Genomic DNA, 121,896 nt, shown 5'->3' on the forward strand with positions numbered 1-121,896 from the left:
TTTCTGTGAGCGTGTGACGTTCTCACACACGAAACTGAATTTACTCAATTTTAGATTAAGTTGACTCAATTTCATACTTTCACAGAAAAAAATATGTTGCAGATTTCGTGCGTATATTGTTTGTATGTAAAACTAACGCCATTCCGGGAGTTAAATATTGATAATATAATACATGTAGCTTATCGAGGCACGAAGAAGAAATATTCAAATAATCAGGCCACGACGTGTAAATGGTAAACTAGTCCCAAGTTGCTATATACGTGGTTCCCTGTGTAACTTCACTAGCTCAGATCCATCACGGGAAGCAACTACGAAATGTGCGGCCGTCAAGCTCAAGCTCAATAATCAGGCCACGAAGTGTACAATTAAATGAATATTTCAATTACCTCGTGAAAAAGATAAAAGGAGAAACCGCACGATGGTTGTCAATAGCCGTATATGGTTGTTGTGCAACTTTTAGCTTAGATAACACTTGAATGTTCTATCGATTTAACAATTTAAGTATTGATACATATAATGTTGTAATTGGTTTAAAAGCTTTATTATATTATATATAAAAAAATATTAAACAAAACAAACATAATTAGTGATAACAACTGTTATGCAAAAACTGTTATTTAATGTTTAGTTTTCTTCGTTTTAAAAGTATTTTTTTGTTTTTTTATCCCTCCGAATTTTTTGCTCTCGAGTTCTAATCTTCGTATTCATCACTTGCAGCTTTGATTTAACCAGCATATTTATGTATTTACTATCTGACCCGGCAAACTTCGTCCCGCCTATTTTTATGTTTAATTTAATAATTTTCAACATTCCAAATTCATTGATTTCTTGCGATTTGTTTATATCGTTTGAAATTATTGGTTTTATCGGAATGACAACATCCTCGACTTTTGCCTTCAGTACATCACCTCTATTCCGAAAACACTCATATTGGGTGGTATTCAGTTATTTTCGTTGTTTTCCAGAAACTGAAAGTGGTCATCTTCGAATTCAAGATGGTGTCCAGGGTCAATGCTTGGCTTCTATACATTATTTCGATTACGGAAATATTCATATGCAGTAGTATTCGGCTGTTTCCCAGAAGTTGCCATCTTACAATTCAAAATGGTGTCTGAGGTCAATTTTTAGCTCCATGCATCATTCTGGTTAAAGAAACTCTCATATTGGGTGGTATTTGGTCCCTTTCGGCTATTTTACAGAACCGGAAGTCACCACCCTGGATTTTAAAATGCCATTTGGAGACAATTTCTGGCCCCTGAGCGTCATTCTGGTTTAAGAAACACCAATAATAGGTGTTATTTAGTAATTTTCGGCTGTTTTACAGAAACCGAAAGCCACCATCTTAGAATTCAAAATGGTGTCTGTGGTCGATTCTAGCTCCTGTGTATCATTCTGGTATCGAAGCATCTCATATTGGATGGAAATCGGCCGGTTGAAGAAATACCCATACAACAATATCGCACGCTTAGCCTTGGGGCTAATTGCGGTCTCGATTAACTAGATTAGTTGAGAGAATTCGTTATCGATATTGTTTTGGCTCATTTTGTATGTGTAGGATAAGTACAACGATACACCGTGCCCCAGTGCTGAGTCGAGAAAATTTGCAGCTCGAAAAGATCCTCGACTCGATCGGGAATCGAACCCGATATCACAACCGTGTGGGAGAGCTAGCCGACCGACATCGTGGTATTTGGTCATTTTCGGCAGTTCCCCATTCACCGGAAGTCGTCATTTTACAATTCATAATGTTATCTGAGGTCGATTTGTAGCTTCAGTGCATCATAACAATCCCGGAAATACCTATAATGAGTGTTATTTGGTCTTTTGCCACTGTTGTTTAGGAACCGGAAGTCGCCATATTGGATTTCAAAATGGCATTTGGAGACAATTTCTGGCCTCTGAGCGTCATTCTGGTTAAAAAAACACCCATATTAGATGGTATTTGGTCATTTTCGGCAGTTTTCCAGTCACCGGAAGTCGCCATTTACAACTCAAAATATTGTCGGAGGTCGACAAACGTACAAACCGTGGAACACCACCCATGGGCCTCATACATAGGCAAACTTTATTATTATAAAATATTCGGCCGAGTCCACTTCACAATAAAATATGCATTTTTTTCAGTGTACCCACTAGGATAATATAATTGTCAAAAGTTACTCTTTTTCGCATGTCGTGTAGAACAAAATCGGAAGTGGCGCACCTAGCGGTCGAAAAGGTGACTAACGCTTCTGTCATTTTCAATTTGTCTTCATAATTTCACGTAAGTGAACTATATTGGTATTTAATATATTTGCAGGAAGCCAAACTATCCGGGCCCAGCTTGATAAGCTCCGCTGCTATGGCCATCCTTTCAAGCTGATTTGTTGTTCTTGAGCATCCACACAGCATCACTTATCGTGGTATGTAGCGCGGTATGTCTCCCTCATCCGCTGTGCTGACGAAGTCGTTCCTCCTACCGTCTTTGTCTTGGGCTTGGTCCTCTGCCTCTGGGCCATTGAAGTAGTGTTCAATGTAGTAGTGCTGCTTCCACCTGTCGATATCACCTCACACGTTCATCCGTCAAGATTCTTCCATATTTCATTTCATTTCACAGCTCCATAATCTGATTCATTTCAGCTCGCGGCACAAAGCCTGCGCGGGATGTGTTTTAGTTTCTTGCAGAATCTACGTGTTTCTTGTGAACGATACAGCTGCTCCATTTCCGCACACTCCTTATATAACGCTCTTCAAGCGGCGCTTTTTTGTCGCTTTTGTCCCTTTTCGACCGCTTTCTGTCCGCTTTTTTTTGGCTTCGTCTTTTTAATTCTTTATATATTCAATAACGCTTAATATGGTTCTACCGATGTTTATTTGCTGTATAATTTCCGCATACATAAATCCCATCTATATATTGTATGCTGCTAGAGAAAATGGGTTCTATCGAATGAATGTTTAATTATTTCTGTTCAATATCTGCCTGATCCCCTGAATATATATTATTTAATAATTCTAGAAATAGTTCTATCAATGTTTACTTCTGTTTAATTTCTGTAAGGATACTTTACTTTTACTTCTATGGCGACAGATCGTTGCGATCCTGTGCCAGAAAAAGTCTGTGCCAAATCATATATATAGTTAATAGTGCTCAAAATGGTTCTCGCGATGCATAAACACTGCGGAAAAGTGAAGAAAAAAGGTTCAAATATTTACTAATATTCGAAGCTAACTCCATCTTAATTCGCAATATAGCAATTAATATTAGGAAAAAGCCCGAATACTGCCACCTAGAATCGTCGTTGCATTCACAAGTTCATTTACAAGTTTATAAAGCGTCTTCGGTGCGCCATCTAGATAAGCACATAGGCAATCGAAAAAAAGTTTTCACAGTGTTGCCACCTACCATCGTTACCGCCACCTACCGTCGCCAAAGATTCGGATGATTGTATCCACTAAATTAACCAGACATGGCGCCAACAACTACGCCACCTACCGTCGTCAAAGATTCGGGTGATTGTATCCACTAAATTAACTAGACGTGGCGCCATCTATTAACCGAGTTGAAAAAAGCGATATTTATGTCTGATGGAGCTGCCTCACAATACAAAAATAGAAAAAATTTTGCAAGTCTTTGCAAGTTGAAAACAAAATATAACGTCGATGCAGAGTGGCATATTTTGCGACTTCTCATGGTAAAGGCCCATGCGCTGCAATGGGACACCGCCGCTGATTTTTGTTATAAAATCACACCAGTGAGCGCAACTGTTTGTGTATTGCCATCTATTAAAAAATTTCTGAAACTATCAATTTTTTCATTCACACCAGAACTAGATGTCAAGAGTATTAAAGCGGTTCATCGTCAGATGGAAATGTAAAATTTTGATAGCAAAAAGCCAGAACAAAATTTTATTGCGTCCATTTGAGCCCTTAAAGATCCTGAACTTATCGGAAGTCAATTACTGGTGACTTCGCTTATCGTTTTGCATTTTAAATTTGTATGAAGATTTCTAAGAGATAACTTGCTTTCTGCAATCTTGAACCACCTTAATGAGTATTGTGCGCATCCGCTTTCAACCACACGGCTCTCGCCCTAATTTTGATCTGTTGTCAAAATCAACACAACGGGCTCATGGACGAATGGTAGTAAGACTCAATGGAGTTATATAGGAAAAACATGTGTTTTGATAAAAATAGGTTGCATTTAGTAAAAGTAAGTACCAGAAAGATAGAGTAAAATGTATAGAAGACATTTGACAGCTGTATTCTCGGTCAATGAGCAAAATACTCGGAGAAATTTCGATTTTACTACCAATGAAAAAGCGCCATCTCTTGCCATTTGATATGTTTTCAGGTGTCCTATTGGTGGCATATTAAAACGAATGGCAAAAAATGCAAGTTTAGCTAAAGAACATGAACATCCCATTACAAGCGCAAAAGAATTGTATGATTGGTCTAATCAGAAAAGTAATAAAAATTCATCAAAAATGTCATATGAAGAATATGAACAAGGAGTAACAGAATGGAGTAATATTTTCAAAAAATCTATAATAATAGCTGCCACACAAAAGTATCACTCTTATGTTCCGATTTCAGAAAATAAGATACAAACGAAGCTATTTTCAAAGATGACGAATCATTTACTTATGATGTATATTACATATCGTCCCCTTGATGCTAGAACTAGATAACTCGAAATTTGTCGGTTTTGAGTTAAGTATGGCATCATATTTAACGCGTCGAGCTCCATAACATATCCAAAACTCGTTGAAGTACGATTACAAGAAAAAGTGTTATTCTTCAATTATAAAAATAGATATCTTAACTTAAAACAAGTGTGTTTTGTGCTTAAACTAAAAAACTCGGCTCTTTATTGATTTTTTCGTTGCTTTGACAGACCTGAAATGATATAACTGCGTTTCAGAAAATCTGAGCCATTCAAAATGGCATTTGAATCGTCATAACCAAAATAGGTCAAATTTTCAAACTCTTTTTTCTCGAAACGTCAATTTTCGAGTTATCCAGTTTTAGCATTCAGGGGACGATATAAGTTGAAACTAGTTCTGTAAAGTATCTATGTCATAAAAAAAATATGTTCCTAAAATAATAAAACTCGAAAATAAATATTTGATTCTTATATATATATATATATATATATATATATATATATATATATATATATATATATATATATATATATATATATATATATATATATATATATATATATATATATATATATATATATATATATATATATATATATATATATATATATATTTAGTTTTTAGATAGTTTATTTGACACGGCACGATACAATCTATGTTTAACTGAGCCAAGTACATTTTTTTTTAATTCTAAATTAGCAGGGAAAAGAGGGAGGCCTTTTCTTTATTCTCGCGGCCGACTACGAGCTAGTGGGGATTTAAGGTGAGAGGAGGGGTGTTACAATTTAGTTTTTAACTATTTTATATTACATAATGTATTCATTTGTACGTGGCTAACCAGTGATGTTCTATTTGAGCAGTTTTGGTCTGAGGTGTCTGCGTAAACATAGAGATGCCGAGTCTTCGTTTTAGTGTCTCCAGCCGGGTGTATCATTCTCTTTCAGTTTGTGACAGAAATTGTATTCTAGCAAATAGATAAAAGAAATCAAATTTTAATGCCAGCATTTTTTATAAACCCGTATAGCTGTGTCATGTACTGGAGATCACCGCTTCCCAGAATGTCTCTAACGGGTACGTTCGGTTGTTTTCCTCGGGCCCGAAGGGAATCTATAAGCTCAGACCTAACATCACAGTATTCGGCACACGACCAAACAACATGCTCGATGTCATGGTAGCCATCGCCACAAACGCAGTGATTACTGTCTACAAGCCCTATACGAAAGAGATGCGTGTTTAACGTGTAGTGATTGGACATAAGTCTGGACATCACGCGAATGAAGTCCCGACCTACATCCAACCCCTTGAGCCATGCTTTCGTCGATACCTCAGGAAAAATGGAATGTAGCCACCGTCCCAGTTCATCTGAGTTCCATGATGATTGCCAACTGTTGAGTGTTCTCTGACGCAAAATGCTATAAAATTCATCATAAGCAATTGGTCTTTCATAAATATCGCCATCAATAGCACCCACCTTAGCTAAAGAGTCAGCCTTTTCGTTACCCGGAATCGAGCAATGAGAAGGGACCCACGCTAAGGTAACCCGGTAGTTTTTATCTGTTAAAGCACTTAAAAACCGCCGTATTTTCCCCAGGAAATACGGGGTGTGCTTCACAGGCTTCATTGATCGCAGAGCCTCAATGGCACTGAGACTATCTGTGAAGATGAAGTAGTGGTCTATGGGTAGGGTTTCGATGATTCCAAGAGAGTACTGAATAGCAGCAAGTTCTGCGACGTACACGGAAGCAGGAGCATCGAGTTTGTAGGAGGCGGTAAAATTTTCGTGGAAAACACCGAAGCCAGTGGACTCATCTAGATTAGATCCGTCAGTGAAAAACCTTTTATCATAACTAACATGTTTAAACTTATTGGAAAAAATCTTAGGGATCTCTTGGGGTCGCAATTGATCCGGGATACCAGAAATGTCTCCTTTCATGGTGGTGTCGAAGAATATAGCATTATTAGAAGTATCTAAAAGTGCGACATTGGAGGAATCGTATAAGAAGGATTAATATCTTGAGCCATATAGTCGAAATATAAAGTCATAAATCTGGATTGAGATTGAAGGTCGACCAACCTCTCGAAATTTTCAATTACTAATGGGTTCATAACTGTGCATCGAATTAGTAACCGGTAAGAGAGATTCCAAAAACGATGTTTCAACGGAAGAATACCCGCTAACACTTCAAGACTCATCGTATGGGTCGACTGCATGCAACCCAAGGCAATACGCAAACAACGATATTGTATTCTCTCTAATTTTATAATGTGTGTGTTCGCGGCGGAGCGAAAGCAGAAACAGCCGTACTCAAGAACTGACAATATCGTTGTTTGGTATAACCTTAGAAGGTCTCCTGGGTGAGCACCCCACCATATATATATATATATATATATATATATATATATATATATATATATATATATATATATATATATATATATATATATATATATATATATATATATATATATATATATATATATATATATATATATATATATTTATATATATATATATATATATATATATATATATATATATATATATATATATATATATATATATATATATATATATATATATATATATATATATATATATATATATATATATATATATATATATATATATATATATATATATAAATTAGGGTGGGTCGATTTAAAAATCGCTTAGGCACATATGATTTTCGGATTTTAGGGATCAAAATAAGATACTTTTCTCAAGAAACCATACCTCTAAAATGAATTCTGATGTCCCTTGTACTAACGTGTAGGTACCCAAAAGGTCAAATTTCAAAAAATCCTGTTTTGACCCATTTAGAGTGCCCCAATCGAGTCCAAATGTATGACCGACCCCCACTAACTTTGGAGGGCTGATCCACCCATGCTAGTGTTACCCCCCTGGGACCTCCCAGGGGGTCTCCCATACAAAAATATAAAAAAATATCAAAAAATCACCATTTTTAGCACTTTATATGACAAAAATCAGTGAAATGGCTATTATTTTTCCGCACAAATGAAGTTTCTAGGAAAAAAATGTTTTTTTTTTGTTTTTGGATTTTTGTTTTCTCTTTAAAAATTTATTCGATCAGAACATAGGAAAAAAACTAAAAAATTATTGTTTGAAGTCTTTTTTGGTTTCAACACTGGGCAATTTCGCACGGCTCTCTAATGTCGCCTCCATAACAGCCTCTACATTTTCCGATATTACTCGTTTGGAAACGCTAGCTGCTAGCAGTTGAACGTGTTGTTACGTTCCTTGTATATGTAATGGAAAATGCGGATCAGTAAATGGTGAATCATCTTCATTTAAATATGCTATCAATGTTTCATACGGAATGATTCGCGTGAATGGTGGTTCAAATACGTTATTTTTATCAGTCAAATCGATCATTTTCGTGTAATCGAAGCAATGGAAGTTTATATCTGGTTTTTTATATTCTCTAAGTTTCGATGGGTCTTCAACATTGTCTCGATATCGTGAAATTCTCTTGATAGCAGAGTCCCGCACCTCTTTCCTATCATCAAACAACATTGATAGCAAGATATTTTCCGAATGTGCAAAATATGGATTATTTTTAATTACATGATTGACAACAGTGCGTAAATTTGGCTCCAGAAATTGTGCCCAAGTAATGTACTTGAAAAATAATACACTACCGTACACGACAGAGCTGTAATACTTGATATTAAAATACATTGGCACATAAACCTTAATTATAAATTCAACCAGAATTCTTAAATTTTTAGGTGGTTTTTTCATTGTCACATATAATCGTAATAATCTAGCGGCCTTGGTGAGCCAGCGAGAATGTACAATTTTCCCTGGTTTTATGTTAGCCAGATCCACAGAAACCACGCCATTAGAAATTGCATGTGCCATGTCGTATAAGTACTGCGAATCGGTGGAATATTCGTGCTGTTCTGCAACAGGAGGCATATTTTCCAACGCAATTCTCTGAAAGTCGCTCACCACCTAAAAATATATAATAATTAATTAAATTTATTATGATTTCACCATTCAAAATGTTAGAAAATTATAATAAATGAGTGATAGCAATGACTTATCGGAAGAGCTTCAGAATTTTCAATTTGCTTGCTTAGTTTCCCGGTTGTTGATGTTGGTCCAGTGGTGGATGATTCATCCAAAACCCCAAACAAATGTCGAAACGGAAGTTCGTTGAAGTGTAGAAGGCAAACAAACCAATGCAATGGTCTTTTTAGCAGCAATTCGAATCTTCGTATAATTCCACCGTGTGTGCCAGTGTTTGTTGGCTCACCGTCAGTGCATATGCCAATCAATGCATCCAGAGATATGTTTTTATCGTTGAAAAATTCATTCAATTTTGTTGTTTTGTATTCAGCACTTTCCTCTACCAGTCTTGCGTAACCAATCAATCGAGAATTCGGTTCTCTCAAAATAACAAGGTGATGTTCTTTTACCATCCTACTATGATACTTACCATCAATTTTTTCTCTCGTATAAGTATCATCTTTTCTGCCGTCGAATGAAAACGCTATTAAACTAGAACCATCAAACCTTTTGCGGAGCACTATTCGTCTGCATTTCTCTCTTTCTCTACGAACTTTCGATTTATCCATGATGAGAGGTTCGCCATGCTGATCTTTCATTTCAAAATCTTTGAAAAGACTGGTTGCCAATGCTGACGCTACTCTATCAGACACACCAAATCTGTCACACATCAAGGCAAAGTTAAAACAATCGTATCTTTCTGTGTATTGTGAACTTGTGCTTCTATTCATAACATCTTCATCAACCGTCATCGGTACGTCTACGTATGTTGTATCATCGGGATCTTCGTATGTTGGCATTGTTGGCATTGATGACGATGTCCCTTGCTCTTCAATTTCCATCAGAAATGCATCAATTGTTAGTCTTCTCTATTTATGTTGATCGTTCATAAACTCTTTGAGGCGTTCTGGAACCAAACCGCAGTTACATTGAGCTGCCGTCAAATCGCATTTACATGCTCCAATATAAAAAATTTCGTTCAGAGTACCGGTAAACACTAAAAGGTCTCTATTCGTCTTCTTAATTTCGGCTTGGTATTTGTCAACCAATCTATTCAATTTAACAGCAACATATTTTTTGACGTAGGACTACGTCTTTGTTTTCTATACCGCCGCTCATGGCAAGTCCGTCCCAATTGCATTTTTGTCAATTTTGAGTTTATTTATGGAATCAATTCCTTTTTATGTCTACTTTCGATAGAACAAATATTTTTGAATACTTCGTTCTGAGGAACTATGAAAAAAATAGCAAGTCGGTTTGTCCCATAGCTAAAGTGATCGCAAGTCGGTCCCATTGCAAAAATCTTCGCAATTTAACCCCACAGCCAATAATGATTATGAAAAATGTGATATTTACCACAACTTATGGTCTTCAGGTTTAGAATTGGATGTACCAAGTGATATTCGATAGGAGGTTTGATTGAATTTTACACGTTCTACATCGTGTGGCTCTAGCTGATAGTACAATGTTTTCTTCAAGACAAAGTTTCCACCAGTAGCTTCTTTCAGCTTCAGGTGTGTCACTGTATTGTTAGTTAAAGCATTCTTGAGTAAATACTACTTTTCGTATTTTATCCGTATTTTATGTAAAGACGTGGGCCAGAATTGTAACATTATTGTCATGAATTTTGTTTTGAAGAATTTGTTAGTTATATCAAATACTTCGGTACGCTACTTAACTGTTTTTTAACGGAGCAAACATTTTCCTAAGCTATATTTGTTTTTTCATATTTGCTTCCACTGTTACGTCGAAGCTGTCCGCCGTCACGAACGTGTGACCGCTCTCAGGAAAATTTAGAATAAGTTACCTACACTGATTTCGAATTTATCAGTAGTATCAAATGTAAAAACAAAATCTAATTTTATTCTGAGCGGCGCAGTTGGTACATTATGTTATGCTTCTCACAAAAAACTTGTTTAATAAGGCACGAGAGAAGGTCATTTATGAATTGACCAGCGGTGGATTCATTCCAAACGCAAGCTATAGCACCGCCATTGGTTTGCAGTAGTTTGTTTTTCATCACCGGTCGTAGCCGGCTATGGGACTGACTTGCTAACATTCTGGCTACGTACCGTAAAAGTAATCGCATGTGAGTCCCAGCTTATGATTTTCAACAAATATTGGTCAAATTTCGGTGTTTATACAAGTTTTATGATGTAAAAGTGTTAGATTGTCATTGTAGTACTAAATTCTGTTGATGGTCTTGATTGAAAAAGCATTTGAGTGCCAAATTTCACCCAAAGCGTTACGATTTTCAATTGCTGTTTTCTCGTCAGCACCAAAACGCAAATGGGACGGACTTGCTATGAGCGGCAGTATACTAGATTACACTTTGTGAAAATGAAAATGAAACTGGCAAATGTTGCGTCAGATTTCAAACGGTTATAGCAAGCGAACGACCTAATGCATCTTAGTCATTTATATTTCGGTGGATAGATAAAATGTGTAACAATTTTTTGATATTATGTTCAACATTGTTGCTTTACTGCTTAATGGTGGAAAAAGGTGAAAAGTTCCAAGGTCAAGCTTTCCCATACATTTCCCCTGTTCTTGGCTTGCTTCCCAAGCACAGATAACAATAACATGGACGAAATAAATTCCACTGCCTACATATTTTGACTCAACAAAGTGTGTTCAGAGCAGAATCGGGTTTTCGGCTTTGTTCTCGTTAAGCACCACACAGGATTTAAATCAAACTAACGATCACTGAGAACAACTTTTATTTGAGATCCGAACCGCTTCGCGTCTCAAGGGGAAAGAGACCGTATTTTAATTTCTAGCCGCTGTGTACTCTACGTTGTGAGATATTTTATAAATTTATAGCGCGAGAGCTAACTTGGCAGTGCTATAATCGCATTTCACTGACAGCTTCCTCGAATTGAAGCAACGCTTTTTATTAGAAACTGTCAAAGTGTTTTGGTTTGTTTGTCTTTGTCTAAGCTGCGTGGCCACGCCTTAATGGTAAAAATCTACGCTGAACTCGATACAAAAGACTGCGTGTGGAAAATTCAGCTTCAGTTTAGTTTGTTCCACAATAGCGAGTGCGGTGCAGCCGTTAAAGCTTTGCGACATTTAGAAACGAGAGCTGCATACGAGTCAACTTCCAGGCACCGCGGAGCATGTTACCTGTATTCTGCACACGGCAGCAATAATAACCATTGTACGCTGCAGGATATTTTGCTGGCACAGCTGCTGGAGGGCACAGCGGAGAGCAAATTTTATATTTTATCGATGCTACCGGTGGTGGTGTGATTATCAGCATTCTGTAGCATACATTTCGAGCTGAAGGTTATCGAATCGGTTCTTTTTAGAACTATAAATGCTTGAAGATAAGAGTTACGAGAATTTTCACAACTACTCCTAGTGTGAAATGTCCATCTATTTCTCAATAATCATTTTTACAATAACGGCCAGGGCGCACCAAAGATAAACGGTAGTGTTGCCTATGAATAGTTTATCACAACAAGACATAACCCTCATTTCAAGAATTTTCACTGCTAAATTGAGTGATTTTCCGGTTTAATTGTTCGTTTGTGTTCACTCGAACACCGTTATCAGTCAAACATAAGAAACGAAAATTAGTTAATCTAAGAACCAGAGTGATTTTCGCAGCGGGAAAGCAAAAACTTTTTTCTGATGCTTATGAAAATCACTCAGTAGTATTGAAGATGTATTGGTTTGTTTCTCTTTCTTTCTATAAGCTACGTGGCCACGCCTTAATGGTAAAAACCTACGCTGAACTCGATACAAAAGATTGCGTGTGGAAAATTCAGCTTAAGTTTAGTTTGTTCCACAATAGCGAGTGCGGTGCAGCTGTTAAAGCTTTGTCTTAATGGTAAAAACCTACGCTGAACTCGATACAAAAGATTGCGTGTGGAAAATTCAGCTTCAGTTTACTTTGTTCCACAATAGCGAGTGCGGTGCAGCTGTTAAAGCTTTGCGACATTGAGAAACGAGAGCTGCATACGAGTCAACTTCCAGGCACCGCGTTACCTGTATTCTGCACACTGCAGCAACAATAACCATCGTACGCTGCAGGATATTTTGCTGGCACAGCTGCTGGAGGGCACAGTGGAGAGCAAATTTTATACGCGGCCAACAAAATAATCGATGCTACCGGTGGTGGTGTGATCATCAGCATTCTGTAGCTACATTTCGAGCTGAAGATTATGAAATCGGTTCTTTTCAGAACTATAAGATGATGAAGATAAGAGTTATGAGAATTTTCACAACTACTACAAGTGTGAAATTTTTATCTATTTCTAAATAATCATTTTTACAATAACGACCAGGACGCACCAAATATAAACGGTAGTGTTACCTATGAATAGTTTATCACAACAAGATATAACCCTCATTTCAAGAATTTGCACTGCTAAATTAAGTGATTTTCCGGTTTAATTGTTCGTTTGTGTTCACTCGAACACCGTTATCAGTCAAATGTTAGAAACGAAAATTAGTTAATCTAAGAACCAGAGTGATTTGCGCATCGGGAAAGCAAAACCTTTCTTTTGATGCTTATGAAAACCACTCAGTAGTATTGAAGTGGTTTTGGTTTGTTCCTCTTTCTCGAAGCTACGTAGCCACGCCTTAATTGCAAAAATCTGCTCTGAACTCGATACAAAAGACTGCGTGTAGAAAATTCAGCTTCAGTTTAGTTTGTTACACATAAGCGAGAGCAGTGCAGCTGTTAAAGGTACGCGACATTGAGAAACGAGAGCTGCATACGAGTCAACTCAAAATATTCATGGTGCGATTATCAGCGTTCTGTAGCACGAATTTTTAACTGAATATTATGGAATCGGTTCTTTTCAGAACTATAGATGCTTGAAGATAAGAGATATGAGAATTTTCGCAACTACTACTAGTGTAAAATTTTCATGTATTCATGCATCGTTAGTTTTGAAATAACGACTATCAAAAATAAACGGTAGTTTTACCTTTGAACAGTTAAGCGCAGCATATGATAATATTTAGTTTAGCATATATTAAATATTTAGTCCTACGTCACCATTCCATACAACCCCTAGGGCTGTATACCTTGTAGTATTTGAAATTATTTCCATACCAAGTTTTTCCCAAATTCCAACCAACCTATCTGTTACGTGATTAGAGAATTGTTTATAAGAAAACTTTTTTTGTTCTGTTTTTGCACGTTCGCTTAAGTAAAAATAATATCTCAAGATATCCAGATCGGTTGGTAAATTAATATCATTCGAATCAGAAGACACACCAAAAACAGCAACATCATGCTTGGGTATATGACTCATTGGGTTTTCGATAGCTGATGATGTTGTTGCTATTTCATCTTGCGGGTTCATTGTAAACTAAAAAAATATATTTTGACTTTAACAATTTTCACTTTCACTTTCAGGTTTTTATTTTAGGTGTTGACTCTTTGGCGGACGATGTAGAATGATTTATGTTGACGTTTCTATCCTATACGAAACCTACACTAGTTCTACACAGAGTGAATAGATAGAGTGACGCAGAGAGAAATTCAGTCAAAACAGCAACACGGTTTTTTTATGTATCCACCAAAATATTTTTCTGGCAGCCCCTTTTTGCTCAAGTTCCAGTTGACTTCAACGGAGTGTTGTTATTGTCAGAGTGAAAAGATAGATATTGTATTTAAATTTAAAACAAGTTCGTTTGATGAAGTTTGATAGAGATAGATAAAATGAAGTGCGTTTTGTGTAATAACAAAAAACAGTAAGGAATGTGAGTTTTTTTCGGTTCCCGAAGAATCCGATTGTGAGGAAACTGTGGATGGATTGTTGTTGCCTCCCAGCAGACTATTTCATTGACGAAAACACCCGACTTTGCAGTGTTCGTTTGGTTTTTCTGGTTTCAGACTCTGCGTCACTCTATTTATTCACTCTGGTTCTACAGTGTGCGTGGGAACAGTGGAAACGGAGCGTCCGTGCGTGGTAGCCGTTGTGGTAGCATACCAGCGGTACTCGCCTGACTGGTCGAAATAAAAATATTACATATGATGTAACAGAGTGATATACGATTTTATGTTCAAAAGAACGCCAACTGCAAACGCCATCTGCAATGAGAATGGCTCAGAAATATGTGTAATTGTGTATGTATGCGCTGAAGACTCAGGACCGAATCCCATGCGAAGCAGGAGAAAACAAAAATCCAAAAACAAAAAAAAACATTTTTTTCCTAGAAACTTCATTTGTGCGGAAAAATAATAGCCATTTCACTGATTTTTGTCATATAAAGTGCCAAAAATGTTGATTTTTTGATATTTTTGTATGGGAGACCCCCTAGGGGGTCCCAGGGGGGTAACACTAGCATGGGTGGGTTGGCCCTCCAAAGTTAGTGGGGGTCGGTCACACATTTGGTTTCGATTGGGGCACTCTAAATGGGTCAAAACAGGATTTTTTGAAATTTGACCTTTTGGGTACCTACACGTTAGTACAAGGGACATCAGAATTCATTTTAGAGGTATGGTTTTTTGAGCAAAGTATCTTATTTTGATCCCTAGAATCCGAAAATCATATGTGCCTAAGCGATTTTTTGATCCCCTACAAATTGAACCGCCCTAATATATATATATATATATATATATATATATATATATATATATATATATATATATATATATATATATATATATATATATATATATATATATATATATATATATATATATATATATATATATATAAAAAAGCGGCCAAGTTAAACGGATACGACGAAGATTTTGTGGAAAAAATTATCCGCACACACGAACGGAAACAACACAAACGCGAAGTCACCACTCTGCAACCAGAAAAAGAAAATTTAGAGAGGATCAGCATGCCATTCTACGCAAAAGTTACAAACCGGATCAAAAACGCCCTTAAAAGGCACGGCTACCACGTAACTCACAAAAGTGAAAACAGACTACGTGATCTTTTGTGTAACGCGAAAGATAAAATTCCGTCTAATGAGAAGTCTGGAATCTACAAAATTGAATGCCAGGATTGTGCAGCTGTGTACATTGGCCAAACACGGCGCAAGTTCAAAGTTCGTTTAAAAGAGCATAAGAAAGCTGTTGCCAACAAACGAGCCAACGAGTCAAGTGTGGCAAGTCATGCTATCTCCCTCCAACACAATGTCGATTGGGACAACGCGAAAATTTTGAAAAATATTAGGAAATCGTCGCAACTTAATGCATGGGAGTCGATGCATATCATGACATCGGAACAGCCGCTTATGAACGAGGATGATGCTCCCATACTATCGCCTCTCTTCCACCTCACCAAACTGAAATTGTAACTCTCTCCTACTAATTAGTTGGACATCGCCCCGTAGATGGGTAACAGCTTACCCGAAACCGGTCGGTAAAAAAGGTAAAATTTTTTTTTTTTTACATTGTAAGAACCATAAGTGTTTGTGTCCCGTTTAATATTTATATATATATATATATATATATATATATATATATATATATATATATATATATATATATATATATATATATATATATATATATATATATATATATATATATATATATATATATATATATATATATATATATATATATATATATATATTTGAAACATTTTAACTCTTCTTGAGAACCGTTCGCCCAATCGTCTTGTTGTCAAAGAATGAATTGTATGTTTTTGAACAAGCATTCCAATGAACGTATGGTTTTTGCTGGAGAACCACGGACAAATTAGAAAAACGTGTATTTTCCTAAATAATTATAATTTTTCGAGCTTAAATTAGAAATAACTCGAAACCCGAAGCCTTTAGAATGTTAACTACCAAAAGTTTTTTGATTCAAAATGACTTTCTGCATCTTTTAAAATCATCAGAATACAAATATTTTGAAAAATGTTAGAATTAGAATTTTTATAAAAAAAATTAATTTACCAGAAAAAAAATATATTTTTCATTTCTCCACCCTGGACTTTTTTTTAAAAGTTGCGTATTAACGTCAAGTTTCTTAAAAAACAAATAAAAAAATCAACTTTTTTTTTAAATTGAAATTTAATGTTTATTTTTAATATTTTTTGGTCAAAAAAAAATTTTTTAGTACTGTGTATATTTTTTTATAATGCATTTTTAATTCCCTACAATTAATTCTCAGACAGTTTTTCTATACAACCAACGATTTCTGGGCTACAATGCTTCGAATAAAACCTATGCCAAAAGGCATACGCCTTTTCAGAATGTAGCTCATGGGTGTAAAAAATCTCTCCATCTGTGAAAAATGCTCAGTTTGTGTGCGAAGTTTCATTCAAATCAAAAATGGTCGATAAAATTTTCGCGTATTTTCAGGTCATTTGAAATGATTTTGCTCTAAACGGGATTATACAACAATACTTTTTGCTCTTACTTAATATTAAGGTAGCATTGTAAAAAAAATTACCTTTTCAACGTCGCCTGGATTCCAGCATTATCATGTTCATCCATAAGATGGCAACTGATAATGGGTGTTCCTATTGCAGCTTTAAAGTTTCAGAGAGATCGTTGTCGATGGGCATGATAATTCTCGAAACCGGTTGCCGTAAAAAGAACTCGTCTACAATTTGAGCTTAATATCGCGTAAAAGCAAAACATGTTGCAGTCTGGTTTGGCTACGAGTCCTTTTCAATCATATTTCACTGTTGTCAAAATATGTTCATAAATAATTATGAAAATTTTATAAAATAATGCTCTATTTTCGATACTTTTTTGCTACATTGCGTAATTATACAGAACATGAATGAAAAACATTTTCGTAATAATTATGGAGGAATAGCTGCGTATTTAAATGATCTTTAAACAGATGAATTTTGTATAAATAGTAGTTTTTTTTTTGTAATGATACACACAAATCAAATAATTTTTTTTTTGTTAGGGAATTAGGATTACGTTGTCCATTGATGTGAACTTTTGTAATAAAATAGAATAAGATACTAGTAGAATCCATTTTGTTAAATTTTTTGTTATTTTAACCCGTAAAGACCCGGGACGGAACTTTTTTTAGAAAATGGTCGTTCTCAGCGATGCTGCGGCCGATTTGAGTAAACTCGGAATATTATTCAAGGGGAATAGTTGCTCTAAGTTTTAGTAAGGGTGCCACCCCTCTGAACCCCTCCCAGTTTATGTGAGACCCAAATATGTCTGTGCCTTTTTTTATTTTTTCCTACTGATTGAACAAACGCATGGATTTATCATACGTATCAAATATCCTTTGCATCAAATCATGTCAAGTAGATGAAATACGATTGGTTTAAATTAGTTTATTTGACACGGCACGATACATTTTCTGTTTTACTGAGCCAAGTACAATTCGTATTAATTCTACGTTAGCAGGGAAAAGAGGGAGGCCTTTTCTTTATTCTCGCGGCCGACTACGAGCTAGTGGGGATTTAAGGTGAGAGGAGGGGAGATACAATTTTGACTTAAAACTATTTTGAAACTTTGTTTTTCAACTGGTAGAGCAACTGTATTCTTGTTTGTTGTGGGTTCAAAATATTTGTGTAAGCATAGATGCGGGCTCTTCGTTTCCGTGTCTTCAGCATAGCATATTTGTATCCTTAATCTGACAAATAGACAAAGAAAATTTTAAATTTTAATGTCAGCGTTTTTCAGAAAGCAGTATAGCTGTGTCATGTACTGGAGATCACCGCTTCCCAGAATGTCTCTAACGGGTACGTTCGGTTGTTTTCCTCGGGCCCGAAGGGAATCTATAAGCTCGGACCTAACACCACAGTATTCGGCACACGACCAAACAACATGCTCGATGTCATGGTAGCCATCGCCACAAACGCAGTGATTACTGTCTACAAGCCCTATACGAAAGAGATGCGTGTTTAACGTGTAGTGATTGGACATAAGTCTGGACATCACGCGAATGAAGTCCCGACCGACATCCAACCCCTTGAACCATGCTTTCGTCGATACCTTAGGAAAAATGGAATGTAGCCACCGTCCCAGTTCATCTGAGTTCCATGATGATTGCCAACTGTTGAGTGTTCTCTGACGCAAAATGCTATAAAATTCATCATAAGCAATTGGTCTTTCATAAATATCGCCATCAATAGCACCCACCTTAGCAAAAGAGTCAGCCTTTTCATTACCCGGAATCGAGCAATGAGAAGGGACCCACGCTAAGGTAACCCGGTAATTTTTATCTGTTAAAGCACTTAAAAACCGCCGTATTTTCCCCAGGAAATACGGGGTGTGCTTCACAGGCTTCATCGATCGCAGAGCCTCAATGGCACTGAGACTATCTGTGAAGATGAAGTAGTGGTCTGTGGGTAGGGTCTCGATGATTCCAAGAGAGTACTGAATAGCAGCAAGTTCTGCGACGTACACGGAAGCAGGAGCATCGAGTTTGTAGGAGGCGGTAAAATTTTCGTGGAAAACACCGAAGCCAGTGGACTCATCTAGATTAGATCCGTCAGTGAAAAACCTTTTATCATAACTAACATGTTTAAACTTATTCGAAAAAATCTTAGGGATCTCTTGGGGTCGCAATTGATCCGGGATACCAGAAATGTCTTGTTTCATGGTGGTGTCGAAAAATATAGCATTATTAGAAGTATCTAAAAGTGCGACATTGGAGGAATCGTATGAAGAAGGATTAATATCTTGAGCCATATAGTCAAAATATAAAGTCATAAATCTGGATTGAGATTGAAGGTCGACCAACCTCTCGAAATTTTCAATTACTAATGGGTTCATAACTGTGCATCGAATTAGCAACCGGTAAGAGAGATTCCAAAAACGATGTTTCAACGGAAGAATACCCGCTAACACTTCAAGACTCATCGTATGGGTCGACTGCATGCAACCCAAGGCAATACGCAAACAACGATATTGTATTCTCTCTAATTTTATAATGTGCGTGTTCGCAGCGGAGCGAAAGCAGAAACAGCCGTACTCAAGAACTGACAATATCGTTGTTTAGTAAAGCCTTAGAAGGTCTCCTGGGTGGGATCCCCACCAGGTTCCGGTAATCGTACGAAGAAAATTAATCCTCTGTTGGCATTTTCGTGTCAGATACCTAATATGACAAGCCCAGGTGCATTTAGAGTCGAACCAGACCCCGAGATATTTAGCGACTAAAACCTGAGAGATCGTTTTACCCGTTAGTAGGAGCTGCAGCTGAGCTGGGTTATGCTTCCTAGAAAAAACGACCAACTCAGTTTTCTCCGGAGAGAATTCGATACCCAGCTTAAGAGCCCATTCAGACAAATTGTCTAAGGTATCTTGCAATGGTCCTTGCAGATCGCTAGCCTCGCTACCAGTAATGGATACAACGCTATCGTCTGCAAGTTGCCTTAGCGTGCATGAATTTGCAAGACATTCATCGATGTCATTGACGTAAAAATTATATAAGAGAGGACTTAAACATGAGCCCTGGGGAAGGCCCATGTAACTAATTCGGGAAGTTGTCGAATCGCCATGTGAGAAATACATATGCTTTTCTGACAACAAATTGAGCAAAAAATTATTCAAATTTAGTGAAAGTCCCTGCGAATGAAGTTTCGCGCTTAAAACTTCTACAGAGACAGAGTCAAAAGCCCCCTTAATATCCAAGAACGCAGAAGCCATTTGCTCTTTTCGAGCAAATGCGAGTTGAATTTCAGTAGAAAGCAACGCTAGGCAATCGTTCGTCCCTTTGCCCCGGCGAAAGCCAAATTGAGTATCTGAAAGTAAACCGTTTGTTTCAACCCATTTGTCTAACCGTAAGAGGATCATTTTCTCCATTAATTTCCGGAGGCAAGAGAGCATCGCAATCGGCCTATATGAATTGTGATCAGAGGCAGGTTTCCCGGGTTTCCGAATAGCAATGACTTTTACCTCCCTCCAGTCATGCGGAACAATATTTAGCTCAAGAAACTTGTTGAACAAGTCCAACAAGCGTCTTTTTGCAGAGTCGGGTAGATTCTTCAACAGGTTGAATTTTATTCTATCTAACCCTGGAGCCTTATTGTTGCACGACAGGAGAGTCATTGAAAATTCCAACATCGAAAATGGAGGCTCTTCCGTAGTTACTATAAACGCGTCGCGAAAGGTTTTCTGTTCCGGTACAGAGTCCGGACAGACCTTTTTGGCAAAATCGAGTATCCAGCGATCTGAATACTCCTCACTCTCATTCGAAACGTCACGGTTCCGCATGCGCCTGGCGGTATCCCAAAGAGTGCTCATCGCTGTTTCCCTCGACAACGCGTTTACGAAAGGCCGCCAGTACCCGCGTTTTTTCGCCTTTACTAAGCTCTTCATCTGACTGCCCAGTGCCTCGTACTTTCGTAGTAGGTTGACAGTGCCGTACTCCCGGTAGTCCTTATACGCCGCGGACCTTCGCGCGTACAGCTCAGAGCACTCTTTGTCCCACCATTTGTTGGGAGGGCGTTGCCTAATCGTTACCCCGGGTATCGGTTTCGTCTGAGCTTGCGTCGCGGCGTCGATTATTAAGCCAGCTAAGAACGCGTATTCTTCCTCCGGAGGAAGTTCCTCGTGAGTCTCGATAGATTCCGCTATAATAGACTCATAATGCTTCCAATCAATATTACGTGTAAGGTCGTAGGAAATATTGATTGGGTTCGGGGGAGTTGAACCATTAGCAATTGATATAACGATTGGAAGATGATCACTACCGTGAGGATCGTTGATTACTTTCCACTGGCAATCTAACGCTAGTGATGTCGAGCAGAGGGATAGGTCAAGCACGCTTTCACGTGCTGGAGGATTAGGTACACGTGTCGCTTCCCCAGTATTCAAAAGTGTCATATTGAAGTCGTCGATCAAGTTACAAATTAAAGAAGATCGGTTGTCGTCGTACAGCGACCCCCATAGCGAACAGTGAGAGTTAAAATCTCCCAAAATCAAAAAAGGTGCGGGAAACAATTCTGCTATATCAAGGAGTTGCTTCTGTTCAATCCGCGCGGATGGGGGAATATATAACGAAACAAGGCAAAGGTCTTTTCCATTCATATTCGTTTGAATGGCAACAACTTCAATATTCGAGATCGAGGGGAGGTCGATTCTGAAAAAAGAATAGCACTTTTTGATCCCTAAAAGTACCCCTCCACCGTGTGAGTCTCGATCTCGACGAATGATGTTAAAATCGTGGAAATTAAGTTGGTCATTTGAATTGAGAAAAGTTTCACAAAGCGCGAACGCATCACAATTGTATGTGTTTATCAAATGTGAAAATAAATCAAATTTGGGGATGATACTTCTGCAGTTCCACTGTAACACAGTGACAAAATTCCTAACCTCTTTCAACGTATTAGTCATCGAAAGATACGATAGCTGAAATGAGGGGCCAGATGAAATACGATTAACAAAAGTAAATTTTGAAGTTACCAAATTATTTCAGTGCAAAATCACATAACTACGTATTTTCATAGAAAGTCAAAAAAGATGTTCTACTGAGGGAGATTGTAGCTGTGTCCTTCAAGTCTTCTACTCTACATTTTTAGAATTAGGTCTTCTAAGTCCAAATATGTTAAAAGATTCATTCTAGCATATACAGATTTTGAGAAAAACAAGTTTGAATTCACTAAAGTACGAATTTTCATGGAAATTCGATTTTCTCAGTCTCTCACAGTAGGTTTCTATTTTGTTTTTCCATTTTTCAACTTTGCATTTTTAGAAAAAGGTCTCCTGAATTCAAATATGGCGAAAGATTTATTGTAGCATGAACAGATTTTGAGAAAAACAAGTTTGAATTCACTAAAGTACGAATTTTCATGGAAATTCGATTTTCTCAGTCTCTCACAGTAGGTTTCTATTTTGTTTTTCCATTTTTCAACTTTACATTTTTGGAAAAAGGTCTCCTGAATTCAAATATGGCGAAAGATTTATTCTAGCATGAACAGATTTTGAGAAAAACAAGTTTGAATTCACAAAAGTACGAATTTTCATGGAAATTCGATTTTCTCAGTCTCTCACAGTAGGTTTCTATTTTGTTTTTCCATTTTTCAACTTTGCATTTCTAGAAAAAGGTCTCCTGAATTCAAATATGGCGAAAGATTTATTCTAGCATGAACAGATTTTGAGAAAAACAAGTTTGAATTCACTAAAGTACGAATTTTCATGGAAATTCGATTTTCTCAGTCTCTCACAGTAGGTTTCTATTTTGTTTTTCCATTTTTCAACTTTGCATTTCTAGAAAAAGGTCTCCTGAATTCAAATATGGCGAAAGATTCATTCTAGCATGAACAGATTTTGAGAAAAACAAGTTTGAATTCACTAAAGTACGAATTTTCATGGAAATTCGATTTTCTCAGTCTCTCACAGTAGGTTTCTAATTTGTTTTTCCATTTTTCAACTTTATATTTTTAGAAAAAGGTCTCCAAATTCAAATATGGCGAAAGATTTATTTTAGCATGAACAGATTTTGAGAAAACAAGTTTGAATTCACTAAAGTACGAATTTTCATGGAAATTCGATTTTCTCAGTCTCTCACAGTAGGTTTCTATTTTGTTTTTCCATTTTTCAACCTTACATTTTTAGAAAAAGGTCTCCTGAATTCGAATATGGCGAAAGATTTATTCTAGCATGAACAGATTTCGAGAAAAACAAGTTTGAATTCACTAAAGTACGAATTTTCATGGAAATTCGATTTTCTCAGTCTCTCACAGTAGGTTTTTATTTTTTTTTCCATTTTTCAACTTTACATTTTTAGAAAAAGGTCTCCTGAATTCAAATATGGCGAAAGATTTATTCTAGCATGAACAGATTTTGAGTGAAACATGGTTAAAATTATTAAAGTATGTACGCCTTAGACAAGTAGGGTAAATATGTATAAAACGCCCCCCCGGGACATAACGCCCCAGTCCATTTATTCGGAAACACACAAAAAATAAGACATAAGACTATTGGGAATCCGTGACGGGTCATAAAACCAACCTTCTGTGCAAGTTTGATAATTGTCACTAGCAGCAAAAAATAAACAAAAATCAATTTTGATTTGAGCTGCTTCAGATCTAATTTTTTGCAGTGTTTCCGTAACGTTTTTCCACTAATGTATAAAGTTTATTATCTGGTATTTGCACTTATATATCTCAAATGAACCTCTAGGCAGCTGTATCTAGTGAAGAAACGATAAAAATTATATAATTTGCTTAAGTATTCAAAGCTTTCAGCTCCCGGGCAATATGCCCCACCGCTAGCCCGGCTGATTTGTTCATTGTTTTAGCGTTTGCTTCTGAGACTTCAAGCGCTGTTTCACTTCGCATGCTGAGCTGGCATATGAAGCTACCGCATGGGGCATATTATACTGCATCTGGGGCGTTTTGCCCCGGTAGATTGGAAAGCTTGCAACTTAGTCCTATTTTTTAATAAAATTATGGCGTTTTTGTGTAACAGTAATTACAAAACAAAATAATAGCAGTGCATTACCAACTAAATAGTGTATCCAACTGCATGAAAGATTTGTTGTTTGTGATAAACATAGCTACAATATTGACGATGTTCCTTAGGGGGGGCGTATTATACCTGTTTACCCTAATTATATCTGTATCTAACTAGACACCAGCAACTCGGTATCAAAGTTTTGGTTTATAGCATAGAGCAGAGTTCGTATATTTATAAACCATACGGAATCTCGGGTTGGTTTAGAAATATACGAACTGAAAAAAAAATTAAAGCCTTTCAAGTTTTAAAACAAAAAAAAAGAGTCACGTGGCTTGTGATTAGTCGTTAGAGTAAATAAAGCGGACGATAGAGTTTTTTTTTGTTTTCTTGGACAATTTATACGGAGACTACGGTCGGAACTACGAATAACTAACCAAACCAACGAAGATAAAAAAAATCGATGTGAGCACTGGCACCGCAAAACGTTTGTGTTAGTGTGTACCTTAGTGTACCTTAGTGAGTACCTTAGTACCTTAGTGAGTTCAAACTCGTTTTTCTCAAAATCAGTTCATACTAGAATAAATCTTTCGCCATATTTGGATTCAGGAGACCTTTTATAAAAATGCAAAGTTAAAAAATGGAAAAATAAAACAAAAATCTACTGTGAGAGACTGAGAAAATCAAATTTCCATGAAAATTCGTACTTTAGTGAATTCAAACTTGTTTTTCTCAAAATCTGTTCATGCTAAAATAAATCTTTCGCCATATTTGAATTCAGGAGACCTTTTTCTAAAAATGCAAAGTTGAAAAATGGAAAAACAAAATAGAAACCTACTGTGAGAGACTGAGAAAATCGAATTTCCATGAAAATTCGTACTTTAGTGAATTCAAACTTGTTTTTCTCAAAATCTGTTCATGCTAGAATAAATCTTTCGCCATATTCGAATTCAGGAGACCTTTTTCTAAAAATGTAAAGTTGAAAAATGGAAAAACAAAATAGAAACCTACTGTGAGAGACTGAGAAAATCGAATTTCCATGAAAATTCGTACTTTAGTGAATTCAAACTTGTTTTTCTCAAAATCTGTTCATGCTAGAATAAATCTTTCGCCATATTTGAATTCAGGAGACCTTTTTCTAAAAATCTAAAGTTGAAAAATGGAAAAACAAATTAGAAACCTACTGTGAGAGACTGAGAAAATCGAATTTCCATGAAAATTCGTACTTTTGTGAATTCAAACTTGTTTTTCTCAAAATCTGTTCATGCTAGAATGAATCTTTCGCCATATTTGAATTCAGGAGACCTTTTTCTAGAAATGCAAAGTTGAAAAATTGAAAAACAAAATAGAAACCTACTGTGAGAGACTGAGAAAATCAAATTTCCATGAAAATTCGTACTTTAGTGAATTCAAACTTGTTTTTCTCAAAATCTGTTCATGCTAGAATGAATCTTTCGCCATATTTGAATTCAGGAGACCTTTTTCTAGAAATTCAAAGTTGAAAAATGGAAAAACAAAATAGAAACCTACTGTGAGAGACTGAGAAAATCGAATTTCCATGAAAATTCGCACTTTAGTGAATTCAAACTTGTTTTTCTCAAAATCTGTTCATGCTAGAATAAATCTTTCGCCATATTTGAATTCAGGAGACCTTTTTCTAAAAATCTAAAGTTGAAAAATGGAAAAACAAAATAGAAACCTACTGTGAGAGACTGAGAAAATCGAATTTCCATGAAAATTCGTACTTTAGTGAATTCAAACTTGTTTTTCTCAAAATCTGTTCATGCTAGAATAAATCTTTCGCCAAATTCGAATTCAGGAGACCTTTTTCTAAAAATGCAAAGTTAAAAAATGGAAAAACAAAATAGAAACCTACTGTGAGAGACTGAGAAAATCGAATTTCCATGAAAATTCGTACTTTAGTGAATTCAAACTTGTTTTTCTCAAAATCTGTATATGCTAGAATGAATCTTTTAACATATTTGGACTTAGAAGACCTAATTCTAAAAATGTAGAGTAGAAAACTTGAAGGACACAGCTACAATCTCCCTCAGTAGAACATCTTTTTTGACTTTCTATGAAAATACGTAGTTATGTGATTTTGCACTGAAATAATTTGGTAACTTCAAAATTTACTTTTGTTAATCGTATTTCATCTACTCGACATGATTTGATGCAAAGGACATTTGATACGTATGATAAATCCATGCGTTTGTTCAATCAGTAGGAAAAAATAAAAAAAGGCACAGACATATTTGGGTCTCACATAAACTGGGAGGGGTTCAGAGGGGTGGCACCCTTACTAAAACTTAGAGCAACTATTCCCCTTGAATAATATTCCGAGTTTACTCAAATCGGCCGCAGCATCGCTGAGAACGACCATTTTCTAAAAAAAAGTTCCGTCCCGGGTCTTTACGGGTTAACACCTAACGGGATCAAATAGGAAACACAACCTGACAGGTTTATCTCATACCGAACTACCAACTTATGTTACATTTTTGTTTTGTTTTTCTCTATGATCGGGGTGACACTGATAGGCTTGCCATATCTACGAATTTGTCCTACTTCTACGGATAAACGGGCCCGTAGACAATATCTTCGGATTTTTTGAAAATAATCCACGGATTTTTGAAAATTTCTACGGAAATCTACGGTTTTTTCAGTTTGCTATCCCGTGATGAATGTGTTTATTGAATTTAAAAAAAAATCTCACACTTTTCGATCCCATTTTAAAAATATATTCAAAATTTTACCAGAATAAAAAAAATCCGTAGAATAGTTTCGGCGTCTCTGGATGTCACACATAATATAAAAAGGAACGAATGAGCGCGTTAGAGACTTTTCCTGCATCCGGATCTCACTCTCCCCCAAGCGTGTGGACGCTTTTATTAACGTCGAATGTTGTTTTGCGGTGTAGCCACATCAGAACTACACTATTGCATTTTGAATATTCGTTTTTACTGTTCGAGCCATACCACAACTACCCTATTTCGTATTGTGTAAGACGAATGAAACTGAGTATCGTTCGAAAGTACAAACAACTAATACAAATGCTATCGATTGCCATACAATGATATGTTAGTTAGAGGCAATGGAATATATAAAGGAAATGGAATATATAAAGGTACGGAGATGATTGAACCTTTGGATTAAGGGTTTTTTTTTGTTTACAATGATGACGTGGAACTCCAAAAATTTTGTGGGTGTGTGTGTGTGTGTGTGGAACCTTTCTAGAACCCACTGTCTGGCAGTGATATAGTGAAAAAAGACAGTTGCCAGTTGCAATTATCTTTCATTTCTGCGACTATCTTAGTTTCGGGTTCTAGAAGGTGTTAGCTCTACCGATCTTCCACAGACCCTTTACAGAATGACTGAGTACTTGCAGTACATTCCGGAGTAATTTTCCAATCGGTAAGCCCCGCCTCAAAATAATATTAGAATCTTACAGATTTTATTATTATTTTCAGACTTTCAATTCGTTTGATACATTTGTATAAAAAAAATTGACCCGTATTTATTAGCATGTTATTATTGTTTCAGTTGAAAACCGAAATAATGACTCGTGACTTTCGATTTTTTAACCTTATACACAGCGGGGGCCTAGTGTGGTTGCTAACGTCTCCGCCAACCACGCTCGACGCCTGGGTTCGGTTTCCCACCGCCGACATAGATGTCGATGGTTGTGAGGTGGCGTGATCCACTCACAACCAACCCAACTGGTCTAGATTCAATCCTAGCCGACACCGGGAGATTTTCTGAGGCGAAAAATCTCTGGGATCACGCCTTTCATCGCATGAGGAAGTAAAGCCGTTGGCGCCGGTCCGTAATAAACGGGTCGTGAGTTAGGGTCCTGGGTGTGGAGTCGCCTCCCTGGGCGTCGGTGATTGGCCACAACAGTGGCGGAACTAGACCGACGGAAAATAAGCGAGAATAAAAAAAAACAAAAACCTTCTACACAATGCGCATAATGTCGCATCTAGTGCGCTGTTTAGCGCATCTGACGCACAATACAGTGCACTAGACGCGACACTATGCGCATTGTGCATAAGGTAAAAAAATCGAAAGTCGCGAGCCGATATTTCGATTTTCAACTGGAACAATAATATATTTATTGTATTGGAGTCAATATCATATGTAACGTAATAAAAATAGTTCAGCTTAGGCAGTCACGCAACGCTCACAAGGGGGAGGGGGAGTATCCCTGAGCGCCCCAACCCGCTATACAGGGGGGGGGGGGGGTAAGACCAGCGCTACGTAACAAAAAATCTCTGGAGAGAATCTCTAAAACCAGGCATTTTTATCCAACAAATTCTTCTACAGCGTTACGTAATTAGGTGTTGGCGTTACGTTTCGTTACACATAAAGGGAGGAGGTGCGGATCCGCAAACTGAGCTTTTTTGCGTTACGTAATTTATGGATGTCTCCTTAAATAACAACATAACGTTCATAATGAATATAGATCAAATAATTAAGCAAGAAAATTAAAAATGCGAAAACGAGGTAACATAGTGAAACAGAAATAAAATCACTCACCATTTTTGTTTCCTGGAATTAAATAAAACGTTGCTTACCCTAGTCACCCTATCTACATACAACCCATTACTCCAGCCGCTCACGCCGGTTCAATGCTTGCTATGAAAACTTACTACTACCACCGCACCGTGCCGTACCAGCACCATTCATGCATTCCTTCTAGGGAACCTATTGAATTCTAAAATTAGCAAAGTTCATACGTTCAAAGCTGGAAAAGTAGATAAAATGCATCTAAGCACGGGTAATAATACATATTTCAAATCAATTAATAAGATGCCCAAAGTATCTCATGGTCAATATTTAAAGCTTATCAATAAACAACCGTATTTTTCAAAAGCTAGATAAATCATAAAAAAAGTATAAAAAGTTACATTGAATTTAAAATAAAAATTCTATTTTATGTTTTGAGTTCTTGTATCGGGACTACAGTTCACAGATTTCACTTTTTACATTTCCACCAAAACTACACATGTACAAAAACCTTGCTGACTGAAAATATACTCTCCGCAGTAGACAGCACTCGTTGGCATCAGCAGCAAAAATGTTGCAGCTCAATGCATAAACTATAATCAACATAAACTTGGCATGTCTGTTTCGGCAATCACCACATATAGCAACCTGCCACTCACCAAAACAATTGCTACCACACTTCAAAGGCGTGAACAACTGTTAATAATTTCTTTATTCATTGCGCTTCATTCACCAAATACGCAAAGTTCCATTTTCAAGCCAAGCCGGCAACACTATCAGATAAGCTCTGCTCGATCTGACACGTACAAGAAATAGAAAATTTATTCTAATTGGAATGCAATCGTCGCTATCAATCGAACACCAATCTAAATCTGATAAATACTGAGTATAAGACATATAAGGGCCGCGATTCTCTGATGAACAGCTCCACCATTGTTTCGAGTTTGGTGCGTGCAACTTCAAAATAAATAAATCGAAAAAACGAATAACAAATGTTACTTATCTCGCTCAGAATGTTGAAATGCAAGCCGAACATCTTCAAAACAATCCTATAGTGCAAGGGTCAAACTTTCCGTCGCAAGAATGGTCTCGGTGTTTGTGTAATCATTCACTACACTCGCAGAACTCCTAAAACACTGAATCAATAACCGCGATTGAAAAGCCCGACTTAACTCGACCGTGTTGCCAACACGTGGAACTCCAAAAATATTGTGGAAAAAATAATGCTCTGTAGTTTTTTTTTTCGCAATTTCTGAAAGTTTTAAGCTGGAAATGCCTTCCTGCGCTATTAAACAATATGAATACCGTTTCAAATGACATTTTATCGTTGACCGATAAGATTTACGTCACAGCCTAAAAGCACGTGTTTTTTGCCTATTTGTTGCTACTATTACAGACAAATGTCTTCTTCTTCCTCACCTGTATATACCTCATTTAGTTAGACGTAGCTTCGTTTTTCAGCTACAAAAATGGTGTAGGTACCCCTGCAACTCCGAGTTCGTAATGAGAGAGAATCAGGCCATAGACGCGCCTATGCTTTTGCACTGGGCTGCATGTGACATATACTTGCCTCCGTTTCATTTCGAACCGTGCATCCATGAGGTTACATGTTATTTTTGGGTCATGAAAAGATGGCGTCTTTTTATAGGCCTGAAGAGAATCGTAGGATTTCCTCATATCTATGTATATGGTAAAAACAAAAGAGAAAGAGTTGCTAAATTTGCACTCATGCTCAGTTCACGTTCATTCTTTGTTGATTGAGATATTTCAGTTCGTTTACTCCTTATTGATTTCACTGATACACTGATGAATATTTTTAGCTTTTATTTACTTGTTCCTCTTATTGCATGAGTGATACCCAAGGAGATGGCAACCCTATCTAAACTCTACACGTTTGACAGTCGTTTATTTAAAATACAGCCTGCGGTAGATACCCAGAAAAAATCCTGTATACCTAGCGCTTTAGTCAGAAGGATTCCTTTAAAATAGAGAGAAATAGTATATTTTCATCCCCCTGGTGATACCTCTTGCTAGGGACCCTGTATACATCGAGAGAAGACAAGATGCTCACCGTTATAGGAACTGTCACATCGAAACGAATAACAGTAATGCATAATCATGGTGAGTGCTTTGTCTTCTCTCGATGTATAGGTTTCCTGCCTATTGCGCAGCGTCCAGCAGAATTTGACTCAGTGTTTTACTAATATCGTTTTCGTTTTTGCGGTGTTGCTATACCGGTGTAACATTTTGACGTGCGACTACATCTTTGTTTTCTATACCAGGATTAATTCTGTCAAATTGTAAATAAAAATGGAAAATCCGTGAGATTTCAATCGACAATAACAGCAATGCCACATGATAGATAACATTCGTTGAAAAGAAAAAAAGTTGGACGATTTCGTAATATAAATATGATAGTTAGGCCGTTACAAATTTTATTTTCATTTTATGTCACCCTCCCCCCCCCTCCCTTAAAAAATCTTGAATATTGGAAGGGGAAGAAAAAAAAGCTCATACCGTTTTATTCATTTTGTTTGCTTAATTAAATTAATGCTTAATTTAGTAATGAACAAGTCCAGTGACAGAGAGAGTGTCGTCAAAAGGCAAGCGAAATAGATAATAATAATAATAAAGTGTTATTTTTCAACATTTAATTGAGTGCAAGTTACAAACGTCATAACTTGCACACAAACTTTTATCAAAGATATTTCTTTTTTTTTTCGTCTCGGTGTTATTTATTTTTTGCCACCCCCTTTGCTAAGTTTGATAACCTTGGACATAAAAAGAATTCGAAATTTGTAACAGCCTTATCACAATTATATAATTGTTCAGCGCTGAAAATTAAAAAAATGTTCTAAGGAAAAAAATGCGCGAAACCTCAACGAATCACAAATTGCGCGCTAAAAATCAATAAAATATTCCAAGGAAAAAAAGGAAACTAAACAAATCACAAATTGCTCGCAAGCCTAGCACACACGACATTAATAGACACCAACCATTTATTGTGATATTCTCTTTATCAGTATCAATTAACGTTTTCTATCATAAATTTTTATTATTTGACGTCGCGAAGGAAAAGGTCTGACGGAATGATTGAAACAGCCCTCTTTCTTAATCCTCTAGTGCCCAGTGCCGCCTTTAGACGGTCTTCAGTTGAACGTCTAAAAAGCTTCAATAAGAACTTAAAAATGTTTATAAAGCTTCATAGTGATTTTTTCGAAGTCCGTTTAAAAATTAATTTGGGCACTAGAGGTTTAAACAATATTTTAGTATGCTGTTCGAGCCTGGTAAAACTGATGTCTAAATTTAAATTGAACCTTGCACACATGAATTGTGTTTTCAGTTTTTTAAGTCAATAAGATTTTTATGTGAACGCTTTTCTATTAATTGATAACAAATGCGAAATGTTTTTGCCTTTCTCCTATTACATTTCTCCTAGAAAGGTATAGCAATCACTGAAAAAACTAAAGGTATAAAAGTGCTCAAAAGGGCCGAATGTTGTATAACACTCGACTCAGTTTGACGAGCCGAGCATTTTCTGTATGTGCGAGAAACGCTCTCCCAATCTCACTCGATTTTCTCAGAGATGGCTGGACCGATTTCAATGAAATGAATTGCAAATGAAAGGGCTATTTGCCCCATAAGACCGTATTGAATTTTATTGTAATCGGATTTCTAGTTGAGAGGTTATGTATGTAAAAAATTCGTGAGAAACATCAATATCTCAGAAACTACGCAACCGATTTGAACAATCAATTTCAAATGAACGAGCTACCTAAAAAACACTTAACTTTCGAATTTCATAAAGATGTGGTTCAAAAGTTATGGAAAGAAATGTGTTCTCGAGACTATTTAATCTCACTCATGTTTCTCAGAGATTTTCAAAAAATCGGTGTCAAATGGAAGGTCTAGTTGCCCCATAAGACCCTATTGATTTCTTTTGCAATCGGACTATTACTTTGCCTATTATGTTTGAAAATGTGATATCCAGCTATGAAAAGTAAGATATTCACAAGACTACTTAAACTCACTCACTTTTCTCAGAGATGGCTGAACCGATTTTCACTAAACTAGTGTCAAATAAGAGTTCCAGCTGCCTCATAACACCCTATTGAATTTAACTGTAATCGGACTGTAACTTCGTCTGTAATGTATCGAAATGTGAAAATCACGAAACTACATTATCTGAGAAACTACACAACCGATTTGAACAATATTGATATCAGATGAACGGGCTAGTTAAGGGTTATCTGATGCATTATGATTGATCAAGTGGTTTCATAATTCGGCTGCTCTATACGTTCCCATTTCATTCGATTATAATCGAACTATAGCAACCGTTATGTATTAAATTGTTAAAACAACTAAAGTCTATTATCTCAAAGATTACACGACTTGTTTAACATAACTAGTGTCATACGAACGAGTTATCTCTTAAACTTACAAATAACTAACTTCATAACAACTTGAAATGTAGTTCAAAAGTTATGGAACGAAAAGAAATTCAAAGACTATTTAAAACTATACCTGCTTTGATCAATATATGTGGCCTCAACATAACTTGAATGTGGTTTCGTACTATTTTAACGATCCCGGTATCGCTCGTGATGAAATTGTTCGATATTAAAAGTCATGTCTTTTATTTCGCTATTACTTAAGCACTAACATTACGTCAAATTTCATATTTAATACTTCAGTTACAACATCAATATTTTAGAACCCAAAGAGTGAATATTCTTTGATTGGATTGAAGCGTCCATGTAAATCTATTTTTACAAATAATAAGTTTGAATGAGAAAGACTAGGTCTGACCGCTAGGTGGATTAATTTAGGTTTTTTGCCTTTTTCCTAGTAAGGTATAGCCATCACTGCAAAAACCAAAGGTATAAAAGTGCTCCAAAGGGTCGAATGTTGTATATCAATCGACTTAGTTCGACGAGTTGAGCATTTTCTGTATGTGTGTATGTGTGTGTGTATGTGTGTGTATGTATGTAACGCTCTCCCAATCTCACTCGATTTTATCAGAGATGGCTGGACCGATTTTATGAAACTAACTGCTAATGAAAGGTCTAGTTGCCCCATTAAAACCTATTAAACCACTCGTTTTGCCAAAGATGGTTTAGATGGGGACGGGACACGAGGCATATGGACGCTAGGCATATGGATGTTAGGCATAGTATGCTAGGCATACAGACGCGAGGCATAATGGATGTGAGGCATAATGGATACGAGGCATACTGCCAAAAGGCATAACGGACGCGAGGCCGAATGGACACAAGGCCGAATGGACGCGAGGCCAAATGGACGCGAGGCCGAATGGACGCAAGGCCGAATGGACATAAGGCCGAATGGACGCGAGGCCGAATGCGATGTTGTATGATCGCATGAGATCCAATTATGTAGTTCAGGTGTTATTATATTCCTAAAGAGTTTAAGTTGAGTATAATACTTTTCTTGAAATCATGCGGCGAAGACGCATAATCGAGGGTAAGGAAACGAGGCGGCACTAAGCCGCCGTGGTTTCCGCAGTCCGAGCCGGCCGCCGACCCGCCGTCGGAAGCGGCGGCCTCTCGCACCCAAACGACTGATCTACTGGTTTGCTAGGTCTACTCAAACAGAGTTTTCTTTTCTTAGTTAAGTCCGAACGAGCGGTAGCGAGTAAGGACAGCATTCGCTCGAACAGCGAGTCGGCCGAAGGCCGCGAGTGTATTGCTTTTCAAATGACATTTAAGATATTTGTTGAAAGAGTAAATTCCTAAAAATAGAAATTTATAGAACAGTAAAAGTCTTCATTCAGAATCTTATTTCACATTTCAATAATGTTAAATGAACAATTTTTTTTAAAAAATCATATACGTTGATAGCTAAAAATCTTCGTAATACAGTGGATGTAATTGTCGGCTAATGAAAAAACTTGTCAAGCAAAAAACAAAAATCATTCATTCAAAACTTTAACTTCGCTGTAATTGTTGATTGCTACAATTTTTCGCTTGAACTTAATGATAATTTCGTTTGACATATATTCTAATGCTTCCCTACTATTGAGTCTATGTATCGGCTTTGAAATTATTGTCTAAGTATGATTCATATAATTAATTTGATTGAATCAGAGTTAAAAGAGACAAAAAACGAAAACGATATAATATTGCCACTGGCACGTAATAAAGAATCTGCATAAATATTATTGTTTGTTTTTCGCGAAAATAATCCCGTAGTGATTCAACGCAACGGGAACATTTTCAAATTATTTTGTGAACAAGAGATAGTAAAGAGAGGATCTACATTGTTTTCAAAATGAAGGCGCATTTAAGGGGTTATATACCTGTTTGGTCGAGAAAAATGAGGGAAGTTTCCATTTCATTGCATCAAAGTGGTATTTTTTCGAAAGTACACTGCCTGTGATCGCATAATTGTAACATTCGACATTTTATGGATTTCGTGCTTTTTATTGGGAAATGCTTAGAATAGTATGTACTTTTTACATCTGGAAAAATATGCTTATGTTTGTGTGAAAAAAGTCGTAAAAAATACCAAGTTGTTTTGTCACATAGCGTAAATAACAGCATAATTGTCACACTACTTAACTTTTTCAACTTTTTTGTCGAAAAAGTTTCCATCCAAATCCACATCTGCATCCTTTGGAACTCGGAAGTTATTCTGGTCCGGTAACCAACCACCGGTGATCCGTTTCTGATGTTCAGCTCATGCTTGTTGAATACATGAAAAACTTCTTTTTCCATGTGATATATTCCAAAAATAGCTTGAAAGTGACGGCATAAATGTATCATTGCAAAAATTCCAACCAATTTGACTTCAAAAGTAATATTCAATGTATACATAGTGTAAAGTAGTGCTTTCTTCATGATACTAAGTTTAGTTAAAGTGTCTATTTGCGAGAATATATTAGTAACAATGCATTTAAGGTCAAAATATAAAAGTGCGAATTGCTCGAACAACCAATTTTGCAAATGTTACAAATATGCGATTATGGGCAAAATGTAACAGTTTATCAACAACAAGAAAATATGTTTGATTTTGACATATACCAATTATTACTGGAGTAATGGCCGTTTCCCCGAAGCGCTATTTTTTTGCAGAGGCTTGCGGTGATCCTGATAGAGACTCAGCGGATCAACCGAAATCAAAAAATTCATATTATTTCATTAGTTTCGAAGTGTGCCGGGTCCTTGAACGATCGCTTTTCTGAGTATTTTGTTTTCAGTGCAAACGGGAACGTTTTTCCCAAAAATGCACGTTTTGAACGCAAAAAATTGCATTAAAAAAATTTTTGCGGCAAAATGTAACTGTATGTTTTAAAAAGCGATCGTTCAAGGACCGGCGAATTTAATAACGAAAATTTAAAAAAAAAGATGAAGGAAATCGGTTCAGTAGTTTTCCCGCAATCAGGATCACGGCAAAGTCATTTTCCGGAAAAAAACTATTCCGAGATAATCGCGTGTAAAGTTTCAACTTTAGCTTATGCGGCCGTGGCGAGGCACGTTTCAAATCACTCTAACTTTCTTCCTATTGCTCAGATCTTTATGAAAATTTGTGGAAATGTTCTCAAGATGTTGTATTTAAAGATAATGTAATAAAAAATTTTCCGGTTTTCTGACCCCTTAAACAGGTAAAACAAAAAATGAAAACAAGCCGAAATAGAGGTGGACGAATCTCATTGTACAAATGTTTTAAAGCTCATTTGTGAACAAATTTTATGCAGTATTGCTGAGAAACAAGAAGATAGGTTCATTTTATGTTGATTTTTCGCATTAAAGACAATTTTATTCACTTGCGATTTCAAAACGTACTTGAAAATGTTCAAAGTAATATTTCCCAATGTTCACATTTCGCATGTTGCGCCCTAATCGTGAATCACTAAGGAATCATTAAAGAAATTTACATTTAAAGTATCAATCTGAATTCTCAAATCGAAAATGTTTATTTCAAACGTTTTCGCCTAACACCTACAATGCGTACATCGACGATTACAGCGATCATACACTAGAGAGTTGACAAAACGTTACTGCGCCAAAATTAGCGAACCTATACATTAGAGAAATGACAAGACACTCACCGTTCAGGCAACTGTCAACATCAAAACGGGCGATCTGTATAAATTTGCAATGCTGTTATCCGTTTTGATGTTGACAGTTGCCTTAACGGTGAGTGTCTTGTCATTTCTCTAATGTATAGGTTCGCTAGCCAAAATGGAGAGTTCCATATATAACCTATTAGGGAGGCTATACATCGAGAGGGAAGGCGTTAAGGGTACTGTCATACCAGAACGAATAACAGCAATGCAAAGTCATACAGCTCGCCTGTTTTTATGGAACAGTTGCCATAATGTGAGCGCCTTGTCTTGTCTCCATGTAGAAAGCCTCACTATGAGTCTACAGTAACTCTCCGTTTGAGCGTGACGTCCACACCAACGCGTACGATCTACAATATAAAAATGTAATTCCGTAACGCTGGATCTTATTGATATTATTCCCTTCGTTTCTGAGGTTGTACAGTAATCACCATCATTTCAAATCGTTCTATAGAAAAATGTGTATCCAATATTAGTAACTTCAGAAACAGAATGATGTCCAGAGGCCCGAAGTCATTCCCAAAACGGTGGCTTCCGGTTTTACGGAAATAGTCCAAAGTGGTATTTGGCCAACAATTCTAATATTTCCGAAAGTGGAACTCCATACGACATTTTGAAATCCAAAATTGCGACTTCTAGTTTCTGTGAAACAGCCCATATTGCATTTTCTTCCTGATGATAAGATGTGAAATATTTCTGAAGTTTGTTGAGCTGATGCGACATTCGAATATAAAAAAAAAATTCTTCAAAATAATCCAACATATACAGACTCTACACTACAGAGTTGCCAAGACGCTCACCATCTCCATTTCTGTATATCGACCAGTCACCCATTTTAGTTGAAAAGACGTGAGTGTCTCGTATAACAGCAATGAAATTTTGCCATGTTGGCTTGGGCTTGACTACAAAGACTTTCGACTAGAAAGTTGCCAAGCTGCTCACTTTCCAGAAAGCTCACACCCAAACGAGCGTAAAGCATGAAAAGCTTGACGCAAAGTATCAAAATGATATATGAAAAAATTAAAGAATAATATATGTTCTGTAATCTATAGTCTCTCGACATGTCGATTTTGTAGATTCGATTCAGTACCATCTAGCTACAGAGGCTACACCTTACAGAGCCGCAAAATTTTTCACCCTTTCTCGATATGATAAAACTAAAAAATGACATTGCAAAATTTTATTGCATTACCACTATATGAGACATTTGTATCGATTTGATTAATTAATGAGCGAACCTACAGCTCTGATATTAGTGGTTATAATTTATTTTCGTGAAAGATATTTTGCTGCAAAAATCTCGCGGGTAGAACATCCGACCTCGCTACGTTCCCAAACCTTCCACCATAATGGTTGTTTAGCAATGTCATTGATTTATTTCAATTGGAACAATTTCAATAAAAATAGGGGGTATTCGTTCACCACGAGACATACCTTTCTACTGCTACAGTAGTAACATGATAATTGAACAAATGAGATGTTGATGAACATTCACTTCTGTACCATTTCGGGAAATATCAAAAAATCTCCTGATGATTTCGTTCTTGCTGTTTGATTCTAGGGTAAAGGTTTTTTGTTTACCGCTGATAAATTATGATATATTTCTGTTGCAATCAATATTCCAAAAGAACCCAACGCGTTTTTACAAAAAACATTACGAACAGTATTCGCATTTTTTTCTTTTAGTCGCTGTGTTGATGCACGTATAAGTTAATTTTCATTTCTCTCAATTTATCACATCGCACGAACGCTTACTCTCCCGTAGTGTTGTCGCTCAGCAATAGAGTATTTTCCAGAATATTTTTGCATTTACTTTCTGTTCGCACGGCAGCCTTGCCGTTGCTTTACACACACCGACTCTGACCATGTGTGCGTTCGTGGAACTCTTTCCCATCTGAGCTGAGTACGGTTACTCACTCAATCCGAACCAAAACCGACGCCAATCCGAAACCGAAGCGTCTCTTGATACTGGTATTATTTCTGACTGTTAAATGTACTATGTAGTGTCGTCTCGTTGCTGTGAATGAGGCAAATATCAGACGGTCTGTTTAGTCTATCGTTTACCTCTGTCTTAACGTGTGACCTTTGAGAGAAACTCTAGAAGTAACGAGTGATAGTTCCAATTGGGGAAATACTTCTTGTGGGCAACCAGAACTTATCTGGTGAACCAGCGAGAAAAACCTCTGATGGTGTGTACAACGAGCGCAAACAGTGGAAGCAGTGAGAGCTGAAAAAGGATGCAAGGAATTTTGAAAATTAAGTTGGGTAGGGCAGAAGCTGCATCTGTTTGTTCCATTTCCAAACAACTGTTCTGAATGAGTTGTGTTTAAAACGGTGTAATCGGATGCTTTGCTCACTCTAATAAAAATAAGAAGGGAAGTAAAAAATAGTGAATGGTGTGTGAAAAAAAAGTTCTAATGTTTCGGGGCTAAATAGAGAAAGATGAAAATAATAAACAAGTAAATAGTGGATGATAAAGTGCGATGAGTGAGCCTTGCTGAATTGCACTGAAAATACAGTACGCCACAACTAATAGTTCCGCATTTGTGCATTTTGTACCGAAATTTGGGAAAGCAGCATCAACATATAGTAAGTTGGAGAGTGGTTCACAAATTCCATCAAAAGTTTATCCTGCTGTGATTTGTTTGAAAAATTCGACAAAAGTTGTTTTCACGCAAAAAGTTTTTTCGATATATAAGTAAAATCAATCAATTAAACAATAAAAAATAAACATATATATTTAGTCGAACAAGTGAAAATAAAAAATTGTCAATTAGTGAATTTTACAACCAACCAAGTAGTCGGAGTTTTACCGTGGAAGATGTAGGTATGTGCAAATAATAAAATAATTAAATCACAATTTAAAATAATCTTAGTTATGCGTAAAAAAGTACATAAAAAACAAAAGTGAAAAATAAGCATGTTCAGTTGTTAAAAAAATGAATTCGAAAATTTTGGAAAAGTCGAATTCAAACGGAGTGAAGATTTAATAGCGCAGAAAAACGAGAATAAACTGTGATCGTGCGGATAAGCAATGCCACCAACAGAAAGTTTTTTTTGTAAGATTCGTGAATTCGTAAACCGCGTATCTGAGATTCAGTGCGAAAATTTTGTTTTCAGTATTGGGGTACGATACGATGTTTCACCAATGTAGACTTGTACAACGTACATACGAAACAGAACCTCACAGTTTTTGAGAGACTAATATTTTTAGTGAATTGAAAAAAAAATTATATAAAATGGTTCATCTCATAAAGGTGCGATTTATTCAAAAGGATTACCAAGAAGATAAACTATAATTTCTAAGTTATGTTCAGGGATGTGGAGAACCTGTTATTTACCTGCTATTGAGTTTAAATAGGAACAACGTTTAGTTTAGTCACCGAGTGTGGGCGACAGGTGGTCTTTCTGAAGCTCTCGCGTGCGAGCTTCTTTGGACAGCTGATAGAAAGAGGCAAGGTGGCAGTTTGGTAGCGGTATGAAGTAAAAGAACAAACGGCAGGTAGATTTTACAACAAAATATATGTTATAGATGAAGACAGTTCTTATATTGAATGTTGTCGATATTAATATGTATAAGAGTCGTTTGTAGAGTGTTTTCAGAGTATTCATTTTAGATAAAATGAGTTTGCACGAAAAACCAGCCAAACAAGACACTGATTACACTAGGCTCAGTTTTTACGTGAAGGACATATAGTCACGTAAATTGTGAACTCTGCCTTAAATACCGCGTAGTATCCCGAATCAGTGTGATACGGCCGCCTGTGTTTCGAATCTGAATATACAGACGTCAAGTCTGCTAAGGCGGCATCCATAAATTACGTAACGCTCATATGGGAGGGGGAGTATCCTTGAGCGTTACTATTTGTTACATAGGGGAGGGGGAGAGGTAAGATCAGCGTTACATAACAAAAAAACTCTGGAGAGACTTTTCAAAAGCGAGCATTTTTGTTAAGCAAATTCTACAACGTTACGTAATTTTTATGGGAGTGTTGGCGATGGCGTTACGTTTCGTTACATATGGGAGAATGGGGGTCCAAAAATTGTTTTTTTTTTGCGTTACGTAATTTATGGATGTCGCCTAAACACTTTCGAAAAGGAAAAAAACACAAGGTGGTTTCATTGTCGAACCAAGATGAAAATTAAGAAAAAGTAAAAAAAGTTAGATGCTATCAGTGAATATTTGGTGATTTTGTTTTAAAAATTCAACCGACCCTCTGGAAATGAATAAATGAAAATAACCTCTAAATGCGTTTCTGCTGTCAAAAGACCACGAACGCGGGTGCTGGGGTTAACGAAATGACCACGTGGTCTTGTTTCCTGAATTATAATTTCTAGAGAAACATTTCAAAAGGTCCTATCTGCTTTAATCGATCACTTTCATTCAATCACCACAACTTATTAAACACCTTTTATGACACGTTATTTACACAAGTTGATGGCGGAGGGATCACTCTTGCCTTCTGAACGAGAATCACACTTGGGAGAGTTACTAAAGCTGAACCATTACTCAAATCAAAAGACGCTCCGAAAAAACGATGAAAGCAGATAGGACCTTTTGAAATGTTTCCCTAGATTTATTGTTGCCACCAAGCTTTTGCATTGTAGAAATATAGAATGTACTAAAAGTTTAATAATAAACATGTAAAAATTCTCGTCATCTATGTGACAAATTTTAGGAACTCATTGCAAAAAATCACACTCTTCTACGCTAAATTTCATCAACGCTTAGTATCGTACAGAATCGGGTAGGTTCATCAAAGCAATTAATAATTGTTTGCAGGCTTTAGTTGGTAAAATTTTTCAAAAATCAATTTTATCATGTGTCCCGTTTTTCGAACTCATTTGTCCCGTTTTTATTCTGAGAAAATCTGGTCAGCCTAGTTACATCAAACAAATGAAAGTGACGAATCGGGAATAAAGTTGAAGTAAATACAATGGTAGATAGAGGAAGAGTAAACAAACTATCAATTTCTAGTTGATGGTGATTCAGCAGTTTGAAGATCGGATGTTCAACCATACTCCAAAACCTTTATGGGAGAACAACAAACAAGACGTCATATCCGGGTATGATGAACTATTGAATTTCCGTGTAAACTATTCAAACGTTTTTTATGTCAGTCAAATAAATAATATTTGTTCTGGATGCAGTAAAGAAGCTGGAATATTTGAAAAAAAAATGCAAGACCTGGATACAACTAAGTTGAGTACTTTCTACTTTCCTTTTTGTTTACAATGTTTCATGACAATTTTGGCAAAAAGTTCACGGTAAACCATTTTGAAAGCAAAAATCTTTCGGCTTAGACTGTGTATAGTCTTCTACAAACTTCAACAATAATCCACCAGGTAGGTAGTGGAAGATCGACTAGAGTAGTGGACAGAAAATGACTTTTTCCTTCTTGTCTAAATCATGGTTCAAGTCTAGTGGTTTGACTATCAATCAAGATGTATACCAGAACAGATGTTTGAACAAAATTTTATTTTTTCCATTTATCCCAAAATACCATATCGATGAAAGGTATGTGTTTAAGCCAGCTAAAATGTCAGCACATTACGTCAACAAAACACAAACGTTCCTGAACAACCACGACTCTATTTGTACCCTAGATATGCAACCCAACGAACCTATTTCAAAAATAACTAGGGATCGATGAACTGCAAACGATTTATTGGTAGAATCAAGAGATGCATTCGAAAAGTCGACGTGCAGACCGTACAACGCTTTTGTTCCAACATAATAAGAAATCCTGGTCGGAAGGCCGGTTACCAACCTTTCTCAAATGTTCATTTTTTTCGTTCATAATCAATGTATCTTCATGAGAAATAAATCCTTTCAAAATAAGTTCATTCACCTCTTTTTGACAGCAGTAGACAAAAAATCCAAATTTTCAGTTGTCACTCGTTACTTTGATCGCAGAAAATTGCATCTAATCTCATGGCATCTGGGCGAGCATGATTAATGTCATCAACAACCTCTGCTTGTTTGATTTGTTGACGAGGATCTCATATATTCTCAATAATCTTACACAATGTCACGCTGGTGGTGCTATCACAGCTCAGACGTCTCTGAAACTGGACATAATCGTCATCGTTTCTTATTGCGTACCCATCGGTTTCTCTTTTGCCTAAGCTGTTACTGCTACTGCGCCGCCGAGGTCGCATCGAATGACATTGCGCGAAATGTCGCGTGTAACACGAAACTTGTTTACCCCGGCAGTGGAGTACTTACTACTTATAAATGCGGAACTTGTAGAATAGAAGGTGGCATTTTAGTAGTCAGCTCATACAAAAAAAAAATCAGTTGCTGTAGACATTATCATTACAGGATTTTCTTCAAGAGAATAAATAAATTATTTTTTATACTGGAAATCAAACAAGAACTTTATATCCAAACAGAGATGGCATTATCCCTCTGTCTGGCACATGCTCGGTTAGTAAAGTTCGCACCTTCTCGGCCTGGTAAGATTTGCATGCATTTTCAAACATTTACCCAATTACCCGATTCTAGAAAGGTATAGCAATCACTATAAAAGCGGTTTTTAGCTGAACTCAATGGATTGTGTATAAAACATTCCACGACGCTCGATTAGTTAATCATTTTCTGTACGTTTATATTATGTTATGGCATGTATGTGTAAAATTCTTGCTCATTGTTTTCCTCATGTTCATGTTATATGGACGGAAGGCAAAGCTTAATGTCAGAAAATTAGAAAAATTTCCTTCGACAAGCAAATGATCGAATATTAACCAAATTTTGAAAAATTGTGTTGAATTGTGAAAAAATATCAAAAATCATGAATATACACTTTTTGCCAAATAATTGCCATTTGTGAGTATATGTGTGCCTGTGTGCGTTTGTGTATGTATGTGTTCATGTGTTCATGTTATGGCATTTATGTGTGAAATTATTGCTCATTGTTTTCCTCATTTTCATGTTATATGGACGGAAGGCAAAGCTTAATGTCAGAAAATTAGCAAAATATCCTTCGAATACAAGCAAATGATCAAATATTAACCAAATTTTGAAAAATCATGTTGAATTGTGAAAAAATATCAAAAATCATGCATATACACTTTTTGCCAAATAATTGCTATTTGTGAGTATATGTGTGCCTGTGGCGTTTGTGTATGTATGTGTTCAGATGTTGTTAGTGGGTAAAATTTGTTGTTTAGAGTGAAAAACAAATCCAGCCAATATTATCAAGGTGTATTTTTTTTCTGAAAATTAAAATGTTCGTGTAGTTCTATTTTAACAAATAATAAGTTCGAATGAAAAAGGCTGGGTCCCACTGCTAGGTGAATTAATTTGGGTTTTAGTTTATCATGTAATCGTAGGGCTAGAGCTAACGCCATATATATATATATATATATATATATATATATATATATATATATATATATATATATATATATATATATATATATATATATATATATATATATATATATATATATATATATATATATATATATATATATATATATATATATATATATATATATATATATATATATATATATATATATATATATATATATATATATATATATATATATATATATATATATATATATATATATATATATATATATATATATATATATATATATATATATATATATATATATATATATATATATATATATATATATATATATATATATATATATATATATATATATATATATATTATATTATATATATATATATATATATATATATATATATATATAATGATTAATGATTAAAAACATTAAAGACGTCGCTGCATTTCACTTCAATGACAAATCAGCTATTTAGGTTTCGACTGTTTTAGGATATATGGAGCAATTCGAATAGTTGTTATCGCGCAACGTGTTTGATTACTTCATTGCATTAGCTGAAAGACATGCGTCAGTCTAATTGATTACCTCAGCCCATGCATACTTTTCTGTACCTATGCCTTTATCACTAACCAAACAGAATTGCGCATTTCACTCGGCTTCGTCAGACTTTTCAATAGATAAAAACTCGAACTAATTGGCCTAGTGATGTGGTCTGACCTTTCTCGCGCGAATTTTATTATTGGTCATAGCAGGTTACCTCAAACACTTCAATCCTCGTTTAAAAGTTCGGCCAGATAGATTAGCATTTCTTTTTCACTTCGAACATTCTTCGTATTCCAACAGTGCAACTTCACCATCAAAGCAAAATCTAGATGCTACATTGTGTTTCGAACTTTTAACTTTTGTTGATTCGACACGGACTAGTGGAACAATCCTATTAACTCTAACGGTCTCAACCAGCCGAGATTCGAACATATGACGACTGACTTGTTAGACCAGCATCCACTAAAATCGGCGAATTGGTGATACATATGAATATATGCAGTGTATTTATTTTTTGAAGGACAAAATTTTTGTTTACAACTTTGCCGAAGACACTATACGGACCAAAGAAATATTTTTATCATTCATATACACTCGGCTCAGGATATACTCCCAAAGAAAAATACACGTTAGCACAAAGAACTTTAAGCTGACATATAATTCAAATTACCTGTGTCGAGTGCCCATTAATGATAAAAATATTTTTGTGAGCTAGGACGGTTTTTTTAATCGGTATAGTGTCTTTGGCAAAAATTTTTTAAACGGCAAATACACCTTTGCCGAAAATATACCTATCAAGAAAACCGTGGCACTAAAGCCGCCTTCTTTTCTGGTAAAGTTTAAATTTTTCTTATTTTATTTTTCCACGACCCAATCGAGGATCGATTCGAGCTGGAATTTTTTTCGACTCAGCACTGATGCACGGATGTACTTATCCTAAAACACGCAAAATTTGCCAAAAACGATATGGATAACGAATTCTCTCAACTAGTTGATCGAGGCCGCTATTAGCCCTACAAGCTAGCGTGCGATATTGTTGTTTTTTCTTTTTATTACCCACTGATTTTAGTTCAAAAGTAGTTGATTGAAAAAATCCAACAATGGAAAGAATGGTTTATGACGCTTTATTTAAACAGAAAAGATTAGAATAAAATATAATCATAAATTAACCAAAAAGGGCTGTAAAATGTTTCGCAAGTAAGGAAGAAACAGAGAAGGGAGAGGAAAAGTATTCCAAATTTAACGAGACTAAAGAAAAAACTTATTCCAAACTGAGCTTAGTTTAAAGTGCCCCAAAAAGCTCAGCTAACGAAAGAATGATCGAAATGATCTAAAAAGAAATATATTTCAGAAGCCAAATTTATCACACATATAGCTAACCAGCTTTAAAATTTTAACGACAGGCCAATATTTTTTTGGCAGAGTTCCATTTTTTTTTTTGGAAAACATCGTGTCCACATAGATATCTCCCCCCTACCCCACCCCCTCAAGTTGTCCACGTGGAATGTGGACAGCCCCTTATTGCGCTAGGCAGCACTAGACCTTCCCAGAAAACATTCTTGAAAAGTTCATCATCAAGATTCCTTTTTTCATGAAATGCAGAGGAACTATTCGTCACGTTCACGTTATTAGTAAAGTTATGTGCGTAAGCTGTTCTTTATACGATTTATTTGTGCAGAATGAAACAAACCGCGTCGTGTTGCTGCTTGGTAAAACTGTAAACGTTCTTTGCTAGCACTACGACATCCTGTAAGGGAACATCCATAAATGACGTAGCTCTCCCATCGCAGCATTTCGTCACAAAGTCAAACCTCCCACTAGATTTTTTTTTGTAAATTTTACTATCAAAAACTTACCTATAGTATTTGCTTGTATGATGCAGTGGCGTAATCAGAAATTATTTCTGTGTCGAAGAGGGGTAAATTCTTGAGAAGCGAAAAAATATTTTCACTTTATTCGAACAAGTCCCAAACATGCCGAAAGTGACAAATAACAAACAAATATCGTTTTGTTTTTAGATAGAATGAAGGCACTAAAGGAGAACATAACTAAGTTTGAATGGACTCCCAGCTTACTATTTATCCTGAGTAGGAAACAAGTGAGTTATTTGTTTTCAATTTCCCATCTTTTTGTGGTGGTTCTTTACTCGATCTATTGAACCGTAAGTGTCGCCTTTAGTAGCGTTAATAAGACATGTGTCCACAATTACTTTTGAAGAATCAATACTTTGCATGTATCCGCAGATCATTGCATACACTTTAGCTCTCGATATCGTTTTTTATTGTGCCATGAGCTGACGTTGCATTGTTGGGTGATAGCGCTATGGAATAAACCCCTCAAACATTAAATCGTTATAAGCTGTTCTATTCTCGTCCATGCAGCATCGCAGTCGCAGTTTGTTGCATGGTGAGCATACATTCAGCATCTTGCTCTGTTTTCTCCCCTGTTCGCCTCGATTTGGTTATTTATGTTGAAACGAAACCATACGTCACCATCATCTAGCGAAGCGGCAGTAGGAGTCAGAGTCAATGTCGTTCTCGTCATCGACCGTTCGAATGAACTAACGGATGCGAGAGCTGGCCTGAAAATGAGTGGATTTTTGGAAGTTTAATCCAATATAAAGAGTAGTGAATATTACGATTTTTAGATTGAAGGGTATACATATATAATATGAAATAAAGTTGTCTGTTTGCATGCAATGCTCGCTGGTTGTTGAATAAAACTATGTTGAATGGACAAAACGGCGTCGTAAACAACTCGCTACTTTTTGAAGGCAGTATGTATGATATCAGTTATTGAAAGATTTCTCAGCAACAAAATATGATATTTATCATTCTGTAGAAGTTCGTGTACGGTACTTATTAGACCACTATGACTGGTTACAAACATAAATTGGAATATATATATATATATATATATATATATATATATATATATATATATATATATATATATATATATATATATATATATATATATATATATATATATATATATATAAATATATTCAATGTTTCTCTAATGCAATATGATATTTATCATTCTGTAGAAGTTCGTGTACGGTACTTATTAGACCACTATGACTGGTTACAAACATAAATTGGAATATATATATATATATATATATATATATATATATATATATATATATATATATATATATATATATATATATATATATATATATATATATATATATATATATATATATACATATATATTCAATGTTTCTCTAATGCATACGTGTTTGTTATATATATATATATATATATATATATATATATATATATATATATATATATATATATATATATATATATATATATATATATATATATATATATATATATATATATATATATATATATATATATATATTCAATGTTTCTCTAATGCATACGTGTTTTTGTATGTTACAGTCAAGCCCGGTGGCTGAATGGATACATAGTCTGCTAAGCCAGTATGTATATGGCAATATATTCATATTTTACCAAAAGTATCTTTTTAAACCTGTACTTACCTAGCATTGTGACCAGTGCTTGATTTATTGTGATGTTGCACGGTTGTTTGTTGTATTTCGTACTTTATATGAGAAATTTCTAAAAATATAGTCCAGCAGGTAGGAACACGTTCTGCGGTGGTGTAACGGCAACGCATCTGACCAGAGATTAGAAGTTGTCGGTTCGTGTCCCAACCGCTTGACTATATTTTTCGAAATTTCTAAGGTCCTATTTCTCCAGTTAGTTTATTTTTCTATCGTAAACCCCACATTTACTACTGAAAATGAAAATTTAAAAAATGTATCATTTATATGTATGAAGCTTTCTGCTCTGCTACACTATAATGAGAGACCATCTGAATTCAGCGTGAAACAAGGAGACCCAGGAAAAAACCTATGCTCTACTATGATTCTACTAAAACTCGAATCCGTTAAGGAAAAATGCCACCTGAATGAATGAATAAATTTCAGGATTAACTATTTTCTATATTAACAAAAACAGTACACATAATCGTTTATAGTTAATAAGTATATGTACATTAAAAAATCGTTATTACAAAAAAACATGTAAAAATTAACACCCGTGTTCTGCAGATGGCGTCGAAGTTGATATCTTTGAAAAGTCGAATCAAACGACATGCAACAAAACTTGAGCGCACCTTATCCTAGAACAACATTTTTCGTAAGAGTTTCCGTAAGAACGTTTTCAATGCATGTTTACTAAATACTTTCGAAAAGGCATCAAGAGCAGGTTCATTTGACCTGCAAATGAAGATGGAAGTAAGAAAAAAAGTCAGGTCAACTCAGTGAATATTTACAATTGGAACAAAGGAACTCAACCGACACTCTGAATAAACAATTTAAACATGAAAAATCATTGAAAAACATAGCGCGTGAAAAAGACTTTGGGGAAATTTGCCTTATCTGCGTAGAAGTAGCCCCGTAAAAGTTGTCTGTAGGGTAGTAAAATTTTCATTACAGGTTTTTCAGCTTGTTTCTCGTCCCAATGCTACGTTTTGAAGTGGAACCTGTATGTATATCTTAAAAGATTTTTTTCTACCTGTTCATTTGATTCTATTTATCATTAAATTTTAATTATCTATTAAGAGACTATTTAGTTTAAGTGAATCATTCATTAATAACTAGTTGGCAATCGCGTTTTAAATGTACATGGTAGAATACGGTTACACATAAAAGCTTGGGCTATGTGCTATCTGCTGTTTATTCGACACAGACTTCGCAGGCAACTGTTAGCGTATAACACAACTGCGGGGCTAGCGCTACGGATTCTATTGTCTCTAACGGTCTCTTTTAAAAATAAAATCGAACATACAACGACTGGCTTGTTATGACACAAAACATATCTTGTTTCTTGACAAATGTAATGCTATGTAGATTGCATTTGTCTAGAAGCAAGATGTCAAATGTGTGTCAAATACGACGGTAAGGTAAATTGTTAAAACGAAATAATGAGTTTGCTTTAAAAAAACCGTGTTATATAATTGGAGTATATGTTTGATTTTTACTACCTATGGAATAGTAAACCTCTAAAAAGAACAGTTTTTGAGTTTCAACGCGTTTTTTCCTAAATGATGTTATTTGATAAAAATGATAAAAAGAATTTGTTCGTGAATTTTGTCAACAATTGATAAATTAGTCCAAAAACCAATGAAATCACAACCGCCTCAGCCCGATATAATATTGAAAACGAAGCGAAGCGCTTCGAAGTATTTTTCTATTGCTGGTATTGTTTCTCACGTAAGAAAAGACGTGCTTCGTGCCACTCCGTTTTCAGTATAACATCGGCCTTACACGACCGCCTCAAACTCTACATCACTGTATGAATATGAAACGCTTTGATATGCGTTTCTCACACTACTTTCAATCGATCAACGACAGCGTCACTGCGTTGGGATCGACAGATATTACATATTGGCTGCTTCTGGTCTGGAGATACTCGAATGCGTGTTTTTCTATACATTCGTATAAAACGCGCATATTTAGGACATCGTCAGACACAGAACCGTGGCAAGTGTGTCGGTAGAAAATCGAAAATGTGGAAATATTTTTTCCCTTTTCGATACACTGTTCTACGCGACCTGGTTCGTGTGCGCCTCGCCTTCTCTTGGGCAGTGCTTAACGGCCTTCGACGGAGCAAATCTAGTTTGTAGTCTGGGTAAACATAAAGTTTTTTTCTATTAGCTTTTTTGCTCAGTTCATTTGGCTTGTTGAAAATCTTCTGAGAAATCATAGCTGTAATGTTTTATAAGTGTACGTTATAATTTCGATTCTTTATATTATGTAGAACCCATCGGCATTGATTAACAAAATGGATTTAATGTTTCGCTACCTTTCCTAAAAACAAATTGTGAGCACTTTGTCATAGTTTTTTTTCTAATATTTTTATTTCAAAATATTAATTAGCCACTGTGATCATACATACAATGACCATTAGCGTACCGTCACTAAGTTATCATTTAGTTCTTGTGTGCGGTTTTGGTCGGCTCACTGTCACGCTTTGTTAACATTTGTTTTTCATATCACACGATGAGTTATATTAAGACTCGATTAAGAATACATGATTTTAAAAAAAAAGTTTAGACACTTTGCTTAATATTTTTAACATTTTTTTTTTTTTGTGTCATGACAAATCTCATTTCAGTGCTGTGATATCCTAAAAACTACAAGGTTGTTGCCATGAATACTTTGGCTCTAACAGTTTTCGCCCATTCGGAACTCAAACAAACGATGTGTTGGATTTTTGTTAAACCAGCATAATACAATAATTTGAAACAAATCTTAAAACAAAATTTTACGAGTATTCGATATTATCGCTTACAATACCGTCATTATTTGATAATAAAACGGCGTTAGTGGTATATATAAAGACGATTTAATTTCTCTGTTTCGGCTTGGTTTTGACAGCAACGACTATATGTAGTGTATAGTCCCCGTAATGCTTCTTGGTGACAAAGACGAGATCACGCACAATCCGGTTGGAACTCCCACGCTTGCGCTTATTTCCGTTCTTGGTTTCCTCAACATCATGTCTGAGTGACTCGACTGCATTATAGTCTTGCTAGAAAAGGTACATATTTCTTCATCTTTACTCCTCTGTCTGCTCTGCCTGACACAGATGAACGTTCTCTGGTTCTTTCGCTTGCTCGGCTGCTATTTGCTACATACCGTAAATGGATGTCGCAGTTTTTATTATTCTTCTCGGGTGAGACTATGCCCATCCAACGGCAAACGCGCGCCTTATGCCGTGTACAAATATTGAATAATAGCTGATAACCTTGATTCAGCTGGAGCGAGTTTTGCTCCAAGTATAGTATGTTGAACTGCGTTTGCTAGTTTGTTGATGCTGTAAAAGTAATGCGAGCAAATTTCGCCTGACCAAGGAACTCCACTAGATGGGTCACTTCGATTTCCCATGACACGGATCGAAGGTGGCTGGTCACACATCGCTGACTTGTCCCACTTTAATTACTTATACTCGAGCCATTGGAAAAAAGAAAGAAATAGCTTCAAAACTGTATGTATATGTATATATCCGAGATCTTTGTTAAATTTTGAAAGTCATTGTTTTCTTTTCATGCATCTTCGCGGCACCAACTTTTCCCTCCATCAACTGTCTTAGGCAAATTTTATATTTTATTACGTTTCATTTTACCTTACCCGCTTCATTCACTAGGTGCTTAGCTCAGGCTTCTTTGCCTCCCGTTTTTCTTGAAGTTATTGAACGCCCAGCCGTCGTATTTTTCTCGAATGCCGGTCGAAGTCTGATTGTGAAATATTTTTACTTTCAAAAAGCTTTATATACTTTCTCATCGTCACTACCCTTCTATCTTTTTTCTCTCGCATCATTGCAAACCTTGCTGTTAGACCGTTATAGCATGAGCATCCAGCGTGCAAAAAATCATGCTTACTACCAGATCTGTTTGATCGCGATTTGGACTTCCTAGCTTCGTTTCGTCGAACGGAACAGGTATATATTCAGCGACCAGGAATATTTATTTTAGCTTTTTGTAAAATGGTAGTTTTTTCCGAAACTATAAGGTTCATTCGGTAGTTGGCTCATCCGACTTCTATTTCTCATCACAATAAGTTACCGAGAGCAACAGAAACACGAGACTAAACGAAAAATGTTGTAAGATCAAATTTTGTTATGAAATGCATCATAACTAGGATCAAATAGCAATTGAATTAATTTAGGTATAGTAACAAAAAAGGTTTGGATAAAAACTGATCTTTGAATATTCTCAACCGTAGACCTACGTTGAAAAAATCGACTAATCTTACGTTAGTGGGTTTTTAGACCCATGTATATTTTGTATGGTAACCTATGAAGAAATTCATGTAATATAAGAAACACATATTAGGGGCCATCCACATACCACGTGGACAACCTGGGGGGGGGGGTTTGTTATGTCCACGGTCCATACATTTTTCTTAGAATTTATATGAGCAGTTGTCCAAGGGGGAGGAGTGGGGGGAAGGTTCAAAATCGTTTAAAATCTGTCCACGTGGTATGTGGATGGCCACTTATTAGAATCGTCTCCTCCGTGAAACTTCACAAATTCTTTATTTTTTTTTTTTGCGACTTTGAAGCATATTTGTTATTACTACCAGCTGAAATGTCTTTATCAGTCGACTTTTCTGAAAACCGACTAATTTCTTCATATTTTATTTATTATTTTTTATTCTACTCAACATTTCAACAAAGTTTTTTCTTTCTTCGTTTGAAATAAGCTACGAGTGTAAACAACAAAATCACAATGAACTATGGAATGCCATATCCATGAAAATACAACTACAATATGACGTTCAAGCAACAAAGTAAGGAAATTTCAGCCAAATATTATAATCGTTTCTGGAAATATCGATTCCCAAAAAAATTGGGTCGAAATCCCCAACGTAGGTCTACGGTTAAAAACACTTGATCAATTTGGTGCAATGAGGATTCAACTTCGGGTTTTATTTACTTTTAAATTTTCATATTTTTACTCAGGGGCGACTCGTCCATAGGTGCAACCTGTGCATTGCACTCGAAAACTCCATGCAAAAAATATATTTCAATCGCAAATTTATACTAATATTTTATTGGTTTTTAGTTTCACTTTCAAACAGTAACAAATAGAATGACTTGCGTGATTACGCGGACATGATTGTGATTACTTTCTCAAACTGCGATTTTCAAAATCTGTAGTTGAACAGGTAGGTTCAAAAGCCACGGGTCGCCCCTGCTATTATTGATGTTTATTATAGTGTAACAGCCAAAGAAACGCAGAAGCTGGAGTAAAACGTAACATCATCGTTGTTTTAATACAAGATTCTGGAATGGAGCAGGAAATTTGATAACAACATGAAAACTGTTGCAAGATCAAATTATGCTACTAGATGCGTTGTAACAGTAACTAGGATGAAATAAAAAATTTAAAGGGTATCCCAATCATTCCCTCCCAAGCACCGTACTGTATAGTTCTCTTACTAATGTTTCGATTGATTAATTTGCAACATGAAGCAGGAAAAAATATGATTGATGGAATTTATCGTTGTTGCTCCCATTGACGGGACAGGAGCTTCAGCTTACCCTTATATTTTGACTGTATATACTTGTGCACTACCATGTCATTTAGTATACCGTAGCTATGAAAAGCAAAACTGATCGTAAAGAAATAGAAACCTGTTGACATTTAACTCTAACGGTTACTCGAATGGTGCTGCGACTGCTGTTTTTGTGCAAGATATTGCAATTTTTTGATTGTGTGCGATATTTCTTACGTTGACTGCAGCTTACTAATAAAGCAACTAACTGACTGACTGCCGCCAAGTCAATGTTGTCAACGTAGACATTTTCCCCCTGTGCTTTACCGACTCTACAGCCCGTAGTAGTTATACTATAGTAAATAAATAGAAAAAAGGGGAGATGACGAAAAGACGTTTGGCAAGTTAATGTAATAGTAATTTGCGCAGTGATTCGCATCTGGTGAACTGATAGTAGCTATCACATTCGCCCAAGCTGAATGATTGTTGTAGAGTTTTACATAAAATATTGTGGTTTTCAACATCAAATAAACAAAGTACAAAGCTGGGATAATTTGTTGTCAATGAAAAACTGTTTGAATAACTGTTCTAATGTCAAAATAGCCAGTATCAATTGTCAAGTAAATATTCATAGTATGAATAACGATAGAAGGCATTGGTTCGCACAAATAACCTTACTGTATTCCACTTGTTTACTCGAAGGAACGCTTTAAGTATGTTGATATTCGAGACTTAATTGTTAGGCCATCTTAGATTGTTTCTCAGAAACCGGAAGTTGCCACTTTAAAAATCAAAATGCCGTCTGAAGGCGATTTCGGTCACTTGTCAAAATCTTTATTCCAAAAATATCCATTACGAGAAAAGGCGCAGAGATTATCGGTCCTCAAGGTTTGTTTTTTTTCTTCCGAGAATTGAATGGTATGTGCTAATCTATTTTAATAAGGCGGCATCCATAAATAACCCAATGCTCATAAGGGGGAGGGGGGTATTCTTGAGTGTTACAATTTGTTACATAGGAGAGGGGGGAGGTAAGATCAGCGTTACGTAACACAAAAACTCTGGAGAGACTGTTCAAACACGAGCATTTTTATCAAGCAAATTCATCAACAGCTAGGAGTGGGCGAGACGGCTCTTTTGCAAGAGCATCCCCGAACCACTCACTCACAGCTCCGAACCGACTCATATAACGGCTCATGGTTCACAATGTTTCACGAGCGTTGACAGTTCGTGTTGTCTCGATAAACTTCGGGTTCGTGCGAACCATCAGTTTCGCTCTTTTATAAAAACCGGTTCATATGATCGGCTCGTGAGCCATTCGCCCATCCCTATCTACAGCGTTACGTATTCATGAGGGGGCGTTACGTTTCGGGGTCCATAAATTGGGTTTTTCGCGTTACGTAATTTATGTGAGTCGCCTAAATAATAGATTTTGATATAAAATAGATTTTGCATGTAACTTGTATGAAAGCCAGATTACACCGCTTGATCGGTGGATTCATTCTAGTTTTCTCTAATTGCAAACGCATTCTTTAGCAAGTAACTGTTGTGGATTGGTATAAACAGAGCTGCTATGCATAAATATTACCCTATGACCATGATAGAACACAAAATATATTTCTTTTTATTTGATTTGCCTTCGTTAGTAAATAAGCCGTTGCGAACCAGAGTGATCTATGTGCCATCGAGCAAATTGTTCAGAAGAAGCAATTTTCGAAAAATCTCTGAATAAAATTCTGTTCAACGGATTCTTTCAAACAAAATGTTCTAATATAAAAGTTATGAAATGGTTTAACATTGGATTACATAAAATTAACAGTTTTTTGCGAAATCGGTGATTTTATCTCACCAATGTACATAGACCAATGTACACTCTGACTTCATATATATATTCACTGGAAACCTCGAATCGTTTCGGAACAGAGTGGTCAATGTACACAAACCTGGTAAATGACAATGAAAATGACGGTAAATCGTATAAAATGGCTAGTGTCACATGTTATATGATACATATAGCATGTCACATGTAAGATGTCACGTGTAACATTACATGTAACACAAAATGTTACATATTACATAATATTTTACATGTTACATTTTTCGTGTTACATAACGTGTAACATATTCCGTGTGACATGTACAGAACAAGTGACATGTTACTTATCAGATGTAATATGCTACATGTTACGTGTTACATGATAGCATTGCACCGATTTATGTACATAGACCACTCTGTTCCGAAACAGAATGGCCATTCTGTTTCGGACGCAATCTCAACATGGTATAAATCACCTTTAAAGTTTGATTTTTTGAAATATTTTTGATCTCCAAGTACAGTTTTTTGTGTAGATGCGGAATATGCAAAAAACTCATTTTCGAAAAAAATGGTCTTTAGACCACTCTGGTTCACAACGGCTCAAATGTACTATTAGATTTTCTACGATAATTTGAAACTATTCATTTATTAATCTCTTTGAGGCACTTTCAACTGAACTGTGATCAAGTTTTGGAATCAGTTTCATCCAGAAGTCTAGAATCACGTTGTTGAATTTGAAATAAAATTTAGCTTTGCTAAATTTGAATCACTTTCTTTTTGGCTTCTTCCTCTCGGTAGAATTACTTAAATAATTTAAACCAAACTCAAGATCATTTTCTATATTTCTTTGCTGTATTCCAGGAGGGTTTTCAAGCATCCTTAGCTATTTCGGAACACCTGGATTGCTTCATCCCTTTTTCATGATATTTTTTTATGTTTTAAGACGAATTTTTATTTATTCTGTTTCCTTTGTACCTAAGAAACATTTTCCAGCCCTTTTTGTCAATGGTTTGATCATATTTTATTCTGACTTTTGCTGTCCAATTGATTCGTTCTAAACCATTATTTCCAGAAAAAAATTTCTAACCTTCAGAGATGTTTCGCAACCATTCTGAGCTGAATTCGAAATCCATTTTTTTTTATTCTCTTAGCCTTTCGACATATTTTCAGATGTGTTGAGCTACATCTATGTATAACTTTTTCTTGAGTTTGGTCTTTTGTCAGTTATTAAGTTATTAGATACTAGTTTGAGGTTTTGTTTAAAGATTTTTCTGCTGCTTCGTAAGTTTGTTTTTTATTAATTTTGAACTTTGTGGCCTTTTTTTGTACGCTTTTGGTTATTTTCAGCAAAACATGAAATCGCGCACCTATATTTTTCAGAGTGGTTTCAGCTGAATTCGTAGTTGTTCTGGTTTCTTGAGTTGAAGTTTGAAATACGTTTGATAACATGCATGAAAGTTTTGGAAATGATTATCGGCTTCCATTTGTGAATGTTATGTATATTTTGTTGCTCTGTTATTGTTTTTTTTTTCAATTTTCATTTTTAGGACTTAAACTATAACTTTGTTTTTGTTTCAAATAGGTTCAAACCGTTTCGAGAAAATGTTATAATTCCTTTTCATTTTCAATTTTTTCTCACCTTCGACACATTTTTAGATTTTTGGTCTTTTCCCTTAACATGTTTTAAGTCACTGAAAGTTATATTCAAGATTATTTTCGTTTTGACTTCTTCTGGATTTTGGGAATGTTTTTCAACATAAACTTTTGTATGCTATCTTTCTACCTTCAAGGAACATTAGTTTTTGTGGGTATTTTGTGATAAATTTTTGATAGTAGCTGTCAGCCTTTTCCTGACGCTCAATCGACGAAAAAATCCTGCAACATTTGAAATCATTTTTGTTTTTAGTCTTTTCAAATTTCGAAACAAATTACAGCAAAATTTAGAATTCTGCTTAGCCTTTTGGTGCGTTTCTCAGCCCTTTAAGGCTGAATTTTATGGGATGCTTTTCATTTATAGTTTTTCTGACCTACGTGGTTTTGAGCTGGATCTGAAATTCGCTGACATTTTTTTTGCTTAATCACTAAATTAATCACAGAACTTTTGAATACTTTTCAAATTTTGAATGTAGCTTCCGGTCCTTTTCTGACACTCAATTAACAAAAATTTCCTGCAACGTTCGAAATCATTCCGAGTCGAACAACCAAGCGCATCGGTTGTGTTTATCGGTCGTCTCGATATATTCGCAAAAAGTAATCGAATAAAAGGCATCGCTTGCCCGGTCCCGGTCTAACGAGTGCTGTGCAGTGCAAAATAATTCCGCTTTGAAGGTCATCCACTATTGTTTGCTTTGTTGCTGCGTAGCTGAACCGCCGCTGCTGAACCGATCGTTTCGGTGTTTAGCTGTGTTGAAGACAACCAGAGCTACAAACAAAGAAGAAAGTGTAAATCAGCACAGCTGCCGGCTGCCGGCTGCTGCACTCGAAGACAACTGGAGCATCGCTCGAAATCAAGAAAAGGTACGTGTTTCTTGTCGGTGTTAGGGCGCTAGCCTTAGCACAATGGAAGTCGATCCTCCGACACCGAACCCTCCTGACCCTGTCCCTCCTGCTCCTTCCCCCGCTGTTCACTCTTCAGTTCCCCCTCGTGCCAGGCTCTACCTTGACGAAACAGCAGGTTCACGTTTCGTTGTATATTTCCGGCCAAAAGCAGGACCTAAGTCGAAATCCCTGAACATATTACAAATTTCGAAAGACCTGACGTCACGCTTCAAGGCCGTGACTGAAATAATCAAGGTCAGACCAAACAAGCTCCGTGTTGTGGTCAATGACCTGAAACAGGCCAACGATATAGCTTGTTTCGAGCTCTTTACTCGGGAGTATCGCGTATGCATACCGGCCCGAGACGTGGAGATCGACGGCGTCGTGACCGATCCGAGTTTGTCCGTCGAGTGCCTCTTGAAGGATGCTGTAGGCTGTTTTAAAAACAGCAGCCTTCCTGAGGTTAAGGTATTAGAGGTTAAACAACTGCGATCTGTGTCGCTCGTCGGCGACAAAAAAGTATACACTCCGTCAGACTCGTTTCGTGTCACGTTCGCCGGGTCTGCATTGCCGAGCCACGTCTTGATCCACCGGGTTCGTCTTCCTGTGCGCTTATTTGTACCCCGTTTAATGACCTGCACCATTTGCAAGCAGTTAGGTCACACAGCCGCCTACTGTTGCAATAAGGCACGGTGCGGTAAGTGTGGAGAGAACCATGCCGACGATTCCTGTAGTGCGAATGCTGAAAAATGTATCTACTGCGGGGAGAATCAGCATGAGCTCTCCACATGCGCGGTGTACATGCAGCGCAAGGATAAATTGAAACGGTCTCTCAAAGAGCGTTCAAAGCGTTCTTACGCTGATATGCTCAAGAAGACCACGACCACTTCTACCATAACAGCGAACCCCTTTGATCTGTTGTCTTCAGATGAAACCGACTCTGACGAACCACTAGAGGGAACTTCTTTTGCCAATCTTGGGGAGTCTAGAAAGAGGAAAAATCTTTCCTCCCCTAAGCTTCCCAGAAAAGGTCCTAAGATTTCCCAAAGTGGAAAGAACAGTACAACCAAAACTAAGGGTGCTACGGAAAAACCGAAGCAAACCCCTCCTGGGCTTGGCAATTTAAAGTCTTAGAAGGAGTTCCCAGCACTTCCAGGAACATCTAAAACCCCAGTTGCTCCTATTGCACATCCAGTTGACAAAACAAATGCTGGATTGGTGAACTTTTCTAATATTGTGGACTGGATTTTCGAAAATTTTAATATACCTGATCCAATTAAAAACTTTCTTACAGCGCTCCTCCCAACAGTTAGATCATTTTTGAAGCAGTTGACTGCCCAATGGCCCCTCCTTGCAGCGATCGTATCCTTCGATGGCTAATTCAACTGCTAATTTGAAGGATTCTATCTCTGTTTTACAGTGGAATTGCAGAAGTATTTTACCAAAAATCGATTCATTCAAAGTTTTGATAAATAAAAACAAATGCGATGCATTTTCCCTTTGTGAAACTTGGCTTACTTCGAATACTGATCTTAACTTCCATGATTTTAATATAATTCGCCTTGATCGAGACACCCCATATGGAGGAGTACTTTTAGGGATTAAAAAGTGCTATTCTTTCTATCGTATTAACCTCCCCTTGATTCCGGGCATCGAAGTTGTCGCATGTCAAATGACAATTCAAGGTAAAGAGCTATGTATTACCTCAATATATATTCCTCCCAGAGCACAGGCTGGGCAACGGCTGCTCTTTGATTTAAAAGAACTTCTACCCTCGCCACGTTTGATTTTGGGAGACTTCAACTCTCATGGTGTGGCTTGGGGTTCCCCTTACAATGATAACCGCTCCTCTTTAATCTATAACCTTTGCGATGACTTCGACATGACTATTTTGAACAACGGTGAAATGACACGTATCCCGAAACCTCCAGCGCGCCTAAGCGCTTTGGATCTATCCTTATGTTCGACGTCGCTACGGTTGGATTGCACATGGAAGATAATCCTCGATCCTCACGGTAGCGACCATCTGCCTATTCTTATATCAATTACTAACGGGTCAACTCGCATGCGACCAATTGACATTCCGTATGACCTCACACGGAATATCGATTGGAAGTTATATGCGGAAATGATTTCAAAAGCGGTCGAGTCGATTCAACATCATCCACCACTTGAAGAATACAACCTCCTCACGGGCTTGATTCTCGACGCCGCGATGCAAGCCCAAACGAAGAAATATCCCGGCGTAACGATCAAAGAACGGCCTCCCACTCCGTGGTGGGACCAAGAGTGCTCCGATGTCTACACGCAAAGATCCGACGCGTTTTTGGCCTTCCAGAAGGGAGGTATACCTGGCGACTATTTACGGTATTCGGAGCTTGATACCAAGCTTAAAAGCTTGGCAAAAGCAAAGAAACGCGGATATTGGCGTCGGTTCGTGAACGAGACGTCGAGGGAGACATCGATGAGCACTCTTTGGAACACAGCCCGAAGAATGCGGAATCGCGTAACGGTCAACGAAAGCGAGGAGTCTTCAAGTCGGTGGATATTTGATTTTGCCAGGAAAGTATGTCCGGACTCTGTTCCTGAGCAAAACATTGTTCGCGATGCGTCTCCGGGCCACGACGCGATAGAATCACCTTTTACGGTGGCAGAATTTTCAGTTGCCCTCCTGTCCTGTAACAATAACGCGCCTGGGTTAGATAGAATCAAATTCAACTTGTTGAAGAATCTACCCGGCAATGCCAAGAGGCGCTTGTTGAACTTGTTCAATAAGTTCCTGGAGCAAAACATTGTACCGCAGGATTGGAGGCAAGTGAAGGTGATCGCCATCCAAAAACCAGGGAAACCAGCTTCTGATCACAACTCTTATAGGCCGATTGCAATGCTATCCTGTATCCGGAAATTGATGAAAAAAAAAGATACTCCGTCGTTTAGACCATTGGGTCGAATCAAATGGTCTACTATCAGATACTCAATTTGGCTTCCGCCGTGCCAAAGGAACGAATGATTGTCTTGCGTTGCTTTCAACAGATATTCAGTTGGCGTATGCTCGCAAAGAACAAATGGCGTCTGCGTTCTTGGACATTAAGGGGGCTTTTGATTCCGTTTTTTTTTTTCTGTCCGGAGAAGACTGAGATAGTAGTTTTTTCTAGGAAGCATGAACCTGCTCAGCTCCAAACACAATTAATGGGTAAAACGATTTCTCAGGTTTTGTTACACAAATATCTTGGTGTCTGGTTCGACTCTAAAGGCACCTGGGGTTGTCACGTGAGGTATCTGATGAAAAAATGTCAACAAAGAGTGAATTTTCTTCGTACAATAACCGGACAATGGTGGGGAGCCCACCCAGGAGACCTTATAAGGCTTTACCAAACAACGATATTGTCTGTAATTGAATACGGGTGTTTCTGCTTCCGCTTCGCAGCAAACACACATTTGATCAAACTGGAGCGAATACAATATCGTTGTTTGCGTATCGCTTTAGGATGCATGCAGTCGACCATTGGGTCGAATCAAATGGTCTACTATCAGATACTCAATTTGGCTTCCGCCGTGCCAAAGGGACGAATGATTGTCTTGCGTTGCTTTCAACAGATATTCAGTTGGCGTATGCTCGCAAAGAACAAATGGCGTCTGCTTTCTTGGAAATTAAGGGGGCTTTTGATTCCGTTTTTTTTTTTCTCTCCGGAGAAGACTGAGATAGTAGTTTTTTCTAGGAAGCATGAACCTGCTCAGCTCCAAACACAATTAATGGGTAAAACGATTTCTCAGGTTTTGTTACACAAATATCTTGGTGTCTGGTTCGACTCTAAAGGCACCTGGGGTTGTCACGTGAGGTATCTGATGAAAAAATGTCAACAAAGAGTGAATTTTCTTCGTACAATAACCGGACAATGGTGGGGAGCCCACCCAGGAGACCTTATAAGGCTTTACCAAACAACGATATTGTCTGTAATTGAATACGGGTGTTTCTGCTTCCGCTTCGCAGCAAACACACATTTGATCAAACTGGAGCGAATACAATATCGTTGTTTGCGTATCGCTTTAGGATGCATGCAGTCGACCCATACGATGAGTCTGGAGGTCTTAGCTGGAGTTCTACCATTGAAAAACCGCTTTTGGAGCCTCTCTTCTCGTATTCTTTTTAAATGTGAGGTCTTGAACCGTCCTGTGATTGAAAATTTTGAAAGGTTAATCGAACTCAATTCTCAAACCCGTTTTATGACATTGTATTTCAATCACATGTCTCAGAATATTAACCCTTCTCCGAATATTCCAAATCGTGTCAACTTATTAAATACTTCTGATTCTACTGTGTTCTTCGATACATCCATGATAGAAGAAATTCGTGGAATCCCGGATCATTTACGCGTGCAGCAGATCCCTAAATTTTTTTCCAATAAATATCGAAACATCAACTGCGACAATATGTTCTACACTGACGGATCACTTCTGGATGGGTCCACTGGCTTCGGTATCTTCAATAATCATTTAGCCGTCTCCTATAAGCTCGATAATCCTGCTTCTGTTTACGTCGCAGAACTAGCTGCAATTCAGTACACCCTAGGGATTATCGAAAAAATGCCCACGGACCATTATTACATCTTTACGGACAGTCTCAGTTCTATTGAGGCTCTCCGATCGATGAAAGATGTTAAGCACTCTCCGTATTTCCTGGGGAAAATACGGGAACATTTGAGTGCTTTATCCGAAAAATCGTTTCAGATTACCTTAGCGTGGGTCCCTTCTCACTGCTCGATACCGGGCAATGAGAGAGCGGACTCTTTGGCTAAGGTGGGTGCAATAAACGGCGATATTTATGAAAGACCAATTGCTTACAATGAATTTTTCGCATTTGTATGTCAGAATACGATCATCAGTTGGCAAAATTCACGGACTAAAGGGGAACTGGGAAGGTGGTTACATTCCATAATTCCCAAGGTATCGACGAACCCGTGGTTCAAGGGGTTGGATGTAGGTCGAGATTTCATTTGCGTGATGTCTCGGCTTATGTCCAACCACTATAGATTTGACGCGCATCTCCGTCGTATTGGGCTCGAAGAAAGCGGTATCAGTGCCTGTGGTGAAGGTTATCACGACATAGAGCACGTTGTTTGGTCATGCCCTGTTCACCGTGACGCCATGTCTAAACTTGTAGCTTCCCTTCAGGCCGGAGGTAGACGGCCAGCTGTTCCTGTTCGTGATGTCTTGGCGAACCGTGACCTACCCTACATGACCCTTATATACGTTTTCCTTAAATCCATCCATGCCCCAGTCTAGTCCCGTTCTCCTCCGTCTACACCCAACAAAACGACAAGAACACGTTTGAACCTTAAGCACAAAACCAGCAACCAGACCCCGCACAATAGAACCAGGACCCAAGGACTACGAGCCTCTGTCCCAACTCACGACATCGTGGCTCAGCAGTACGAATCCATACATGCCATTCGACGATTATCAGACGACCATTGAACAACAAAACACAGATTGGAAATTCCATGCTAGTTTTAAGTAAGACTTAATTTCAGCTCGTAGTCGGCAGCGAGGATAAAAAATTTGCTTTAGTTTTTAAGTCATCAGATATAATTGGCGCCGTTAAACATTAAATTGTATTTGTGCCGTGTCAAATAAATGTTATGTGAAGAAAAAAAACGTTCGAAATCATTTTTGTTTCAGTCTAATCCAACTTCGAAACCAGTAACAGCAAAATTTAGAATCAATTTCTGCTTTGCTCTTTTCTGATCTTTTGGTGCGTTTCTCAGTCTTTTTTGGCCAAGTTTTGGTAGGATTCTTTTCATTTAGGGTTTCTCTGGTATATTTGATTTTAGGCTGAATCAGTAATTGTTATTGTTATTTTTGCTGACTTTTAAATACCTGCTTACACATTTTCCAATATTTTTTTGTAGGAAAATGTTCACGTAGTCAAAAAAAGTGGGGTTCAATGTCGTTGGTTGTCCACGGACGGGGGTCTTAATTGACGATTTTTCTGTCCACTTGGAATGTTGTTGATCACAAAGCCAAAATGTTACATTTCAAAGTCGAAATTCAGTAAGAAACGAAATCCGTAACAAACAATTGAGACTCGAAAATGCTTGATAGAAAAGGTCTATGTGTGTCTTTGTGACAGAAAGAGTAATATTCTTGATTTTTAGAACGCCATTTGTTTGGAGCAGGGATCTTGAATAACGATGATCAGTACACATACGTGAAATTTGAAACTTATTCACTTAGATTTGTTGTTGTTATTAGAATAACCTAAAATTATTTTAATATCAGGAGAATATTTTTGAAACATTTCAATGCAATGTCCAGTTAAAGCATTGAACTGTGATTGTGTTCTTCATCAGCACAATATGTTTATGTGTATGTTGTAAATGTTCTTAGATATCTAGTGGAGATGAAAGTATTATTATTAATTTATTATTTATTTGTGTATATTAGGATGGTCTACTGGAGTTTATATATATATATATATATATATATATATATATATATATATATATATATATATATATATATATATATATATATATATATATATATATATATATATATATATATATATATATATATATATATATATATATATATATATATATATATATATATATATATATATATATATATATATATATATATATATATATATATATAGATTTGATATGCATACTGCTAACGGGTTATGCCTGGTGCAGATGCAAAATTAAGTAGAACGATACCAATGTGTCCAGTTGACTAAATTAATCAGAATTTTCAATAGTTTTATCAAAATTTACTAGTTCATTAGACGGATGGTTTAATCCACTGGTTCTCGTTATGCTGATATTGTAATCAAAACCTACTTTAATAGTAACGTACCTTCAGAAAACCAAGATTGAAAGCTGAGTAGAGTTGAGTTGGAATTAGTGTGTGTGAGGCTTTTAAACAGAACATATTTCAAGAAATAACGAATACGTTTGCTAGTGCGCAAGTTTAAAACGTGTGAAATGCGCGTGAAGAAGCGAAAATGGGTTGCCTTAATGTGGTAGAGAAATAATAGCAACCGCAACAGCAAACAAGTAACAAAATCCGCAAGTCGCAAATGAGTGAACGAGAGAAAAGTGCAGAAATATAATGTACAGCCAAACACCGAAATGGGAGACGTGCCGGACTAAATTATGCCATGCATATGAGCACAGCTGCTAAGGTTGGGAAGGGTGGTTCTGAATGTCTAGCAGGGTCGAAACACACAGGTAAGCCGATGTAGATAACCTTTATTTACGGACCAATTATAGCGGGTGCACGAGTTGGATTTCTTGTGCTCGCTGTGGTAAAGCATTGGCGACCGATTTTTTTAGTGGTAATGTTGGCTTCAGGTCCAGCCAGTCAACTAAACTCAATTTCAACAATATTCAACCACGAAAATTTGCTTAGCGCACAGCGTACATATATCAAGCAACGATTATTATTTTCATTTAATTTGAACTATGCAGCCCATAGCGCGGTTGCTTATTCGAATGCGACTACAGGCATAAGCAAGAAATAATGAAATAAAACTCACATTAATCCACCTAAAAGGTACATGCAGGAAGTGCTTTTTATTGCATTAGAATACCACTGGAATAAAAAACTAATACTATTTTATGATTCACGTTCTCAATTATAAGGTTCAATCTTTATATTGGCCAGTACATTATAACTGTTAAGATTACATACTCTAAACAATAATAATCTCTCACTGAAAATTTTTAATCTAAGGCACAGCAATCTGATGTAACATTTGAAGGTAAATCCATTTGCTTCTAGTTAAGTTAATCTCAAACGTCTAAATCATCTCCGTATGAAAAAAAAAAAACAAATAGGAAAGTTTATATTAGTTAAACCGATTTTCAAACTGAATCAATTGGTATTTGTGGTAGCGCTACACGTATCCTAGATAAAAGACTCACCTTTGACGCGGAATCATAGACTTTCTTTGACAAGAAAGGTAAAACCTTCCCCCGTCATCACTTGTATATTGCGTACATACGACCATGTCGAGGAATTGATCTTCGGCCCCGCCGTGCTGCCGCGCGCAGTCATCCGGTAGAGCTTTACTGGTTGTAAAAGTTGGAGCACTGCTAAATGAATAGTTGGTAGGCGGTATTGGAATGATTGTGGCGACTGACCCTTTGATTATCAGTATGCAGTATGCAGAAAAAGAAATATATCATAAAGAATAAAATGATGCATTGAACAGACAACTATTGACACTAATGTAGCTCTATACTCACGGTAGTATATCTAGATGTTGAACTTTTATAACTAAGTTAATAGATATCAACAAATATCAGAGCTTAATGAATTTACTGTGTACATATTTTGTACTTTCTCTCTAAAAACATTCATTTCTAAGTATGACATATTTTGATTCGTTGAAATACGCTACGATTTTGAAATACAAGTTCTTAAACTGTAAAAAATGCTTAATTTTCAAACGTAGATAAACGAAATTCAAACATAGTTTCGGTTGCGTAAAATTGCTCGAGATGAAACTAAAGAAAAAATCGTCCTTTCCGAACCGAAATATATATTTATTTTATTCATTAAGCAAATGTACACCATGTATAGTATTTCATCTCCTAGTTGGTCTCGAGGTACGATGCTGGTCTAACAAGCCAGTCGTCGTAGGTTCGAGTCCCGGCCCAGGAGAGACTGTTAGGGTCAGTAGGATCGTAGCGCTAGCCCCGCAATTGTCCTGTACATTTTACAGTTGGCTGCGAAGTCTGTGTATAATAAACGGAAGGTCGAGTTCCGAATCGGAATGTAGCACCAAGGCTTTGCTTTGTATAGTATTTCTTCACAGTGTCTACTTACAATGTTTCCAATGTTTTTCTTACATGCTAAACATAATTAAGTTTACGTAAATTTTGCAAAATTGCTCAAAATTTGGAATTTTTGATCTTATTTTTTTGTTGATGACAGTAACAAATAAATAAACTTTGCTATTTGCAAAAATTGCTTTTCCATTGATATTGAGTCACAATTGTGGTATATTCCTGGGTAATGTACGCATGGGCTCAAAAAGAAGCTCTCCGTGATTCTAAATTGTTGCAAGTTCATTTAAATATGCTGTAGTCTGAAGTGAAAAATACATGTCTTTATGCACTAAAAAAAGTGGAACAAGCAGCATAGATAATGCCTCTTTGTTGAAAGTAATCAAGCTTGAAGTATCGAAGGTTTCATTCACTCTATTAGATCAGAAACTGTATGAATCCATAAATTTCCTAAAACCCTAATTAGCGATGTTGGCGAAGTTAACCGATCTGCAATTTTGTAGGCCAGCAAAACTGTTACGGTCGCTAAGAGTTGGTTCTCTGGAGAAGGCTGGTGTGTTAGCGATTAGTAGAATTAATACTACAAGGTATACAACCCTAGGGTTATATGAAATGGTGACGTGGGACTAAACACTGTAATTAGAAGGATTTTCAGTTACAAAGGTTACAGAATCTGCAGACAGCAACAATTCGTTTGTTCTGTGGTTCAAGTGTTTTTTCATACGCAGCCTCCCCATAAATTTTCTTTTTAAAAATATATTGAGCAACACTCGAAAGAACTTCGTTTATACTTAACGATAATGTGTAGTGTTTTTTTTTTTTGTGCGAACAACATTTATTTTACGAGGCACAAGGGTGTCGTTGTTATTGTAGAAGCACCAAGAATTTCTCGCAATGCGTCTGAATCAGAATTAACTCTATTTCCTCATAAACCAAATCCAACAATACCTACGTTATCATAATACATGATTTTGTCTTATTTCACTCTGATCAAATTAAATTTATTACATAAATCTTATTATGGAAAAAAATTCGAAGCCGTTACATAGATTCACTCATAGGGAAACATAAGAAGATATGTTGAACAAAATAATCAACAAGTTCCAGCGAAAAATCATAACAATCAACAATTACAAGGAAGTTGAAATTCGAAATGATTAATTTCTGTTTTTCGTTTGACAATTTTTATTTTTCATTTGCCAACATTCACTGTATTACGAGGACAGTTAATATACGTAAGAATATTATTTGTTCAGTTGAAAACAAAAATATATCATCTAATTCAGAAGCATTCGCTGGCTTTTAAGCTTCTATAAATTTGTATTTTCAGAAATCTACTCTTTCGATCACGATCATTTAGTGAATATCAAAGATAAAATGCAAAAAAAATCTTATGACCGTTGCAAAAATGCTCAATTCTTGTTGAGTAGTTTATTTTTTTTCCAAAGTATCACTATTCATGAGATAAACTTTTAATCACTATCAATGCAGCAGCATTGCACTTTTCCCTTGATTTCACGGAAATAGAAGTCGTGTACCACTGCAATAATAGACGACGAGAGACCAGCGGCGCTCTGCTCCACATAGTATGTATATTATACTGTACGGTATTGTTGCTTTTACCAGCATGTTTTCTTTCAAGACATCAGTTTTTATTATGCTCTGACAGCAGGTTAAGAAATTGTTCAAGTAAAAAGCTTGTTTCAAAACTTTTCGAAAGATCTTTACCTTCGAGACTTCAAATTAGTCTAAGTTCATGGAAGCAAACTTAAATTGCCCTTTTGGGACGGGAAAACTCTGTCCGTTTTTTTTTTTATGATATTGAAACTGAAAATATCACAGGGAATGGTTGGTGTCCATTCACATCGTCTGTGCCATAATGTTCGCGTGTGATTGGTTCATTGTTCGCGTAAATTTTCTTGTAACTTCTAATCAATTTTCACCGTTGAGCAGTGAAATAATAATGATGACTAGCGTATTATAAAATTGTTACACGTTTTATCTATCCAACAATATATTGGTTATTATTATCCATCATGTGGTTATGCTGTTATTATCGTTTTAAATCTGACGTAACATTTGCCAGTTTCGTTTCCTATTTTACAGAATGCATCCCAGTATAGAAAACAAAGGCGTAGTTCCACGTCAAAATTTGGTTAGCTGTGTCCATCACTGGTATCTACGTATTTTTCAATATATCGAAAAATGATGTAGGGCATCGGACTACTTCAGCAAATTTAACATTAGAAGCCAGTGAAAAACCAGCAGAAGAAACCCGCCACTAAAATAGTTCATAATATAGTCGATTTCTTCTATCAAACGAAATGCCGTCTATACTCCATTGCTGTAAGGTCAAATTATACATAAATTTGGAAAGAAAAATATAAATACAGTGGAAGATCTTTTAAAGTAGACGATTCCATTCAAAATTTCTTACTGGAGCTCTTCCCTGAGATCAACTCTAGTATTATAGAAGTATTTTTCTATTATGGGGTTTTCAGCCTGTGGCTGGTTCGCCCCAAAGATCAACTCTAATAACGATCCGGTTTCATATAGATCTAGTATACATACATGTGCACATGGTTTCCGTTTTTTCCTAATTGATAGGAAAAGCCTTACCATTTTAACACATGGATTTTTACTTCTTTATTTAAATAATGATTTTGGCTCACACAATTCTCGTGCCCAAGTATACAATACTATTCACATTTTTCACAGCTATTCGCCGCTTCAAACACCTCGGGAGCATACCTTTACTACCTCACTTCACCTTCACCAGACTTTGGCAGTGGTAATATTTGAATTTCTTCTTTCGGCTCACAATCACAATCCGGCACACGAGGTGACGGTCGTACCACTGCTTATACACAAAACCGGCGCACGACGAGCAAGAAAAAGAAATCAATGACCTGACTTTTGAAACCATGGATCGATCATAAAGCTGCGTCCAACCCACCGTAGTTTCCCCGTGGGGCCCTTCTGCTAACTCGCTATATCAAGCGGGCTTAAGTAAGCAGACAAGCAGGGGTTCCATGATCAGGCGCAGAAATAGCGCGTTGTAAATGAGGACTCCCAAGGAAAAGTCGACAAACCGAAACAAAATAAAAATGTGGAATGGAGAAAAATAGTAATAGTAGGTACATACGAAGGAACAGAGCAAATCGGCAATCGATGGTTGAAATTGTACAGCGCAGTTTGGCCGAGCTTCATATTCTCTTCTCTGTGTACCTGCTCTTTAGTCCAGAGATGAAGCGGGTGCTTAAATTTACAAACGTTGGCATTGGGAAAAGTTACTAGCTGATGCCGTGATTGTGAAGCCTCTATTCGCGCGTACAACCTTTTTACGCGTATACATTCTACACTGACTGACGTACGCTGGATGAAAAATCGGTGAGCTTCAGTATTCCAGGTTAAGGAGTGTTTGAATGAAGTAAACCGCCTCGATGAATAAAAATAAAACATTTGTGGATTCTTTCCGCATATGTCAGATTAGAGTTCATACGATTATAACTTTATAACCATATAATGGATTACAATAATCAATTGAATATATGAAATGTTTAATAATTTTGTGATACGTTAGTTAGCATTTCAAAAGTGAAAATTGATGAAAAATCTCAAGGTCGCATTTTCACGAATAATCACTTGCAAGCACGCCTTGCACAGACGTGATAACTAAACACCAACCGTTTACTATTATATCCTAGTTTTACAAAAAAATACTTGCCAGAACCTCTCCATCTTTTATCCCAACTAATGTTCGCTTTTCTGAACCTAGACTAATTTGATGCCTCGAAGGTAAAGCTTTTTTCGAGAAGTTCGTGGCCTTATTCTTCCTCAATCAGTTTATTAAGCTGCTGTTAGAATATGAACTGATTTCTTGGAGAAACATATGCTGGTACAGGCAACAGTCCCACTACAAGCCATATATGGAACGGTGCGCTGATCACTCGTCGTCTATCAGTGCAGGAAAACACTACGTTGCTAATTTCTAAAAAAAGGTTCGATAGCCCAGGTTATCAAAACCTGATCGAATTGTATTGTATAAAGGAAACCTATACTGCCGCTCATAGCAAGTCCGTCCCATTTGCGTTTTGGTGCTGGTGAGAAAACAGCAATTAAAAATCGTAACACTTTAGGTGAATTTTTGCACTCACATGCTTTTTCAATCAAGACCATCAACAGAATTTAGTACTGCAATGACAATCTAACACTTTTGCATTGTAAAACTTGCATACCCACCGAAATTTGATTAAAATTTGCTGAAAATCATATGCTGGGACTCACATGCGATTACTTTTAGGGTACGTAGCCAGAATGATAGCAAGTCAGTCCCATAGCCAGCTACCACGACCGGTGATGAAAAACCAACTACTGCAAATCGATGGCGGTGTTATAGCTTGCGTTTGGAATGAATACTTCGCTGGTCAATTCATAAATGACCTTCTCTCGTGCTTCATTAAACAAGTTTTTTGTGAGAAACATAACACAATGTACCAACTGCGCCGCTTCAAATAAAATTAGATTTTATTTTAACATTTGATACTACTGATAAATCCGAAATCAGTTTAGGTGTAGGAACATGTTCTAAATTTTCCTGAAAGCGGTCACACGTTCGTGACGGCGGACAGCTTCCACGTAGCAGTAGAAGCAAATATGAAAGAACACCTATAGCTTAGGAAAATGTCTGCTCCGTTAAAAAACAGCTCAGTAGCGTAACGAAGTATTTGATATGACTGACAAATTCTTCAAAACGAAATTCACGACAATAATTGAACAATTCTTGCCCACGTCTTTCCATAAACTACGGATAAAATGCGAGAAGTAGTATTCACTAAAGAATGCTTTAACTAGCAATACAGTGACACACTTAAAGCGTTCACTGTCAACAAACAACAGCTAGAAGAAGCTACTGGTGGAAACTGTCTTGAAGAAAACATTGTACTATCAGCTAGAGCCACACGTTGTAGAACGCGTAGAGTTCAATCAAACCTCCTATTGAATATCATTTGTTACCTTCAAATCTAAACCTGAAGACCATAAGTTGTGGTAAATATCACATTTTTCATAATCATTATTGGCTGTGGGGTTAAATTGCGAAGATTTTTGCAATGGGACCGACTTGCGATCACTTTTGCTATGGGACAAACCGACTTGCTATTTTTGTCATAGTTCCTCAGAACGAAGTCTTCAAAAATATTTATTTTATCGAAAGTAGATATAAAAAGGAATTGATTTCATAAATAAACTCAAAATTGACAAAAATGCAATTGGCACGGACTTGCCATGAGCGGCAGTATATGTATGCACGAAAAAGCAAGCCATGGACCTAGACATTTCAAAAACCGTATACAGTAAGGTCGCTTTTTCGCGGGTTGCAACTCAAAAAAGTCGTTTTTTTACGCGGGTCCATACAAATTTGGAACGCATCCCCCGCGTAAAAAACGACCTTAGTGTATTATGAAAACTAGGGGGGCGCCAATGGAAGTCGACTTTTTGAATTTCGTTTAGCGGTAGGACTCAAAACTTTCGCCCTCAAAAAAAGTCCAAAATTTCAAAAAATTGTTCATGAAACTGTCGATATCAAATAATTTTTTTTGTCACATGTCTTAGAAATGCATATAAAGTCGAGATCTGGTGTTATATCGAAACAATGCTCTGGATGAAATCGACTTTTTGGGATAACATCAGTTTTCGACGTTTTAAGGATTTCTAAGACATTCGGCACCAAAAAATCGTTAAAAAACGTTTCATAAACTCTACTACCTGTACTTTTCTTCATCGGTTGAAAAAGTGAAACTTTAAGCAATTTTTTTTCTTCTCGAAGTCCAATTGAGCTGAAATTTGACATAAAGACTTTTTTCGAGAAGACGAAACTTTTGAGCTCTACCGCTAAATGAAATTCGAAGGTTAGAATTTTCTCATAAATCCCATTGACACTCTAATGAACTAAAGTTTACTTAGAAGTTTTTATGGTTTTTACAAGAATTGTACAGATTTAGTTTGCGGCTGTCGTTTCAGTGAAATGAGAATAGCCCTACTTATAGCCAGTAAGTTTTGCACAAAAAAAAACAAAAATGGCTTAATATGGGGAGGTTACTGTATTGTACTTTGCAACGGCGACAATGGTTTCGATGTCATCTGTTGACGCACTGAAATCCCTCTGAAAAATGTTATCCCTCTGAAATATATGTGACTCGGCAACATTACTGACGCAATTAGAACGAAGTGGATATATTTTTAGCAGTCTTGCATGATTTACAAAAGATAAGGCCCACTTCACTGATTGGAAATGGGAGATGTACATTCAGTTTACTTTTTTTCCAGATTAACTAGATTTGTCTATTACAAGTGAATCACCATAGTTTCATTTCACGCACATCCTAACTACTTCGAAACAACTTAAATACATAAACAGATAAAAAAAATCTTCGAATAGAAGTCGAATTTTGTTCCGCATGGTGAAGAAATAAACAAAAGCTAGTCCATGCAAGTTATTAGAGACATATTCCAAAAAAAAAATTTTTTGAAACTACAAAGTGTGCGAAAATTATCGAAAAATAAGGCAGTATTAAGAGATTCTAGTTCTTCAGTTTATTTGCCTCCAGTGTGTTCTAGTAGATGAAATTAGCTTTCAGAACAAATCTTATGGTTTGAAAATATTGTTCCCTGAAGGCTTGATTTTTTTATAGTTTGGTTGTATAATTCACCTCAACACATTGCGTTGGATTGAAACCATAATTATGATTGCGTCGGGAAAAGATATCAATAATATAATATTCTTCTCTTTACAGAGCAACTGAATACCACTTTATTATTTGAAGTGCGCAGTATTAGCAAACCTAGAAATGTAAATTTCTCAGCAAACATGTTATGTTTTCGTCGGCCTGGTTAGAATAAAAGAAATTAGAAAAGTAAAGTTGCCTTAAACGTAGAAAATATCAAAAATAAAAAAATGCGCGATTCTCTACACTTTAAAGTTTTGCACACGCACAAAAAAGTGCTGGTGTTGATTCGCAGAACCTGTATCCCGGTCGCTTCTCGTTACCTGATACTTTACCAAACATCGACCTCGGAGAGCAAAGAGAACATTGTTGAAAACGAGACGAAGATCACAGCTATAAAAATCGTTACCGAAAGTTTCTCTCCATCAAATCCTTCCTCATTCCTAATCTACTTGCTGGGCGTTTTCCAACGATCCCATTTTCCGCAAACAACCCCCACCGGTTGCTAAGATTGCAGGGTATACTTGGGTGGTAAAAATTCTCATCTGCCTTTGTCCGTCGTCGTCGTCGTTTGGATAAAATGGAAGAGCGTGACATACCGTGTCAAGAACTAGACTCCAGTATACAAAGCACCCTACTTTTGTAGCTGGTATGAGAGCTGCCCTGAGGAACGCGGGTAGAATAAATAAGGAAAATAATATAAAAAAGATTTGCCTTTCTGATAGTACCACTCATTCCGTTGTTGGCTGCTATCGTTCCTTCGAAGTCACTTGATGATGCGGGAAAAGTTGTTTGGGAAAATCTACAGGGTTGTAACACATGTAGTGTTTTCTTTGATAGCGATGAATTCATTAAAATCTAACTCAATAGATACACAACTTCCAGGTTTTTGATATAATAATACATATTTATGTAATAAGCAATTAGATTATCTACTCTACCACCTTGCTGATTTTTTTTCTCAGCTTCTTCAGATGCTTTAGATGATATTTGGTATACATTGACATTTTTATAATTGGTTGATATTTTGTTCACTATCTTGACAGATTATAACATTATCATATTTTGCAGACTATGAACTATTTATACCGCAACATCGGTACCTTTGTTATAATATTCCTCATATTTCAAATGCATTTCCAAGTCATTATAAAAACTAAGAGCTGAAGTACAGCACCTTGATGAGATGAGACGTTTGAGTTCCAAAAGAAAAAAAGGAAACGAAAAAAATTCTTTTTCTCATTCCTTCTTATGAAATATTAATTTTAATTTATCTGATAGCTGGAGCTTCACACTCAACTCAGTGGCAACAGAGCAAGAAAAGGTAGAGTTTTCGGTTCAAGAGTTGATGTCGAAGAATTTACCAACACCTTCAAGCAATCTCATCCCATCGCATCCACCAAACTTGCACCGGAAGCAGGCATAAGGTTTTGTTCGAAGCCGATTTCCGCTTTCATAGCCGAACTAAGAAAACATAGTCTAGCAAGGACCAAGATGATAATGAGAAAAAGGTGGAAAGATGTTGCAAAAACTGCCTTTCTAGTAACGTATTTTGATTCGAAGAAGAAAAAACTTTATACACCACCAAGAAAAGATTTGCTCGATAGAAACTTTTAAATTAGGGTTCGGATTTCTCAATCACGTGGTTATTAAGTTTGCTGCTGCCTTGTTAGGGGCACCTATTTAAACCGAAGAGCCGATGAAAAGTTCTAAAAGTATTCATTTCTTTAAACCAGCTGCCGTGTCCAATAACTGGTAAATCAAGACAAGTCCCTAGCACAGGGAGGTATATAATTAATTTCGCATGGAGCGGATGAATAATTTAATGATGGTTTTATTTGAGTCGGGTCTCGCCGAACCATAAGATTTTTACGCTAAACGGATTGATGTGTTAGCTCCAATGCATGTTTTACCAATTGAAGTTCAAAACTCGATCAGTCTATGGTAACATTTAATGATACACAATGCATTGAATTATCAAGTGTTGATATTAAAAATTCAATTGCTATGGGAAACTTGTATAAACATTTTGCAACGTCGACAGTTTGTGGTAACAACATACTTCCTCATTCTTCCACTTCCTCGTTCGTCGTGCTTATACACTGGTGGAAATAATTATAACGCCACCTCTAATGTGTATTGCTTTTTCTTAAGCTCTTAAACAGGAATATTTTGTTGTTGTATTTCTATAATCTATGTACGATTATCTACTATTTTGTGCCAGTTGATCATTTGAATATTAAGTCTATACATAAAGTGTTGGATCATTTCATCATTTCAAGGTGGAAATAAATATAACACCATTTTGAAAAAAAAACTTTTCTAATCAAACAATTTTCGATAAAACTCAAAAGCAAATATGATTAGTAATGTGCTGTTTCGCCTTTATCCTGTATAACCTCTTAAAGCCGGCTTGGCATATAATGTATAAGAGATTTCAGTGTATTGGGAGTAATTTTAGCTTACTCGTGGATGATAGCTTTTTCAGCTGTTCAGCAGTTACGAATTCCATGCCCTATGCAAACAAATTGACTGATAATAATCCCCATTCATTCTTTATCCTTATTCAAGCCCGAACTACACGATGCCCAACTCATTAAAGCAAAATTATGGGAATTTTTTTGGTGTTACCAGCTGTCTAAAATTAAGCAATATATTGGCTGGAAACAAACTTTTTCGTTCATGAGGGTCTCCTACGAAAGGCAGAAAATCGAAAGGCAGAATCACGAAAGACAGAAACACGAAAAGCAGAATTACGAAAGGCAGAATATTTCATAAGGCGAAATAACGAATGGCAGAATCATAAAGAGCACGAATGGCAGAATAAAAAGATGGTCTATTTTCTTTTAAACAACACACACTCGCGGCCTTTGGCCGACTCTATTGTCCAAGTGTATGCTGTCCTTACTCGCTACCGCTCGTTCGGACTTAACTAAGGGAAAGAAAACCTGTTGGAATAATCCTAGAAAACCAATAGATCAGTTGTTTGTATGCGAGAGGCCGCCGCTTCCGACGGCGGGTCGGCGGCCGGCTCGGACCGCGGAAACCACGGCGGCTTTGTGCCGCCTCGGTCCCTTGCCCTCGATTATGCGTCTTCGCCGCATGAATTGTTTTATGTTAATTATAACCAACAAGCCGTTGAGACTAGTGTAAGTTGCCTAACATCGAAAGATTACTCTCCGCGATGCCATGAGAGTCTTGAGGACCTGAGCCAAACCAGTTTGCGCGTTTCGGATTTAATAATTAGGCTTGAATTGCACCTCCCATCAAAACTGATCATTGCTGTGTGACCAGTTATTATGTCTGGTTACCAAATAATATCAAATAATAAATGTAGAGTAGCAGCTTTGGTACCGTGACCACGATTCGCACCAATTTGCCATCACGCACTTGGCTATCGTGAGTCAGGTTCTGCTATCAGTGATTCTGCCTTTCGTGCCCTTCGAAATTCTGCCTTTTGAAATATTCTGCCTTGTGTGTACGGTCATAGAGTTCTGCCTTTCATGATTCTGCCTTTCGTGCTTCTGCCTTTCGTGATTCTGCCTTCTGTGGCGAACCCTTATATAGTGCATATTGGAATTTTTCTTGCGCCATTAATGCCTGTTCAAACAATTACGGCACCTCCTCTAAAGCTGCGAGGTTGTCTCGTCTCCTGAAACATCGGAATCGTCAAGAATGAACTTTTTCATCACTGGAAACCTCTATAGACCATTTTGCTTTTCAGAATTGTTTTTTCTTGAAAAAAATTAGGCGTGTTTTTTACATGCCGCAGCGAACTGAACTAAGAAACTAACATGATGGCGTTATAATTATTTCCATCCCTTAATACACAAAACAAGTATTCCATGCTTACAAACACAGTAATAACTCAAAATGTTTCTATTATTAGGCTGGGTATACTAGTTTGAGCAAGATAATAAACCATTGAAATTGGCAATTACACTGAGCAAAAAATAACACCAAAAATGATGGTGGCGTCATAAATATTTCCACCAGTGTATAGTTAATTATAGTCAACAATACTATAATATGTTAATGTTGTTATAACATATGTGAAGCCAATTAGTCGCAAATGGGCATCGACCCTATAGGCGGCATCCATAAAGTATGTCACTCATATAGGGGGAAGAGGGGGTTGGTATGTTGATTCGCCTAGGAATGGTAGGTCACCAGTATACCTACTGGTGAACCGACGCGATAGCGAACCTCCGCAGTGCGTGACTCTGTGCAAAACGAATGATGCATCGTGCGCGAACCGACGAACAGAGAGTAGAGTGCCGTGCAGTGCAGCACTCGTAGCTGCAAGACCAACGCTCAAGAGTGCGATTAAGGCGAGCAAGAGGGCTATGCGCGAGTGCCAATACAAAACCTTGGAGTAACGCGAACGCCTACATGATCGTATTAGCCACGACCAAAGACTTGTTGGTGCTTGTGAAGCGATCACCAGCGATACAGGAGCATTTCATAGAGAAACTCTTTTTACGAGGGACTACGTCGTTAGTTTCTACACTGGGATACATTCTGTAGAATTGGAAATGGAACTGTCAAATACTCCGTCAGATTTCAAACGATAATAACAGCATCACATGATGGATAACAACAACCAATATGATGTTGGATAGACAAAATGTTAGACAATTTTAAAATACGCTAGTTATCGTTATTATTTCATTGCTTAGCGGTAAAACTTGATCAAAAGCTTCAAGAACAAATTTACGCGAACAATGAACTAATCAGATGCGAGCATGCCTAACACAGACGATATAAATAGACATCAACCATTTACTGTGACGTTCTCTATATCAAACACAGCCCTCTTTTTTAAACAGTTTGTTAATCTGCCGTTCGAACCTAATAAAAACGTTGATAATTTTGTAATGGTTGTAAGTTATAAATACAAATTTATAGAAGAATAAGAATCGGCGAATGCTTGACATTCTCTGCGAACAAACCATTTTTTGTAATGCATACAGTAGGGTCTTTTTTTACACGGTTTCCTTTTTGCACAGTGTTTTTACGACAATTTTCCAAATCACGCGGTTGTTTATATCGCTTTTTTTTTTCAAATAGAATTCCAAATTCCTAGATTTTAGAGTATTTGATCCTCCCGGAAACGTAACAGTCAAATTTCTAGTCTTCAAGAAACTATAGAAAATTGATTGCAAAGTTCAAGAAAATTTTACAAAAAACAAGCGTTTTTTTTACATATTTTTTAAATAATTCCAAATGATCAGGAGTATATGTTTATAATGTTTGTTTTAAGTTATATGGCTATGAGATAAATGCTTCTTCCAATGTACAACATACTTTCCAAGCAAACAGTTTTGAAGGAAACTTTTGAATATGTTGGTTTTACGTCAATATGAAAATAGGGGTATTTTGGCGTTGTATCGTCACGAAAAACGTACAGTTTTTTAGTTCATGGGAACCTCTTACATTTAATCAAACTAATATTTCGTTTTCTCTTCATACTCAAAAATACCTCTATTTTGACACTAAAAGATCTCAGCTCAACTGAATACAACACTTGTCATATAACTGAGAACAAATTTTGTAAGATGGGTTAATATTTTTAATCATTTAACTGTGGGTCATCCTTCCATTATTATATTTAAAGGAAAAAGTCTGACCTGTGCTAAAAACATCAGTATCGTTCAGTTATTACGGGTCATCCACACGTTTTTACACGGTTTTCAAAACAACCATTGCACTAATTAGATTTAATTATTCAACCTCCTGGTCTAACTCGTTTCCTAGAAACAATTAGAGACTTTATTTGATTTTTTGTCTATCATTTTCAAGTCTGTTTCTTTGTTGAGTGCTGTAAATATGATAATGTTTGGAAATATTGAGAATTTCTTTTCACATATTTTACAATAGTTGTTTTAAACAATTATGTGAGATTTTTTTGAATGAATTCTTATTAACATCTAGGTTATTTTTCGTCCAGATGCTGCGCGAGCGAAAAATGCTGAAAGCGGCCTTTTTTGTGTTATAATTATAATTTTTGAAGGGTTTGTTGAATATATTAGCAATCAAAACATATTTGTAAGCTTATTTTAAACATAAATGCTGGATAAATTGCTAATGTATTCAGCCATTGTGAAAAACCATTGTGAAGAAAAATAGAATTGGTGAGTTTTACACATGATGTCGTATGAGACACTTTTGAGATTATCTATAACACATACTTCACTTATGAAAAGAATTGCTCTAATCATATCTCACATTCCTTCATTGAAAATTCTCAAATTTGAGTTTCGTTCTGCATTACCAAGCATTTAACATCAAAGTAAATTTGTTACGTACCTTATGGTCAACCCATAAACAAAGTGCATAAAGTATAAGAAGACATATAAAAAAAGCAAAGCCTTGCTACATTTCGATTCGGAACTCGACCTTCTGTTTTATTTACACAGACTTCGCAGCCAACTGTAAAGTGTACAGTACAATTGCGGGGCTAGCTCTACGATCCTATTGACACTAACAGTCTCTCCCGAGCTGAGACTCGAACCTACGACGACTGACTTGTTAGACCAGCATCGTACCTCGAGACCAGCTGGGAGGGTTACAAGTAGACATTTTTTTTATTCTCGCTTATTTTCCGTCGGTCTAGTTCCACCACTATTGTTGTGCCATTCACCGGGGGGGCGACTCCACACCCAGGACCCTAACTCACAATCGTTTATTAACGGACCGGCGCCAACGGCTTTACTTCCTCATGAGATGGAAGGCGTGATCCCAGAGATTTTTCGCCTTAGAAAATCTCCCGGTGTCGGCTAGAATTGAATCTAGACCAGTTGGGTTAGTTGTGAGTGGATCACGCCACCTCACAACCATCGACACCTATGTCGGCGGTGGGATTCGAACCCAGGCGTCGAGCGTGGTGGACGGAGACGTTACCAACCACGCTAGGCCCCCGCTCATAAGTAGACATATATAGAATCAATATTTGAACTGTTTGTTATGAAAATGTAGAACAAATATGCGATAAATAATGGATATCGACTGATTCATGTTTTCGTGACGTTACAATGGAGGAACCACCCTAACTTAGGAATGCAAACAAAAACACGGGTTTAAATTTTGCCGAAAGGACTAATTTTTACAAAAATCGCATTCACGTACTAGCACAAACATACATATACGCTCCCACAAACCTACATTCACTCACAAATCTAATATGTCTGTGGCAAATTCGAGACGTTATTTTACTTTTACCATAAACTTGTTGTTTTTCACATAGATAAATGCAAGTCTTCGTGAGTTGTAAGTGAAAAAATCAATTTAGATTCATCTGAAAATCACGATCTTATGTCTCTCGAGACTTTACCAAAAGGATAAAGAAGGAGAAAGATTTTAACGCACAGAGAAAAGGTCAATTTTTCGCGCTATCCATTTCTGAACGGAAGTATTGTGTAGAGTCGGATTTCTGTCGAGGCGAAAATAAAAATCAATAAACACATAGAGTGGACAACAATAGATCTCGTTTTTCCAGTTTTTCGGAGCGCTTTGCTACGTGGGTAGATTCTGAAAAACATCATTGGGATAGATGTATGAAAAAAGTAAAGCACAAATCTGACTGAAACCCACAGAGTAGAGATATTTTTTCCCGTTAGAGACGTGCTGCAAGTAAGGCAGAGTTATATTTCCCATTTGCCGTCTTATATATTGCTGTTTTCGCAGCATCCTTTCCCTTTTCTCCGGGTCACGCTTACCACTGATGTACGAATGCAGAAGCGGCGGAAACTTTTCTCATTTTATTTACCTCATTTCTTCACCCGTTCATCTGCTACCGTATTTCTCATGCGATCAACATTGTGCGGCACACACGCTTATGGTTTGATTATATCACCATTCCGCCTTTAAAAGGACCGAGCGAAGCCATGTAGAAACAAGCAAAGGATCAAATCCTATCGGCGACACGGGTATAAGAGGGGAAGTCAGAAGTTTATGTTTCGCCTTTTGTTACCCTCACATCCACCGATTTCCTACAAAAATCTTCAAAGTGCTTCTGTCGTCGAACAGCTCCGTGCTGAGAGGAGGAAAATAAATTTTTGGTCCATTATTATGATTATTTAATGCGTAGCTGACTTGTATGGGATGATTGTTAAGCCACACTACAAGGGGCAAAACGGAGATTTATAAATATATACAATAAAGTCTCTAAAACTACTTGCGGAAAGTATTTGCTATTTCACCACCTATGTCAATAATGTCAACAATAGAAATAACACACAATATGCCAATAATGATTGTAAAATTCTAATTTGTAATATCCTAGATTATTAACGCTATGCAAAATTTCGTATATTGATTTAAATTTTACCTTTACTGTTTGTTTGAATTTTACCTTTATGTTGTTTGTTTAAATGGTCGTTATGTCGAATCACAACTTTCATCTATTGGTGTTTACACCTAGAAGACAATATAGCATACGTAACATGCCGGAAAAGTCTGCATATACACACATCGAAAGCCACACGAGCAACATGTTCAACCAAGTGACACCAGCCGACCAACGACCGAACGGGGACAAGCGATACAGTCTCTTTACTTATGTCGTTCGCTATGAGTTCGTGTGCTCCAGTCAGGCTGTAGGCATGAGCAATACATAACAACACTTACTGCCATTTTGGCTCCAACCAGAGGGTGAACTGTATACCGAGAAAGGATAATAAATTTTCCCTCACTTCCTGTTGTATTATTCAAAATGTCCCGGTTGCTGAGCTCGAATTCTGCATTCTTAGTTTCTTTCTGGAGAGCTACATCTTACAATAGTGGATTCATTCGAAGGCCAAACCCAACCAGGTCCCATAGTATTAAAAATCAGTCTCAAAACACACAAACTTGATTTTCACGTATATTTCAGTTCCTGATATTATTTCACTCTTTCCATGAAAATCCGCATCATTTGACGCTTCGGCATTACTCAGTGACCTTCCATCTCTGGTCGATTGACCTGCAGTTATTCATGGTCGTTCTAAATTCTCCCGCAGCATTTTTTACCTATTTTACATATTCACTGAAACGAAAACGGAATTATTATCTGTTTTGCGTTCCCATTGCGGGTCGCTAAGTTCTTCTACTTTCATCATTTACATCCATCCTAAGCCTTCTTTAGATTTTGTTCTTCATGAAAAACAGCCATTGCAGTATTATTTACAGCAGTTATGATACTAGTAGTAGTTGTTGTGGTTTGTTTTTGTAATATTATTAATAGCATTAGTAGCATAAACGGTAACAGTAATAATATTCGTAGGGGTAGTAATATTATCTGATTCGACCAGATTGTTTATTAAACAGCTGTTCTGCTTCCATATTTAACTTTCACAGAGTTTACACCTGCACCTTTAAAATTTCTAAGCTCTTCAAATATAAATTGATAATCGCCTTCATCACGGCAACCGCTTTCTGGTATCAAATTCTCTGGGTTGCTACTATCGCACTCCGGTACTACTACATGCATAACCGCTTGCTAGCACTATTAAAGCACTCGTTATGAACTGTTTCGAAAGTTTCATAAGCAGCTTCTTGGTAGTAAAGCAGCAACAGCATCACCAAGCGCACATCACACAATTTTCAAATACAAAACTATACATTTATAGAAATTTACATACAGCAATTGCTTGCTCGCCATTTCCATCGAATGGTATACATACCATCACACCATATCCTGAAGTTTTATCCTATCCAGAGCAAATTTTCCACTGGATAGCAGGCAGACGGGGACTACCAGGTCTGAGCTCGAATCTTCCTCTTGGTTAACTTTCAGCTTACTCTGAAGAGTCTTGACTCGGTTAGTGGCAGAAGCGGTCGACGACAAGAACCAACCAGATTGGAAGGAAGAAGAAATGTATTTGTGCACAGTAGCGTAAGGCGCCATCCTCATACCGTACCGCACCAGTAGGGAATTGGGATTATAAGAGGTTCCGACATTTATAGTATTCGATAAAGTTGATGAAGATGAAATTTGTTCTTATACTTGTTGTCTTCTCTTTGTAAAACACCTTTTAGTATAGCTTCTCTCTTTCACATGCATATATATACTCATATATATCTATATATATATATATATATATATATATATATATATATATATATATATATATATATATATATATATATATATATATATATATATATATATATATATATATATATATATATATATATATATATATATATATATATATATATATATATATATATATATATATATATATATATATATATATATATATATATATATATATATATATATATATATATATATATATATATATATATATATATATATATATAAGCTATACTAAAAGGTGTTTTACAAAGAGAAGACGAGAAGACAACAAGTATAAGAACAAATTTCATCTTCATCAACTTTATCGAATACTATAAATGTCGGAACCTCTTATAATCCCAATTCACAATATATATAAAGATATATATATATATATATATATATATATATATATATATATATATATATATATATATATATATATATATATATATATATATATATATATATATATATATATATATGGTATCTACTTTTGTTGTCTTTGCTCTGTTCAGCCGGAAGCTGCTGCCCACCTAAGCCTACGTGTTAAGACTTCTTAGAAAATTTACAATATGACTGCTGCCTGTATATCTTAAGGGCATCATAAAAGCTTTTCGACTAGAGAAACCGGAAGGGCAACCGGATAAATGTTATCTCTCATTCCCAAAACTGATTTCTCAGTCAGCAGCCTTTTTTGAAAGTAACAGGTTGAAGGACACAAGAAAATGTTTAAATCAAATTTTGCGGAGGCGCATGGTACGTATACCTGAAAAAACCAGGTAAACCAACACAAGCTGAAAAAGCGGCTAATACTATTGTGCTTGCAAAGCGAATGGTTAGACTGACGTTCAATAGAAATTCCGCGGGATGTACTAATGTAATATAACCTAGAAAATGTGTTGTTGTTAATTTGATACAGGAATTAAATTAACTAAACTTTTTTTAAGGAGAGATTTGTTAGTAGCTTAAGTATTTATGCTAAATATTAGTAAATCATGAGGCTCCTACAGGAAAAAAAAAATCATGAGTATGTGTGTCCAATCACAAATGGTGACTTCTCAACACTGTCAGAAATTTGTAATTTTAATTGCTGGGATTTGTTTGCTTCCGCAATTAGGACTTATCATTCGTAGGGATTTAAACCGACTTGTCAAAAAAAGGGGAAGTAAACTTACAACTAACTTATAGCTATCTTGTTGGCTATAAAGAGAGTTTATTGTAGCAATTGAGGATTGCAACGATTTTTGTCAAAAATTGTTAATAATTTTATTTGACATAGCTTCTAATGTTTCAACGCCAGTAAGTCTATGGAATTCGCGTGTACCAAACCAAGGAGGACGCTTCAAAATCATTCTTAGAATTTTATTCTGAATCCTTTGAAGCGTTTTCTTTCTTGTTGAACAACAACTTGACCAGATCGATACAGCATATAGACCGTTCCGATAATTATAAATACACTTACGATCAACCGTCATTTCAAATAACGTGCAGTATTCAACCAAACGTTGGCTGCGTCCTGTTGTTTACATCCAAAAGAAACAGATGCTGTCATTTTTTCTAACATTTAGTGCGAAATTTTGAAAATGCGTGGCCTTTCTCCCGAGCAAAGAAAGCGAATTGTGCACAAATGGGGCACCGTGAGTGGTCTTTCTATAAGAAAATTAGCCAGAGAAGAAGGTATAAGTGTCGGAGTAGTTCAAACCGCATTGCGGAAGTATTGTGAAGAGTGCACATTTGCTGACATTTACATGCCCCAAGACGTGGTAGAAAACTCGGGCCTGTTGATCCCACAATGGACAAAAAGGTTAAGGAATACTACAAGCGGCATCCTTCAGTATCAGTACGAGATGTGGCGAGAAGGCTTGGAACCTCGGCGAGTAACGTTATGCGTGCCAAGGGAAGAATGGGTCTGCAGACCCGTCGGAAGCAGAAGCAGCCAATACGAAATCCAAAACAAGCTGAATCTGTGAAACCGAGAGCTCGGAAGCTTTATGACAAACTTCTGACCAAAAAAATGGGGTGTGTTATCATGGATGACGAAACCTACATAAAACTGGACTACAAGACTCTGCCAGGACCGCAATTTTATACATCACCGAAGGGAAAGGATGTCCCTGGACCAGTGAAAGCCATTTACACCGAAAAATTCGGCAAGAAGGTAATGGTTTGGCAGGCCATTTGTGAATGTGGAAAAATATCTCGTCCATTCATTGCGAATGACACAATGAATGGTAAAATTCACGTGAAAGAGTGTTTGTAGAAAAGGTTGTTACCCATGGTTAAGCAGCATAACAATCCTCCAATCTTTTGGCCCGATCTTGCTTCCTGCCATTACTCTAAGGATGCACTAGGGTTGTATAAAACAAATAATGTCACATGTGTCTCAAAGGAGATGAATCCTCCAAACTGCCTTGAAATTCGCCCTATTGAAACTTTTTGGGCTTTGACCAAGGCAAAACTGAGGAAATATGTCAAACCAGCGGACAATGTTGAAAAATTTAAAAAAGATTGGCTTAAAGTGGTAAAAATGGTCGGAGAACACACTGTGCAAAAGCTTATGAGTAGTGTTAAGAGAAAAGTTAGAGAACTCGCATATCCTACGAAAAATAATCCCAACTTGAATTGAAACTGGATAGAAAACACTTATTATCTACAATTCAGAACAAAATGACCCGAAAAATCCTGTATTTTTGTGTTTTATTCAAAAAAGAAGATGTATTTATAATTTTCGGAACAATCTATAAAGCATTGCTGGTCTAAAAATTTGTTAGTAAATCAAAAGTTTGTTCTTTAACCAAAGTTTAGAATTCCTGTTAATAAGAGGATATAAACATCTCGTATATTTGATGCACTTGGCTTGTATACTCTCAATGTGCTCTTTGAAAATAAGTTTTTTATCGTAAATTACTCCTAAGTACCTAACCTTGTCAGACCAACTTAAAATAACCCCATTCATCTTGACTACGTGATTAGTGTTTGGCTTGAGAAAAGAAGCCCTAGTCTCATTGGGAAAAATTATCATTTGAGTTTTAGAAGCATTGGGAGGGGTTTCCCACTTATGCAAGTAAGAAGAAAAAATATCTAAACTTTTCTGCAATCGACTGCATATGACACGAAGACTTTTTCCTTTTACGGAAATGCTTGTGTCATTGCAGAACACTGACTTTGTGCATCCTGGACGTAAATCAGGAAGATCTTAGGTAAATATCAAATAAATTTCTTTTTGAGCGTCTTAGTAGAGTGGAATTGAATATTGAGAATAGGTTATGCTTCCATTTAATTCTATTACAAAAAATCGAATACCTTTTAATCGAATACCGTCCGCAGATACGTATTTCGGTTGCTACATGCAAGCATCAGTGCTGAAATACGTATCTGCGGACGGTATTCGATTAAAGGGTATTCGATTTTTTGTAGTAGAATTAAATGGAAACATAACCTACTCTCAATATTCATTTAAGTAAATATGTTGTACAGGACTGGACCCAAGACTGAACTTTGAGGCACACCCGCTCTGACAGAAAATCTATCAAATTTTGAATTCTGATATACAACCTGCAGAGTTCGATCAGTAAGATAAATTTTTAAAATTTTGATTAGGAAAATTGGAATATTATATTAGTAACTCTGGGCAATTGATGAGTAGTTGAATGCCCATGGTGAAACCCTGCAAAAATTGAATTTTTGTTGATGTGTGACATCATTCTGTTCAGAATAATTCTCTCAAACAATCTATTTATTGAAGAAAGCAAACTGATTGATCGATAACTTGAAACCTCAGCTGGATTCTTATCCGGCTTTGAAATTGGAGTAATTTTTGCAATTTGGGAAAATATGTAATTTTGACTTCATTTTCAATTGGACTCACAAAATTCAAATTTGAATTATGAACACTCTCAAACTGCTGAGCAAGTCTTTTAGCCCTTTGTTCATTGGATACAAGAAAACGTTCACCATCTTTTAAAACTGGAATAGGCTTTGAAGGTTTCTTAAGAATCTTCGACAGCTTCCAGGTTTTGAATATGGTTTCAATTTTTCAACTTTAGTCTCAAAATTTTGAATTCACAGAAGAGTAAATCTATGTTTAATCACTTTTTGTAAATTTTTATAAATAGTTTTGAAAACAGGGTCACGAGAACGTTGATATTGACGTTTGCGGACATTTTCATACGAATTAGAAGTTGAAGACTTTCGTCAATTATTGGTGAATCAAATTTCACTTGACCTTTTGGAACAGAATAATTCCTGGTACCAACAATTGCACATTTTAATGCTTCCAAAGCGGAATCAATATTCACTTCGTTTTGCAAATCAAGCTCATTATTGAAATTACTCTCAATATGTTTATATCTTTCCCAATTAGCCTTGTTATAATTAAAAACAGAGCTCAAAGGGTTTAAAACTGATTCATGTGATATAGAAAAGGTTAATGGAAGATGGTCAGAATCAAAATCAGCATGTGTGATCGATTCACTACATACATGACTTTGATCTGTTAGTACCAAATCGATGTTTGAACTTCAATTCCCAAAGTTTCAATAACTTTCGTCTCAAGATGGGTAAAAAAAAATTAAAAAGCTCATTCTCATTGGCCTTCGATGAGCGAGCATTCCAATTTAAAATTTTGATTGTTTTATTTAAAATCATTACTAAATTTCAAATTAGAAACAATTTCAAGTTTATAATTTGTTCCAATTTGAATTGCTTCAAACATGGAATTTGCTTGCAACAAGACGTTCATAAGATCGAACATTGCCTGTTGCAGAAAAGAAAGTTTATCTGCCGTAAATGGCCCCAAGCAGTTGACATTAGAAAAAATGTTTTCAGTAGGAATATTAGCTGGGCTAATTAATGTATTCTTATTTTCTACCGGTTTTCGTTTATCTCCCATATTAACGGTCATTTTCGAACTACCAACATTAGGTGAAATAATGTTCGAACTACCTGTTACCTGTGCATACGTTAAACGGGTATGCAAAAGAGTAGAAAAATTGGGCGGTACAGCGGGGCTTGGAGAATTATGTTTTGAAGTTTATTTTGATTGGGAAATTGTATTTTGTTTACCCTGCCTTGCCCCAACAACGGCTAAACGGACAGGGCATTCATAAAAATTTGACATATGGTTGCCGTTACAATTGGCGCACCGAAAATTTTTACTCTCTTTAACAGGACATGTGTCCTTTTTGTGAGAGTTTCCACAATAAAGGCATTTTTGGTCATTGTTAAGAAATTAGATCCATGGCCATATCGTTGGAAAGTACGGCATTGGGTGACATGTTTTTCACCTCCGCCAAACTTCCTATAAATTTCTCACTTTACACGCACATTATATAAAGCATGTGCTTCGTTAAAAAAATTAAGTTGTTAACCTCACTGCGGATAAAATGAATTAAATAGTTCACAAGGGAAACTTCAGTTTGCTGACTGTTTTCACATCGTGATTTTTGTTTCATAAGAATTGCTTGGGCTATGCCAAGTAATTCTGTCAAAGTAATTTTGATCTCATCAACGGTTTGATCGATGGTGAGACCTTTCAAGACAACCTTGAACGGCTTGGCGTTCTTGGTATTGTAGGTAAAAAAAGTCAGTTGTCAGTTAAATACTGAACAAGACGATTGATAGGTAACTTTAACGGCAGAAACAAACGTTTTTGAAAATATTAAATTCAGAAGAAATATTTACCACATATTAAGGTGATGAAGGCACAAACGGCCGACTTTGAGCCACCCTTCGAATTTTCAGAAGCACAATACTCGGCAATAGATAATGCGTTTCCTGTAAAAACACTATTTTATATTTGCTTCACTGCAGTTGGTTTTAAGCGGTCTTCGAGATACCTTTCTACCCACAATCCACATCCCACATCTGTTCATATATGTCACGTTATCTTAGATATAATAGACTTTCTTTATTTTGAAAATTTGCATTGTGGTTAAAGTAAAGTCTAATTGTAATAATTAGGAACCTATGGGTCAACTAGACCTTTCATTTGACTCTAAGAACGTTGGAATCGTACCAGCCATCTCTGAAAAAAAGTGAGTGAATTTAAAATGTCTTCGAAGCACGTTTCTTCTTATAACTGTTAACCCAATTGTTTAATAGGGATTTTGAAGATCTCGTTTATCTGGTTTCAACTTTGTTCAAGTCGGTTATATAGTTTTTAAGGTAATGAAGTTTCGTGATTTTTACATTTTGATTCATAACGGATAGAGTAACAGTTCTATTACAATGAACTTCAACACACATCTATAGGGCAACTAGACCGTTCATTTCTCACTCATTTTATGAAAGTCGGTCCAATCATAGAAGAAGAGCGAATGAATTTGAGTAGCCTTAGCAATATGTTATTTTTTTATAACGTGATTACACATTTCCATATATAACAGCTACTGTTACAACCAGATTACAACAAACTTCCTATGGGGTAACTAGATCTTTCATTTGACACAAATTTTGCTAATATAAGGTAGGGTTTTCCTATCAGGTTCAATCATTGATCATTTCTTACAGCCTACAGGTGTGTAGTTAGAATGGATTTTGTGAAAAATATTTAATGTTTATCATTGACGCATATATTGTAGTGTATTAAATGTATGCGAAGAATGTAAGTTACTTGGAAGATTTCGAAGAATGTAAGTTACTTGGAAGATTTCCACACCAGACAAAGCAGCTTTTGACAAGCTAGGAGTCAAGCTTTAAATTATTTGAATTCACTTCCAGAGTTTTATTGTGTACATTTCATTTATTCTTACATCTAAATCTCTAATGTAGGTATATTATTTGGGCCTACTACGAAAGGCTGAAACTCAATAGGTTGAAACACGAAAGGCTGAAATCCGAAAGGCTGAATTCACGAGAGGCTGAAAGCTACATAAGGCTGTAAAACACGAAAGGCTGAATCACGAAGAGCTGAAAAATCATAAGGCTGAAATTCACAAAGTTCATTTCTAAAAAAAACACTCGCGGTCTACGGCCGACTCGATTTTCTGAGATGTATGCTGTCTTTACTCGCTATCGCTCGTTCGGACTAAACTAGAGGATCACCCCTACAGTCAGTAGACCTAGGAAAACGAACGAACCTATACAGAGGTGATTTTTGCGGGGGGCTGCCCCCCGCAGTAGCCGGCGCTTCCGAAGGCGGGTCGCCGGCGCACACTCGCGGCCTTCGGCCGTCTCGCCCTGAATCATCTAGGAAACGTGTACAAGAGTCAAGTGCGTATAGATTCAAATGTTGCCGAAAATTATTTTTTGCACAAACCAATTAATACTCGAATATTGAGCTCTGTCACCTTTTTAAGATTTGCTATTCATGTGTCCGAATTTTTCAACGATCATGATTCAAGTTACAAAAGTTTCAGTCTTTCGTTCATTCAGCCTTTTGTGGTTTCAGCCATTTGTGCATTCAGCCTTTCGTTATGATACATACTTTCCAGCCTTTCGAGTTTCAGCCTTTCGTTACTAACCCATATTATTTCATCTAAACTCGTAATATTTTTGTTGTGTTCTTCAAGATAATAAAAACTACTGATAACTGTTAAGTTCTACTTTAATAGTCTAGTTTCTTTGGTGGTTGGAATCAGAATGAATATTTTTCACAGCTGTTATTTCATAGCCTTGACAGCACGTCAAGGCTTACTTGACTATTCCATTACATCTCCCTTTTTAGAAGAGATCGTAGGGGTTCAGCCAATTTGGGACCCTACGATTTCGAACTGGACGGTCTGGCTGGGCAGGAGACAGGGAACGGCTACTGGCTAACTCTGCATCCTGGAAATCGTCATCTGATTCACCTTCAGGTATGATTGGAAAAGCTTCATCAATTACAGGGGCAGCTGGTTCATCTGAAATCTCAGAAACAGCGGGCCTCATTGGTTGGAGGTTGAATTCATCCAACAGCATAGAGAGCGGCATGTTTGGTAATACTGGAGAACTTTCGCAATCGCCATGACGTTGCTTCAGCTGATTTGTGTGCGAGCAAATGAGTCGCCCAGTATCCAACAGAACGTTGTAGTTTACTCGGCCTTTGCGCTCCACAATCGTTCCAGGAATCCACTTGGTTGCATTGCGTTGGTGTACCTCTGCGTAGACCAGATCATTTGCTTCGAACTCCCGTTTGATGGTGTTGTGGCGTCTGTTGAACTGAGTGTTTTGTTTCGTGTTTACTGCAGTTGGGCTTGGAATCTGTGGCTTGACAAGATCGAGTGTTGTACGGATCGATCTTCCTAGGAACAGGTCAGCAGGTGACTTTCCTCGACTCGGGGTTGAGCGGTACGTAGATAAGAAAATCTGGAGTTGCTGGAATGCGGCCGTGTTTTCCCCCTTGACAAGCTTCTTGAGTCCTCTCTTCAGTGTGTCAACAAACCTTTCAGCCTGTCCATTCGACTGCGGGTGATACGGAGCTATAGTCAGGTGACAGATTCCGTTTGCTTCACAAAACTGTTTGAATGTTGAACTGGTGAACTGGGAACCGTTGTCTGACACCAGGTTTCGTGGATTTCCATACCTTGCGAAGGTTTCTTCAAGAATTTCCAGTGTTGTTGTCGTTGTTGTACTGCGGGTGCGGAAAACTTCGGGCCATTTTGAGTAAAGCAGGTATTAGACGGAGCAAACATTTGCTATTTTTGGTAGGGTAGAGCGGGGCTAGTTGGTCAGTTTTGGTCAAAATATTCTCTAACTTTTTGTAGGGAATATTATGGCAAAAACTCATTACATGAAAATGTTGCGTTAAGTCTGTAGCTTCTAGGAAAAATATAAACGACTCAAAATAGTTCACGATTTTGCGGATATTTTATGTTTTTTGAGTTGATGTCAAATTGTCCAACTAGCCCCTCAGATGGGGTAAGTTGATCAGGATATGGGGTAAATTGACCATTTTTATTTCGGAAGGACAATTCAGCTATCCTTCCTCACTGCATTTGCGGTAGCCTGTAGCGTCTCAGCGGAAGTCAAACCTCTTCCGGATTTTTGTTTAAACGTTCGCTTTCCGAAATCTCAAACCATGAGAAAAGTAGCTCATAAATTGCATGAAACAAATCGTATTATTCTTTCATACCCGACGAAAAGAATATTATGAAATCTGTCTAATGGTTTGATTGGACACTAAATTAAAAACAACATGGATAAATTTGAAAACCAGAGCCGAATTCTAGATTCGCATCTGCAATCACAAGCACACTACCAAAGGCTCATTAGTTTTTTTGTTGTTAAAAACTTGCATTCGATGAAATTTTCGTCGGGTAGGAGGCATTTGTCGATGCATTAGTGTACGTTATAATTATTCCCGATCAATGACTCGGCATTTATAGTGTTCACTGAAACATTCATAAAAGTGACGACGAAATGAAGATAAATTTAACCAAATTTTTTATCGTTTACAATAAACGGTTTTGCTAAGCAGAGCACATGTTGTTTTCGTTTGGTTTTAGTATGCATCACGAAATGCGCCGTTCCTGGAATTGCATATACTTGGTTACTTGAATTCATTGATGATGTGCATAGGACCAACCAGCCCCGTTAGTATGTGACCAACTAGCCCCTTCATGTATTAAATATGAAAATTACTTAAAATACATGAAAAAAAATATTTGAGAAAATTTGAGTCACACAACTTAGAACTAACAAAAAGTACTTGCATTATGCATTGAACTAGGTTTATTCCAATTTGGCTAGCTTTGTTTAGACAAAAAGTTTCAACTTGAAAACCGAGTAGAATTGATGGCCAATTTGGCACCAGCCTGTATTTAATATACGTCCTAATTAAAACTGTACCTTATTCAGTCATTTAGTATCTCTGGTTATCCGCTACATATCACCCATATTACACGATTTTTTTTGATACGTAGATTCGAATATATTCTCATTGACCAACTTACCCCGTAACCAACTAGCCCCGCTCTACCCTACGAATTTTATTTGCGCAAAATAAAATCCGTACCAAAAATAGCAAATATTTGTTTCGTCTAATATCTGCTTAAGCGTCGACGATAACCAAATAGTAGTAACCATTCACGGGGTCGATGTGAATGCGCTCCCAGGGTTTCGACGGAATCGGCTAGGACTCCAGATCGGTTTTTCTCGGAGATTTGGCGGCTTCGGCACAGGAACTGCAATGCCGAACACAAGTTTCTATGTCGTCGTCTATGTTTGGCCAGTAAACGAAGCTTCTAGCTAACGCTTTTATGCGATTCATTCCAGGATGTCCTCGATGCAATTGACGAATGATGCGCTTACGGAAACGTGCTGGAATAACGACCCGATCACCAAACATTATGCAATCTTGATCGATCTGCAGGCTATCTCGTCTGGTGAAAAACTGAAGAATGGCTGGATCCTGTGGTTGGGTTACAGTCTGCGGCCAACCTTGATTGATGTGCTAGATCACCTCTTGTAGGACTGGATCACGACTTGTTTCCTTGCTATCATTTCAGATGTGACCGGTGAAGCAGAGATGGAGTCGTCGAGGATCGCTTTCACATCCAATTCGATTCGCAAAGCAGCGATGATGTAGTCTTCGTCCGGTCTACTGTTTGAACTCATCAGGCGTGACAGGAGATCAGCGTGACCAAAACTTGCAGTCGGCACGAACTGGATGTCGAAATTATAAAGCATCAGCGTGAGTGCCCAGCGTTGTAGGCGATTTGCGGTGTAAACTGGAATACCCTTCTTGCTTCCAAATATTTTCAGCAACGGCTTGTGGTCGGTTTGAAGAGTGAATCTACGTCCGAAAACCATTTTGTGAAAACGGGTAACTGCAAAAATAAGCGCCAGAGCTTCCTTCTCGATCTGTCCGTTGTTCTGTTCAGCTGGTGTTAGTGACCTTGAAGTGTGTGCGATGGCCTTGACAGCGCCGTTCGGAAAACGGTGCATAATCACTGCACCCAAACCATCCTTAGAAGCGTCACCTGCAACGATGATTTATTATCTGGATCATAGTGAGTCAGCAACAAATCGGAAAGGAGAATTGTCTTGAAACGTTCGAAAGCATTCGGCGGTCCAATCCCAGCGAGCGTCCTTTTTCAGCAGACGGTCCAGTGGCGCACGAAGCTCTTTCATTTGGCCAACGAATCGTCCGTAGTAGTTGATTGCTCCCAAATAAGATCGCAGCTGCGAAATGTTCTTCGGGGCTGGCATCTGGGGAATGGCGCGCGTCTTCTCAGGATCAGGGTGGAGACCATCCTTGTCAATGATGTGACCCAGGAATTTAATCTGTGGAAGTGAGAAACGGCACTTCTCAACGCGGAGATGGAATCCATAGTCTTGAATGCGTTCCAAGACAGCGTAAAGGCTAGATATGGTTTGACACCTGGAATGCCGGCTACCATACTATCGATGATTCTCTGGAAAGCACCAGGGGCGGATTTGACTCTGGGCGGCAAACGGTTGTACTGGAACAATCCTTGATGAGTGTTGATGGTCAGCATCTTACGGAATTCTTCTTCGACTTCCACTTGGAGGTATGCATCTGAGAGATCGATGTGCGAGAAAAAGCGGGAACCAGCTAGCTCGGCAAACATGTCTTCCGGGTGCGGCAAAGGATGGCAATCGGATTCCAGCACGTCGTTGAGACCCGTGGAGTAATCACCACAGACACGAACGGAGACGTTGTCAGCCTTGCGAACAACCACGATGGGGGCCGCCCAGTCGGAAAGTTGAACTGGTGAAATGATACCTTTATCTTGCAATCTCTGTAGTTCGGCGTCAACTTTGGGAAGTGCAGCGTAGGCCACTGGCCTCTTTGGACAATACACAGGGCGTGAATTGGGTTTGAGGTACAGTTTCACTTGTGCTTTGGTGCATCGACCGAGGGAACTTTGAAAAACATCAGGAAATCTGGACCGGAGCTTCTCTACCAAGGGCTCGAACTTCTGCTGTACAGACTGGATCAGTGTGTTGAACGACCAGAACTGACCAGAGATCGAATTGATCGATCGTCTCAATGCCGAAGACGTTGAGATCCGGTTTGCTTGAAACAAAAACTCGGCCTAGTCTGGTGATGCCATGGACAGTGATGTTTGCTAGCAATTCACCGATGATACCAATCTCGTCTCCGGATGCACTGACAGCTACAACTTCAGTCTCCTGAGTTGGTGGTTTGCCAATCTTTCCCCAGACTTGCTCGGAGATTATTGTGATGTCTGACGCACAGTCTAGTTGCAACTTGATCAGGAAGCCGTTGAGATTCAACTTGATGAACTTTCGTTTCTTTGAAAGGTCGACTTTTTTAACCAATGAGATGCCTTTGGACTTGACCGTGTCCTTTTTTCTTGGTTTGTCGACCGGCCTGGATGACTTCTGCTCAGCGGAGGAACAATAGCCTTCCTTGTGACCCTTCTTCTTGCACTTGCTTCAATAACGGTTTTGATAAGAGCACTCCTTAACATAGTGAGGGTCTCCACATAACCAGCAGGGTGTTTTCGGAATCTTCTTCTTACCAGTAGGTTTCGAATGATCAGCGATACCGTTGACGTGCTTGTCGTTTCCACTTTTCTCGATCATTTGGGTGTCCCATTTAACATTGATGATCCGATTGCATTCTTTCACCAGGTTTTCCAGCGTCAGAATCGTCCCAGCTCCATCGCCGACGGCAGGTGCGAGTTCTTCTACTTCTAACTTGCCTATCAATCGTGTGCGGATGTCCGCATCGCGTGGAGACTGGAGACCACAAACGAACCGGAACGCTTTGAATTGAACGTTAAAGAGCTTTGATAACTGAAATGCTTCGCAGTGCTTGTTGATTGAAGTAGCATAGGAAGAATAATCATCAGCGTCGTTCTTCATGTACTGGAGACACTGATAGCGAGCGTTGAATGAAGAAGTTTGACGTCCGAAAAGTTTCTTCAATTTCGTGATGATTTCTTCGAATTTGATCTCTCGGGGGTGCTTTGGCAGGATGCTGTTCACGTAGCGCTCGTGGAACTGCGAGCCAATCTTGCGTAGAAGTAACCTTACTTTCGCGTTCTCGTCCAACTGTTTTCCGTCTTCCTTAAAAACGTCTTCGAAACGAGCGTACCATGATTCAAAATATATTCCGCCGTCAGGGTCGTACCGGAACTCGTCGATTCCAGTTGCGAGAGACTCGATGATTCGTTCACTACCAGCCGGATTGGCGTTCGTCCGTTTGAGATCCGCAATCTGCTGCTGCTGGGTAGCATTCAATTCCGTGAGCCGTATAATCGCGCTTCCAAAATCCTGGTCGGTCATTATTGAATTCGCTGTTTGCTTGAAGTCTCCAAAAAGAGGAACTGAAGGAATACTTCCGGAGGTGACTTGAATATCCTCGTCGCCAAAATATGTTGTGTTCTTCAAGATAATAAAAACTACTAATAACTGTCAAGTTCTACTTTAATAGTCTAGTTTCTTTGGTGGTTGGAATCAGAAAGAATATAATTTTTCACAGCTGTTATTTCATAGCCTTGACAGCACGTCAAGGCTTACTTGACTATTCCATTACAATTTTTATGACAAATTCAATGATAAATTTCTGTATACATGTTATATTAAAAGGTTGCAGGCAAATTTGCAATACTAACTCATACGTTTTCACTTTGTTCTTCAATATTCATTATCTACCTACTAGTTCTATGATACATTGTAGGGTTAAGTGTGGGAAAACGAAAAGCATAAACCGCTCGATCATAGCAATCCCAGGCGGTAGAGAGCAGAACTTTCCCGTTCTGATGTGGCATATTCGTTCGCGGTAAAAGTTTTTAGTAGAAACCAGTAAAGCACAACCGCACGCGCTACCTACCCGTCTCTTTTCCCTACGGGCCACTAGTTGGGATGAGTTGTCATCCGTACGAACAGGTCCTGTTTTATGTACCAAAGGCAAGCGTTGAGCAAATCTACATAAAGTGATTTTCTTCTATGGGAGCAAGTAGCAGCACCAGCTTCTATGTATACGATTTCAGCTCAATGTGGCTTTTGCTTGTTGGAAAGGTGGCATGAGGAAGGGGCCAATCCGAGTGGAATGAAGTGGGTTAGCTCCCATCACCTATGGAGTGAGATTCCGGCAAAAGGATCAAATGTATACGAGAAGTATACCAACGAAGTTTGTCGCTGTCGACCCGACATCGTCCTTTTCCTGCTTGGCCAGGAATGGGTGGATGACGGTTGTGATGATGTGTTCTACCACTGACAAATCAAAACACTATACTCGAAAATTAAAAAATTACACGCAAATTCGTAAATGTGAAAATATTACTAAAATTTGTATTGTCAGTTTGATGCATGCAAGCAATTTACTCTGAAAGGCGAATTTTGACCGAATAAGTGACGATACTGGACCACTGTGTTCGATCCTTCAGTATGCTACGGACAACAGCAAAGGACACAATAGTTACATCGACAGTCGAATTCAATACTGGCACAACTCAAAATTCATAGTTTCCCTGAAAGCTTCAAATTTTAAGACTTCTCATTTTAAATGAACCTGTTTGGGTGCATTATGTGCATAGGGGCCATCCACATACCACGTGGACAGATTTTTAACCATTTTGACCCCCCCCTCCCCCTCCGTGGACAACGACCCATATAAATTTTAAAAAAATTGTATGGACCGTGGACATTAGCAAACCACCCCCCCCCCCCTCCCAAAGCTGTCCACGTGGTATGTGGATGGCCCCATATGAAGAGCAAGTTATACGAGTTAATACCCCATTTTTAATCTGTTTTTAAATATATTAGATTTAAGTTATAAAGGCACATCTACTTATAAATCTGGATATTTTGTGACTCTTGGAACGGGTCTTTGTGAAATTAAATTTAATAGTATACTAGCATCGTTCGCCATAAAAATCTTAAAACTTCAAAATTATAAGCTGTGCCAGTACTGAATTCAACTGACGATATGAAAGGATGCTTTTTTCACATGTTCAAACAGATCATGTAGCTGCCACTGGCACTGTGTTATATACTGCAAGGAACGTGTAGCTTTTTATTCATTTGCTTTATATTCTCGGTTTGTTTGTTCCCCATCGTGTTCGCATTCCTCACCTTGCTTATTTACTAATAAAAACCACAACGTCCATATGGAGCCAAAAGAGTGCTTGAGTGTTGAGAGACGTTTTGGCGCATCATAATATGAGAGTGAGTTCTTTACACTGTGGAGCGTAGGTCGTACTTTGCACTGTCAGTCACCTATTAGTGGGTGGTGGGTGGTTTGTGGGATGGCTGGATCGTTTGGCCTCAAAACATTGCGACAGTGACGGCAATGATGTCTGGTGCTTTGTCTAATATACCGGAGAATATATATATATATATATATATATATATATATATATATATATATATATATATATATATATATATATATATATATATATATATATATATATATATATATATATATATATATATATATATATATATATATATATATATATATATATATATATATATATATACCGGTAATCTTAGCAGCTACTATTGTTGGTTGTGCTTTACGGCGTGCCTTGACGGTGCATAGTTTGCATTAAGTACATAAAAGTCTAGAAAATATGTCGAGACGATACAACAGAAGGAGCGCGCAACAAGAAAATAAAGCAGCTGAAATCGGTTCGTCTGCTTGCTCGCTGGTTGACTAGCGTGTGTAGCAATGTACGATCTTTCGTGGCGTTTTGCTATTATTATTTTTGTGCTGTCAAAAGGACACAAAGGAGCGTAGTAATATAGCGAAAAGAAGTGGCACCCGTTTCAACCAGCCAGTCACCGTCAGGACATGACGAAGAAGGTGGACTGGTTTTGGGTTACTGATTTTATCAGCATATATATTTATAACTATATAAACCTTGAGGGATGTAAAGAAAGAAGCACATTTTTATGTACTGCAAGGTCTGTGCATAGCATGGAAGAAAAAATTGGGCAGATGAAGTGCTCTGAGAGGATTATAAACCATGTGCAATCGTGCGACTAATTCGATACCATACTAATAGAAGTCATTGAATAATTGGTAGTGAAAGTGACTAAAAATTCAATTAAACGTATATGAAATATTTTTTCTCGCCATTGAAATTATTAATTGGAGTAACAATAAAGATAGCACTACAATTCCAGAATAGAAGCATCACGTTTGAATTTGTATGATTTTGATTATAAACATACTCATCGAACTCCTATTTCTGTTCAAGCAGATACACATCAGATACTTGGTGCGAATTATGATTTGTGGACGTATTTAAAAACGATTGTCATCTTTTAAAGGCGAAATTGGAGAAAAAATTGCTCTAATGCTGTGTTGATGCTCTGATCCGGATTAGCAAACACAATGTGTTTCTGATTAGAGGCCGTTTCCAAACCACGTGGTCATTGAGAGAGACGGGGAAGTTTGTAAAAAGACCACGAAAGACAAGGCAAGGGAGTGGAGTCGACTATGTGGTCTGTTTTTTTCTGAATTAAAATTGATTATTGCCATCAACGCATTCATGGTCGATCTATCCTTAGAAAAGTGTATTAGCTAAAATTGAGAAACACTTGAAGCTTTTGCGATCCCGCTTTCGTGTTTTACTTTTGTCAGCCAATGAATTTATTTGACACGGCTTAGTGATTTATTATTTTCACGGAAAGATTGCGATTTGTCATGTTTTTTTTTTTTTTCAGTTTTGAGGAGGCTTCGCCTAATGTGGCATTCGTCTCTGAGAAATAATAATTGTATTTCGCAGCGCCTCGAGATTTGTGACATCATTCCTGGAAGTATAACATTGTTCCTGGGATTTGAGTATGACTGGTTTTATTTACCTATAAACAAATCAACGTCTTAGCCTTTTGACCAAGAGACCACGAGTGGTGGGGTAGGGTTTGGGGATTAAGGAACAGCACCTTAACACGCATCTAGGTAGACTTTTGCTCTCAATCGTGTTTCGTTGATATGCACAATACGGTTAACTTGTTTCATTCTTGTCAGTAACTGAATATTGTTCCTATGCGGAGAGAATAACCTGCTTCCATTGTACTATATAAATACCCGCTTTTTACGCGGGTTCCGGTATTTACGCGATTTTTTACGCGGATTCCGGAATTTACGCGATTTTTTTACGCGGGTTCCGGAATTTACGCGGTTTTTTTACGCGGACTCCGGAATTTACGCGGTATTTTTTTTGCGCGGATTTCGGTTTCCCTTCACTCGGAATGCAGAATTAAGGTTTTTTTACGCGATTTTTTTACGCGGGTTTCGGAATTTACGCGGTTTTTTTACGCGGACTCCGGAATTTACGCGGTATTTTTTTTGCGCGGATTTCGGTTTCCCTTCACTCGGAATGCAGAATTAAGGTTTTTTTACGCGGATTCCGGAATTTACGTGGTTTTTTTACGCGGATTCCGGAATTTACGTGGTTTTTTTACGCGGATTCCGGAATTTACGCGGTTTTTTTGACGCGGCACGTATCCCCCGCGTAAAAAGGGACTTTAGTGTATATCTATTCTACTAGGGTATCGGCTCTTTTATCGTCCGGGGGGCTAATGAAGTCACACAGAACTAATCTTTTGCAGGAAGATGCTCTGTATTATGAAGAACCATCATGCAAGAAATTAGCGCTCTAGGACATCATTTACCCCCCGGAAGATAATAGGTGAAACCTGACGATAATAGAACCGATACCCTATATAAAAATATTCGCTCCCGTTGAATGGCTAAAATAATTCTTGAGTTCAAATATAAAATGACGTACTTTCTTCTTTGTAATCCGCATTTGTATGTAGTAGTAAAGCAGGATTTCAGTTTTCAGGCTGATTTTAAAATTCTGATTTTAAAAATGACAATCATAACGGTCAAAGTCTGTGACATGTAGTAGATGCCCTCCTACATCGATTCTGATTTTCACGCCAATGTTCCAAAATACTTTTTTTGGTTCCATTTGGAGCACCAAACAGTCTTAGCTTATAGGAAGTCGATAGCTTTTGTCTCCATAAACATTATGGACGCAGGTTTTTTCTTTCCTGTGTGGACTCATCACTGCGATCAGATATTAGATCTATTGTGAAATTGCCCTGCTGTTTTCCGTACTCCTCACTATTGAAATAAGTGGTACGCTTATCATTCATATCCGTGCTTGTGTGAAAGTTTTACTTTTCCGTTCCAAGCTTACTATATCGCCTAATTACAATTCCCTGGAGAGAACTTTTATACGTTACTCACACCAGTTTTATTATGATAGGGACTTATTTTTGTTAGAAGGAGTGTCAACAAAGGTACGTAGCATTCAGATTGAAGGGAGGGTACATGGTGGGAAACCTGAGAATAAATCCATGCCAAAGTCCTTTGGCAATTAAATGGCCTGATTCTACTAAGATTCGAACCCACGACCACCTGCTTACAAAAGCGGACTCTGTAATCTTGCTGCTACGGAGCTCCCCATGGACGTAGGTCAGATACGGCAACGTTTTGCAGAAGTGACTTCTGATGGATATCTTACTGATGCTGGTTCGTTAGTAGTGTTGGCAGAAAAATGATTTCCAGCTTTTAATTCGGCATGCTCAACTTGGAACAGCTACACTGCTCATAAAAGCATAAGAGAGAGTCAACAAAGGTAGGGAAGCCTGAGAATAAACCCTTTGGCAACCAAATGGCCTGATTCTACTAAGATTTGAACCCACGACCACCCGCTTTCAAAAGCGGACTTTCCATGGACGTAGGTCAGATACGGCAACGTTTTGCAGAAGTGACTTCTGATCTGCCGTGGGCTGGGATTTTGACGTAAGCGCCAAAAGCACAAAATCGCTCCAGAAGCGAATTATTCTGAATCGTTCGCAAATAAACTGAAGCGCTTTATTACGCAATCTGATCTGATAGAATCTGAGTAAATATGATGAAAAACGTACCCCATTGCTTTAACACGTTCATTTATGTAAATGCATTGAGTTCTAATGCCAACGTCATTTCTTCTGCAAAATAGCAAAACCATTTCAACGTCTTGCACGAAAAATGACGTCGGTGCGCCTGAGCAGTCTAGTTTGCCATGCGTACTGTCGGTAGTCAGCAGCAAGGGTATAATTGAGGGTATGCACTCCCAAGTAACAATCTAAATGCTTCAAAGACTTAGGATTGTTTTGTTTTTATTTTATATCGACTTGAATTGAAGTCATTAATTATATGTTGGTTTTATTTGATAGCCATTAAAATATGATCCGCAAGTATCATTTACAGCTATCCTATGCCAACCGTTATACACATGAAGTTGTATGATAGTCCCTCTGATGATAAAATAAAACTAAAAACCTGCAGACTATAACTGTGGAGGAAAAAAAACTTGATTTTTTTTTGTTCATCTATCTAAATAAAACCTAATGATCGTAACTTAGTCAAATTAATACCATGATAGGCTTACTTGGTTTAATATATGCTGTATTTTGATCAAATTAAGAGAATGAGTTATGATCAAGAATTTATAGTGCGTTCGAGGGTTTACCCGAAAACAATATGTCGCCTTGAATGAAATAATGCAACATTATGAAATTCAATCCTTTATCAGCATTTTATTTTACAATATCACCGATACCACAGAGCAGTTTTGAAATTCGCATGATGAATAAAGTCATATATTTACCAAAATATGCCAAATCATGGCATTTATTTACTCATCACCTTAGTTCAGAGGAATTAAATTTTGATTAAATATTGATTTTCTACAAAATGACGGCGGCGCCCAGTAATTTTGATAAAATTTGTGACTGGTTTCACCATAAATATTTCACGACAGGTGTTTTTACATGCACGAAAACGATTTGAATGATTATAATATTTAATCATTATAGAGAGAAAACTCACACGTTTCTGTTCTCACGACACTGTCGGAATATAAGGTTGTCATTGATAAAAGAAAGCCAAGATAAGATTTATTGCTTGACATTAAATTTGGAGAATATATCTTAGTTAAAATTTCGAGGTCATTCTATGGTGAACAAATCGGCTTGTTGAAAACATCTGGTCCTATGGTAGAGCGCATATGAAGTTTTGATGACTTCAATAAAGCTGGGCCAACTAGCCATGACACATGTTTATAGCTGTTGTTAGTGGGTTGTTATAACTGCGTGGTCGGCATTGAAGGTTTTATGGTTTGGTTGTATCTAGCGCTAGAAAACTTAGATATAACCTATTTTGTTACTTGGGCTCCACAAGCATGACACACTATCGTATCCGTACTTCAACAACACTTCTATGCAAAATGGCGCTAACGTCACTTCATATTTTTGATATTTCTCAGTTATTTATCAAACATTTTTGAAAACGGCAACAAGCATCTCAAAGGTGATTACTTATACTATAACAATTCGTAAAAAAAATGAAATTTGAAAATTTGGCGCTTACGTCAAAACGCCAGTCCACGGCAGTGATGGATATCTTACTGATGCTGGTTCATTGGTAGTGTTGGCAGAAAAGTGATTTTCAGCTTTGAATTCGGCATGCTCAACTTGAACAGGTATTATAGCATTTTTTAGAGACATGCCAGCATCTTAGTTTCTTCGACAAAGCTGTTAGGCATTAAAAATCCTATAATTTGAAGTCGTGAAACGTATTATTTGAGGCATTCTCAGTTCTCTAGAAAGCAAAATGTAAAAAGTAGGTTTTCTCATACAAATTTTAAAAATGCAAAATCACTATAGCCGGAAGGAAAAAGGTAATAATCTAAAAATTTCGCCAAATGTCCTGGAAATACGCAAAAACCTAATCGATTTTTTTTAATTTACAGAAATTTTGCACAGGTATTTGGCTTGGCAAACAGAGTATTTCTCACAGGCGGAGAATAATTTTCTATAAAAGTGTATTCATTTTGGCATAGGTTTTATTCAAAGCATTATAACTCAGAAGCCGTTGATTAAATTCTGAATTATTCATCCAATCTCTTTGATGCCAAAGAATGAACTGTGTTATATCGAACGTATATTCCAATAAATTTATGCATGTTGCTGAGAACCACAAAAAACTAACAAAATACTGAAACTTTTCGAACTTAATAACGAAATATCTCAAAAATGAATGTATGCGAAAAGAAAGTCACCAAAGGCTTTACAATTTGAAATTACTATTATAAGCATTACATGATTGGAATTTGATTATTTAAAATAAATGGATTTTGAAAAAAATCTTTGAAACTTAACTTTTAAGTCCAAATATGTCTTTTTACCAAAGGTTTTGGGATAATGTACAGTTTATACAAAAAAAAATAATTTGAGGTGAAAACAGGGGCGACTTGTTCATAGGTGCAACCTGTGCATTGAACACGGGGACGTCAATTTTTACATTTTTAAGACTCCTAAGCCGAAAGAAACTCCTCTGAGTGAACTAACAGTCGATAAAAAGTATTGTATTACTATTTAGAGGAATATTGAAAAATAATCAAATATAAATATAAATTTGTATTTGAATTTCACTGTTAGTTCACTCAGAGGAGTTTCTTTCGGCTTCGGAGTCTTTGAAATGTAAAAAAAAAGATTTTTTTCTCTTACACCGACGTTCCGAATTCTCTTTAAATAGTAACAAACACAATAACTTGCGTTTTTTTCCTCTGGCTTCGGACTTAACGCACCTCATAAAAAAATAAAATTAAATGAATGAAACTATCGAAATAACTCTATGAAATAACTTAATTGAGTTTCAAACTAATAAATCATTATTCAGATATGTTCGATAAAACCGCGCGACATTGGTGTATGCTCGCAGTGAAAGAAGTCAATGGCAGTTCAAAGTAACACCAATCGGGTTATAAATATGAATTCAATGGACAATGTTATGATTTTGAACCCTTCCTAGGGAAAGTAACCTAATATTAACCGGAGCAAAATTCATGCTCACTAAACATACACAAACACACATACATACACATACACTACTGATGATACCAGAAGAACAGTGTCCAAGTTTCATATCATGGCTGAACAACACAAAGCACAGAAGAAAGCAAACGTATTATCCCAAAATGAATCAAACTTTATAATATATCAACAATATCAATAATTACTGCCTGATAGACTAGTGCCTATTGCGGTTTTGCTAGCATCTAAGTGTTCGCATGTGGCCCACAGAAAGAAAGGAGAGCTGTAACCGATGTCGGGGAGTTAATAGTTTTAATACAACTAAACAAAGAACCGATACTACGTTTTACGTTTGGATTTTAATTTTATGTTTATAGGAATCCATTAGTTGATATCTGGGATTACACGAATTCGTTTACAATAGCAGAATCTGGCAACACTTTCAATGGCAGCAACTGGAAAATGAGCGTGAGAGCTTCCGGTTGGCAGCGACCGTGGTGGTTACATTGCTGATGACAACGCTGAAGTCTGTATCACCAAAACGCAACAATAACACTCTGCCAGCAAAAAAGAAGTTGAGTGATATTCTCTAAATCGCTATCAACACTGCAACCAAGAGAAGCCTACGTTACTCTATTTACTTTACTATCATACTATACATAGGCGAAGGGTTGTATTCGAATTTCCTCTCCCTTGCCTATTCAAATTTCCACACTCTCCTTTCATCTCTATCCTGTACTCTCTTTTTTCTCTTTATCTGTGTGTGTGTTCGCTTTTGTCACACACTAGTATAGATTTTCAGTTCTCAATTGTAAAGGGGAAATGAGTGCGGAAAATCTCGCAATCCACACATAACAAACGAAATAAACAGAGGGTTTCTCTGACGGTACCGATGGATTACGATGATGGCTAGCTGAAATAAACAAAAAAACTCGCTCACCGTAGAGTGCATTAGTGTTTAAACGGTTTTTTGGCTTTTTTGTTTGTCGCACAAACTCCTTCCACCACCTACTGACAAGTACCACATTTGTAACGATGTTCTTTTACAGATGTGTGTATACAGACTATATGTTTAAGAAATTCATAGAAACACATACATATACACACTTACAGAAGCGCAGGGATACTCGTGGTTTTCCTTCTGTTGAAGCAAAGAACGAAGGTATAAGCGGGTCTCAATCGGTGCTTGTGGTGCTGCGGAGACAGTGGAAATATGTTTGCCTTTTGCGTTCTCCTTTTGACGGCTGCCACCCATCCCATCAGTAAGTTTTAATCTGAATTTATATACAATTTTTCGGTATGGCGTGTACTATGCGTTGTTACGTGTATCTTTCCCAGCCACCTACAGTTCACAGTTGCACAATTGAATTTGAAACGCTACGTGATCGAGTCACATTTTAACCTACAACCATATTTGGCTATCATCGGAATAAATTTGTTCCTTGGGGTGGAGAGGATGAAAAACCGAATGAGTAGGAGGGTAATTTTCGACGCCATTGGCAAACAGTGGACAAGTAGACAACCAAGAGGTCGATTAGATGCCTGATGTGTCATAAATTTTTATTGAAAACCGGGTTAGTGATGAGTTATGTCGATTTAGTTCGAATATTTACAAACGCTATATATATATATATATATATATATATATATATATATATATATATATATATATATATATATATATATATATATATATATATATATATATATATATATATATATATATATATATATATATATATATATAAATATATATATATATATTTGTATATATATATATATATATATATATATATATATATATATATATATATATATATATATATATATATATATATATATATATATATATATATATATATATATATATATATATATATATATATGTATATATATATATATATATATATATATATATATATATATATATATATATATATATATATATATATATATATATATATATATATACATATATATATATATATATATATACAGTCATGGAGAAAATAATAAATACACTTTTTGTGTTGGATAATCTTTCGTATTTGCGCACTGATTTTAATTGTTGTATGATGTTATGTTACGTCATTATGATCCGCAGACACTCTTTTTAAAAGAGGCACGGAGAAATGACTGAAGATTTTTTTTTGTCGGTGATTCCGAAAAATTTGTGCGTGAGTTAGTGTTTTTAAAGTGGCAACAAAAATAAATACTCTATTAAAATATATATACAAAACAATCCAAATTAGCTTCATTTCTCTACATATCGTTAGCAAAGTGACCTTTGACGTTAAAAAACTCACTTTCAAAATTTCGTGGCTTGTCCTTTGTTTTGTAAAGCCATATTCAATCTTCCGGGTATGCTTACCACCAGGTTTTCACGAGTAGAAGCTGAACTAGCATTTCACACTGCCTGTCCGACGTTCCATAAGTCTGTTTTATCCTTTGGATGATGCTTTGCAACCTAGACTTTCCCAATCTTCCATAGAATTTCTAAAGAATTTAAATTAAAAGTCTGCGCTGGTCAAACTAATAATTTTATATTTTCGTTTGAAAATCATTTTCTTGTTTTCAATGCTGTATGTTTAGGATCGTTACTCTCCAACGAAGAAGCATGTTTTCTTTGGCATACGGAAGCATTGCGCTACGTAAAATATCTACACAGTCGTTGATATTCATAGTTTATGTTATAAAATCAATGGGTTCCATACCAGCATCAGAAAACAGTATTACACCGTTTTGTGGTCACTTCCAAATTTTACTACTTTCGTGGTTAATTGTGCTTTGAAGGCAGTTTTCACCGGTCTTCTCACCAGCTGCTGACCGTTTGAAACAAAAAGGTTGAATTTCGACTCATCCGACCAAAACACGATGTGCCCTTTAGTTGCACCCTAATCTAAAAACTTTTTAGAAAATTCAGTTCTTGCCAAAATGTGTCGCTTTTGAAGTAGAATAAAGTTTCCTGTGTACCTAGGTGGTCGATTAGGCTTCCATATGTCGAAGAAAACATGCCACTTTGCTGGATCTCTATGCAGTATAACGATCCTAAACATACAGTATTGAAAACACGAAGATGATTTTTAAACGAAAAAATTAAATTATTAGTTTGACCAGCGCAGACTCCTAATTTAAATCCTTTAGAAATTCTATGGAAGGTTGGGAATGTCTAGGTTTCAAAGCATCATCCAAAGAATAAAACAGACTTATGGAATGTCGTACAGGCAGCGTGAAATGCTAGTCCAGCTTCTACTCGTGAAAACCGGGTGGTAAACATACCTCGAAGATTGAGTATGGTTTTACAAAACACAGGTCAAACCACAAAATATTGAAAGTGAGTTCTGTAACGTAAACGGTCACTTTGCTAACGATATGTAGAGAAATAAAGCTAAGTTGAATTGTTTTGTACATATATTTCAGTAGTGTATTTATTTTTTTCGCCACTCTAAAAACACTAACTCACGCAAAAAATTTTTGGAATCAGCGACAAAGAAATTTCTCCAGTTATTTCTCCGTTTCTCTTCAAAAAAGAGCGTCTGCAGATCGTAAAGACGCAACATAACATCGTACAACAATTAAAATCATGCTGGGGCCTAGTGTGGTTGGTAACGTTTCCGCCAACCGCACTCGACGCCTGGGTTCGAATCCCACCGCCGACATAGGTGTCGATCGTTGTGAGGTGGCGTGATCCACTCACAACCAACCCAACTGGTCTAGATTCAACTAGATTCAATCCTAGCCGACACCGGGAGATTTTCTGAGGCGGAAAATCTCTGGGATCACGCCTTCCATCGCATGAGGAAGTAAAGCCGTTGGCGCCGGTCCGTTAATAAACGGGTCGTGAGCTAGGGTCCTGGGTGTGGAGTCGACTCCCTGGGCGTCGGTGATTGGCCACAACAGTGGCGGAACTAGACCGACGGAAAATAAGCGAGAGTAAAAAAAAAAAAACAATTAAAATCAGTGCGCAAATACGAAAAATCATCCAACACTGCAAGTGTATTTATTTTTTTCTCCATGACTGTATATATATATATATATATATATATATATATATATATATATATATATATATATATATATATATATATACATATATATATATATAAATATATATATATATATATATATATATATATATATATATATATATATATATATATATATATATATATATATATACATATAAAAAAAATATAAAATGTGATAAAAAACCAAACCTGATTTAGTCGCTTTTCAACGGTTAAGTGTTTAGTGACGCACATAGACATCATCAATTGCCACTCGGCGCAAGTAATAACCCTTATGAAAAATAATTAACTCATTTTCAACATCAAGTGCAAGCTCATCTTGAATACCCCCCCCCCCCCCCGCCTTTGCTTCTTTGAACACCAAAATGGTATGCTAGAAAATTTGTATTTTGATAGTGACTTTGTAAAGTGACTCGATTTTTCGAGCGGCTGTAAAAGGCAGAATAAAGTTATTGTTCGATTGGTATGTTCTGTTGTAACCGCATATGACTACTGGTGTCTGGTAAATGGTCAACATGCTCTATGGTGAGACTAAAACATAGTAATGATCTCGATGACGAGAGATTCAATTAAATTGTTTATAATCTGAAGTGGCCAGTTATTCGCCCTGACACTGGAGCCATTTGAAAAAATCCATGCCAAATGATCTGAAAATGCGCTTAAATTTATTTCATCTTTTCACATTCGATGGAAACTTAGCACACGTGTATAGCTCAGCAAGCTAGGAATTTTCACCAGTGGAAAATTTTTCGGTCTTCTTTTTCTTCTAAAAAATTCTCAATTTGCTAAGTCAAATACGTTTACGCTAAGTTTCACTTTAATAAAATATTTTCGATATTGGTCAATAGGTCATTTATGTCAAATGAATGGTTTTTTTTAATGTTGGTAATTCAACAATTAAATTTTGCATTGGACGTCATCCATTAGGTACGTCACGCAAATTTTGATCAACATTTCTTCCCCTACGGAATTATTAATCCTTGATGTCGCAAATCGTCACGTTTGTCGTCCCATGAGAGGGGATCAATGCGAGTGAATTTTGTTAGAATCATAAACTTCAACATGCAGCAAAGCAAAGCCTTGATGCTACAGTGTACAGGGCATTTTCGGAGCTAGCGCTACGATTCTATTGACACTAACAGTTTCTCCCGAGCCGAGACTCGAACCTACGATGACTGGCTTACGACGACATGCAGCATTAAGCATAAAAAAAAATAATAAGCAATGATAGTGTTGGTAAGGTATTTGCATAGTATGGCTATTTATTCATCTGAAAGATAATTATTAACTTGCAACACTTTCCCATGCCGCAATATATCTCAACGCTTAAATAAAAAAAAAATTGCTTTCGGTTTGCAACTAATTTTAACTTTGATTTACACGTATCACTTTTAATTAATGAATCCTAATTTACCATCTTTTTAATTTTGCAATCTTATTCTAAGGATTAAAACCTGGACCTACTTTAAGAAACACTAACGCATTTTCTGTTTGTGTTAACGATCTGAACTGTTCTGTATCTCGAGACCCTGAAGCTACAGTCGTTTCTATTATTTCAATTTCATTTCCATTTTGTTGCACTTCTAAAACCTTTCGCTATGGTCCCGAGAGTTCCAATGTCCTAGTTTATGTTACGCTGGCAAAAAAAGGACATTCTGTTTGTCGTTCGCATTTTATCATTGCCTTTTCTCGGCTGCAGCACTCAGCCGTAAGCCGCTTCGCAGACTCCCATTGTCATTTCCCTATTATCCGGGGTATGATTTCATATTATCTTTGATTATTTCCTTTTCCATTCCGAGCTCACTCTTGGCTGGCTTCGGCTCGCTCAGAGTGCAAACAATCATGAAACAAACGCAGATGATGGGAAGAAGGACTTGAAGGGTATTGGTTAATCCAATGCGTGTCGTAGTTTCATTTCCATCGTGCCACCATCGCAAATATGAGGACGGATAAAGCAGGATCGCACACCACAGACACCTTCTATTTAACAACCGAGAAACACAACATTCATCATAAATGACGAAGGGGGCAGTTGGTGAAGTTGACAGCCTTACGGTGGATAGCAACAAGACTGAAAAGTGAGAGTTGCGAATAAATAGTGTGACGTAATAAATCGAGTCTTTGTGGTATTCGTAACGTATATTGAGTGATTTGTTTGAGAACATTAAGATAGCCTGTTGAATACATTCAAGTTGATTTTGGCAATGAAAAATGTTCTTACGAATCGTAAAACAACGTCCGCCGTACCACCCGACTCTTTTGGTTTCCTGTAAAATGTGGTAAATGTTTCTGCTGTTATATGTGTATATTGGGAGAGCTGTTTTAGAGAATGTTAGGATATGCTGCCGAATTGATTTTTAATTCCCACCATACAGGATACAAAAAATTAAAGGAAAAATTACGACAAAAACTAATTGTATATCCTACCGGCTTACTGACACTGACAAGTCCGAATTCCAAGTAAGGCTTATAAGACTTACATCAACAATTTGTTGTTAAATTCAATTAAAATGCTTATGCTAACATAGTAAAGCCTCTCTTGAAAGGTAAAATAAACTTAAGCTATTTGGCATCACTGGGAATTTGTTGTGAAGAACAATATTTTTGAATGTGGGTGTATATGTACTGTGTATATATGTGCTTGTGTACACTCAAGATTTTAACAATAATAAATCCCTGCATTCTTCAAAAGTTGTTGTAAGATATGAGTTCCAAAGATTGCTTTAACAAATTTTTAAAACACAGGAATCATTTAACATGGATGTACAGTAGTAGAGTTTTCTAAATTTTAAGAACAGTTTTTTGCTCGATGTTAGGATTAAGTGAATGATAACTAATTGTGATGTATATGTATCAATTGCTTTTTTCTATTCTCACACTCCGGTTGCCTTTCGTATCGTTGCATACACGTAAAACAACCTTTTATAGATGACAGAGAACAGACGATAAAAATTCATCCTCCAGAAAAAATATTTTCAGCTAAAAATGTCCTGTTCTTTTGCAAATGATTCAACCACACAAATTGTCTGTTTGAACCAGTGACATGATAATAAGTACTTTATTTGTACATGTATCAAGAAGCCACTTCTATCTGCACAAGTACTGAATTTTTGATGATTTCACTTCTCATATGATTGTATTTAAAATTAAGTCATACTTTCTCTCATTGCACATAAATAACAACTAATTCTATTACTATTTCTTTTTATTCTAGATATGAAAATGCTATGAGTGCCCAGGGGGGCTCCCCAGGGGTCCCATCTTTGGGTGATCGCAGATCTCCGCTACCAGGGGATTTGTTTCAGATTCACAACGACTTATCGGCAAGTATACTTCCATGCAAATGTTTCAACTACTTTTAAGTCAAATCTTTTTCTAGAGTAGATAACAACCTGATGGTTAAAGCAATGTTAACTCGTCATCGTAGCTTTTGAAATAGTGTGAAATTTTTACCAAGCTTTTATTAAAACCGGCGAATCGTAGTTTGCCTCGGGGCTAAAAATTCATTCAAGAAATGGTTGCTGCAGCCGGAGGACAACAATGTGGTATGGACCTCGGTTATAATCCGCAGGTAATTGTGAAAAGTACAGTTAGTACATTTTACCAACCTCATTACAAACCGATAAAAAATCTGTTAACCAGTGCTGTTATTTTTTTGATTTATTTCCTGAAATTTTTGTTCTCAGCAATAATACTACCAGTTACATGATTTTAATTCAAATTATAGGGAGTTTCTCTGGTTTTACATATTTGAATCACAAAAAAAAATTTTTTTACGTGATCAATAAATTTGAAATAGCACATTTCAACTTGCAGCGGACGGATTTTTCGTGGTACGCGCTGGAGCCTAAAGTTTTCATCTGAAACATTTATTCATTATTATCCGTGTGAATTAATATCAGGAGCAAAATTAAACGATTTTAAAGTATTGAGGAAACATCATCTAGCTTACTACTGCAAAAAAAGTTTTATACAATATCTTACATTCAAGTACTCGTTTATTTTACACCCTATTGAAAACTTTTTAGAACTCGTGAATTGGTTTACCCGTTTTTTTGCAACCAGTACCGCTATTTTCAAAACATTGTTTCAAACATTTCAGTCAACACCAGTTGAGCTACATAACTGCACCGGCTCGAGGAGCAATATTCACTGCAATACTAAGAGTTGAGCAATGATAAAAATCGATTTGTTTTTGATTTTAAAGGAGAATCTCCCCTTAAATTCATGCATTGAAAAAATAGGTCCCCGAAAATTGTTATATTTAGACAATCCAAAAACACCGATTATTGATTGTCAGCATAAACGGTATAGTTCAAGACCAACTCCAAAATTTACAGTGGTTGATGAGTTTGTTCATTGTAAACTTTTAAACCTGTCTTGTGCCAATTTGTACATAGGGGTTTTCGGATGTTTCTGAGATATTGACTTTGAGCTTCACAGTGCCGGGTTGAAGCGGCAGGAGGGGAAAGGCTGCTGTGGTGTGTTAGATGTACTTTTATCATTCTTAGCAACTGTTGCATCGTTTTCTCATGAAAATAAATATAGGAATTTTCGAATGGCGAGCGTATTTTTGCGAGATCAGTTTCACTTTTTTTTCCTTGTAAAAAGGGACTCAAACTCAGAAACTTTAAATTCGATTAGAACGTAAAATTGTATACAAGAGCTTTCGATTCCGGGGCGCCTTCTATGCCACGTCATAACAGATGCCTTTTGCTATATGGCATGAAACCAATAAGTCGAATATAAGTCCTCAAAGTGAAATAATCGAGTGTTTCCATGAGCACGTTTATTTTGGTATTCGTAGTTTTTAAAGAACAAAAAGAATATAGGATCTAAAACACTACCACATTATTAGGACTTCACAAGCTGTCTTTCATCAAGTTCTTCAGTGATATGTAACTATTGATTTACATGAAAATTCTACTAAAAAGAACGATATTGTGATATTTATTCAAAATATTTGGTTTTTTCCATAGTTGTCAAGTTGTCTTGCATCAAGCTTTTCATTGATATGTAATTATTGATTTACATAGAAAACTATTCTAAAAAAACGGTTTTGTGATATTTATTTTTATATTATAACAATATCGCACGCTTAGCCTTAAGGCTAATAGCGGATCCGATCAACTAGATTAGTTGAGAGAAGGGAGAGCTAGCCGACCGACATCGCTAACCACAGAACCACGGGGACCACTATTTTTATATTACACTAATTCTTAAGACAAGTGTGCACATTTTTGTCAAATAAATGTTGTGTGAACAAAAAAAAGTGTGCACATAAACAGTAGGATAGAGTAAGATGATTGGTTTTATTTTTTTTAAATAACACCAGACTCGATGTTTATGCATTTTTAAATCATTTGGCATTTTTCGATTTCTATGTACTCTCGTCTTGGTAGATTTGCGAAGGTAAAAAAATCACAACTTTGAGCGATTTAAGGCACTTCTGAACCTATTGAGCTGAAATTGGGATTGAGCTGAAATTTTTTCTATACAGTCATTGTCAACCTAGTGTACCGGTATCAGAAAGATTTCTATCAAAAGTTACCTGTAATATCGAGTTTATACACTCAGCTGGATTGAGCAAACTAATGCAGGTCAATATTATAGGCGTAGGCGGGATCTACAATATGTTGCAGAGGTTACTTATGATGAAAATTTGACTGACACCGGTACACTAGTTGTGTTGGCAGGAATAATGATTTTCAGCATTTAGTTCGACATACTTAGCTTTGAAGCTATAGTATTTTGAGGGAAATTCTTGTATAGCATCAGGTTACCTTTTGAAGTCATTCGCAAAGTTGTTGAGCATCAAAAACCCTACCTTTTGAAGTCATGAAACGTTTTGCTTAAACCATTTTGAGCTCTCTAGAAAGAAAAATGTATAAAGTGAGTTTTCCCATACGAATCTCTGTATAAATTTAAATTGCAATACGCCAAGCGGAGACAAAACCAATCGACTTCCAATAATTTCAGGATTGTTTGAGACCCCAAATAGAATAAAAAAACTTGATTCTGGTATTGTGCTATTGTGGTCAATATTTTTCATATAACGACGGCTGCGAAGTCTGTGTTTAATAAACAGAGCAATGAGAGCAACCTCGGTTCTACTGCCGCGCAGAGCAAGTCCATATGCAATTTTACCAAAATAGAGCTTCTAAGTGGAAATGGCAGCTATTAGTGACGATGTAGTTTTGGCTAAAACGCAAAGAAATTTTAAGTACCTTCCAAATGACGTTACATTAAATATCACTTCTTGTGATATGTGAAGTGGTAATAGATATCTAGCAGTTACTTTCTATTTGCAGATGAACAACATGGCGATGCATTCGCAATCTTCATGGAACCAAATGAATGGAATTAGCCAAATGGTTGGCATGAATCATCAAATGGGTGGCGGAGGAGGTAGCGGTAATGGCACTCTAAACCAGATGAACGCTGGAATGAATCCAATGGGTCAGATCAGTGGTAATGGTGGTGGAGCAGCTGGAGGTGGAGGAAATATGGGCGGAATGGCAGGTATACAAATGAGTCAAATTGGATCGATGAATGGGATGAGTAACTATGGCAGGCATCACCAACAAATGAATCCAATGGCACAGATGATGAATATGGGTATAGGCATGGGTGGTCAAATAGGACCCGGTACCGGGATAAACGGAATAAATCAGATGAACAGCATGAATCCACTTAGTCAAATGAATCAGATGTCCCCGATGTCAAAGATGCAAGGAATGGCCAATGGTTATCCTCCACACCCGAGACGAATGACACCTTACCCCAATCCACAGATGCAGATTGCACAAAAAAGGTCAATGTATGGAATGGGCCAACAAGCGATTCCTGGAGCAGCTTCACAGTTTCCACCTCATCAATCAGCCGGAGTTCCTTTACCGATGCAAGCTAATACCGGTTACGGAAGGCATGGACCGATGCCGATAAACTACCGCGGGGGACCTCCAATGATGCAGCAACGACAGAACACTCCTCCCTACAGTGCCAACACTGGCCATAGTCAACAGTATTACAATGCGGGTTATCAAAATATGCAAGGCTATCAACCGGACATTCGAATGAATTACCAGCACAGTCCTGTGCCCGGTAATCCTACCCCTCCGCTCACCCCTGCCTCTTCCATGACACCATACATAAGTCCGAACCCAGACCTCAAGCCAAATTTACCACATAGTATGTCACCTTCGAAATGTTATTCTTAGAACAATAATCTTAATTCATTTTTTTAGAAGACGAAGAGCTACGACTTACCTTCCCTGTAAGGGACGGTATTCTGTTGCCACCGTTTCGACTAGAACATAACCTAGCCGTCAGCAATCATGTTTTCCAGTTGAAATCAACAGTGTATAACACCCTTATGTGCCGGCCGGATCTTGAATTACAGCTAAAGTGTTTTCACCACGAAGATCGACAGATGAATACCAACTGGCCAGCCAGTGTACAAGTGTCTGCCAACTCGACTCCACTGGAGATCGATCGTGGTGATAACAAGAACTCCCATCGTCCTCTGTACTTGAAGCAGGTCTGCCAACCAGGTCGAAATACTATCCAGATAACTGTTAGCACGTGCTGTTGTGTAAGTGAACCGATTTTTTTTTCACAGTTTCTTGTTTTTTTCTCATCGTGTTTTCTTTACTTCCTTTAGTCTCATCTGTTTGTACTTCAATTGGTACATAGGCCATCTGTAAACCATGTATTGCACACACTACTAAAACGTAACCTCCTCTCAGCAGAACAGGCGGTGGCAAAAATTAAACGAAATTTTGCCATTGGTCATACAACAAATCAACCTCTAGGTGTTGAAAAGGATTCTCTTGAGTCTGCGGCCTCAAATAAAGTTGGTTTTCTCAGAAAAATGCTTGGAGCGGTATTATTAAAAAAATTCTCTCCACATTAGGTTTCCCTTAAATGTACTATCACCTCGAAGCGAATAACATTACCTGCCCGTGGCCATGACTGCAAACACATTCAGTGTTTCGACGTAGAGGCATATCTAGCTCTCAATTGTGAACGCGGTAGCTGGCGATGTCCTGTGTGCAAGTAAGTGCAACCAACACGACCAACTCATTCGACTCAATCTACCATCACTTTTTAATTTCAGTAAACCTGCCTTGACCGAAGGTCTTGAGATCGATCAATACATGTGGGCAATCCTCAACACACTCAATTCTTCCAACACTCCAAATGGCATGGAAACAGAAGAGGTTGTTATCGATTCTCAGGCTAATTGGCGGGCGATAAAACCAGCAAATGGAGCCAATCCAGCGCTTCCGGGTAGCAATACTCCAGGTGCTGACGGCAGCATACGGGGAAGATCTACTCCGGTTTTAGCAGGCATCAAAACAGAGTCAGATGGGGAAAGCAAGCAGTTTAGCAAGGTGATGTCTCCAGGGTCGACCTCGTTACCCACGTGGGATAACATGAATGCAATGAGTCCTTATATGAGTCCTGATATGAGTTCCATTGCAAGCGGTAGCATGATGAGTTCAAAGTAAGTTTGATCTCTGTTTGAAACACTCTGAAACAAGGTTCATGTTTATTTCAGTAACTACAATCAACGAACGCAGTTTGATTCATTCGGCAACCCTCTCAAACAAGAAGTTTTCGGAAATCCTACTAAACAGGAAGCGAACTCTAACTCGCAAGGCATAGTTACCAGTAGTGGCTCCGGGAGCGCTGGAGACTTCGGGAACAACCCACTGGTGCATTTAAGCGATTCAGTCAATTCACTTGATCCTCTGAATGCTATGGAAAAATCATTGAACGATCAGGTAGTGTGGGGAATATATTGATTCATTTGTTCAATTCTATGATTCTAATTGTCATTTTTTCTAGATGCCACACACACCTCATACGCCACATACACCCGGAGGTGGAAACTCTTCGGGACACCCATTGACTCCAGGCGGTCCACCCAGTGTACCACCGGCAAGTGACAACAATTCCAGTCAAGCAGGTAATGTTGGAAACAGCAACAACAACAGCAGCAGTAGTGGTAACAACAGTAACAACAATAGTTCAAATAACAATAGCAGTAGTAGCAGTTCTGGTAATGCAAACAGTAACAATCAAAATAGCAGTAGCCATAGTAACCCTAGTGCTAGCAATTTTATGCACTCACCACAGCATCAGCAGCAACAAACTCTGGGCATGGCTAACAATCCAGCAGTTAATATCATGAATTCACCTCAGAGTTTGATGAATTCTCCGCAAAACATGATGAACTCTCCGCAAAGTGTGATGAATTCGGCGAACAATCTTCAGCAAAATTTGATTAATACGATGAACACGATGATACAAAACCAGCAACAGGTTGGATTGGTCGGTTTAACGGATGTCAATCTACCAGCAGATTTAAACTTTGATCCTGCTGCAGTTATCGAAGGTGAAGGGGGCAATGATTTAAATGTAAGCAAAGCTCTTTAATCAAGATTAATGTATTTGAAGTGAATGTTCTCTTATTTTCTCTCAAACAGTTGCTTCCGGACAATGTGGTTGATCCAATGGAACTGCTATCTTACCTAGATCCGCCACCGGATCTCAATACGCCACCCTCTAGCGGCTCTAGTAACAATGCCAATAGTGACGACATTTTGGCAGCTCTCTTCGACTAGAGAGCATTGCATATGATACTACACTGATAGGAAAATCGTATTTCAAGCTAAAATGTGATGGTTCTTGTTTTTGTTTTCATTCAACTGTCAGGATACTGTCAAAGTTGTTTGTACAGAACGATTAATTGTTTTTCTAAATGTGTAAAAAATACTGCTTGATTCGATGGAAATGCAAAACAAAACTGTAAAAACAAACGCTAAATTTAAGAACAAATAAACATGTATGAAATGTGATTTCGAATGTGGCGTTAATTCAAATCATAGGTAACAAACGAACCAACAAATAATAGAATCTTGAAGTGATAGCCAAAATAGTTTCGCGACGCACTACTTATTTTTTTATTAGGAAGACGTGAAATGCTTACAGCATCAATTTGTAATTTAATATTTATTTTCCATGAAATAGTTTTTAGTCTTTTGTAAAAAGAAGATTATTTATTTTGTACAAAAAAGGCCACAGATGACGAATAGTATATTATTTCGGCTTTTATGTTGATAAAACATGGATCGACTCTGTTTTATAGAGATTAAAATGATCTTAAATTCTAATTCGAAGAGGAAAAAAAATTAAAAGTAACAGAATTGTTTAAGTGAAATGTTAAACTTAATGATATTAAATTTTAATCAAATGTGTACAAAAATGGAAAATTTTGCTAACTTAATTCAATATGAATACAGCTAAATAAATTAAAAATAAGTCTCACGCATATATATGCATATTTAAAACAAGCTGACGACACTTAAAGAATAGCCTGCAAATAAATCGAACAAGTACACTCAAAAAGTGGAAAATGGTTATAATTTTCGCTCTCTTAAATGTTCGTAGAGTATTAAAATTAATCAACCTATATTTCTTACACAAATATACAATCGATACAATCTGAAAAAAAAATATTCGAAGCGAACGATTGTCACAAAATTAGTAAAACCTGCAAAATAATTGCAAAGGAGTAATAGAAAATGAACGGCTTCAACTTTGTGACCTTTAATTTATTATAAAAAAATATTTCAAAAATAACCATTGATCAGTCAAAAGGATGCCAAACCTGCGGTCAGTATGTTTTGCACTCCAAACCAAGAAAAAAGTTCCTTAATTTATTTCTCCCAATTGCATGTTATAAGTTTAGCTTTTCACATATGGCTCACAAGGGGGCCAGTTTTGCTTATTTGTTCATTTCTTAGAACAGATTAATAGTCCCACAAAAATGACATTTAACAATTCCTCGAAACTATGGGAAACATTAAATGATTCCTCTCGCGACATCAAAGTTCCAAGCGTAATAGAGTAGTAATTTATTGTATTTTTGTATCCCTGAACAAACCCTATAAACTGCATCCAAAAATTTTTTTTATCATTTGCGAGTAATGAGCGAAAATCATACCATATTTATTTATGGTTTCAAAATAATTGATCGTAAAATCAGTAATCCAAATAACAAAAGTGATAGTTATTTATATTTAAATGTAAAGCATCACTATGATAACTGAAACGCGAAACATGTTCTAAAGAACAACAAACCACAAGGTAAATAAAAAATCAAAATCTTGAGAGATAAAAATTGAGAATTGATGAACTGAAATACCAGTTAGTATTTTTAAGTGCATCAAAATATATCAAACAACATTCTATCGTTTTCACCCTGATGAACTAACTAAAAGTTTGAAAAAAGTCTTCACGAGAATATAATACACGAGTTTTTTGCTCAGAAAACTATTAAAAATAAGTTACATATTTATTGCTTCCTTTTTCTGAGAAAATGTGCTACATTGTTTTGATTCTTTATGAATAAAGTATTCAGAAAATGCTTACAGAACTTCACTGCCGGCGATAGTTTAAGAGAAACAAAAATAATGAATTAAATAAATTATTTCAGGTATTTTTTGTAATATACTTCTTGGTTGCATTCAACTACTGGTAAAACTACTTAACCCTCTAGTACCCAAATTAATTTTTAGACGGACTTCGAAAAAATCACTATTAAGCCTCATAAACAAGTTCTTATTGAAGCTTTTTAGAGGTTCGACTGAAGACCGCCTTGAGGCGGCACTGGGCACTAGAGGGTTAATAAGGTTGCTTTGCCGTGTGTGGTTTTTTAAACCATCTTCCACGGTATCAATTACCTTGCTTTCTTCTGAACCACCATAACTGAACTTTATTTGTTGTAACACCTACATTTTTCCAATTTTTCTTTCAGAGATTAAAACAATGTAATCGTAATATGCTTAATTTTCGTCGTAGTGGTCTCTTTGAGTTATTAGAAAGCATGTTGACTTTATTTGAACATAAACTGAAGAAGGAGTGATAATTGAAAAACAGTACTAACTTCAAATAACGTTTTCTGAATTTTATGTAGGTGGAACTCTTATGCTATCACCAGCAGTACAATTGACGAATACTTCCTACTTTTTTATTCAGCTGCATAAACCTAAATTTGTGTACATAGTTTATCGAGATGAGAAAGCTGAAAAATGGGATAAATGGCAAGCAAACGTATGCAAATAACAACTTTAAATTAATTATATTTAAGAAAAATACCCAAAAAAGGCAAAAAGAAATTTTGAAAATAAAACAAAGTGGTTTAAAAAATTATAAAAAAATTTGAGTTTCATTTCAGAAGTGCGTAACTGTACTATCTTTCTCTCTCGCTTGTTTTCAACTCCATAATATACTGCAACGCTACCACAATCTTCTACGTAACCAAATACAGTTTGTTAACGAGTTTAGTGTTCAGCTGTCGCATTTATTTTTTACTGCATGCAGGAAGTGCAGAAAATTCAAAACACAGAACCTGGTCATAAGCACACCACTAGTGGAGTAGGCAAAGACTTGGCCCTGTTGTGCTTGGCTTTGCGAAAAATCTACCACTGATTGAATTCAACGCTGTTCGCCAGGTTCAATTCTTTACAGTCAGTTATACGCCGGTCGCGAAACTGAAAGGAGTTAACTATAAAGAAAAGCAAAACAAAGTTGAAAACGGTTTTACCTGTCAAATGAATTTTCAAGTTTGAACATATTAATTTCTTACAAGGACATTTGAGAGTGGTACTGCCGAATGGTGGTTTTCTTAA

The 121,896-nt window shown here is 36.8% G+C and overlaps 1 protein-coding gene across 10 annotated transcripts; it reads left to right on the forward strand.

The window, feature by feature from the left end:
* Positions 1 to 38,604: 38,604 nt before the first annotated feature.
* LOC129721488 (zinc finger MIZ domain-containing protein 1) lies at positions 38,605 to 121,049 on the forward strand. Of its 10 annotated transcripts, none has more exons than XM_055674130.1 (11): positions 38,605 to 39,163; positions 39,274 to 39,401; positions 112,410 to 112,518; positions 115,507 to 116,386; positions 116,443 to 116,789; positions 116,859 to 117,050; positions 117,111 to 117,253; positions 117,315 to 117,704; positions 117,759 to 117,984; positions 118,049 to 118,621; positions 118,690 to 121,049. In XM_055674130.1, the coding sequence occupies exons 3-11, from the start codon at positions 112,423 to 112,425 to the stop codon at positions 118,825 to 118,827; spliced, it is 2,985 nt and encodes a 994-aa protein (XP_055530105.1). In that variant the 5' UTR covers positions 38,605 to 39,163; positions 39,274 to 39,401; positions 112,410 to 112,422; the 3' UTR covers positions 118,828 to 121,049. The 10 variants fall into 10 exon arrangements, with proteins under 10 accessions (XP_055530105.1, XP_055530107.1, XP_055530106.1 ...); XM_055674129.1 differs by lacking the exons at positions 38,605 to 39,163; positions 39,274 to 39,401 and adding exons at positions 39,695 to 40,076; positions 47,863 to 47,903; XM_055674126.1 differs by lacking the exons at positions 38,605 to 39,163; positions 39,274 to 39,401 and adding exons at positions 46,465 to 46,541; positions 47,863 to 47,903.
* Positions 121,050 to 121,896: the final 847 nt, after the last annotated feature.

This window comes from Wyeomyia smithii, chromosome 2, assembly GCF_029784165.1.
Source record: "Wyeomyia smithii strain HCP4-BCI-WySm-NY-G18 chromosome 2, ASM2978416v1, whole genome shotgun sequence".
Lineage (NCBI taxonomy): Eukaryota > Metazoa > Arthropoda > Insecta > Diptera > Culicidae > Wyeomyia > Wyeomyia smithii.

What these genes read in the sequence shown, in the direction of transcription:
- LOC129721488 (XM_055674124.1), top strand. Translation starts at nt 106,236, where the DNA reads ATGTTTAAGAAATTCATAGAAACACATACATATACACACTTACAGAAG. An exon ending in GGCTGCCACCCATCCCATCA is followed by an intron (nt 106,430 to 112,409) that starts GTAAGTTTTAAT and finishes TTTTTATTCTAG; the next exon opens with ATATGAAAATGCTATGAGTG. An exon ending in GGTAGCATGATGAGTTCAAA is followed by an intron (nt 117,705 to 117,758) that starts GTAAGTTTGATC and finishes TGTTTATTTCAG; the next exon opens with TAACTACAATCAACGAACGC.